The 144,179-nt window shown below is 44.6% G+C and overlaps 1 protein-coding gene across 1 annotated transcript; it reads left to right on the plus strand.

Annotated features, from left to right (window-relative positions):
• Positions 1 to 10,221: 10,221 nt before the first annotated feature.
• On the plus strand, positions 10,222 to 12,951 carry LOC142814375 (uncharacterized). The gene is made up of 5 exons (XM_075893104.1): positions 10,222 to 10,378; positions 10,901 to 11,064; positions 11,394 to 11,567; positions 12,023 to 12,166; positions 12,930 to 12,951. The coding sequence occupies exons 1-5, from the start codon at positions 10,223 to 10,225 to the stop codon at positions 12,949 to 12,951; spliced, it is 660 nt and encodes a 219-aa protein (XP_075749219.1). The 5' UTR covers position 10,222.
• The last annotated feature ends 131,228 nt before the right edge of the window (positions 12,952 to 144,179 follow it).

A 144,179-nucleotide genomic window follows, 5' to 3' on the forward strand; every position in this document is an offset into this window, starting at 1 on the left:
AAGACTGAGTAATGAGTTAGCGCTCTTTCTGTCTCTTCTTTGTTCTTCTCGTTTATGAGCTTGCGTCACGTATTCCAAGCAGCGAACTCGTGTTAACGAAAAGCTAGGGCGACCCTGCACAGGGCTCCAGAGCTGAGCGCGTCTAAATAATAATATTATATTTGTTGGATTGAAACCTCCCAAAACCAGCACATGGTTATGAGAGACACCGTAGTGGGATGCTCCAGAAATTTCGAGCACTTGTTGCTTTTAACTTGCACCTGAATCTTAGCACACGGGCCTCAAGCATTTTCGCCTCCATTAAAAATGCAGCCGTGGTGGCACGACCGGCAGCAGGTCAGCAGCCGAGTGTCTTAGCCACTAGAACGCCGTGGCGGGTCATCAGCCCGTGTTGCTACCAGGAACCGGGTAGAAGTAAAAGACAAAAAACTATAATATGAGAAGAAAACGAGTGCTTCTGGCTCCGCCGACGTCGTATATTTGTTCTGTTTACGATGTTTTGGGTGGTCATTCAGTACCCTAGCCTTGAGAAATTGCATCAGCCCTTTTGTTTTCCCTTCATTTCGTTCAAATCCAAAGTACAGGTAGGAACCGACAGACAGAACGTGACATAAGAGTTTTCTGAAAAGTGATTGGTACCTCAGAAAGGCCGGTCATGACTACTACGAAAATTGCGAAGCAGCTGTGCTACGGGTCATATGCATGGATATTTTTAATGCCTTGGCTGGCAGTCAGAGTTTTTTGTTTTCTACAGTGAACTTAGTGCGCCCATAAACGAGTATGTTTTTACCAGCAGCCATGCGTAAATTGCCATTAACATATAAAAATGAAGCACATCATATCTCACAACACTACAAGCAAGTTGTGATTGCAACGGACATGATTGTGCTTTGCAGACTAGCCCACCCTGTCCCCAATCCTCACTACCTTTGGCGCTGTTACAACGCTTAAGCTAAGTCTCAATGAATGAGCAGCATCACTTAAAAATGGCTGATGCCTGTATTCAACTAAGCACAGCTATAAACTTCTGTCACATCGCGTAATGCCCATTTTGTGAAGAAGCCATGTAGCGGCTGTTCACGGAGATAATAAGACCAGTGGCCAAGCAGCAATGTGGAAAAGTGACACAAAATATCACCTGGTCTTAGGTGCATTTCTCAGGGTTAACCAACCCAAAAAGATATTCGAGCGCTTTGTCCTGTTTTCAATGATGACCGAACTCAAGCAGTCGCCAGACTATAGCTACTCAGCAAGATGCCTTGGAATTATCTAAACTCGTCCTTTTTACTGTTCATATTTCGCTATCTCTAATTAAAAAATCCACCAGAAACAAAGTAGCAAAACTGAAAAGTCTTGTTAGGCTCCCTGCCTTTATTTCATTCATCCTTTCCTCTTTCTCTCTTCCTATCAATCACATATTTGGATCACTTTCCCAGCGAAAAACCAACGCCAGGCCTGCGTGGAAGGCGCAGCACAGTCACTGCGAAAGCTATAACAGCGGCCTTTCAGGGCCTTTTGTAAAAACTCATTGGATAATTGCGGCAAGCACACATGCTTGATACCCATTATGGCATTAATATTAAAAATGTTTGGGTAGTATGCCGGCATTGGCTATGCTATTTTTCGTCATTCTTCTGATAAGCATGGTATCCGCTAAACACTTGCTAGGGATTTTGTGTAATTTTTTCGGCAGTGGCTGACGACGATGAAGAACTATGCCCGCAGTGGGTATGCACCACAGATAATAGCTCATTAAGAACAAGTTTTCGAATGGCTTGGAAAATTAGACCACGCACTCATCACGCAATGCGCATTTTTTGATGCATGGTTGTTCCTTTGATGTTCTAAAACGTTTTATTAGTCATATTAACCTGATCCCTTTCCCGAAATCAAGCCTACCCAGACCAGTTTAAAAATGAGTTCCAAGCACCGGCGTGACATAGGGGTAAAATACTGGGCTGGCAAGCAGTGGACCCCGGCTTAAATCCCGTTGTGTCCTTGGTGTTTTTTATTTGCAGAGTTTTTTCTCTTATTTCTTGTGATACTGGTTCCGGACACCGGTGGCGGCAGACACATAAGGTACCGCACGTGACCCGTGTTCTGATCTCTTAAAATCGTTCGCTGTAAAACGGTTTAACATTATTCTAATGCAGCAAACAGATCCCCACACACACGGACTCACAGAGTTAGTATCATATACCCCAACGCTGCGGCACCTACAGCAACATCTCTCGTCAATGCGCGCAGTGCTGCTCATCAGCCACTCCGTTTCGCAAGATTTTTTTCTTCTGAATTTGGTAGCTCGAGGCAAGAAAAAAAAAGGAAATGAAATTAAGTGGTGGTGGAGCAGCTATACTTTAAACAATGTTCACCGCGACATCACAGAGGCCTTGACACTCACAAAAGGGCGAACATAGCAGGTTAAAAAGGGTGGGTGAGACATCGAGGACACGACAAAAAAAAACAACCCACAATTGACTTTACGCTTGAAGCTTGTTGGAGTTAGTGCAGGGTAGAAGCCCAGGAAGTACATACCGCGAACTGACGACACAGAAGGATAGACTACGGCAGCAAACAGCTATTACGATGAACCATACAAGAAAATAAAGAATATCCCCTAAGGCAACCGTGTCACACCATTAGCGCCCGCCTGCCTGTCTTCAGCTGCCGCTCAATTTACTTCGTAGGCTGGCCCAGATGCGTTGCTTGCTGTGAGCTCTCCTGCGGCTTTGCTTCAGACGGCTCCTCATGAAACAGTGAAGAAAGAAGAAAAACAAACTGTTCACCCGTCTGCCCTAATTCCCTAAATGTGCGTTGCCGGAGCAAAAGAAGAAGCTTAAGGACCATTACGGTGTTGCTGTAGGCTCTGATGCCAGCTATAGTTGTGATACGTAGTTTTTTAGGGTGAAGTTACAGGTTCGTGCTGGAGATGTGATTGCAACTTTCATTAGAATGAATGTAGTGTTTATTCCAAGTCAGTCCTGTGTTCTAATAGAGTAAACAACATAAGCTCATTATTCAGAAACGCAACTATGAGCAGCAAAAACAAAAGGCAGGAGCCCTTGTCTTATCTAGAAAAGGGAAGCAAGCGAGTCTCTACATCTGTGCACCCTAATTACTATTACTCTAAGTCAGTCAATCAATCGGTCGGTCGGTCGGTTAGTTAGTTAGTTAGTTAGAAGTTAGTTAGGTAGTTAGTCAGTCAGTCAGTCAGTCAGTCAGTCAGTTAGTTAGTTAGTTAGCTAGTTAGTTAGTTAGTTAGTTACTTAGTTAGTTACTTAGTTAGTTAGTTATTAGTTAGTTAGTTAGTTAGTTAGTTAGTTAGTTAGTTAGTTAGTTAGTTAGTTAGTTAGTTAGTTAGTTAGTTAGTTAGTTAGTTAGTTAGTTAGTTAGTTAGTTAGTTAGTTAGTTAGTTAGTTAGTTAGTTAGTTAGTTAGTTAGTTAGTTAGTTAGTGTGCATTGCTCTTTCCTGACTTTGTTTTTCCTCCATGCCGGAAACTGGCCCTTCATCCACATGCTCAATGCGCAACCTTCAGTTGTTGAAGGCAACAACGACGTTCGTGCGTGTTCATATGCTGGCAACAATAAAACCAGGCAGAGTAAAATGACAAGTCACATCGATGAAATATCAGGGTGCCTATCGTGAACGGCTGATCACCCACAATCCGACAATACAGAGCGCATCAATTACTCGAAAAATGCACAAGTGTGCGTTAGAGTGGTGCACCATCAAAGACCACATTCATTGGCCCTCGCCGGCGTTGGATTTCTCTAGTCTGTGAACTACACAAAGCTCTCATTTGATAATGGCAAAAGCTTGCACTAAGCCACTCAAAGATTGAAACAATGAAACTGGAAGATCTCGAAAACTAGTCTGGTAGCTTTTAGGTTGTTTCTATAATGCTTAGTCAGGTCATGCAGGCTCCTATAACCTTTAGTTACGCATGATGGTGTTAGCTCCTTTCAACGCAAATTTTCAGTGCAGCGAGATTTGTGTTGAGCCATATACAGTCACGAACACGACACGGGCACGTGGTCTTTGCAGCAAAACAGCAAGTTAGGCCAGTTGGTAGGGATTCATTTTTTTTTCACTCGGTTAGAGTGCAACGCTCACAAGGACAAAAGAAGGAAAGCGTACAACAATCGTCATTGGCGTAGGCCGCCCATCGCGTAGCCACTGCTGCTTGTCCCGTTCCATTATTTTCTCGTTGTACGTACTCGGGATCTCCGGTGCACCATAGTTCCACTGCACTCATTTGTCGGGCTATCTGTTGCCATCTTACTTTTTAGTTGGGTGTCGTGGAACTTACCCAATTTTCTGTGCCACATACACGCTTACAATGATGATAGCTTTTTGCGATTGACTAACACGAAGGAAAAAAATTCGCTAACACGCTTCGCTGTTTCAACAAATGTGGCACCAGGTGCGTGGGCAAGGGCTTTGGTGATGGCCCCAGCGCAAGCTTGGCGCCGGGTTCTGTTGTACTTAGGATGCGTGTGTCTATAGGGATGCAATCCACTAGGATCCAGCTACGGATGTTAAGCGTAATTGACTGTTTGGGGCCCTGTTGCTGATGATACGTCAAGTCAAGCGTGGAGAGAATAGAACGTCCCGTTTCATTGAGTGTGAGCCGTTCAAGCTGACTGCATTGTTGGGCTTTGATGAGTTCTACAAGGGTGTTGTGAACTCCCAGTTGATTTAGAAGTTCAGTGCTGGTGTAGTTCGGGAGGCCAAGTGCTTGCTCTCAGACCCCTTGTATAAGGGTATCGAGTTTGTTTTGTTCTGCACAATACCAGTTCAGATAAGCAGCAACGTAAATGATATGGCAGAGGACAAAAGACTACACGAGGCGGAGAAGGCACACGTTTTGTAGCTGTCACCACGTGCAATGGAATCCTACACCATGCAACGAGCGTCACTACTCCCTCTGCCGTGGCAGCTGAAGAGGTGGCCACCGCCCTGGCCACTGCAGATCCCATCTGTGACAGCATCGAATGCGACTCTCGCTCAGCCGTCAGAAACTACAGCAAAGGCGGCACTTCTCAAGCGCTTCGCATCCTCCGCCAGGCACCACACTCCAAAGACAACATGATCACCCTGACATGGATCCCCGCCCACGCAGGCCCAGTTTACCCAGGCCTCCTTAACCTCAACAATGTCACCCACTCGCTTATGCGAGGCTTTGTCAACTACGCTGGAGCTACTGGAGACGAGATGAACACCAGGGACAACCTGACCACCTACAATGAACTCGTTAGGAACTTTTACCTCAGACGCTGAGCCTTTCCCCCACCTCAACCCAAGCTAAACCGGGCAAAGGGCACCACTTTGCGTCTACTTTAAACAAACACGTATCCTTCGCCTGCTTGCCTTCACCTCATATTACCGGACGTGTACAAAACCTCCCACTGCCAGTGCTACAGCACTCACCGACAACACTTCCGCATATGCTGTTGGAGTACCCGGCACAGTACAGACACACTAATGCCACGACCCTTTCGTCGAAGCTCCATGAGGCTCTGCGGAGCCCCGCTCTTGACGACCGAACATAGGTTACCCAACACGCCCGTGAGGCAGCGTCGAGGTAAACCCTTGACGTCCCTTTATGGGAGGCTTAGGCTCAGCCACCTAATCCTGCTGGTTTCTTAGAATAAGTTTATTCCTCCTCTTCTTCCACCTCACTGTTATAAGCCACAGCCTCAGTGTCGAAAAACAAAAGCACGAGCACATTCACTAACACTTTGGAAAGTAAAAATAACGTATTTCACGAAAAGGCAATAGCTTGCTCAGGACTAACACTGGTTAGGTTGTTATTATATTATGCCTTGCATTTGCATTTTTGTAGAATGCATAGTTGACAACGAGTGACATTCAAATGCGTACTTATTTCAATAAAATGTGATTTTGGTGAAATAGTAGTTGGCCTCGCATGAAGACATCACAAGCGAGAAGACAAAAACCATCGATTTTATGACTTCATACAGCATTTTTATGAGATCAGATATAATAATAAACATACGCGGCCACCACTGTTGATCCGAAGCGTCCTTTAGAGCAGCATTTGTAGTAAAATCAACCATGATTTTTCCTTAATAATGCGGGAGAAAGAACTGGTTTTTAACAAGCTCCATTGTCTACTGCAGTTCCGTCGAACAACAGCAACAATAAACTTTCAAAGTGATAATACTATAATAAAGACCCCGTCCCACTGGAACACAAAAGTATTTTGAGATTATAAAAGTGAAATTAGAACTATGCCGACTTGACACAGTAAACCTCATAGCTACGTGTCTTCATTGAACATTTCGAAATGTTATCAAAGCAGAAAAACTATTCCTTATCTGCATATTTCACTTGGTGCGCGAAAAACGGTATTTTACAATGTCGGTTTACGCTGGAAAATGAATTATAGAGCGTTTTTTGAAAATCGGCTATTATTCTTCAGCTCATTATCTCGCTTGAGTGATAAATAAAGGAAAGTAAGCATAGGTTAAAGTTATCTCAATATGGGAGCCAAGGGCGCCATGCAGGATCACCCGTTCTATGCGAAATTCTGGATCTTTTCGAACTCTGGTGACGCCACCATCTGAATGAGCCAACAGTGCGAAAAAGTCAAATCCATTCCTCAGCGAGATGTGTTGCAAATTGGTTATGGCGTCAACGATGGTTGACAAAGCTGGGCGGTGTTTTGAAACCAGAGGCATCTTCTTTCACTTGTTTGTCGTTTTACTGAGTGCAAAAGTGCACTTGTGCAAGAAAAGTGTCAGGTGTTTTTACTGACGTTATTTAAATGCACGAGCTCTTTACATTAACATTGAATCTCTTAATGCCTGCACTAAGTCTCTTAAAGGATAATCAGCGCAATGGCCTGTGAGATTCGTTCCGGTCGAGCGCCTCGCAACATTGCGACAGCAGCTAAACCCAAGGCCACGTGATAATGATAATGGTCAGCCTGTACTTTCTTGCAAATAGTTTCGTAAATATACACTAGAGGGAACTCTGGCGCTGGTGTCTAAGGGAGCTGCAACTCACGGCGCTGCAGCGAGCATGGCAATCATGAGTAGTACACGGATTTCTCTAATCTTCGTACTTCTGACTCCGTGTGTGCTCGCGTGGGCTGGAACTGTTTTCTCACGAAACAAAAAATCAGCAAATGTTCAGCAGTTGTGCTTCACCACCTCATTCTTTAAGGCTTACCATTTCAAATCGGGTCACGGAATTTCAAATGGTTCGTTCTTTTCTTCAAACCAAAACTGGAAGCATCAATAAACAAAGCCGCAAGTGCTATCCACCGCCCGTAAGTACAAATACTAGGCGAATTCGTGTTCTACACATCATTCCCATGGTCACTGAACGATCGCAGCGCCAGAGTTCCCTCTAGTTAAATTTAGAAAACTTTATGCTTTCTAGCACGTTGCTCGGCTGGTGCGTGTCCTCTTTGTCACCTTAGTTGCATGCTAGCACCCCAGCACGTGCATCCGGCTAATTATCTACTTGACTGGGCGGTATACTTGGCCAGTTAGGCTCGGACTTTCTATGACCAAGGTAATTAGGCCAAGTCGTAGTAAGACCGTGGTACTTACGCCACATCTTAGTGATACCATGGTAATCAAGTCATATAAAACTAGAACCGTGCCAACTAAAGCATGCTAGTTAGCTATACCATGCCAGTTAACACGACGTTATTTATGAGCACGCCAAGCAAAAGCGTTCTCACAAGAAGTTACTAATATTGTTACGGGTAACTTATTTAATAAATTAAATATGAGGCACTGTGCTCGGCGAACAAGATGGCGACAGTTCATAAACAACCAGCCACCAACGTCGTCTTTCTCTTTCTTCCAGACAGGCTGTGCCGGCTGTTGCGTATCATAACCCCCCGGTGGTAGAAGCACCGTCTCGGTGCTTGAGCGACTCGGATGCGGTAGAAGGAGGGTGATAGGGCTTGAGTCGAGCTATGTGCACGATGTCACTCGAAGGTGACGATGATGACGTTGAATCGGCTGGAACGATCTCGTAGGTAACGTCAGTCACCTGGCGAACGACACGGTATGGTCCAGTGTAGCGTGACAGCAGTTTTTCAGAAAGCCCTACACGCCGAGTAGGGGACCAGAGGAGGACAAGGGAACCCGGTGAAAAGTGCACGTTTCGATGATGGGAATCGTAGAGCTGTCTTTGGCGGTCCTGTGAAGCCTGCAGGCGGCTGCTGGCGAGTTGGCGTGCGTGGTCGGCTCGCGCGATGGCTTCGCCGACATACTCAGTGACCGAGGGCAGCAAGGTGTCAAATGGTAGGGCGGGTTCTCGGCCGTATAGAAGATGGAATGGTGAATAGCCGGCAGTGTCGTGACGTGACGAATTATATGCGAACGTCACAAATGGCAAATGAACGTCCCAATCCCGGTGGTCGGCCGCTACGTATTTAGAAAGCATGTCGGTTATGGTGCGGTTGAGGCGCTCCGTAAGACCGTTCGTTTGTGGATGGTACGAAGTGGCAAACTTGTGCTTGGCAGAGCAAGAGCGCAGGATTTCATCAACGACAGCTGATAGGAAGGTGCGGCCCCGGTCAGTAAGAAGTTGGCGTGGAGCTCCGTGTACTAAAATAATATCATATACCAGAAAGTCCGCCACATCGGTTGCGCAACTCGTCGGAAGTGCTCGTGTGATAGCGTACCGTGTCGCATAGTCAGTGGCGACAGCGATCCATTTGTTGCCTGAGCTGGAGATCGGGAATGGGCCAAGCAGGTCGAGGCCAACTCGAAAAAAAGGTTCGATGGGAATGTCGATTGGCTGAAGGAATCCAGCTGGTAGGGAAGATGGCTTTTTGCGGCGCTGGCAGGGTTCACAAGCGGCGACGTAGCGTCGAACAGAGCGGGCAAGACCAGGCCAAAAGAAACGACGACGCACACGGTCGTATGTGCGAGAGACGCCCAAGTGGCCCGCCAAAGGAGCGTCATGAAGTTGGTTGAGAATAGTCGCACGAAGATGTGCTGGTATGACGGGGAGCAAGTCATGGCCATATGGATCGAGGTTACGGCGATACAGGATGCCGTCTTTTAGCAGGAACATTTGTGGAGATGCGTCGCGAGGCCTTGACTCAAGTTTGCCAATGATGGTTCGCAGGGAAGCATCCAGGCGTTGTTCGTGCCCAAGGTTGAGTAGCTGCGTCACAGACAGAAGGTCTGGAAAGGTGTCAGTATGGGCAGCCTCCTCCACGGGGTAGCGTGATAAACAATCAGCATCTTGGTGTGACCGCCCTGTTTTGTACGTTACGGTGAACGTGTATTCTTGTAATCGTAGGGACCAACGAGCGAGGCGTCCTGTGGGATCCTTGAGTGAGGCCAGCCAGCAGAGCGCGTGATGGTCGGTGACTACCCGGAATGGACGCCCGTATAAGTATGGGCGAAACTTGGCGACTGCCCACACGAGAGCGAGACACTCACGTTCCGTGATTGAATAGTTGCGCTCGGCTGTAGATAGTAGGCGGCTTGCATATGCTATAACACGGTCATGTCCGCGTTGATGTTGCATTAGCATTGCCCCGATGCCATGCCCACTAGCGTCAGTGCGAACCTCGGTTGGAGCTGATGGATCAAAATGGGCTAAAATCGGCGGTGTTGTAAGGAGCGTCGTGAGCTGGGAAAAAGATGAGGCTTGATCAGCGCCCCAGAAAAACGGGGTGTCCTTCTTCAGGAGGTTTGTGAGTGGGCGTGCAATGATGGCGAAGTCCTTAACAAACCGTCTAAAGCCCCGACTCCACGCACGCGTTCGCGCGCGAGATTCTACGCGCTGGCGCGCTCATGCGTTTGGGGCGCCTGTGAACGGGGAGGGCGAGCAACCACATGAGAGGCGCGCGAACGCTCACCGCCCCGCGCTCGACTTGCGCAGCCCAATGTCGCTAGACCACACTGGCCAGAACTGCCTGACTACAGACACACATGCGCACTACTAACAGGCCGCAAAATAGCTACTAAAACGCATAAAAGCATTTCTTTTTTGTTTTGAGACGCCGAAAAAACTGTTTCTTGTCAACGCTAACTATCGACACGACTTGACACACACACACACACAGCAGCCGAGCCTAGCCACGAGCCGAGCCGAGCATCCGAGCCAAGTCGGCGGTTTTGTTTACTCGGTAGCGCAGTGTTTCGACATCGCCTCCCCTGGTTTTGCTTACCGCTCTTTTCAAGCCCGCTTCCGTTTATCCTGCTTCATCGAGAGAAAATGGTCGCAACGCTGACTCGCAGCCATCTGCTCCTGCTAGCTACGCGAGTAGCGAAGGCAATCGTCAGAAGGCGGCAGCGAAGGCAACGAGAGCACCGTTGCTGGGTGCGGCCTGTCTTCTTGGCGCGAAGACAGGAAGGCCTGTACCACACAGCCGTGAGTATCGTGTTGCTATTTCGCAGTTATGCTTAGCCCTATTATTGTAGGCATGGTTAGCTGAGTTGGTTAGTCACAACGGGAATTTTTGTTTGTGTTTTCTGAAAGCTGTATAGCGTCATGACCAACAGTGGGGTGCACACGTTGTAAGCGCTCGCTTCTCGTCTGTTGTCGGCGCTTTGTTTGCGCGAGCGAAGCATTCCGCCGCCTTGTAACCCGCAGCTAGCGTGTTCCTTTTTGCGCAAAAGAGGTTAAACAATGTGTGCCGCGCTAAGAAAACGTTTAATGCGCTTGGTATAAATTAAAATAAAATTCCAGAGTGCTCTAGATGCTCCATTTTATTCACCAGATTTTGTAGCTGCGACATGAGCTAGCTCCCTTAAAGATGGTACCTGTGCATCTTATAAATGCATGCTGAATTATCTACCCTTTTCATAGCCCGTTGGAGCTGGCTTACCCGGTGTACAAGTAACTAAAATGGTTGTGTCCATCTTCAACAGTACACTTTATTTCTCCCTACAGATGCGTCGAATGCGGGAAGGCGACCAGCAGTTTTTTTTTAAGTTTTACCGTATGTCACCCGCGCTGTTCGACAAGTTGCTGGGCTTTGTTGCTGCGGACTTGACACGGCAGCACTTCATACGAGAGCCCCTGGAGCCAGGCGAAAGGCTTGCAATAACCTTGAGGTTGGTACAGGTTGCCTTCTGATGCTGATGCAAGAACATAAACATGTCAGTGAACAGATCATAGAAGCATACGTCAGCTTATACAAATGGCTTTTGCATTGTGAAATGGCGAAATGGGCGTTGCAATCATTCATGCTTTCTCACATTGGCCAAGTCTTCAAACTTTTTTAATATAGATGCCCCTTCGTGTCAGAAAGCAATATTGCCATTTGCTTGTTACCTAAAGAGGCAATACTGTTCAGAGTTTGCATGTTATCAAACACTTTTGTTGCAGTTGTGCTGACCATGTATTGTGAATCGGAGGAGAAATTACTTTTTCTGTGTTGCAGCTACCTGGCTTCAGGGCTGGACATCTGCAATGTGGCCCTCGCCTACCGTGTCGGCATTGAAACTGCTCGGAGAAGCATTCACGTGACCTGTAGAGCCATTTGGGCTCGTCTGAAGGACCACTTTATGAAGGTGGGTAACGTCAGAGCCTGTATAAAATTTTCTTTCTGTAAATGGTACACTTCATATCTGCAGTACAAACAATTCCTTCGAAGACTCTGTTTAAATAAAAAAAATTTTATTATTGACAGTGCCTAAGGCAATTGTGATTAGCAAATACAATATATCCCTATGGGCTTTGAAAGCCTGGTGAACTATGTCTATTTGATTACTCTGGTTTTCAAAATGCAGTAATCACACCTTTGTGTTGTCGAAATAAAAAATGGGGTGGTAAAATGCACTGCGTTGACCGTGTACAACTGGGCAACAAAAGTGACACCATGCCTTCAGCATGATTGGAAGCTTACACCTTGTACAAAATTTGGTTCACCATGCCGTGGATCCATGCCCAAAGAGCATGCACAAGAGAAAAGTGAATGTCATTTTTTCACATTCCACCTCACAAAGATATTTAGCTAAAAATAGGTCTGTTCGGCCTACAAGTTTGTTCCTGGTTTCCAATTTATTCCAGGTACCAACCAAGGCTGACTGGGCCGAGATTGCTGGCGACTTCACCCGGCGTTGGCAGTTCCCAAACTGTTTGGGGGCTGTTGACGGGAAGCACGTCGCCATCACCTGCCCGCGGAAATCTGGAAGTGCCTTCTTCAATTACAAGGTAAGTCAGTCTGGCCATTTATGCACGTATACTGAAACGAACAGCATTAATGCGGGAGGGGTAGTGTGCCCTTGTCTGCTGGAGAATGTGCGGTGACAACATAGACAGCGAATGTGCACCACCCATTTGTAGGGGTGCGGTGCCAGTAGCGTAACTGTGACAATTAAAAAAGAAATGTTGCTAAGTGCAGTGGTATAAAAAGCTTCCAAACTCTGTAATGCAGGAAGTTGCCTAAAATTCTTCACCCCTTTCTTAAATTACCTTCTAATTTAAAATGCTTGGACAATGTCCAGAGCCTTGCCCTGCAATGCTATACTTTTTCTTTTCTTATGTACCACTTTTGAATGGTGCACATGGGCTCCAGAAAGCAGGGGAGAGAGGGAGACAGAGAAGGGGACTGAGCTCGCAGTTTGCCAAAACGAAGAAATACAGCCCCGTGGTCTATGTCGTTTTGCCAGAATACTTCATGTATGCAGTATTCTTCCAGTGCTGCGGCAGGTACTTATGACAGCTTGATTTGATGTTTACTTTGAAATTTAATTTCAACAGAGGTGTTTTTCAGAGCCCTTACGGCTAAATTAAATTATCACTGTGCATGCCAGAAATCTTTCACAATGAGCTGGTACAAATAAATGCGTGGCCAGCATAGGTGATTTTGTAAATTTTGTCATACTTTTTCTTTGTAATCGCTTATTATTGTAGGTCCCACCTACACATACAACTTTACATGTGCTAATGTTTGGTCTGACGCCTACTGCTGCAGGGTACTTTCTCCATTGTGCTGATGGCCGTGGTCGACAGCTCTTCGAAGTTCGTGCTGGTCGATATTGGGGCAGAGGGCCGCCAGAGTGACGGCGGAGTGTTCAAGAACACGAAGTTTGGGAAGGCCCTAACCGAAGGGCAGCTTGACATCCCCTCACTGGGGCAGCTCCCAGGCACCACAAAGGTGGCGCCGTACGCTTTCGTCGGGGATGAAGCGTTCCAGCTGCGGCGCGACTTTATGCGCCCTTTCCCTGCTAGACTCCTTGAAGATGAACGAAGAGTGTTCAATTACAGACTAAGCAGAGCACGGTATGATATCAGGTACTTTCTTTGGGTATGCTGAGCCTGCCATAATCAATGTTATACAAACACAGAAAGCACTTGAAATAACGTTTAATGCACACTTCGCAGCAAGACATCGATGAAGAAAAATAAAAACAATGAACACAAAATGCATAGCTTAAAAACAGTGGCTCTAATTTCACAATGTAGTGCATATAGTCAACCCCGTAGCTCAAGAACAGTGGCTCTAACTTGCGGACAAAGCAGCTGAACAAAAACAGTTCAGAGGAAAAACATCTAAAAACAGAAGGGGCACATAAAAAGCTCACCACATTTAGTACAAACCATCATTATGACAAAACGATCTCGCAAGCACAAGTCAAATTGAGGTGTGCACCGTGCACAATGTTTGTCCTTTACCCAGCTCAGAAAAATAGGGCATGCGTAGCAGCTTGTGCGACTTGTGATTAACCTTACATTACAAACATAAATGCTAATTTGAATTAGCGGTTCACGTTGCTTCTCTAGAAGGCCGTACAGAAATAAGCGCAAAGGATTTCTTTATGTACAATTAATGAGCATAGGGCTTTTATTCTAAAATACTTACGGTAACCAACGTCTTGAAACAAAAATTGGCAATGCTTATTTATAAACAGGTACGAACTGATCGCACAGGGTTTTATCAGAGGCATCTCCCGAGAGATCACAGTCACAACCTACGGCACAGGGTGTATACATATGAGAAACCACGTACAAATTACGGCACACAAAAACTATTGTATCAAATTTCGCATTTCTTGAACGAACAACCGATTGTAGCTTCTCTAATTGACAATACAGTCTCATATGGCATTTTTAAAAAGAAGATACAGGAACACTTCCTATTTACACAAACGTAATCACCGTCACCATCTTTGTCTCATATTCCCTGAAGTATTTTCTTGTATATATCACAATAAGGTTTGCTTATGTTATCTAAACTGTGTTTCATTTATCGATCAAACATATTCCTTATTGATGTTGCTGTCTCTTGATTGTTGAAACCTTGTAATCAAGTGTAAAGTTTCTTCAGGTATTTTACATGTCTTACATTAGTGTTTGTTTATGTCCTCTACAGTTTGCTTCATTTGTCGGACACGCATATGCTTTATAGATTTCATCTCCTGCGCAAATTTTCGCTCATTTATGTTTTCCTGTACATGTTTTGCATGTAGAAACATATTTATGCTTAATTTCTTATTGACTCGTTACTTTACACTGAGCACTGTGTTATTTTGGTGGGTTTTGGGTTTACAGGGGGCAGGCGCTTTGTCAGGCTTTTATGCCTTTTCGCCGGTCCCCTAGGCAAATTGTACCTTTCTTTTTTTTTTGCTTTTGCCTGAAATAATCAACTTCAACTTCAAAAAAACGCGAGCTTATGAGCACTGTGCCCATTTTACGTTGCCATTCTTGTAGCTGCAGTTTTAAAGAATAGTCTAATGAATCGGCTTTGAAAGGTGGCTGCTTCTAAAACCTGTTTTGTACTATTATTTCATGTTACCAGGAGGTGTGCTGAAAACGCCTTCGGCATCACATCGGCCAGGTGGCGCATACTGCTCCGCACCATTCAGCTTCTCCCCAAGAATGTGGATTATGTAGTGAAGGCAGCATGTGTACTGCATAATTTCTTAGCGATCCTAAATGAGGAATCGGACCAGATACTCGACCAAGAGGACAGGTTCGGAAATGTGGTTCCAGGACGGTGGAGGCAGGGCATCCAGCAGACGTTGGGGCAGGGGCATGTGGACCCCTGCTATTTCCCGCTTCAGGGATCCCAGTCACGCAACTTCAGTGCAGATGCTGCGGATGCCAGGACGCTTTTCTCGGCCTACTTTTGCAGCAGCGCTGGAGAGGTACCGTGGCAGTGGCACCAGCCCGGAGTCTCCAAACAAGGGGCCCTGAAGCGCTTGGAAGAGCAGGGGCTGCACCCATTTTGCTGAAGGTAAACTTCTCCTTTAATAGCAAAGACACCCTGAATCATGTTTAGCCATCTAATGTTGGCCCACTCATATTGCACCATGCCTCATATTGCAACATGCCTCAATCTCTATGCCCACGCTTTGTCAGCTCTAAGGACAAGAAGCACCACACTTCAGCTACTGTTAAATTGCTGGATCACTTCCAGAATCTTCATGCGCATGCGCAAGTGGTCTTCCTCTTTTACTTTTCTCATTGATTTCACGAGCGACAATACAAAATAATGATGGTCGTCCTGGTCCTCTAGACTGTTTGTAAGTTTTTCAAGGTGCTCTACAAGTAAACTGTCATTGTCGTCTTTCTTTTGTCTTTTTTTGGGTGGCTGCATCACAGACATGCTGGCAAGGCTGGACCCCTGGCTTTCCAGTGACGTTGCCGCCAACCCAAGCGCTGACGCAGTTCCCAGCGGTGATGGTGCCGACTCACTTGACTGCGTCGCTTCAAGGGATGACATTTCTGGTTCCAGTAGCGACGGACTACACTCAACTGACACCGCCGGCGCTGGATAGAGATCGACGGGGTCATCAGTCTGATTTAACTCGATGGTGTCAAACTGGCTCGGACACATATCTCTAAAAAGGGTTTCCGGGGTCTCCTGCCGTGCCACCTGTTGAACATCCTTGCTTTGTTTCCTCTGGGACTCAAAATTTCCAGAAGTCCTGCACAGCAAAAATGAAGGTGTATGTATTAGGGTATAGGTGTGTAAAAAAGTGTCAATGTTTGCCCTGAAAGATGGCAAAATATTCCCACTGTTAATAAAATGTATGCTTCTTGCAACCATAGTTTGTGTACTAGCACACTCATTGCTGCATTGTGTTATACAGAACGCCTCATGGATCTCGCATGCCATTCCGAGTTCCTTTTTTAACTTGCGGCTGCCGGCAGACCCTTTCAGCAAGTTAGTGTGTTTACACAGGCGATCGTTAATGCAACATCAAACATGCCAACATTCCCATTGGTAATAAATGCATGCTTGTTACACTACAGCATAGTGTGTGCGAACACTATAATTGTTTTGTTTTTAATTGTAAGGGGGGGAGAGGGAAAGTAGATTTCTTTGTCCAGTTCAGTAGGGCTAGCCTTCCATCCTAGGCATCAGCCAGGTGCCTTTGGGTCCTAGCAGAGTCTTCGGCTAACTGAATGTCCCAGAGCTGATCTGCCGGATCTGAGCTGAGGAGCAGTCTCCCACTGCTCATCACTAAGAATGATGTGGTTCTAAGAGATAGCTCGAAGCAATTCCCATAATGTATGTGCAAGATCTGCCCCCTGTTTGCATCCTCTACAGCTGTCTGAAAGATGTCCAGCATAATGACTGTATGCAACAGGGTTTGGGCACCTTTGGCACCACTTGTACATCTGAGTAGTGTAGAATTTCTATACGCTTCCAAGAACTGAAAGGGAATCACTTCTGCATCTGGACAAAACTGCTTCTCTAATGTGCGGCCCCACCAATCACTGTGAGCAATAAAATGCTCACTTTTGTTGACTTCAGCGTGACATAATCAAGCAAGTTTTAATTACTGTAGGTTTCCACTTTTAGAGCATCCCTAGTTTAAACCTCGCATTACACCGCACGTTACAGATGCGGTTTTGGTACTGTTGCAAGCAATTTTTAGCTTTCAATAATCAAGACTATTCTGGTGCGGGAACGTGGGGCACGGCGCAAAAGTATGCACATTGGGTGTGTACAGTGTGTACACATACGCAAGAAGCACTCTTTGTGCGTTCTTACCTTTACTCGTCGCGTTTCGTGTAAAATTTTGTGGCGTATTAGCAACTTTCGCCAGCATTCCCGAAAGCGGCAAGGCTCACAATCACAAGCTACTTTATTCAACGCGAAAAATACGCGAGGTTTTCTCTTTCGCTAGTTCGTAATGCCAATAAAAGCGTCAATAAACTTACTCTCGGAAGGTCATGGTGTCGCGCAGGAACAACAGCTGCTCGTAAAAGGGCCACGAAGCCGGCTGCACTGGACTGTCGGCAGGCGGGTTCCCTTCATCGCCCTCATCTTCGGTGTCGGCGTCTTCCGTGCCCATGCCGCTTTTCTTTTTTTTCTGGGCTAGCACGAACAGCCTTCGGAACTTGTCCCGCAAAAACTTCCAGCGCTTTTGCAGCGCAGTGATGCACTCTGCGTAGACGAAATGAAATATCAGCCACTGCTTTCAACACAACCTGTCAAGCCGGCGGAAACGCGCCGTACGTACCTTTGCTGGCCTTCCCCTGATACATTATTTGACCCACTTCTTTCCACAGGGCCTCTTTCACTTGCCGATTCTTGTGGTCCTTGTGCGTGGCCAGCCACAAGGACGTCCGGCTGGCCACACAAGAGATTAGTTTTTCGTTTTGGATCGCCATCGCCGACAACTTGCAGAGGGCGGCCTTTGCGGCTGAGAGACAAGAGGAGCGGAAGCCCGCAGCAGCGGCGTTTGATTGGCTGCTGCCGAGGGAGCAACTTCCGGCGCGTGTAAAAATATCTGGCATAGCCAGATCTTTCCGAACGCGCGCGCTTCGCCTGGCGCGCCGTCTCCGGCCGTCACGAGGTAGCGCATAGGCGCATGAGCGCGTGGAATCTCGCACGCGAACGCGTGCGTGGAGTTGGGGCTTTAAGTAGGAGCACAAGCCCACAAAACTGCGAACGTCCTTTGTTGACTTCGGAACAGGAAAGTCCGTGACGGCGCGAATTTTCTCGGGATCCGGGCGGACTCCTGCGGCATCGACGATGTGGCCAAGTACGGTTATTTGACGACGAGCAAAGTGGCATTTCGACGAGTTCAGTTGAAGTCCGGCTCGACGAAAAACTTCAAGAATCGCCGATAAACGCTTGAGATGGGAGTCGAATGTGGGCGAGAAAACGATAACGTCGTCTAAATAACATAAGCAGGTTGACCATTTAAACCCTTGGAGCAACGAGTCCATCATTCTTTCGAATGTGGCCGGCGCATTACAGAGACCAAAGGGCATAACTTTGAAGTGATAAAGCCCGTCAGGAGTGACGAATGCGGTCTTCTCACGGTCCATCTCATCCACAGCGATCTGCCAATAGCCAGATCGAAGGTCGATAGTGGAAAAATACTTAGCACCGTAAAGGCAGTCTAAGGCATCGTCAATTCTAGGCAACGGATAAACATCTTTCTTCGTAATTTTGTTGAGATGCCTGTAATCTACACAAAAGCGCCATGTTCCATCCTTCTTTCTGATCAGGACGACAGGAGAAGCCCAGGGGCTACAAGAGGGTTCGATTATGTCCTTTGCAAGCATCTTTTCGACTTCCTGTTGTATGACTGTGCGCTCGGACGCGGAAACACGGTATGGACGTCGGTGAATGGGACTCGCGTCACCGGTATTGATGCGATGAGTAACAACACTCGTTCGGCTTAAAGCCGTGCTGGCGAAGTCAAAAATGTCACTATAGGACTCCAGGACGTGACGAAGGGCTTCGGCTTGATCAGGAGCGAGGTCTGATGGTACCATGTGGTCAACGTCGACGCCCGATGAACGTGTTAGAGTTGGTTCATTGTCTGAGGTGCAGCAATCATCCACTCTGAAGGGTTCAACCGTATGGTCTTGTAGAGCAGTAATTTCGGCCAGGGAGATACCTTGTGGAAGAATTTGGGCAAAATTCACAATAGGAAGGCATGTGCGGTTTCCAACGATTGTCAAAATGGTGTGCGGAACAGCGACGCCATGCGTAAGCATCACGGCATGAATTGGTGCCACCATGTAATCGCCGTCAGGTACAGGTGGTGTAGAGAAGAGGTCGATATGTGTGACACAGTTAGGCGGAAGGCGTGCGAAATCAATGCAGCAAAGGCGACTTTGGAGTGGGTTGGTCAGATCAGCAAGTAGAGGCATTTCAAGGTCAAGACAGCCGGCTGAACAATCTATACGGGCCGAGTGAGCGATTAGAAAATCCATGCCTAGAATTACTTCATGAGGGCAATTTTCTATAACAGTGAAAAGAACAGCAGTGTTTCTATCGGCGATAGTCACACGGGCAGAGCACATGCCAATAATCGCGGCAGTTCCCCCGTCGGCGACTCGAACGGCTCGGTTCAAGGCGGGTGTGACAACTTTCTTTAGGCGGCGACGAAGAGCAGCACTCATTATGGACACATGCGCGCCGGTATCGATCAATGCGCGCACAGGTACATTGTCTAATGTAACGTTCAACAGATTCCGGGTCGTCGGTAATAATACACGAGGATTTCTTGCAGAGGTCGTCGTCAATGCAGCTTCACCTCCAGAAGCTGCACTGCCTAGTTTTCCGGTCGGGGGCGCTGCGAATAGGTCGGAGATGCAGGACGGCGTTGTGGGGGTGAACGAGATTGACGGCGAGCAGGGGATGGTGAGCGGGCGTAGCGAGGTCTCGTCAGAGGTGCGGCAGAATCAGAAGATGTGGTCGGCATAGGGGAACCAAAATCAAATGCTGAGGACGACTGGTGGTCAGACGTGGCTTGGGTAGGAGGCCCATAGCGTGCCGGCGGAGCCCAGTGATTGCGGCAGTGGCGAGCAATATGACCGACACGTCGGCAGTTGAAGCAGATGGGCTTGTCGTCCGGTGTACGCCATTCGGACAAATTGCGCTGTCGAGAGTAGTTGGACCCAAATCGAGGAGCGGATGGACGACGATAAAAAGGCTCGGCAGAGTAGACTGGTTGAATGGGGTGTAGGCCGACGTTCGATAATTCTTGACGAACGACGGCTTGTATCAGTGAGATCGTGGTCGGTGAAGGATCAGGCGTTGGAAATGGAGTAGCTACTGGTTGGGCTGCCTCGACCTCACGACGAATGATGCGGGTGAGGTTGTCACATCGGGGAACTGGGCGGACGGAGTCATCACAAGAGGAAGTAGCAGCTGTGTTCGGCAGGCGCGTGATGCCGTGGGTGACGCGGCGGGCTTTAGCCTGTTCTAGACGGCGGCACTCTGTCAGGATCGTGTCGATTCTCGTGACATTATTAAAAACTAGCAGGTTGAAGGCATCGTCAGCAATCCCTTTGAGGACATGGTTAACTTTTTCTTCTTCTGACATGCGCTGGTCGACCTTGCTACAAAGCGCCAAGACGTCAAGAATGTATGAGACGTACGATTCAGTAGACGTCTGGGCGCGAGTGGCGAGAGTCTTCTTGGCAGCGAGCTGACGACCAGATGAATCGCCGAAAAGATCACGGATCTTCGATTTGAAAAGATCCCAGCTTGTGATTTCGGCTTCGTTGGTTTCGAACCATGTCCGCGGCGTGCCGTCGAGGTAGAACACAACATTGGCGAGCATGAGCGTGGGATCCCAGCGGTGGGTAGCACTGACTCGCTCGTACCGGTGCAGCCAGGAGTCAACGTCGATGGTGCCGTCAGCGGAGAAAGTTCCAGGATCCCGCAGGGGTGGCAGGGTGACGTAGGTTGTCGACTCGGATCGAGAGACCGGTGGGGATGGGGCACTGGCAGTTGAAGTAGCCGAAGAGTCCCCGGTGTTGCGACCGCTGCGCGTCTCCATCGAGGTACGGGAATCGTCCACCTCCACCAATAATGTTACGGGTAACTTATTTAATAAATTAAATATGAGGCACTGTGCTCGGCGAACAAGATGGCGACAGTTCATAAACAACCAGCCACCAACGTCGTCTTTCTCTTTCTTCCAGACAGGCTGTGCCGGCTGTTGCGTATCAATATAATGACAATCAGTACCGTGCTAATAACAATCACGCTAAACAGTTATATACTAATGATGGCTTTTCTAACTGCACCCGAGATAACGATTTTCATAATAATTAAAACCTTGATAATTAAGACAAAACTGTCCCGTGTTATGCTCACTAAGCCCTAGTCAGTTATTATCATCCAAATTAAGACAGATCTGATGCGACCTTCGCAGAGAAGCAGACCAAGCAGATGCGCAGACAATCAAATTGAAAAGCAGGACGAAGCTAGGTTATATCAAGCGCCTCTATGACAGTGCAAGATGACTAAATTATTTTACATGCAAAGAAGCACCTGCTTAGCGTCCACCGCATCAAACGCTTGACAGTCATACAGGCGCAGTGACAGCCACGAGTTCAACTGGGGCCTTCTCAGAATCAACGATTATGTATCCGAGTCCACGCGTAAGTCAGTTTCATTGAGAAGACGCCGGCGGTGAATATGGGGTACGCCCACCACTTTTGATCTTGTCGAGGAGCAGTGCTCACGCCGCAATTCCGGCGAGTGGCACGATTCATCTATTCATTCATCGCGCACACTATGCACACACACACACGCAGACGTAAAAGAAGTAACGGTCGTATGGCCACATGGGACACTCTCCCCTACGTCGGTAACGGACCTCAATAAAGTTGATCGCTCTCACTTTCTCTCATCACGTGGCAACTATGTATCGCATTCAATTTCGCTCTCAACGTATCCACTCACAGCCGCATTGCCACCATTGTGCGAGTGCCCCTGGCGAAAGCCTGTCCTTACATTTATCTGCAATTTTTGACAGAAGAAAAATGAGCAGCACGATAGTGCTGCTTGTACACCCTGGCTGCCTTCGGCATGGAAATTCTAATGCTGCAGATTGAACTAAAGGATCTGCCCGAAGTAAAACAAACGGCCGAAAACACGCCTGCGGTAGGCGCATGTTGAGTTGAGAAAAAGCGCGACAAGCAGGATGACGGTCCTGCACTGCTAAAATGTTGACTCAGTGGCAGCTCTGACGTGTACGCACGCACGCGGTGTTTCTTTGATAACCACCGCAAATGCCCAACATGGGTTTCTGCCACCACGAGCGTTGATGTTGCCACTTTTTTTATCAGCGCTGCTATCACGTGCTCTACAGCTGTCTTCATGTCATGGACGCCGCAGAGCAAGCTCGGAGCAAACTCGTCTGCCCGAGAAGCTCGGGCAAACCTGCATAGCACCCCAAGTTTAGCGATCACCACAGTCCTTGCGTAACATAAAACAGTGCTTCGTTTGGTGGCCGGGTTGGAAAATAGGAAAGTGGGTGGATGGAGGACTCCGGAAACGTGAAAGGATGAAAAATTAATTCGCGCGTATGATAGACTTGCTCTAAATGAACACTTCACAGGATACTTCACGAAGTAAGCTGTATACGCTGGCGCGAAAAACTCACTATACAAACTTAGCTTCCTTCGTTGATTGCGTTTCAAAGGGGTTGTGTGAACACAATCGAATTCAGGCGAACCAGGCGGAAATGGAAGTTGTGTTGACTAACAAGACAGAAATATTCGCAAAGGCGGCGTATGGAACAATAGACTGCCTTGTATTCGGGAAGCACGCGGAATCCCTCTGAATGTGATTCTCACAAGTGGGACGAAATCCTTAATTTATATATGACTATTCAGCATGCCTTTGCGAAATTTGGATTCTGAAGGCGGAAAAAAAAGGCAACGCGCAACAAATGATGGCGTTGAACATAATGCCAAGAGAAATAAGCCATTATCGCTTTGCAGCTTTCTCAAGCTTTCTGGCGGTGGATATAGCCTACGTACCGATGGTTAGTTTCATTCCCGACTTCATGCCGTCATTGTTCCCAGGAAGACCATTAGATGTGAGACAAGAGAATCAACCGAGTAATCAAAGTGAAGGACCAAGATCAACGAGTAATGACGGTGTTTTGGTAGTGGCGGATGACATTTGCGAAAGGGAAAGCTAGGTGCATACGCGCCCCCGCAGCATGTTCATTCAAGCTTTTCAGGCACTCATGGTCTCGACCGAACAAGTCTTGCAGGCCTTCCGAAACGCTTGAGTTCCGCCTTTAAGAATAGAACGTGATTGCGTAGTCGGCCCCTGCCCGAATCGCGTTCTCAATCACTATCCTGGCTTAGGTTTGATCGTTATCGTGGCTCCATCACTATTCTGTCTTAGGGCACTCAAACGATGCCGCAAGGAAAAAAACGTGCAAGCACCCATAAACTGGCCTTTTCAACGTTTCGTACAATGCCTACTGCAAATACAGTCACGAATTGGCCATTGTATACGACCTAATTTTTCATTTTGGGAGTTTGAGAGGAGACAACAACGTTTCCGTAATGCAACGCACGCACTGGCCCAGCTGCACGTGCTGTTAGTGCGCTTGTTTGGTTGGTTAGAAAGACCTTTATTACTAACTGTCAGTTGATACTTAAACTTGGCTGCTCGTCGGCTTCTAAACCAAACATTTTTACGAAGTTCACACAGTTTGCCGCCTGGCATGATTCTATGTTTATATATGTGTGTGTGTATTGTGCTCTGTATATTGAATCAATATACTTTCACCTTTAAACTTTGAACTACCCCAAAATATGACATGTGTTCATGGCACTGTTTGTGGTACCTAACAGTCATATAGTGTGTTTGCCCCTAAGCGATTCCGAGCACGTGGGTGAAATTGTGGTGAAGCACCTGTTCAATTTCTGCTTGAACCAAACGATTTTTTAATTTTTTTTCAATTGCAACATATTTCGAAATTTCACTGACGGACGTTCATTTTTCGCACACAACAGAGACCGACAGCAGAATTTTCCAGAAACAATTTATCTAACGTTATCATGTCGATAAATCTTTCTTGGCTTTAGAAACCGTAATCTGGAACTTAGGTAACCACGCTTAGTAGATAACAGCGGGTGACCTATATTGATGGATCACTGCCTCATGCACTTGACATCGTCTACAAATGTCGAGTGCCGAGAAAAATTTTTCGTGCACTCAGAATAAAGTTTTCCACCCATTCATCCACCCTTGCGTTCAGATGAAGAATGTTGCGGTCATTTCCTATTTTTTCAGAACAAAGGTCTAAGCAAGGCCAATGCTATCGTCATTACTCAAGCCGTCACTTATCTATTCACGGAATCAGTATACTCAAAGCAAAAAAAAATAAAGTACCGAAACTGCACGAAAATAAATGAAGCAATCGCACAGGATAATCAAAAGAGTGTGCCCACTGAATCGGCCGTTGGTTCGGGGTACATTTATTACGCGACCTTAAGACTTGCTTGCACATGGCCAGGGTAACTACGTATTTGACAAATAACCGTGCCCAGCGCGACGTCCCTGCCAGGTTCTTTTCCCGTCAGCGTACTGCAATCGCTCATGCGAGATCAGGCAACCTGCCCCGACCTGCGGCTGGCGACGTTCCGTTCCTTTTGTTTCTGTTTTTTTTTTCTCCTACGAACCAGGACAAAAGGCAACACCTGACCAAACATACAAGAATTTCCACAAACTTCAACGACAGCCGAATTTGTGACGAAGCTAAAGTGCTTGCGTTTAATCTAACACCGAAAGCAGTATATTTGATTAACGACAATGTGCTGGAAAATTTATTGTGGTTTGAAAAGAAATCAGCACACGAAGTAGGTTGGTGCCACAAGACGCTAAACATTAATTCCATCCGACGTGTGAATTCACGCGCTAGCATCAATTTACCTGCTGGACAGCCAAAGAATACACATAGCTTCGTCTGTCGAAGACTACCGTACTTGTAGGATACATTTTGCTTTATTGCCTCTGCTGCTGCTGCTGCACGAAAAGAAAATCAATAAACTTAGAAAAAGAACGGAGGGGAGGATTTCGGTTCGCATCACAGCGTGACGCTGTATTCAGGAATAAACATTGTCACTGAGGTGTATTCTATGCTTCCGCCCTAGTTGTGGCTTGCTACTAGGAATTATGCACGCGCACACACATTTCCAGCCACTACTGTGTGATTGTTGTCATCAACTTTCGTGCTTAGTTGGTCAAACAATATTAACTCTCTGAGAGATGCAACTAACTTGCAGTGGGGTTCTCTCACGTTGGGACGGGCAACCTAAGTCTGATCACCCGCTGTGGACTTTCTGAACGACCCAAAGCTGAACCCTGTTGTTGGGGCTTCAGATGGCGGAGAACCACATGGCTTGGTTGACGGGATCACAGCCCAGTAACGAAGGACGTCTGCTCTAAATCAGCTAGCTTCTCGTAAGGGGGCACAGTCACGTGTGAGAGTCCAGATAAAGTTATCGGAATCATGCCAAATTTTTTCATTACCCGTAAGTCATCGTCTGTGCTCTGGGCAATTTTTTGTAAAAAGGACGGTTGATCCTCCCGCCAAGGTAGAAACGCTGTTAAATCTTTCTGTATATGGTGAAATGATGTCTAGTCGCCACCTTGGTGAGCTAGAGATAACCATTCAGAGCGCGGAACGTCACACCACGTGAGGTAATGTGATCTTCAAAGATCTCACTGTAGTAGACACGTGGTTCTTCGTGCGTCATCTACGGGTGGCAGCACTCTTGGAATTTCATTAAATTTGCAGAAAAAATTAAGAAAAGTAAAAAAGCAAGTGAAAAATATAAAGAAAAAGAAAGAGAAAGCGAGATATAGGAATGAAGATAGGTGAATAAAAGAGTGAGAAAAAAAAGGTAGTTACAAAAAAGGAGAAACGAAGATAAAAATCAAGAATTAGAAATGAAGAAATAAAAATAAACAGAAAATGACAAAAGAGAGAAATATAAAAAAATGAGGTGGCTTATCTTTCTTTTTAGGAATCGGTATAACATGCACGTGAAATGTGTCTTCGCAGAGGTATCCATTGGGTGTTTTTCGTCCATTGTATCGCTACAAAGGTGCAAAGGTGAAGGATGGAATGCTATAGCAACGTACATCAAATCGCGCAAAGAACAACAGGCAGTTTGCAACACGCACAAAGTTAGCATACAGAAGACATGCGCGGTCTAATAACTGTTACAGCTCGACATCTAAAGCGCGCTGTTCAAAAAGAAATATAGGCTCTCAAAACGAACGCACAAGTATACCTAGAACAAGCGTGGACAACTGTCACAATTCCTTCTCGTTCATGAGAGCGCCATTTTTTCGTACAAGCGATCACGGCAGCGAGCGAAGTGACCTTCGTGCTCTTCTGAATCATGAGTCTGATCACGGCGCTCGCAGGAGAGACCACGCTCCGTCTAGGTGGCGCTATCGAAATGCTATAGGCGACGGCGACCTTGACAGCGCGCTCAGCGCGAGACCATTGCGCCATCTCGCTGGTGATGACGAAAATGCGCTGAAGGTACGAAGCTCTGAGGACCGCCGAACGGTATAGGGTGTATATAAATGGCTTGCCGTTAGCACTTTTGACAACGTGCGTCCCATGGCGTAGCTGGCGGTTAGTACCACGCACTGCGGATTGAGAGGTCACTTGTTCGACGGCCCGCGACAGAGCCTTTCCTTCTCGTTTTTTTTTTCTTCGAAGTATGTCTCTATAAATTTTACAACGTCCTATCTGTGACGGAAAAACGTCAGCAGAGCTGCGGTGGATCCCGGCATAAAACACTTTCTTGTTAAAAATAGAGGACAGAAAGAAAAAAAAAAGAAAAAAGGCAGTCATCGAAGCTCCGCACTTTCTTCAGGCTTGGTACCACTAGTCCTGCCTTATTTTTTGTCCAAAGCTTCAAATAAGAACAAAAAACTTCCGTGATTTACACAAGCATAATACTGCACTTCAAGACATGCATGTGATATTGTGCTGCCTTTTTTATTTGCTCTTGTCGTGTACGCTAAAGCGCAGTACTGCTCTCATCAAACCGAAAGGATATCAAAGGATGTCGACAATGTACGCGCTCTGTGGGCTCAACAATGAAGTGGCAATATTCTGAGTACTATAACGTTCAGCTCCTTCTGCACTTTGCAACCACCTTTTTGAACGTGACTACACGATCACTAATGTATTGCCTAACCACTCGTCCGAATAGACCAAACAACTAATAGAAGTGACAGACAGATCAAAAAAATATGTCACGTACTGAATCGTGTGGCAGTGGAACTTGATGGAGTTCCGTTTGGGCGGGGAAAAAACGAACGAAAGCACCACCAAAAGATTCAGTAATCGTCTTCCGTGTCTCATTAGCCGCTGAGCTAAGCGACAAGGAGTGCTGATGAAGCAACGAGTAGGTAGATCAACACATTAGCACCGCACTTAAGCCGAATGCGGGGATTACGGCGCAAAAGGATGTGGCAATTGTATATTGCACAAGTGCTTGCAATTTTGCGGCTATATATGTTTCATTGCATTAGCTTCTCCGAGGACATTGGCCCATCTTAGATGTCCCAGCATCCAAGGACTTATATATTATGCGTTTGGTATTGTTGAAGCAAAGAGAAGTCACCATCGTTGGTTCGCCAGAGTGCAGGTTTCTTTGAGTGCCGTATTGGCGTGGTCAACTTCTTAACGCAATTGTCCCGCCAATAGCAACGTAAATATGGTTTAGTATATAAACAACATGAACAAATGAAGCAACGAAACGAACTGAATTAGTTTCAAGCAGCAACTTAATGTACACTGTGAAAAGCGCGCGAAGCCATGGGGGCTGGGAGGTGGGAGGAGCCCAAGCATCGTTTATGTTTGTTCGGGAGACTGAACACAAAAGTTCCCCGATTCAATCGCCTAACATTGCACGAAAGCAAAAACCATCCGCGGCGGTCATTATCGTCATCGCGGCAGGCCATCGATAATGATTATGATCTTGATTACGATGGAGATCATGAATTATGCACTTTTTCGACAATGACGAATAATTTACCTTTGGTATTATTCATGTTGACAAAGATGACACTGATGCATATTTTATCCACTTGAAAGGGTATATAAAGTTTGCTTTAACAAATAAGGATATTTTGAGGGTGAAAAATTTGTAGTTACTTGCGCGTCCTCTGTATTACTGACTGAAAGACGATTGGCCCAATCTAGCCCATGTCTGCGGGGTGAGTGCGGTAGAGCTATGGTTGACAAAACACGAGAGCCTATACTTGCATTCAAAGGTACGTTTCGCTCGAAAATATTTCATGATTCTCAAAGTAATTACGACAAACGTACCTACGTAATACAAGCTAGCTAGCGGATAGCGTTGAAGTCTTGGTAGGCCAGGCCTGTAGCATTTTGGTTTTTCTTTTTTTTGTGTGTGGATGGTTAACATATTTGCCCAGTGAAAGCCAACTCCGCGAGCAACAAATATGGTACATGGGCTGGAATGCGGAGTCGTTATTATCATGAAACTCGATGCAGTGTCATTATCCGTAGCCCTTAACAGAGTGTGGTTCCGCGTTACTGAGCAGGAAGTAACAGAACGAAATATTGTAAGAAAAAATTGGGGGACCCTTAAGGTTCACCAGTAAGAGTTGAATGCGATAGCAATATCCGGCCCCAAGCGCGCCCTTCAACCACTAAGTGCATACTTATACATATGCTTTGTTACATAGACACGCACGCACACAAACACGCACACAGTAGATTGGACCAGCGCGCGCTATTATTGCCGAATGGGCTTGTTTTCGTCGTGACACCTGTCAAACAAAATGCGTTAAAGAGGCCCTGAAACCCTTTTTCAGGTAACCATGGAAACAATTCACTAGAAGAGCTTATTTCCTCAAGAATTCAACGCCACAAAAGTTTTAAATATCCGTCCAGTGCGAGGGGAGTTTCAAAGGCTTTTCGCATGTTGAAATTACATTATCTCTTCTCTCGTCCCGACAAAAGCGCTGGAAGCTAAGCAGGAAAGGATGGCAGGGCAAAGAAACTACCGTGCCTCGTCACCTTGAGCACTTTTTTTTCTTAGAATGCGCGGCTTTTCAGTATGATTGGGCGCGCACGCGTGGACAAGTAGCGGCCTTCCGCGGCTATCTTGGTAACTTCGTTTTTTGGTCACAGATGCACAAACAATTTTTCTCTGACAACCAACATGGCCGACGCCGGCGGTGGGTTTCATGCGACACGTGGTATTTAACGCTATCGCGTTAAAACGAGGTAGTAACCTTTTAGTAAGTTACGAAAACACGGTACGCAAGTACGGTACGGAATTACGGTACTACCCCATCTTTTTTGCTCATTGTGCTTAAGCCGGTCCCAGTTCCAGGGACAGTGTGGCTCCCGAACGACAGGTTCCTCGTTACAGTACTGACAAATGAGCAAATTGTCACTGAATCTTGACTTTTACTCTTTTTTTTTGTGTTACACTCACACAGACTGGAAAGAAGTTTTCAAATAGCCCACCAAGTGTATCTCTTTCTGGTTCATGTGCGTTGCGCCAAAAACAGCCTTGACTCCTCGTTAAATGCATTTCGTAGGCCGACAGGCAATATTGAGACACGACATCAACACAGTAAGTTTTCTTCTTTTTTTTCTAACAGCATTTGTGGGGTTGGAGTGCCTTCACTAGAGCTAAGAGCGCCAAACCACAGCGAGCAAGAAGGGAGGAGTGGTATTGCAACATCGTATACCTCATTTGCGTACCGCATTACCGTAACATTCTAAATGTCCGCATTTTGTTTGAACCAGTTATACGCCCCGGTGTTCACGATCTCTGTGGAACAATTGATGCCTTCCACGCCAATCAAGACACGCAACCAAACAACAAAGTGAGCAAACAAGCAAGACAATGCGCCGCGTTGCATTTGATTATCTCTTCATCTGTCCGATCACTATCTCCGATGTCCGGTGATTTCTAACGGTCATTGAGTATGAAAACCCTGCGTTTTACGTCTGCCCACTTCTTCCACAAGACTACTATTAATCAAAGCATTCAGGTATACACACCCCTATCTCGTTCGGGCTGAGGCAGTGCATTCACGGTACCTCGCATCTCCATAAACACTACGCTATTAGTGCATTGTTCGCGCGTTTTGTATACGTTTCAGAAAGTACAAGCGTAAATGAAGACTAACTTTTTTTACGTTTCTAAATATGCGCGTAATTCCTGAGAACGGTGACTCATTTTTTCATGCCCTTCGAGTCTGGCTTCGTAAAATTATGTCAGAGGTCATCGCAGAAACAACAGACGTTTTTTGAAGGTGTTTCTTAAATATACAAACAATAGAAGTTATTTCCATTGAGACGGTAAGGACGGGAATATTTCCACTGTATTAAATTTAGAAATACAATCTGTTTTTGAACAAAACCGCTAAGTGTGATTACATTGGAACTTCTTAAAACTAGTTTGCTTTTTATTATCTAGAATGTCACCTTACATTCACTTATTTATTATCAGCGGCGTTTTAGTTCTGTTCTAAACGCATGCCGGTTCTGAGCTTGCACGTTATGAGCTTGCAATTATTTTCTATAGAAGGGCAATCACATTTCACTTAAGCATCATCAAGATGCTCTGAGGTCAGTCCGCAAATCTTAGGTCAGTCAATATGTTAATATTCGTGATGCCACACGTTAAAATACATATTAAAACTATGGGCGGGGATACAAAAAATCCGCTCACTGCACTTTAAAGTAAAAATCGTAGCGCCCCAATTAAGTTGATTAACAATCAATACATTTCGACAAAAAATTAGGATTGTGCAAATGAGAACATATATAGCTTCACTGCAATATGGACTTACATTCAGGTTTTTTCCTTGCCTAAAAAAATTAAAACTGTAAAGTGGAAAAAGACGCAGCGCAAACATATAGCGAAATAATATTATTATAGGCACAGTTGATCAAATTCAATATGAGGATTTCGTTGAGTGTTATGAAAAACTGCAGGCACAATATTGACATTCATTGATAGAATAAAGATTGCTACATGACACGAAGCTTATAGAAGAGGCTCAAGTAATCAGGCAGATATTGTCTTGAGTTCTTTGTAACCTGTTACCTCAATGCTATGATTTATTTATCTATTCTTTTCAGCAAGGTAGCAAGCTTCCAGGAGAGAGAAATACATGTATACAAGCGCGCCGTTAAGATGTTTAATGCAGCAAATACGCGCTCACTCTCGTAAACACTGGTAGGCTTTTGATTCAATTTAATATCTTCCTTTTCTACTGGTTCTTAGATAAACTTTAAATATGCGGAGATTAAACGCGTCGAAACCGTGATATCTTAATGACTCACGTAGTAGTGGAGCGTTCCGTGAATTGCCGCCATATATATATATATATATATATATATATATATATATATATATATATATATATATATATATATATATATATATATATATATATATATATATATATATATGAGATTTAACAGACAGTAATGCCAAAGAATGTACAGGGGACGTTATTAGAACCAATAGAATGTAAATAAGAAGAAAGAAAAGTGGAAGAAAAAGTAACCAGCCGCTCACGGCTGGTTATTTTTTCATCCACTTTTCTTTCTTCTTATTTACATTCCATTGGTTCTAATAACTTCCCCTGTACATTCCTTGCCATTACTGTCTGTTAGATCTCATTAATATTGTGTTAAAACACAGAAAAACGAGCCCTTAGGTATGCACTTCTTTCCCTTATATATATTCTATTTTCCTTTCTCCTCACACAAAGTAACAAGTCAGTGGCCGTTTGCACGGGGGCGAAATTCTCTTCATTAGAGTATTCCACCTATATATATTGTTGCGAAAAGAAACCAGACTCACAATTGCAGAGTTGGTATATTGTCTATAATCGCAGAGGTTGCTTCACCTTTGAGGCGAAACTGTGACATCTTTAGGATGTCATGCAAAGGGTGCAAAAAGCCTTCTTGTGCCCAGGGAAGGTTGAGTACTGAGTACCAGTAACCAGAGATGAAGCACTTTTTTATAGCACAGTGTTTGTTTTCTACTTTGCAAGGACAACCATTGTGCTTGAAAACAAGAACAGCTGAAGTCACGCATAGGTAGCAACCTATCATTACATGCAATATCAACAATAAGAAAGCCTATAGTTTGGTTGGTGACCTACAAAAGCCTCTTTTTCCTCCTCATCCGACTACTCACCTGGCTTACTCGCGCATTTTTTTTCTTTTGTTTCAAAGTTGCTTTTTATCACTTGGCTCTGGTGTAATTTTAAAATTCTCTTTTCCTTTCTCCTTACACAAAGTAACAAGTCAGTGGCCGTAGGCACACCGGCAAAATTCTGCGCGTTGGAGTATTCCACCTGTGTTTCATTTTCTTTCCCTTCACGCCATGCTCTTTCTTTCTCCTTTTTTTTTCTTCGCATCTTTCGCATTCTTCAGTTGCCTGGGCTTAGTTTAAACAGTCATCATTAGGGACAAAGTTTCTGCTCAGTAAACAGCGGTCGTGCTGTCCTTTTCCTCTCAGCACTCTTAACTGCTCCCGCACATCGGAGAAGTCGCTCATACTCCTAGTTGCGCATTCAATATTTAGAATGAGTATTCATCTTTGTAACGACGCCAGTCTTTATAGCCCCCGTGCTCTCTCAGGGTAGTCAACGTGAGCATGCAGCGCTAATTGCCAGCCCAAAGCAACGCCTTTAGAGACCTCGCAACTCAGAGACCCTTGTGATTTCCAATAAGTCATGCCTTCGTCCCCACGGGAAGTTTGTGGAGTAACTAAGAAGCATTGTCACGAGTGAAAGTAGCATCTCACTTCCTTCATTCTTCAAACGCAGACACTATGAGAGAAGGGAGAACGACCTAGCACAAACCGTGTTAAGAACACTTAGGTTAACTCACAATGATACACGGCGTCTCTCGAGAGCTCCTCTATAATACAGCCGTGGCTGTGAAACTAGAGGTAGAGTGCACATTCTTCAACTTACAGCTGCTACATCGGCAAGGCATCAGCCTTTAAGACGAAAACGGCACGTGACTTCAGCGCCTGCCCTTGTTTACTCTACCCGTGTGTCGCCCCACTCCTCTCGCGTACATAGTATCCTTATTGCAGATTTTCTTAATTTATGTTTTCTTGTTTTCCCAATGACTTTTCTTGTTTCCCCAATGAAACCTCCCCCAATGACTTCCTTTAGCATTTCAACCTAATCCATCGAAGCTCACTTAACCTACCACTTCTCTCCCAAAGACCATGCTATGAAGATGTGCAAATAAATAAATCAACTAATAAAAAGTTGGACAAATAGGTAAACAAACCAAGAAGAAAAGGTCCTATGGTGGCTCCTATAAGTTAGTGCTCTTGTTGCCAAACTACAAAGGTGGTGAACCGGCCTAAAGAAAAGACTACCTCGATGAACTGCAAGAACCACAGGGCATTCTGAACTACCGGAAACAGCTCACTTAGGAACCGAATTTTGATTCGTATTTGTTATCCGACCTTTGTAATCAGTTTGAACCTTTGGCCGTCAAGTAATCATTCAGATACTGGCGCAATGATCTCTCTGTTTCTTAATAATAATTGCTACTGTATTAACCGTTTATTTCATGCATTGAGGCCTCGTTCTCTAAGCTACCCATCTTTAACAGTCACGCGAGCTTTGTCGATAGTTCTTCTATGTATAAGCGTTTCTGGCAGAATGACCCCGGTAATTCCGCAGTTTGAATGTATAAAATAATCCACTTGTATCGTTTATGCGGCATCAAATGGATTGATTGATTGATTGATTGATTGATTGGTTGGTTGGTTGATTGATTGAATCAAGCAATCTTGCGATTGATTAAGTGCAGTGTTCTATATCGGCAGTTAAGCGCACTCAAACTACAGTATTCTAGCACCTGGGACCACTTTTAACCTACTCCGGTGCAAGCACGCTTGAAAATGCCTATTTTACTGTCTCCTTGTGCTGCCTGTCTTCCCTTTAACCCCTTTACCATGCACAGGGTGGTTTGCGGATTTACCTGCCTTTTAACCTTTTCCTTCCTTCCTTCTGCCCCTCCGTCTTCTCGTGCGATATGATTCGACCAGCAAAAGTACACACAAGGTTACTTCACTTATCTCTCCCTATGATATTGATGCTCCACCTAGAGTCATCCGCTCCGGGAAATCGACCAGTATTTCAACCCTAAATAAACTGTTTAACTGATTAATACGTTACCAACCTCTAGGTTTGTGCACAGCATACACACCCGAGATTTCTGAACAAAAACCATCTTTCAAGCCATCCTGCAAGAGATCTACTGGAAAACAATTCGCAGTTTTACGTACATTGGGAAATTATGATATGCGAAGCATGAGTGAGGAAGGTTTGTATGTCACAATGAAATCGGCACAACGTCACGAGATGAAGCTAAATTATGCCGTACATGACTTCTATGTCATGATTATCATGTTTGGACGTGTCATTTACCTTCTTCATCTATTCACGTTACCTAATACCGAATTCGGTATATGTGAAGCCAGCCTAACGGCCGCGTGCGTGTTATGAGCGTACCACGTAGTCAAGTTATACATGACACGCCTGCCGTGATTCTCATGTTTGCACGTTTCATTTACCTCCGTCGTCTGTTCACGTTATTCAATACCAAATTTGCTATATGTGGATCGAGCAAAACGGCCGCGAGCGCATCATGAACGTGGCATGTAATCATGTTGTTACAAGAAACGCAAGTTATGATTATCATGTTTGCGCAAATCACGTACCTTCGTTGGTCATTGACGTCCCGTAATACCAAATTTGGTATATGTGAAGCTAAAGGAACAGCAGAGAACGCATCATTAGGGCCCAATGCACTACTACGTAACGTTGACGCACGCGCACGCTGGGCGCAGCAACGCTACGCTAACAAAACGCGAGCAGTCGAGGCCCGGTGGCAACCGGCGAGGCACTGCGCCGTGCTCCCGACCGGGTTGCAGAAATTAGGTGCCTTTTTCTCATCTTCTAACCCCTACCACCACCACCAACCGGCGCGAAATGCAACGTGCTGCATTTTGCGCTGATAATGTTACCCGGACATACAGTCAGCAGCACCGTGTCTGCCTCTCTTCGTGACGGAGGGACGCCGGGCGCGCTCAAACGCGCATGCGTCAAAGCAGATCTGCGCCTGCCGTGGCATCGCCGACGTAACGCGACGAAACAAACGCCGGCGCACACGCGTGCTGGGTCACGTCGAAATGTATTGGCGCCTTGAGCATAATACACTACTTATGATTATCATGTTCGAACCAGTCACATACTTTCGTCATCCATTCACGTGACGTAACACCAAATTTGGCATATGTGAAGCTAGCGAAACAGCCACGAGTGCATCATGAGCGTAGCATATAGTCACGTTGTTACATGAGACGCATCTCAGCCATGATTATCATGTTTGCACCAGTCGCATACCTTCGTCATACACTCACGTCCCTTAATACCAAACTTGGTGTATCTGAAGCTTGCGAAACGGCCGCGAGCGCATCATGATTGTGGTATGTAGTCATTTTGTTACGTGGCCCCCATGTGAAGAATTTCATGTTAGGGTCTGTAGATTGTGTTCGCCATGCAATCATTTCATACCATGCCAGTTTCGCAACATGTCATGTGAACGAAACCACCGCAAGAGCAGCAAGACCATGAAATGTTAATGACGACATCTATGACATACGTGTCATGAATGTCACTCTGTTGCTCTGTTTTCTTCTGTCTATATTCGCCCCAATATTCCTCTCTACCAGTGGATGGTAGCAAAGTGAACGCGTGTTTGGTTAATCTCCCTGCCCTTTCTTGCTTCTCTCTCTCTCTCTCTCTCTCTGTTGTGAAGTAAAGACGATAAACGCTGTTGGAAGTGGCCTTCAGTGCTAATTTCGATGAATGCGTCTGCGGATGTGCTCCTATTTAACCAGACCATGATCATTTGGCTATTGGCCCATTCAGTCCCAGCCACTCTGTGATCTAATTTAGGAATAGAGTTTTCAACTGCAGTCGACGGAACTACAAGGTCGTGTTGTAAGACCACTAGACCACAAACCACTGATATTCATATTCGTTAATTACAATATCGTGTTTCCATAGCGCAGCTCAGTTTGACCATGACGCAAATAAACGCCAGCAAGGAAGGAAATGTTCGGCTACAACATGAGTGCTGATTTCCTTCTTTACTATCGTTTCTTGTCACTATGTTCACACTAAGGTGCGCAACAGCCATAGGACAGATTGCAAACTACACAGGTTCTGATAATATGGATCAAATGCACGGCCCGGGCCGTAATAAAAGTAGCTAAATAGCAATAAATACAGGACAGCTTTACTTTTCTAGACTACCAGTCATGACAAAGATGCCAGTCGGCCGCGCTTTGTTGCTGTCAGTGCTTGTGGACACAAATTCTGTATTAGCATGTGGGAAACAAGACCCCAATAAAACGAAAAATGCTGCGTGAATTCGACTGAGGGGATCGTTGGTGCGAAAGGGCCGAAAACGTGAATCCGGGACTCGCAAGAAGTGCTTCAGTTGAGCGGAACGTGTTAACAACATTACGTTTTATTGGCGCACATGGGCGCACTCCTCGATGAAAAGACGACCGGCGCGCGAATTGAATCAATGACGGCCTTCAACCTGTTGACTCTGGGAGAGCGCCTTAAGTGTCTTTGGTTGCCTACAATGCTCACTTTTGCAATTCCATTCCTCTTTACATTTCACCACGCAAAACCTGCTTATAGTTGCCGAAATTCATTCATCCTAAACTCCGAAAACGGCGCTGAACATGCATGAATGGGCTTATTGAAGTAGACCAGAAATAACGCTTCTAAAGAGGCAGTTTTGGGTCATATTTAAAGAAACATCTTCACTTCTGAGGGTAAGGGCTGTAAACGAGAAATAAGCACTAAGGAGAAGCACAATGGGAAACATAATTGACATATTAACCAATATTTTTTGGTCGACTACATTAGGTTACAATAATATTTGCAAGCTACTGCCTGAGGTTTCACGCCTGCCATTAAGAAGACCACGAGCACGAAAAGAACGAAGCGAAGGACTTTAGAGGGTCCCTATAAATCCCGTGTTCGTACACGTCACGCATTTTAATTTACTCAAAGCGCTACTCTCACGCTCGGAGAATGGGTCAACTTTATGATAGAGTGGACGTTGAGGTATATGAAATATAAAAATTGTGACAACGTCCAGCGCAGTGGATCATTTGTGATGATCAACTGATGAGTCGATGTTCGTGAGTTCAATTATGGCCGCAACGCTCACACTTCGATGAAGGCGAAGCGGTGGAGACCTGTATATTGTGTGACGTCAGCTCGCGTTAAAAAACACCGGGTGGACGAAAGTTACGGAGCTCCTTCTTACGGTGCCCCTTAGAATCATCGTATAAGTTTCGTGTTTTTTCGGACGTAAAACCCCTGAAAATGTTAAAATTGGAATCTCATAATGACTGAAATTTAGTGAAAACTGCAATTACACCTCAGAAATCCATCTGATTGGCCTTGTTGCTATACCTGACGGATGACTAAATTACGTTAGTTGTACTAAAGTAGAAAACCTTTCATCTGCATCTATGAACTAGTCCTATTTTAATTTAGGCCCCAGGCTTTCTCGATTCAGTACAAACAGGAAGTAAAGAACGGAATTTATTTATCACTAGTAAACATGAAGCGACATTATGTCCGCATAATTCTCGCGTTAAGTAGTAAAGGGAGGTCCAACACGGATACGTGACAATTTGGCGTCAATCTACGCCCGGAAAAAAATCGTAAAACGTATTCATGCAGATACTTTTTTATATATTCTACACTATTGCAGTTTCTATATTCTACACTATTGCGGTTCTATATTCTACACTATTGCGGTTTATATTTTACACTATTGTGGTTACATCGATGTAAGCGATTTTCACATTTACATGTCTCGCATAGCAAATCTGATACTTCGTGCCGCAGTGACAAATGATGAAAGTCTATCATCAAGAGTACGTTGTTTATGTTTTTCATCCATGTTTCAAGTTTTTGCGGCACAACAGTGCAAGTTGTACCGCATAATCTGGGTGTAGAACACGAAGATACATTTCCTGAATTGAGGTCTTACACAGTAATGTACCCGGCAGTTGACGAACTCCTTGATACTGAAAAGTAAATATTTCTGTATTTTAAAAACCAACGAGAAAATAAGCCTGCGTATACTGTAGCATACAGCAACGTAATGCATCTCTTTAGCACACGCAACTGATCCTAATGCAGTATAATTCACTCGGCAGTTCGAATATTTCAGCACTTGAGGTACTTACTAAGTTCGGCGAAGCTGTTGATACGGGGTACAAAAGAGCATGCGCTTTGAATGAAAGACTAAACGCCAATGCCACTCTGCTTCCTTGCATTTCGGCCTATATAGTAAGCTAGTCAAGCGGGAAATCATTCAAGCACGCTTTCACACCACCCTTAAGTCCTGTCATAACTCTATTCACGGTAGCATCTTCTCGCAGACAGGTAGATTGAAGGAAGCCGGTTATCCCAGTCTCCTTTTCATCTCTGTTACTACCAAGCTGCGCAAAAAGCTGAAGCAATCGAGTAGTTCTCCTGATCTGTAGTTCTCCTGAGTAGTTCTCCTGATGATGAAAAAAATAGAGAAATTAAAGCAAAGCAAAGGCACGGAGGTTAAACAGGTTGCCCCCGATATGCTACCACACAAGGGGGAAGGAAGTAACAGCGAGAAATGGGGTTGCTATTATCCCTCGTAAACAGGCCATTTCTCACAAGATTAAAAATATTGCTGATAAGACGGGTATCTAGGTTCTGCTTTCGGCACCGCACAAGCTGTCTCAGCTGAGCGCCGGGACAAACTTTGACAAACAGAATCGCAGCTCCTGCAAAATTAACCACAACAATATACTTCTTGACTGCTCCAGTAATGTTGTGTATAGCATACCCCTCTCATGCGGACAGACGTACACCTGTTAGGTGGGCTGGTGTCTTAATGTACGTTAGCAAGTGCATGACCAAAAGGTACAATACGGAACCTGCGGTTTTCTTGCAATTCACTTTTCCCAATGTGGGTGTGCTCCAGCAATCGAAAACACACAGCTTTTAGATGCATCGTCAGAATAACATGGGTATCGTCACTGGTGCTTTAGCTATCACTAAAGGAAATCGCATCAGCAATCCTCCATTTTATCTTACAAAAATTACCTCATTTCTTCCGGTAAAATAACCTAGATATACTTCGGTGGGTTTTTTTATGTCTTTTTGCGTTTTCTTGTGCTTTATTGCTTTCTTTGGTATCTCTCATCTCTTCTACGTCTGCCATCATGCGTATTTGAATGAGTGGCGATCACAGTTGCTATCTTTTTGTCATTTTTTTATTTTCGTGTTCATAAATTTAAGTTCTAAGTAAGCGCTGGCCGGCGTCGGTCCCTTGTTATTCTCTGTATCATGCACTGTTCAAGTTGTCAGTGGAATTGTAAGGGGCAGCGTTAGGACAAATACACTAACGATAAAAGACACGGCAAGTGCTGTCTTTTCTCGTTCGGTCATTCGTTTTAACGCTGCCCCATATAATTCATTGTGAACTCTAACCAAGTAGCCCACCTTTCCGTTAATCTGTAATGCGTCACTGGAAGGTTTCATTCACCACCCGCTACGCTAGTGTAGTGGTTATAATGCTCGACTGCTGAACCGAAGTTCCCGAGATCAAATCGTGGTGATGGCGTTAGAATTTCGATGGACGCGAAAATGCTTGAGGCTCGTGTGCCCGGACATAGGGCCCGTATAAGAGTCCCAGGTGGCCTAAGCTTTCGGAGCCCTCATTTGCAACGTCCCTCATAATATTTTCGTGAATCTCGGGCGTTAAGACCATTCAGTTATTAAGGTTCCAGTGATATTCTAAAGTAACGTGTTTATTAACGTAATACATCCCAACCACGGGTTCAAATAGCATCTAGTTGGCCCCTCGTGATTCGTGGCAATTGTTGAGCCCAACGCAAGCTCTTTTTTTTCTAAGCAACAAAAAGCAAGGCGAAAGTTTAGAAGAAGACGGCAGCTTGAAGAGAGTAATACTCTCGAACACAAGGTGTCCGCGTATCCCACATTTCCACAATTATTCCTGCCACCTTAAAAGCAAAACGACTTTTTGATACCTGTTTTAACATCTATGCTTGCCTTGTGGAACCCCATACTACTCGCCAGAACTAGCACCCAAGCGATACTCCGTTTTCAAGAGCATTCATCTCACAAAGCCATAACTTACACCTCAGCCGCAAATAATGACCACCTCGGTTTCACGACAAACATTTCATTAGCAGAACGTCGTGAAAGCTGAACGCCACCACTGACGCAATACAAGCTTAGCGTAAGAGGTATCGCTGAAATGCGCCGATCACCTTACGAAACCAGTCCCGCTTCAGGGAACGAGAAGGAATGTATATCCAAGCAAGAAGAACGAAAACCTAAAATTATATTACGATATTAAATATCAGGTGTGGGCGTACTTAAAACAATATTCATTTACAAGTCTGAAATTTTCTGTTCAATTGTGCTGAAGCGACACGCACCCCTCCGGCGCCCTTCCCTGATGATCTTTGTCTGACAGACAGACAAATCTCTGTCTGCTAGACAGACAGACATACAGACAGACAGACAGACAGATCTCTGTCTGACAGACAGACAGACAGACAGACAGACAGACAGACAGACAGACAGACAGACAGACAGACAGACAGACAGACAGACAGACAGACAGACAGACAGATAGACAGACAGACAGACAGATAGATAGATAGATAGATAGATAGATAGATAGATAGATAGATAGATAGATAGATAGATAGATAGATAGATAGATAGATAGATAGATAGATAGATAGATAGATAGATAGATAGATAGATAGATAGATAGATAGATAGATAGATAGATAGATAGATAGATAGATAGATAGACAGACAGACAGACAGACAGACAGACAGACAGACAGACAGACAGACAGACAGACAGACAGACAGACAGACAGACAGACAGATAGACAGACAGACAGACAGACAGACAGACAGACAGACAGATAGATAGATAGATAGATAGATAGATAGATAGATAGATAGATAGATAGATAGATAGATAGATAGATAGATAGATAGATAGATAGATAGATAGATAGATAGATAGATAGATAGATAGATAGATAGATAGATAGATAGATAGATAGATAGATAGATAGATAGATAGATAGATAGATAGATAGATAGATAGATAGATAGATAGATAGATAGATAGATAGATAGATAGATAGATAGATGTCAACGGTATTCACATATAAAAGGCTGATGCATGCAAGGCCTCGCCAATGGGGCGCACCAATGGGCGCGCACTTTATACCAACGTCATAAGCCGGGCTGCCCGCCAACACGCCTTTAGAGAACATTGTCGAGAGCATAAGCGGGACTACTTCTTCGGGCGTGAAAGCGATCGGTTGTCGCGCTTCGGTCGTTCTGGCGGCGCCCATCCAGATTTCTGAAGTTGCAGGCGGCCATAGACAAAAATATATGAATCAAACTACCCATGAATGACATCTTTTCAAATGTGGTGCCAAATAAGAGCCCTCATGCGACCATAGTATTATAGTCTCTTCGTCACCCACGGCCGTTGCGTAGCAGGGTCTTTCGTGCAAGAAATCAATACGCTCACTCTCATTGTTACTTCTTCGTACTGATGAAGCTTCCAGCGAAATAAAGCGTGCATGAACGAGCGAAAAACAGGACTTTGAGCAAAAGAATGAAAAGCGGAAGACTCGACAGGGATTTTTGTATTGCCTGCATTTATTTCAGGTTAACCTTTTCTACACGTGCTAGTGACAGCGAAGTCGTTGTCAGGATGAATGTAGCAACACTTCGCGGAACAGACAAAAAACTTACGGTGCCTCGAGTATGCAGTTAGAGGTGGATTATTAGCTAACTTTGCGTATAGCGCATTTTAATCAAAGTGGTCGCAACGCTGACAGCTGAGATGTTCACACGTTATTCACGCGGATCAAATCATTCTGGATGATTGCAAATGTTTACAGTTCAGGGTTGCACATAAATACCACACCGCCCTTTTGCACTACCTTTAACATCGCAGTTATTTAAACAAAGGCACTGCTATGGGGCTACGAATACGTTTTCACGATCCTTCCAACGAAGAATCATTAGAAAGATAAACTTATTTCGGAGCAGCCAAGACGTCAGTTAAATGTGCGCGCGATATGAAAACACGAAATGACGGGACTAATCTGCTCGTACGAGTGATTGAAGTCACCTTTGGAAGAGACTGCATGTGATGAAACTAATTACAGATTTAGCTTTCTTTTCTTTTTCCTGCAGATATAGTACAATTACATCGCTTTTTACTAAACGTTACACTTACCTTAAAAGAATGGCGCACAGTATTATGATTTTGTGACGCCGAGAATGTGTGTATACCTTAACAACAGTTTAATGACGAAAACGTGGTTATTAGCAGAAATGCGAAACAAAAATAATGGAGAATAACGTCTTATCCGAACAAACATAAGGACACAGAAGTGAGAATGACCTCTGTATAAAGTTTCTTTAAGTGCCTGGGGAGCTGCCTGTGTTGGCGCCAAGGGTCTCCTATATATGACCATTGGTTAAAAGAAACAGTAGCCTAAAGGCGGGATAGCTCGAAGCACGCGTTCCGCGCAACTCGGCTGTGAAGTGATTTGCAACGTTCCTGTAGACACAAATAAAGAGCAAGAACTACCTAAACACTATAAGTCTAAAAGCTGAAATATAGAAAACAAGCAAATCTTTCGTCTAGGTGCAAAGTGCAACAAAAACAAGTGAAGAAAAATAGCTGTGTTGTTAGTGCCCGCTTCTCTTTATGTCGGTTGAGTTCTTATGTTCGCTGTTTCTGTTCCTATAATAAAAAGGTACAATACATGATAGCGCTCACATACCGAATAAAAAAGTCACGTCTGTAATGACCTTGGTGCATGCTGAATGGCGGAGTCGGTAAGGTAACCATACAGAGGCAGCATATCGACACAAAACGGCTGTAAAAAAGGCAGCAGGTCGAAGCAGCTCAGCTGTATCGGACATTGTCATGTCACCATCTGAACTTCTGTTGCTTCAGACTTGTAGCACATTTCTTTCCTGCCTTAGATTCGTAGAGCCTGAAGGCCATTACTGGATTTTCGTTTTGCACCTGCATGAGTAGCTTCTGAAATCAGTAGCTTCTGAAAATCAGTAGCTTCTGAAAGACGCTAAAAAGCGCTTAGCATTGGCAAGGATCCTTCCTATGGGTTACACAATCGTTGACTTTGGACAGCCAGCTTCGTCATTGAACTTCCCGAGCTCTGTTACAATAACGAGTTCGGGGAGTTCTATTGAAGCTTTGTAACAGAGGCATGCGTTTGCACAGGCTAAGCAGACACCAGGGCATTTAGGACTCAAGCGGTCCGGTCTCGATTTAGATTTACTTCAGTTCACCATGTGTTTAGGAGGTTCCCAGCCATAAAATGATGTCACGCTAGTGTATGCGGGACAGATATATTCTTTGAATGGCCCTCGCTGCAACTAGATCGTTATGTCACTCAGTCTTGCAAGAACTAAAGCGTCTGTGATTGAATTCGGCAGTATTTAGTCATTCATCCGAGTTGCCACATCAGTCTGCAATGTGTTTTCAACGTATCTACAAAAGAATTAATTTCGTTGAACTATCATCAAATTGTTGCTACCAAGTAGGTGCACAAGGACGCCTGCATTACTTATTATTGACTTCTCTGTCACGCACATGTCAATTTACGTGATTGCAGTACATACTTCTTGGTAGACCTTAACTTTGGTGACCCTCTCCGCATAATAATGCATCTTTGCCCCTTTGGACTTTTTCAGTTAATTGATAGATTTCCATATTATTGTCTCTATGTGACCTCTGCGCGCAACCATCTTCTTGTGACACCAGTGGCGTATAATGTAGTATCGTTGTTGCGAAACTGTAGCCCATTAGCAGGGTGGTCGACACTAGCGCGCATGGTTCGCCGGCCTCCGACTCAGTGAAGCTGAGGGGTCCAGAATTCATCAAAGCTTCCGTTTCCATCATCACCGCCATGATTTCAAAAGCGAAGCAGACTCTAACATCTTTAGTTCGTTCATACGTTCCTCATTTCATTGTCAGCTGCGTTCATACATGGCGTCCAACAAAGGCTGGACCATCTACCGAATCTCCCATTGTTAACTTATAGCAACGGGACACGCCTTAGAGGTACGGCTCCCTACAGTAATGGACAATGTTTGGAACCAAAGTTTCGATTATTTTAGTCGAGAGACACGCGCAATACTGTAGACGCACTATTAACTAGCCCGCTTGCGTTACTGTTTCGCGAACTCCAGTCTCCTCATATGCTATGTCCCGCTACGGAAGTCCCAGTTGCGCGTTTCATGTAGCTTGGCACAATATGCATCCCTGTTCGCATAAGCCTCATATTCTATGTCGAAACTTTCCACATGACATACTACTTCACCACGGCAACAATGCCATAATGGCAGCCAGCGCGGCATCCTTTCTCTACTTAAGGCAATTCACTGTGTGTCGTGCATTACGGCACCTGCTATAAGACGACTAAAGATCATAATATATATATATATATATATATATATATATATATATATATATATATATATATATATATATATATATATATATATATATATATATATATATATATATATATATATATATATATACGCACGCGCGCATGTGTGTGTGTGTGTGAGTGTGTGTGCGTGTGTGTGTGTGTGTGTGTGTGTGTGTGTGTGTGTGTGTGTGTGTGTGTGTGTGTGTGTGTGTGTGTGTGCGTGTGTGTGTGTGTGATGGCTAATAGGAGACGCATCGGGGCTCTAGCACGCGAGGAGCTAGCTGGGGGAAGCACAGAGAAAGATGAGGTTCAGAATAAAAACTATTGAGCATTATTTTGGCTTATGTCATAACTATGCTATAATTAGGAAACGACTTTTAGATATTCCATTTGCGAAGCTAGGTTTAAACTTAACCACAGAAAATGTTCGAAGTTTTGGTGCCTCTGCTTTGGGAAACTGCCACAGAGATGCATTCGATGCGGTGTGTAATTTTATTCAAGACTCTAAACGTTCTTCGACATAAAGCCCACGTTAACAGATACTCAAAAAAAACGGGTCGAAAAGTAATTTTCAATTCTGGATAAATCCGGGACATACCAAATTAATCGGGTTTGGCAAAACCAGCTGTCTGGTCGGCTCCCAAAATCAAGTTGTAGCTATTAGTGTCTACTTTGTTGTTGATATTTTTTCTCACTATCTACATCTTTGGTTTCTTTCTTTTTTTAACATACTGTCTTCACTATACAACTCCCCCCCCCCCCCCTTTTTTTTCCGTTGTAAGTAATAATGCAGTTATCGTCCATATGAGACAATATGTTCTCTTGGCCAATCCCCCAGAGTGGGTACGAGCCAAGGATTAGAGGATACAAACAAACAAACAAACAAACGAACGAACAGCTGGCCCAGTAAAGTGGTGTTGTCTTTTACAGCATAAGCTGTTATCAGATCACTTTTCGGGTCATGCGAAGTTGCATTTTGTCCGCCGCCACCACCGCTGGTGTCCGTAACCACATCACGCAAAATTAGAATGAAACCTAGCGTCAATGGCACAATGGGGCATGAACCAGGGTCCACTGGGTGCCAGCGCAGTATTATACCACTGAGCTACACCGGTGCTTGTCACTTGTTGTCAAACTTGCCTTAGGCTGGCTTGACGTCGGGAAAGCAATCGCGTTCATACGACTTATAAAGCGTTTTACAACAGCGAAAGAACAACCAGTCATCGCACAATGCAAAAAGCGTAACGAGTGGGCAATCCAATGCTTCAACCTACTACATAAGTTTGGTCTCCTACCCCATTAACTGTGGCGCATACCCACTTCAGCCATAATTTCTCATCGTCGTCAGCCACTGCATGGGCAATCGGAACAAAATTCCTTGCAAGTGTTCAGCAGACACCACGCATCTCAGAAGAATGACAAACAATAGCATAGCGAATGCCGGCCTACTACCCAAAAGTTTATTATTAGTGCCCTAGTGGGTACCAAGCTATTGTGCTTGCAGTAGTTACCCAATGAGTGTTTTGGAAAGGCTCTGAAAGGCCGCTCTTCTACCTTCCGCTGTGACTGTGCTGCGCCTATCGCACAGGCCTGGCGTTTTTTTTTCGCTCATTACAATGCGGCAGTATGACAAGTTAACCTTATGGCTGAATCCACTAGTACCTGTCCTCGCGGGTCACCAGCAGCGGAGGCTTCTTCATCCAGGAACGCCGTCCACACATGCCCATCAGACCACTAGCGGCCCATCAGACCAACAGTGGACGGCGACGAAGGCTACCCTGCGGTACCAGGCCTCTACCTAACGGACATCATGCTACCACTACACACTAATACGTACAGGCACTTGTCCTCTGGAAATGGCGTCCACGCTTCCCATGGCCTGCGTTTCGTTCCCAGAACTCTTCCCACATACTAGCCACCGAAAAACGCCGTCCCGGTTTTCTCGCTCATAGATCTCAACAGAGTGAACGTGGAAACTACTGCTGACTTCGAAACATTGATCCCTGCCTCTTCAGGCTTCACTCTCGAAAGCACCTTGGACCTGCGGTGCACCATCGTGCGACTCCACGTCACGGTCAACGCCATGACAGCGCCAAGCTCCATGCTGTTTCCTGCAATCCTGCTAGCCCTGAGCGCAAGAATTGGCATGTTCTATGCCATCGCCTCGCAAAACTTTGAGGCCTACTCATGTGAGCAACGCAGAGAGCTGAGAGGCGCCCTCCTGCAACTCTCACACCAGCTCGCCTGCTTTGCCTCAGTGATCTGGGCATTCTCACGTGCGACCACACCATCGCCGTGCATCTGCGAACTTCCGGAATTCAACGCGTTCCGGAACGACGCCGAAAGCTGGGTGGCAACCGTCAACGCGCTGGCTGTGCACGCAGCCTGGACAGAGAATCATAAATGGACCGTGGCCATAGACCATCTTCGGGAAGGTGTAGCAGTATTGCACTGGCATGAAGGCTTGAAGCAGCAGTCATGGGCAGAGGTTGCTTCAAGCTCATAGCTGCTTCCAGTTTGATTCATTGCCCTACCTTCTCGTGTAACTCAATCTACCCTGAGGATGGAGCTCAGGAGAAGCCAGATTTGGGGGATGCAACTGGAGCCTCTACCATCCTGCCACACATCCATGACTAAGGTCAAGGACACCATCATGACTGTGTAACTGTACTTTGCGCAGAGATTTCAACTGTCGTATTTCAAGCTCCTGAGGAGCAGGGGCCTGATGGCACAGCTGTGTCTAGTGGGTCTCTCACGACAATCTTTGCAAGACGCCCTGCGACAGGTCCCGACACAAGCCATCTGGTGGAATTAGAGGCGGTAGGCAATCTTGTGGACGTTGAGGCACCAGCGTCCATCGTACTGGACGTTCTACCACGTCATGAAACGTACCTGTCTGTGGATTCCACCATGCTCATCCGTGACCAGACGGAAGCGAACCGGAACGCTGTGAATTATTCCCTAACTGAACATTAGATCATTTTCACCTTGCGAAAATACGCCTCTCGAAGAGACAACAAGGTCTCCGACACGTCTTCTGTTGTTGTCAGCAAACACATGCCTGCACAGTGCATGTCCCGAACTTTTGCAACGGCTTCCGATGAGGCCATGTGAGCTCCATGAAGCACAGTTTCGCAAAGCGTGGGATTGAGAACATCATTGATCCCCAAAGCAGCAACGCTGCAGAAGCAGAAGCCACGCTGCCGAACAGAGAGGGAACTTGAACCGTTGACGCAGTCACCCACTAAAGAAACCAACGAGCCCATAACGCGCTGCAAGACGCACAGACGACCACGTCTGGTGCAGCAAGTACCGTTGGTGGATATATCACTTCGTGCACTGCTATCGAAAGATTGGTTTAAGGAAGGCCAGCGCTTTGGCAAAAACCGGTGCCGCTGCCAAAACAGTCACAGCCGCCCACCTGAAAAGTCTGCGGAATATTCCTTACCAATCCACAACGCGTCAGAGAACTTCAAACTACTACGAGGAAGCCTGCTCCGTCCACCCGAAGAAAACGGAACTGCTTTCTCTGCAAATTCGCCGCGTGGCCAAGGTCATAAACCACAAGGACGCAGTTAATGTCATCTCCTGGAGTCGGCATGTACCTAGGCCCAGTCTTCACAGCAACATGTGGAACGACCCAGGCAACATAGCCAGTGTCGACCACCGGAACCAACTTAAACAAACTTCCAGACGGATGTTCAGCATGGCCGAGTCCAGCCACTCTGGAGCAGTCAGTGCCACCCACTGAAACGCAGATCTCCCATCTACGTTGATCAGTGGTCGCGGCAGACTACCACGATGCAGCCAACCCCACCCACCTGAAACACTGTCAGCAGCTCCACGCGCTCGCAGTCAATGCCGAGTGTTATGGCTAACAACAGTGGCATCGGGCTCTAGCTCGCGACGCCGCTGCGAAAAGCAGAGGGAGATGAGGTGCAGAATAAGACCAGTCGCCCCAGAAAAAGGGTGTTGCCTTTTTCCTCACTCATCACACACATATATATATATATATATATATATATATATATATATATATATATATATATATATATATATATATATATATATATATTGCTGCGACAGGTTCGCCACATTCAAGATCCTCCTTAGATCTGAAAAGCGGATATTGGCAAATAGAGGTCGACGAGCGGGACCGTGAAAAAACGGCATTCGTAACAACAGATGGCCTCTACGAATTCAAAGCGCTTCCATTCGGCCTCTGTTCCGCACCAGCGACGTTCCAGTGAATGACGGACACTGTCCTCGCCGGATTGAAATGGCAGTCATGCCTAGTGTATTTGGATGACGTGGTGGTATTCTCTGCAACGTTTGACAAACATCTAGAGCGACTACGCACAGTATTGGAAGCCGTCCGGTCAGCGGAATTGACAATCAAACCCGAAAAATGCCACTTCGGCTTCGAAGAGCTGTGATTCCTTGGACATGTCATTAGTTCCGATGGTGTTCGTCCCGATCCCGAAAAGACAGCCGCTGCTCAGAGGTTCCCTACACCCAGATACAAAAAGTCAGTGCGTCAATTTTTGGGTTTATGTGCCTATTATAGACGATTTGTGGAAAACTTCTCAAAAATTGCGGAACCTCTTACAAAACTGACAAAAGACGACGTGCCCTTCACATGGGAAAGCGAACAACAGAAAGCTTTTGACGAATTAAGGAAACGACTACAGGGTTCACCAATACTTGCCCATTTTGATGAGACAGCCGACACTGAAGTCCATACCGATGCCAGCAATGTCGGCCTCGGCGCCATCCTTATCCAGTGGCAAAATGGTCACGAGAAAGTGTTAGCCTATGCCAGCCGCAAACTATCAAAAGCTGAGGCAAACTACTCTGCAACTGAAAAAGAGTGCCTCGCAGTCATCTGGGCCATAAACAAGTTTCGACCCTACCTTTATGGTAGACCGTTCAGAGCTGTCAGTGACCACCATGCTCTATGCTGGCTGGAATCTCAAGGACCCGTCAGGTCGACTAGCAAGATGGAGCCTTAGGCTGCAGGAGTATGATATTACGGTCGTGTACAAATCTGGAAGAAAACACAGCGATGCCGACTGCCTGTCACGCTCTCCCGTCGATCCAAGTGTACCTGAAGAGGAAGACTTCCCGTTTCTAGGCGTTGTCGACACATCCAAAATCGCTCAACTACAACGAGATGACCCGGATTTGCTGGCACTTATACAACACCTGCAGGGTCTCGACGTTCAAGTCCCTCGCATATTCTCCAGAGGGCTCTCCGCATTCTGCCTTCGAGGAAGTGTCCTTTACAGGAGGAACTTCGAACCTAATGGTGAAACGTTTTTACTAGTCGTGCCCACAGCCATGCGAGAGGAAATTCTGCACGCATGCCACGACGAGCCAACATCTGGACACATGGGTGTGAGCCGAACAATTGCCAGGATTCACCTGAAATACTATTGGCCTACGTTGCTCGCATCAGTGCAGCGCTACGTGAAAACTTGTCGTCAATGTCAACGGCGCAAAACTCCACCCGTAAAACCAGCCAGCCTTCTCCAGCCATTAGACCCTCCAGATGCCCCATTCCAACAAGTCGGCATAGACTTCCTAGGACCTTTGCCGACATCGTGTGCAGGCAAGAAATGGATAGTCGTAGCCACAGACTATCTCACCCGTTATGCTGAAACTGACTCTCTATACAGTGCGACAGCTGTCGAAGTCGCCAAGTTCTTGTGAACAACATAGTGCTCAGACATGGTGCGCCCATCGTCGTTATTACGGATTGGGGCACCGCATTTACTGCAGACCTAATGCAATGCCTGATCCGCATGACAAATACCGATCACAGAAGAACAACGGCGTATCACCCTCAGTCAAATGGCTTAAGCGAACGCCTCAACAGAACTCTGACCGACATGCTATCAATGTATGTTGATGTTGAACATAAACAGTGGGATGAAATATTACCCTACGTAACATTCGCATATCATACAGCCGTTCATGAAACAACCCACGTTGCCCCTTTCGAACTAGTATTCGGCCGAAGAGTGACCACCCCGCAGGATGCCATGTTACCACTACAGGACGAAAGCAGCTATCCACCTGACTTAGATGACTTCTTGCAAAGAGCCGAAGAAGCACGGCAAATGGCAAGATACCGAATACGCCACCAACAGCACGTCGATTCTAGTCGCTACCACAAGCGACGCAGTGACGCACTTCATCATCCCGGTGACAAAGTGTGGATATGGATACCAGTGTGCCGCCGCGGACTCTCTGAAAAGCTTCTTTGCCAATACTTCGGCCCTTATGAAGTACTCAACCGTATCAGCAACGTCACTTATGAAGTCAGATCCGCTGGACACGTGAGTTCAAGACGCCGCAATCCCACGGAAGGGGTACACGTAGTCCGCATGAAGCCCTATCATAACAGATCGTCGAAAAACGAGTGAGAGTGCGCGTGTATCTTTTCACTGTCTTAAGCATCGGGACGATGCGTCTGAGGAGGGGGGCAATGCTGCGACAGGTTCGCCACATTCAAGTAGCCCGCCACAATCATCGTGGCACCAGCACCAGCAAGACCCGGCTCGGCTGGCATGCGCCACGCGTTGGTACGCTCCAACAACGAGGAAGAGGAAGATAGTCGGATCTGTGCCACTCGGCTACTCGAACTTGAGGACCATAGTTTATAGAATCGTGGGCACAAGTTCGCCCTAATAAAGACACTTGTTTTTTTAACCTGTCGGCGTCAGCATCGCTACAATATATATATATATATATATATATATATATATATATATATATATATATATAGAGAGAGAGAGAGAGAGAGGAAGGAAGTGTATACCTAAGGGCTCGTTTTTCCGTGTTTTGACACAATAATAATGAGATCTAACAGACAATAATGCCAAGGAATGTATAGGGGAAGTTATTGGAACAAATGGAATGTAAATAGGACGAAAGAAAGGTGGGTGAAAAAATAACCAGCCGTGAGCAGGAATCGATTCTACGAGCTTCGAATAACGCGCTCGATGCTCTAACCCCTGAGCTATCACAGCGGCCTTCGCTCCACCCACTTTTTTGGGTTTATATGTGAATTTAGAAGTGGGAGTGTCAGTCAGCGCCCTCTGTAGCTGAGCGGCGAGTGTGAAACACCCTTTTATGGGCATGTGTGGCGTCACGTAGCACGTGAACTTATTACGAGCGGGCAGCTGACCAATAGTCCCTCGTATACAACCTAATGACACCAAGTCTGCCAGTACGAGACCCTCGTTAATGAATAAGGGAAAGAGGTGTATACCTAGGGGCTCGTTTTTTCGTGTTTTGACACAATATTAATGAGATCTAACAGACAATAATGCCAAGGAATGTATATTGATTGATTTGTAGGGTTTTAACGTCCCAAAACCACCATATGATTATGAGAGACGCCGTAGTGGAGGGCTCCGGAAATTTCGACCACCTGGGGTTCTTTAACGTGCACCCAAATCTGAGCACACGGGCCTACAACATTTCCGGCTCCATCGGAAATGCAGCCGCCGCAGCCGGGATTTGAACCCGCAACCTGCGGGTCAGCAGCCGAGTACCTTAGCCACTAGACCACCGCGGCGGGGCAAGGAATGTATAGGGGAAGTTATTAGAACAAATGGAATGTAAATAAGAAGAAAGAAAAGTGGGTGAAAAAATAACCAGCCGTGAGGAGGAATCGAACCTACGGCATTCAAAAACGCGTTCGGTGTAGGAGGCCGTCATGGATGGCGAAATGGTGAGCTCGAAGACGCAAGGCACGCGTGGATGGTGTTGCAGACGGATCTGAGAGCAAGTCGATCAGCGGGGCGATCCAATTATTCTTTCGCTGCTCGGTAGCTAGGATATAAACATCGATGACAGAAACAGCAATTGAGGTTACTGAGCAGGGCACGTCATCTTCAGGCAGAGGGGAGCGCGAGAGGGCATCGGCGTCAGCATGCTTGCGTCCTTTGCGGTACAGCACGCGGATGTCGTAGTCTTGTAAGCGAAAAGCCCAACGGGAGAGACGGCCTGAGGGATCCTTCAATGATGACAGCCAGCATAGTGCATGATGGTCGGTGACTACGTCGAATGGGTGACCATACAAATAAGGTCGAAACTTTGTAAGAACCCAGACAATCGCCAAGCACTCTTTCTCCGTGACGATGTAGCTTGTCTCGGCTCTCGTGTGCGTATGGCTTGCATATGCTACGACATATTCAGGGAATCCGGGTTCGCGCTGCGCCAGGACAGCGCCGACGCCTGCACCACTGGCGTCTATGTGCCCCTCCTTTGGGGCCGTAGGGTCGTAGTGGCGTAGGATGGGAGGAAACGTCAACAAATGGCGGAGCTTTGCGAATGCGTTGTCGCACTCGGATGACCACGAATTGAGGGGCCCGTTACTTCCAAGGAGCTTCTTCAGTGGTGATATGATCGTGGCGAAGTTTCGTATGAAGCGTCGGAAGTATGAGCACAGGCCCACGAAACTACGCAGTTCTTAGACGGACGCAGGTTTGGGGAATTCGGCCAGGGCTCGAAGCTTGGCCGGATCATAAAGAATACCGTCCTCGGACACGACGTACCCTAGGATGGTGAGTTGCCGTGTTGCAAAACTGCACTTCTTCGGATTTAGTTGCAAGCCGGCATTGCTCACACGTGCTAAAACTTCTTTCAGACGTTGGAGATACGTGGAGGAACCCGGAGCAAAGACAACGACAACGTTGAGGTAAGACAAACACGTGTACCATATCAAGTTGCGCAGAACGATGTTCATAATGCGTTCAAAGGTCGCAGGTGCATTACATAGACCAAACGGCATGACGTTGAACTAGTACAAGCCGTCGCGTGTGACGAAGGCGGTCTTCGGCCGAGCGTCGTCAGCCATGAGTACTTGCCAGTACCTCGAGCGCAGGTCGAGAGAAGAAAAACATTAGGCTCCGTGAAGGCTGTCGATCGCGTCATCGATGCGTGGCAGTGGATAAACATCCTTGCGAGTGATCTTATTGAGCCGTCTGTAGTCCACACAGAACCACACCGAACCGTCTTTCTTCGCAACAAGAACAACAGGAGACGCCCATGGACTGTCCGAGGGCCGAATAACGTCACGTCGGAGCATATCGTCAACCGTCTCGTTAATTAACCGACGTTCAGCAGGCGACACGTGATATGGACGTTCCCTTAAGGGTAGATGGGAACCAGTGTCGATGCAATGCGTAACACCAGACATGTGACCGAGAGAACGTCGCCCGACATCGAAAGAAGAACGATATTCTTGCAACAGGTCCAGAAGCTGGGAAAGCTGTACCGCCGTGAAATTTTCAGCAATGGAGGGACCAAATACATCAGATGACGGATCAGAACTGGAAACAGCATTGATGGTACGCGAACTGGGACAACGCGAGTCATCGAGTACGTCCAGAACTTGCGCGTCGTTGACTGGTTCCATTCTGCCGAGACATTCCCCTCGAACCAAGGTAACAGTGTACGGGGATGGCTTGATTACAAAAATAGCGGCGTTGGCCTAGATGACTTGTACGGTCGCGAAAGGTACTAGCAACCCTTTCCCGCTACAGGCACGGCCGTATGGTGAAACGAGTGCAGTTGTGCCGGGGAGACCGGCGCAGTAGACCGACACATCCGTCGTCGAGTTCGGAGGCACTGTTGTATCGTCTTTCATGAGAATCTTGCTCATTGTCGAGAGACAATGTCGTCAAATGCAAGCAGGGTGCGAGCTAAATTTCGGCGGAGGCACAATGGATGACGACGTCGTGGCTGGAGAGAAAATCCCATCCCAGGATGACGTCATGAGAGCATGCCGGAATGATGATGAACTAGGCGGCATACCAAACGTCCTGAATGACAACGCGAGCTGTGCACCCTACTGCAGGATGAATACGATGCGAACTATCAGTACGGAGGGACAACCCAAAAAGTGGCGTCGTCACTTTTTGAAGTAAGCGGCAAAATTTATCGTCCATAACTGCTACGGCAGCTGCAGTGTCAATAAGAGCCGATGCACGAACACCGTCCACAAACACGTCAGTGACATTCGAGGGGCTGCTCTGAGGGCTTTCACATTGCGATAGCGTCGCAGTCCTTGCCTCGGGGCAGCGACGACTAGTTTTCTCGCTCATAAGCAGCCGAACTTGGCCGCATCGGGGACAAGGAACGACGTCGTGGAGACGGCGACCTTCGAGGAGATGGACCTGGGCGAGACGGCGGTGGCATAGACGGTGGTTCGTCTTGATAGGGTCGGCTGAGCTGGCCAGCAAGAGGCGAAGAAATGGGAGCCGGCTATAAGCGAGAACAATAACGTGCTATGTGACCGGCGTAACCGCAGGCAAAGCATGTGTGCTGGTTGCCGGGTGTGTGCCATCGGTTCGCCGGGGTAGGTCTCACCCGTGTCGCAAGAGCCGATGGACGGAACTGTGGCTTGAAAGGCTGCATGGTGGGCTGAAGCTAAGGCTGATGGGTTGCGTCGACATACGTAGCGGGCATACCCACTGCAAAGGACGGAGGTCCAGCAGCAGCTTCGGCGTAAGCCAGAGGGGCGGGTGCTGGAACGACTTGAGGCGGCCTGGCAACCACTTGGGCCTAACTCAGAGGGACAGGAGCCGGAGGTTGTTTGGGGTGGTACCCAGGTACGACCTGCGCTATTTCCTGCTCAATCGCTCGACGGATGGGAGGGAGAAGGGTAGTGGCTGATTGTTGAACAGCCGGTGGGCAAAGGGCAGGAGAGAGAACTGGCGCGTGATATCCCCACAGATGGAGGACTTGAGATCTGTCATCAACGCCACTTGGTCACAACTGGCCTCCAAGCCAGCAAGCGTTGCAGCTCGTGGTGGGGAGCGACGGGTCATCGAACGCTGCCGGCGGAGTTCTTCGTAGCTCTGGCACTGTGTGATGACCTCAGCCACTGTGCCGGGGTCTCTGGTGAGCAGCATCGTGAAGGCATCATCGTCAATGCCTTTCATAATGTTTCGGATCTTGTCAGACTCGGACATGATGTGATTGGATTTGTTGCATACGTCCAGGACATCTTCAATATAGCTAGTGAATGACTCACCGCCTGCTGAGCGCGTTCACGTAAGCGCTGCTCAGCTTGCAGCTTACGAACGGCAGGGCGGCCGAAAACGTTGATTATAGCGGTCTTAAAATCGGTCTAGGTAGTAAAATCCGACGCGTGGTTGTTTTACCACAAACTGGCTACGCCCGCAACGTAGAACACCAAGTTCGCAAACTTGCCGCCCTCGTCCCATTTGTTGGGGACGCTCACGCGCTCGTAAATGGCGAGCCAGTCCTCCACGTCAGTGCCATCGGCGCCAGTGAAGATGGGTGGATTGCGGATTCTGGGGACACCGGAACAAAGGGGTGGCATGGGAGGAGGCGTTTGCTGAGAGGCGTCGTGGGACATGGTAGATGGCAGGATACGTGATCGTAGCTCTAAGGCCATCGAAGGAGATCACAGCACTCTCCACCAACTTGTTAAGCCATTTATCAGCCGGTAACCAGCGAGCATACACAATGGCGACAGTAGCGGCCAAGCACGGACTCTCAGAGCGGGCGGCGTCCTTGTTGGGTAGCCCCACTAGAAGGTACTCAAGAGTTCGACCCATTTCAGAGTTCGGAGGCTTCGCTACTATATATATATATATATATATATATATATATATATATATATATATATATATATATATATATATATATATATATATATATATATATATATATATATATATATATATATATATATATATATATATATATATATAAGCCCGGTAGGGTCGTCGAGGCTTGTCCGTCCACGTGCACAATCATCACGGGGAGATGCGTGGATACCAGGAACAAAAGCAAGGTAAACAGAGGTCTAACAATAAAGTAATATCGATCATAATTGTGCCGAAAGGATACAAAACACCTACAAGCACAAACTATTTGTACTAGTCGGCGACTTCAACGTAGAGACTATGAGCCTTAAGACCTAGCTTAATTGGCCGCCGATTCTTTGCCAGTCAGTTTACAATTTATGGGGCCACGCTCTGGTAACATATGTCACAAACACAAATAGGTTCTTAAAAACATTAATGTCCATTAAAATTGGGAAATAACAGTATAAAACATCTGCAAGCACGAGTCATTATACTAGTCGGCCACTTCAACATAGACTTTATAAACCATAGGGCCTCTAGCATCACCCACTCGTCATCATTAACTTCGTGGAGATGCGTGGAAGGAAGGAAAACGAAAGAGGGGAAATGCATGGATGTTAACCAGTTTGGCATGACCGGCGTGCTGCCCTGCATGGGGGGTAGAAGGGAAGGAGATTGAAAGGCGAGTAAAAACGACAGTGGAAGCACACACGCACACACAAAACGTCACCACGCAGAACGGCAGGCTTTTCGCGGCACTGATTTTCGCAACATCAATTCATCACAGAGCCCCCCGCAGCACATGCAGCTGTATAGTATTGATACGCGATTTAATAATTGTGACTGAAAAATAAAAACCATTTTTCATTGTGCCCCAACACTCTGGCTATGCCTCTGACGAGTTACACCAAAATTCACTTGCGTGTACGTTGCTCGCCCGCGCAGCGCGTCAATGTCACCTGATCCTTCATGCAAAATGAATTGCTCGACGGAGAAGGCTTAGATGACTATAAGCAAATTCAAGGCAAGCACTGTAGCAGAATCTAAAGCACAGTCAAGTGCCGTTCCTACCACATTATTTCCACTTGGTGTGGAAAAGTTCATAGATACCAGCTCATACTGCTTAATATTGTGAATAAACAAGCCTGACTCTCTCGAAAAGTTCACAGAAGTCTGCAGTGGTACATGAGTTACCTTCCTGATAACGCGGTTAATAAATGCGATTTTTTTTCATTACCAGTCTCAAATTTCTCCGCTCACACTCAACATATTTTGCTGCAGATGAAACACATAGGGTTATATTTTACCTGTAGCTTTTTGAAAGGCCGTAAAAACTAGGTGTTGCCGTAAAAACACAGGTGGGTATGCGCCGCAAGGACTGGGCGAGCCCAGCTACCCCGTAAAGTAGGCGTTAAAAGAAAACTCTGCCTATTCAAATGGAGCACGTTTAGCATGTGAAAAAAGAGAGAAAAAAGAAATGGAAAGAACGAGAAAGACAAAAAAGATAAACAAAGAAAAAGACAAAAACAGCAAGAAAAAAACAGAGAAAAAAAGACAATAATGACGTGAAAAGATACAAAGAGAGAGAAATAAAAATAAAGAAACAGGTACGAAAAGAAGATCAAAAAGAAAATAGAAAGCAAAACAGAAAGAGAAAAAAAGAAACAAAGAAAAACAAACAAGGTAAGGTAAACAAAGAAAATAAAGATAAAAAGAGCGAGAAAAAGAATGAAATAGTGAAATAAAGATCACTAAGCAGAACCGGTAAACGAAACAGATAAAAAGGTAACAGAACTGTTAAACGAAACAGAGAAAAAGAAGCAGAAGTGATCAATATAGAAAATAAAAAGGAACAAGGAATAACGCCCATCTCCGCTCTTTTTCCAGGCTTGGAATCACTAGTGCGAAAATGACATAAAACGTCTCTATCCTTGGAAGTCACTACACCGATATGCTATACCATGGAAAGCCACCTCGATTTGGAACAACGCAATAAATTAAAAAAACATTACATTCGTACCGCTATTACCTTGGAATATACAAAAGAGTAAGAAAAATAAGAATTACGTAACTTATTATTTTTATAGTTTTCTAGAATCCTCTCGAGCCTAATCGGGTTTCGCAGAACAGCTCCGAAAGCTAAGGGTATGAAAATACTTGGAAATCGCTAACGTAATTTGACTTATTCGTTTGTTTGCCGCTTTTTAAAGGCACTTCCCTACGTCATTTTTAGGAACTTATAGGCGCCAGTATAAAATATTTACGCTAGGAAAAAAATACAAAGTTTGCAAGGACTATGTGCTGTGTTTCTCTGCAGCTCCGCTAACTTCAAGAAAGTTGCATTGTTTGGAAATATGGATGAACCAGCGCTCCGTATCGGCGTTTATGACGTTGTGACGCGCCAAAAAACTGCGAGCCTACATTCTGCTTGTTATCAATGGATGTCGACAAAACGAAACAGTCACTAATATGCCAGCGTAGCTTGCATACACCAAACATACTATATGTTATCACTTCTTTACGCTTTGGTGGCCTGTTTTTATTTATTTATTTATTTATTTATTTATTTATTTATTTATTTATTTATTTATTTATTTATTTATTTATTTATTTGAGGTGTGAAAGAGCCGGAAGAAAAAAAATCGGCAGATCTCACGTGACTTGGGAATCAATGTTATGCACAGCATTTGAATGGAAGGTTAGTGTGAAATAATTTTTTTTAGTGAGCGAAGCTTTACGTAGTCCTGCTAAACTTATGTACAAATGCACACATAGACATACGATAAACACCCGCATACGTTTTGTATAACCAGTTGTTTACAGTTGCCTAACGACGCCAACAGCGACAAAAATATTAGCAACATAGATACTAGCAACACCAGAAGCGGTAAGTTGATATGAAGTACAGGTGCTCGCGAGGATGGTAGTTCTGGACACTGCTACATAAATTAACTTCGCACATAACGCGTAACTACAACTGAAATTAACCCGACGTGAGGGGTGTATAACAAGAGTACATATGCAATGTTTATAAAATAGAAGAGTGAGCACTGTCACTACAATACACGGTCGACGAACATTATGGTCTATTCGAAAGTAGTTCTAAAAGCTGGCGTGGCTCTGTTGAAGAGTACTTCATTTCGAAGCAGAATGCTGGGGTTCAATTCCTTCTGGAACCCTGGCATTTATTCTTTGCATTCGTCGAGGCAACGGTGCCGATCTGTGCTTTTTTGTTAACGCTCACGCCTTAAAATTACCACCTCTTTCTTTTTCTGTGTCTCTGTTCTGTATTTCCTGTTTCTATCTTCTTCCCGAATATTTTTTTTATTTGTTGTGTTGTTTTTCTCTGTTTCTTATGTCTCAACCTCTGTTTTTTATCGTTTCGTTTTGTGTCTATTTTTCTCAGTGTCTATTTTTTCTGTTTTCTTTTACTGTTTTCTTTCTTCAACGACATTACACAACATTAGAGACTAAACGGACACAAATACCCACCACCACAAAACAAATTGGACAAAAAACAGGCCGTATCTCTGAGGTTTTTACAGACAAATACGTACCCCAGCCCGGCGATCCTACGCCTGTGTTATTCTCACCTATACCCGACGGACGCGTGTAAAGCGTGCGGGGGAAAATCCACACTGCGGCATATGCTCTGGAAGTGTTCTGGAAAAGTTTACGTCACTGCTGCTGCTCCCTTCGCGACGCATGTTAGGCTGGGATGAACTTCGAGGCCGATTGCTGCTGCTGCTACCACCACGCGAGGGCAGTGGCCAGCCTCCACCTCGGCTGCGGTCACTGTTGCCGATCGGCGGCGTCAGCTGCGCTTCCGCTGAGAGGCGGCACTCACAAGCGACGAGCTGGCTGACCAGCTTTCGGCCGTCCAGCAAGCTGAAAATGCCGCCCGGGTCCTAGGACTTCGAACGGTCCCCTGAGGCACCGCTATCATAATCGACGGAGAGTGGAAAGGGACAGGGGTTAACTCCCTCTTCCCCCGCCTCGCCCGGGGAAAACTGCCGGACTTTAAATAAAGTTTATTCATTCAATCATTCATTCTTCTCTTTTTTATCCTTCAGTATATTTCTTCCTGTATTTTTTATCTCTTTCTCTGCTTCTCTCTCACTCGTCGTGGAACTTCTGGACAGCCGTCAGTAGTTGTAGAAAGTCCGGGCTCTTGAACAATATATTGAAATTATTTGCTGAGAATTTTCGATGTTTTCTTTGTTAAAAGGGGCCCTTTCAGAGCATGAGGCTAAAATCACTGCGACCGTGGAAAAGCGCTGAAATGTTGCGGCAAGGGAAAAAAAATCAAGGAAATGAAGTTGATTGTACATCTGAACAGCCACTTAGAATGAGCTTCATAATGTGATAATAACAATTCATTAACACAAAATTGTAGATATCCAATGCCCTTCAGTATTGAACAAAACGGAATAAAAACATAGAAACTGGAAGCTTCTTCCAGATAACAGAAATTACCTTCTCGAAAATTACTTTGATATTGAAGCTGATGTATGGTACAATAATATGGAAAGAAAGAAAAGAAATCAGTGCTTCAAAAAGATATTGCGTACACGATGGAGAAAAAGTGCCGAGAGCTTCCTTTCAGAAGTACTGTTTGTTTTTGATTAATAGTGGAACTGCTTTTATTTTGATTTTTAATACCTTGCGTATTTTGCAAATAAGTTTCACAGGTGCAAAAGAAGATGGGAAGAAAACATGTTTTGTATTCATCGGGTCCACTTGACAGTTCCCGTAAAAATTTTTTTATTCTGCCATCTTTGCGTCATCCTTCCTTCATTTCTTTAGAATCTCCAAAATTTGCAGCGGTGATATTTTCTCCTTTTTTTTTCTCTTTGTTCGCTTATTCTGACTTTGTCTTCGTATTGGGTATATTTACTATTATTTAGAAAAAAAAAGTGGTAAACCGAGACCTTTCAATCGGGATAAGCTTTCATGTGGAGCCACCAAACTTCACTCGATACTTTTTTTTACTTCTTTCATTAAGTAACTTACGTCCAAGCTTATTTTTACTCATTTGCTTTTACTTTCAAAAAACCTGCTTTATTTTTATATGATATTGTGATGTTTGAATACCACCCAAACCACTCAATCACACATCATTTTGGGTCATCTTTGGGTATCCCAAAGATGACCCGTTCATTGCCAGTTAACGTGCTTATCTTTCTGTGATTTTTATTAGAATCATGGTTGAAGCCATTATTCAGAAAGAGAAAGATATGACAAATTAAAAACAGGTTACCCAGGCTCATGTCCAGTTTGCTACCTAGCACTGAATGAAGAAGATAACGACCCCCTTCTAAGTAGTATAAGTTTTTTCTCTTTATAGTGCGATGGTGAAAAGAGAAAGGAGGCGAATAGCACACGTGCGTGAAGATGCGATGCCAGTCTGCAAATGGTGCTACACTCCTGTAAACTGAAGGTACTGCTGCGGTAGTATGGGCAATTGTAACACAGTTCAGGTGAAGCTCTGTCGATCTGATAAAGCGTGCGGCAGACTCGCAGGCTTCTACTTTACGTTTAGGCTAGCGAGCTCGAAAGGCCTGAAGGTGGTACATTTCCAAATTCTTTTGAGACTGGTCATCCCGCGCGGGCTTGCATGTATAGTGATGTTTGAGTCTGACGGAAAACTCATCCAGGAAACGCAAAAACATCATTAAAACAAACAAGCATTTAACTAAAACTAGGCACTTGCCAGAGCTAACAAAAATTAACTGACGGAAAAAACACGAATACGTGCCTTAACAAGAAAACAACTACAACATTAACTATGTTTTAAAGTAACACTACACCAGAGACAAGTAGACCCAACGCGGAAATTTATTACAATAACTGCACATTATGGAACTATCTTAGGTAGATGCAAAGAAAAATTATGAAAATGATCGTGCTCGCGCTTCTGAGTTTCAACGTGTGACGCAGCGCGTACTAAGACTAGGTTTAAAAGGTGAGTGCAATAAAATAACGGTTGAAAAAAAATCACGGTAAATAAAGTTTTCGTATAGACCAGTCCAGCTCGTGTTTCACGTAAGAGAGCCGACGGGGTGCCGCTGATGGTCTCGCCAGCTTAAGCAGACGACGAGGGTGCCCAGTGTTGCACCCGCGTCAAAACTTTGCGCGAGACACTTAATGCCAGCCGCCTATACGAGACTCTCGACACCGACGACCACACTTCTCGCTGGTTGAACAACAACTGCCGAAGCAGTAAAATTCTTTTCGGGACGTACGCATCTCCCTCGAGGTCATTTTCTCCGAACACATACGTGCCCCCTTCGTTGCAGCTGTACGAAAGACGCGGCGGCGCCATTGCCAAGTCGTTACTCACCGGAAGTCTTCCCAATTCACAGGCGTCCTCCCTTCGGTGAAGGGGCCTGTGGCCGAGAATGCTCGAAGTTTGTGACAGTAGTATTGCAACACTGTCCAGCAGTGCAAAACGGTCATGGGTGCATTGTTTTTTTTAATGCGAAGCATTTCTTAGCGAACTTCGGCGACTTTGAGCATATCTATCTATCTATCTATCTATCTATCTATCTATCTATCTATCTATCTATCTATCTATCTATCTATCTAGCTGCCTACGACTTTTAGCTCTCCTGGCCGTTTCGAAAATGGTATTGATGCCAAACTAGGTATGGCATAACATGACTGTGTGAAGAACATATTTGACTAGTCATAACATGAAAATCATAGTAGGTATGTCAAGAACGTTACGATTTACATTTCATGGTCCTGCAGCTCTTGCGATGATTTCGTTCACAGGGCATGTTGCAAAACTGGCATGGTATGACATGATTGCATGGCGAAGACAGACCCAAACATCATGACATGCATAAATGATCACGCATATTATGTAACAACGTGACTACGTTCTACGCTCATGATGCGCTCGCGGCCGTTTCGCTAGCGTCACATATACCATTTTGGTATTGTGGTATGTGAATGGAGGATGAAAGTATGTGACTGGTGCAAACATGATAGTCATGAGATGTGTGTCATGAAATAACATGACTACATTCCACGCTCATGATGCGCTTGGCGGCTGTTCCGCTAGCTTTACTTGTACGAAATTTAGTATTACGGGACGTGAATGGATGACGTAGGTATAATACTGGTGCAAACATGATGAACACGAGGTGCGTGTTATGTAACAACATGACTACATGGCACCCTTATGATGCACTCGCGGCCGTTTCGCTAGCTTCACATGCACCAAACTCGGTAATATGGGAAGCCAATGGATGACGAAGGTATGTGACTGGTGCAATCATGATAATCTTGAGATGCCTGTCATGTGAGAACATGACTACATGCCACAGTCAAGACACCAATACATTTCAACCTGACGTGGTGTGCGTGCTCGCCGGAGTTCATTTCGTCGCGTCACGCCAGCGTTGCCACGCAAGCGCCAGCCCTGCTTTGACGCATGCGTGTTTCAGCGTGTCCGGCGCCCTTCCGTAACGAAAAGCGGGAGACGCAGTGTTGTCTGGGTAACGCATCAGCGCGAAATGCAGCATGTCGCATTTCACACTGGTTGCCGTCGGGCCGCGCCGACGGACGCTGGTCACGCCGGTCGCGCCTGGCGTCAGGCTATAGAGAGCTCGCGTTTTCCTAACGTAGCGTCGCTGTGCTCAGCGTGCACGCGCACCATCGCTACATTGGAGTATATTGGACCCTTTATGATGCGCTCGCGGCCGTTTTGCTAGCTCCACATATACCGAATTTGGTGTTACGTGACGTCAATGGATGACGAAATATATGACTGGTGCGAACATGATAATCCTGACACGCGTGTCATATGAGAACATGACAACTTACCACACTCAAAGCGTGCTCGCGGCCGTTTTGCTAGCTCCACATATACCAAATTTGGTATAGTGAGCATAAATAGTTACGAAGGTAAACGGGGCATCCAAACATGATAATCGTGACAGGGAAGTCATGTATGGCATTATTTACCTCCACTTCGTAACCTTGTGCTTATTATAAAGTGACATATCAACATTTCTCATTCGTGCTTCGCATATCATCGATTTCCTCTATACGTGGGATCTGCCAATTTTTTCTGCATTAAAGCATCCACCTCAGTAACTACCGCAAAGCGTTTAAAAACAATCTGAACGCGAAAGCTTACCTATGATTAGGATACACCCAAATACGGTACGTTAGCGCCGGCTCAAGACATATATGTGTGACGTACAGTTACACATAACTCTTCATTCTTCCATTTTTTCTTAATGTTTCTATGTACTTTTACTAACTTTTTCATTGAGATTTTTTTTCACTGATAATGGAGGTTACAAAGTAATCGAGCCCGCCTCTGCAAAAGTAGAAGAGCGCGCACGTGGCTTGAGGCATTCTAGAGCGAGAAATAAAGGTTTACTGTCGAAATAGTGTTCCGAGCGAAGCCTGGTATTCCCTTAGTGTGGCAGGGTTTCCTAGTTCTGGAACTCTCTCACATCTACTGTCCTCTTGGGCCTGACGACAAGTTGTCACTGGCCTTCCAGGTCCTCGATGGCGAATTTTACATCTCGCGTTTCAGCAAGGTAGTCGTGGTTTGTCTTTGGTGCTTGGCTCATCTCTGTCTCCGGTTGCAAGTTAACGGTTTGCATGACACTGGCATTCTAGAAGCGAATGTGCTAGGGTGTCGGGCATGGTGCGGATCGGGCACGTGTATCCATATTAGGTTGGGTAGTGGCCGTCCATTTATGTTCCCTGTATGCAATTGTTGCTTTGCAGGCGTCTGATGATCATGCTTTCTTCTCTAGTAAGTTTTAGATATGGTGGAGCGTACGCCCGTCACTCCAGTATGTATAGTTGAAGTAACGACAAAAAGATGTCCTGTACAACCTCTGCACATCACACATACCAACTCGGCCGATTCCCTGAAGAGAGTATGTACCATGACCGGAGGACCAGTTGAAGGAGAGCCTCTGCCTCTTCAGTGCTGACAGCTTCAGAGAACCCTCGAATATTAAGGACATTCCGAACATTAGTACCATTGCTGTTGAGACACCTGAGGTTACTGTGTGTTCCAGGTCGTTGCGGATTAAGAGTGAATGAAATTGCCGATTTTTTAGCACGATCTACGCTTGATTGCCCCATAATATCTGTACTGCTGGAAGTGGAATATACAGTTGTAATAAGATATATAGAAAATCAGCAATCTGTACTGGTATGATCGAAACAAGAACTACATGAACAGAATATAACCACCTTAAGTTTCCATGGCAACCCCAGTGGAGTCAGTGTATAAAGCTGAAAGTTTTGGTTACAAGATTTTGATACCATGTCCCTCCACTAAATATATATTTACACAGAGCTGGTCAGGTGATATCACCTGTCTGTATACATTGTACAGAAAAATACAAACAATTCAACATTATTTTTTTTTATTTTGTCACTCATACTCTATGTTTAGAAAAAGGCTTCTAGTTATTCCCTTTCTGAGGATAAGTGTTAGATTGGCGATGGAAACTCTACTGAACTTTGGTGCTTCAGTTTTGGGACATTGCCACGGAGATGCTTTCGTTGCAGTTTGCGATTTTATTCAGGCATCCAAACATGTGCCACTGTAATCTCCGATCTGATAATTACTACTGTGTATCAACAAGAAGGGTTGTAACATATATTCTGAGTGGTAAGGTGAAATAAACGCGGCTGTGTGGTCATCTCATAATCTGAAATGTCAAAATCTCTCAAAATAAGTTTTCTATTTTCCCCCTTTTTCTCACTTTTTCAGTTATTTTTCTTACAACAGTTATATTTTAATATAAATTCATTCTCAAACATAGTTGAAATGTTCACAGAAAAATTGCGCTTTCTTGATCAAATCTTTTGAGTGGGTATGAGCCATAATTTCAAACAAACAAACAAACAAACAAATCTTCAGCCACAGGTCGGTGGTCCGTTGGGTCAAGGACAGCCTGTATGACGTAGTCGCGGGCTCGAACCAGAACTTTCCCTTTGCTGATGCCCAGGTGCTGTGTTCTAAAGCGGCGGCGATGGTTTTCTGAGCCCGCACCTGATACGCGCCACGTAGAACAGCATTTTCAGGAGTAGCACTCTTATTGATGACGTCATTCATGCCACTTGAAGCGAAATTTGGACGTCGACGGCTTCGTCACGATTTTCTTGGCTATAAAAACCTCAGTCCCAGTGGCATTATGGGACAAAGCAGAATGCACAGGCCTGCTAGGTACGAGATGCAGAATGATGTCCATATCTCTCTCGGTATGCCTGTGCTTTGAAAGCATTGATTTTTTTTTAATGGACACTAACAGAACTTCGCGTTTATTTCACGTTACAGGAGCGTATGCTTCCATTCCACCTGGTAAAACTCATTTTATTTAGAAGAACGAACACTGAAAAGTCCTGTTAATATTATAAGCATTCGAACTGATCATACTTCACCTGGTTGCAGCAAGGTTTTTCGCAGAATTATAGTGCATTCGTTATTTCATTCCTCATATGTATGTTGCATAAGAATATGAAGTGCCGGGGGAGGCGGGGAGGGGAGTTATTGCCAGTCCTACTGTACGATCGCAGACACCACTACCGTTACCACACCAGCACAAGGCCGATAAGATGGGAGTGCCGGAAGGAAAACAAGTGACAATGCAAGGCATGTTTATCATTACCGAAGCAAATTGATGAGCCTTATGCCCATGTTTTCCCGTCGTTTAGGTGTACGCCCGTATCTCCATATTCTTCTATTGGACAACTAATCACGCGGGAGCCATTAATTTACCCGTGTCGCTCGAAGATGCAGCAATTCTCCGGAGAAGCGACTGCTGCACTTCGAGGTCGCCATCTGGACGTGACGCATCGTGGATTAGCACGCAGGCCGGAAGTTCTTAGTTGAGATTAATTGACGACTACGTGTTTCCATCGGAGCTGTATTTCGCAGCTGCCTTGGGCCTTCAAGGCTAGTACATTACTCCCATAGGTACGCTGTTTCTCCTGCATTTGTATCTTTCACACAAAACACGGAACGTTCTGACCTGACCTGATGGCATGCGTTATAATCAAGCTTTTTTTTTTTTGTCACGGCAAAAGCATTAATCGTCTCATGAGTCAGTAAGTTTTCCAGATATTCCGAGACCTTGTTGGCAGCGCAGGTGTCAACACAAAGCATGAAAAACAAAAAAATTAAATTATGTAGCAATAAATATCGGTCAGAGGTCCCGTGATAATCAAGTGTATGCGAGTGTGCAGCAGTAGTTCCGAAAGTCAAGTGACCTCAGTGTTGCATGATGTTACCGTAAAAACGGCAGGAAAGAGAACATAGAGCTGGCGACGAAAAATACGTAAACAGGGCTTGCGTGCTTGAGTCAACGTTTTCACAAGTGGACTTCTTTTCTTCAAGCCTCAAAGAAAACAAGTCCACTCGTTGAAACCTCCGCTCGAACCCACAACCTCTGTTCACGTATTTTTCATCACGTTACCCTGTAATACGTAACATGACGCCACCCTATGACGCCACAATCCCTTCGCAAATCAACAATATTTCATCGCAAAGCCTTTCTAACATCATGAGGGCGTCTCAAGGTGGCGCCACATGACCTCCCCACACATGGTCGCAGCTTGCTCAAACGAGGGCCGGTCACGGACGTTGTGTGCAACCTTGTGAGGTGCAGAGAGCTTACAGTGCCTCGGATCTCGGAGTTGCTTGGAACATTAGAGGGGAGGGGGTGCCACACTCGGGTTGGCAATATAGAAGCACCTTTGGAGTAGAATGACTCGCATCTCGGCATGTCGGGAAGCTTGCACGTTGAGTGGTTGCGCAATCCTAAAGAGACTGTCAACCGCTTAGCAACATTTTTCTGATTGTGGTGCAAATGAGAAGATCGTTCAACACATGGGCGACAAGGAGCATGCTTTTGTCTCATAAAAAAAGAAATTATTATTTTAGTTTACGTTGAAAGTCGACAAAAAATCACCGCTCGCGTCGCCCAATAGCGATGGGGTCAATCTAATGGTAGGACAAGAAATCCTCTCAGGTAGACTCATTTTTTTCTGAAAACAAACAAGTATAACTTGAAAATGAACTTTATGCACTTGAGGCCGCATTAGGCTGCGCCACCGACCGATTTTCGCTTTCTTTAATTCTGGCGCGTTCAAATGGCTGCCCGGTGTCGCTGCCTGCGACGTGGTCACTTGTCTGAAAATGGCGGAGAAACGCGAGCACGGCGTCCACCACCGCTCATAGGGTAACAAGAAGTGTGTGCGTGCCTTAAACGTCCACTGACGTATTCGTTTTATTAATAGACAAGACTTGATGACGCCCGCGAAAACCGCACGCAGTATCAGTTTTCGACTTTCACTGGTAGTACGACTCTCATCGCCTCCACCAACCAGTGTTGTGGGCGTTCATCCCACCAATAGAAGGAGACCAAACGCAGATAAAACAATTTGTTTTAAAATATTTCACACATTTTCCAGAAAAACGACTTCAATGTATACAAGACACTTCAAATTAAAATTATAGTTCACATATCAATTATTAAAATCAATCACTTCCGATCAACGTTACTAGACGTAGCTTCAGATGGTACAATTTTTATTGCGGCCCCAAACAGAAAAGACTCGAAGGACGACAGACAGTCCCTTGAAGACGGACGAACGGAAGAAAGAAACTCAGCGAGACTGCCGACTAACAGCTGACATTTAATGGAGCCCTGAGTAAATCATTTAGTTTTGACGTTCAACACTGAAACGCTATGGTGGTCGAACATGCTAAAAAAATAAAAAGATAGCTTAAAAATGGCTTGGACATTTCTCGTGATGGTACTGCCATTTCTGTCGAGGTGGTAGCATTGAGGGCACGCGGACACAGCCCCGATAAAAACAACGTATGCCTGAAAAATCTCACTTTCTTATTGAATAAACCACTTGAACGTATTTTTAAACATGCTCATCTGATACTCCGTGAAAGAGCTCCCTTGATGAGCGCTACACACATATTTACCGTAGTTAAATATAGCGCCATAGCATTAAAGAGTGCGTTTGGCAGAAACGCGTTGGCGTCATAGCGATAGTTATAGCGCGAGAACAAAACGACTACAAAGAGATAAAAAGGACACGAAGGACACGTCCTTCGTGTCCTTCTTGTCTTTTTGTTGTCGTTCTGTTCTCGCGCTATAACTATCGTCATGTCATACCAACTAGCCCAAGCTGTCTCACTTGTAAGGTGTCGTAGTCTTTGGTTGTGAACGCGTAGGCGGCTTTGACCGTAATAGAAAATTCGAGGTAGGTGCAATTACATGTGACCAGCAGGGCGCCCGCATACTTACTGTTCATGCTTCGCGGTTTAAGACTTCACAGAGAACCGACAGCAGGCAAGTGATCGAAAAGGCGATACGAACGTGCAATGGCCTGATACCGCAATCACGTTCTGCTTCTGTTGGCACCGTCTCCAATTGAGACGGGCTGGTGATGTGGTCAGACCAGCCTTGGTGGCATTGAGATGTTGCGCGAACACGCCGCTTGGTTGTTCCCTTACAAACACGTAGTGGATTTGACGCTAGTTACCTGAACCAAGGAGCACACACTTCTGCGCACGCATTCTCATACACACACGTGTAGGCTTATCGCTAATTCAAAAGAAAACATATCAGGCACGTGGAGATTTCCTCAGGCCACAGGGCTATTAAACGTTTGTGATGAATTCCGCGCATTTTCAATGAATCTAGCTTCTGAAAATGTCGCTAACTCAACCGACACGGACGCAGAGAGAACGTAGGCGCAGGACATTGCGTGTGTGTGTTGTGTGTGTGTGTGTGTGTGTGTGTGTGTGTGTGTGTGTGTGTGTGTGTGTGTGTGTGTGTGTGTGTGTGTGTGTGTGTGTGTGTGTGTGTGTGTGTGTGTGTGTGTGCGTGTGCGTGTGCGTGTGTGTGTGGTGTTGCAATCAAGAGGCCCCGCATGCGTTTTCTTGAGACAGCTGCAAGGCCGAAGCCATGTTCTTTTTATTAGTCTTTTTATTCTACTGCTTTGTTTCACTTATTATTGATTCTGCACAACTCTTGCTCTACTAACACCCTGAATCTATTGCACCAAGTGTGGTGTCACGTTTCTTGAGGTATCAATGGGCCTTTGGCCAAGCGACGATATTATGTGATAACGTCATTACGTGAGGTCACTCCGTAACATTCAGTGGTGCGTGGCTTTCAGACGATACCAAGATTTACGTGATGATGTCGTAATCCGCGATACCGCAAGACTTTTTAGACCACTCTCGTTGACGCTGATGCCATTGGTCACTCTTCGCGTTTCATGGAGCTTCAAAGGCTTTCCCCTTATTAAATGTTCCAATAATGAGCAGCAGCACCACAACCTGACTTTGTTGCTGTGAAGTGACAGAAGCACGGACATTGTACAATGTACTTGAGTTTATTGAGGGAGAGCAATCGCTTTGCAATGTTTGGGCAATACTTAGTACAGTTTACAAGCTTGCGGCAGTACGCTTTGGCTATAACATCGATATCAGTCTAATAAACTAGTAAAGGCATTATAACGGTCGAAAACAGTATCCACCTCTCTTCAGTGCATGAAAACATCGCGTTGCCCACCAATACATTAAACGCCCACGTTGGCTGTATTGTAGGCCTCGTTTTTATTGTGCATTGTTTTCGACCAAGCTATAGCTTTTCTCTTAGTTATTTTCTTCGAGCACTGCTATTGCTCGATTTCTATTGATTCTACCGTATTCAATTTCACCAATATGCTGCTAAATATTGTGACTACTCACTAACTTGCTTATTTGCTTTATAAAGCCTGCGTCTTCTTCAATTTTGCGTTTGCATAGTTTTCTTGCACAAAGCTAGAACAAACGTTCAATAATGTTTAAAAACAGATTATTGTGGATATTTTGATAATGTTTACTCAAAGTTCACTTCAGCTTTCATTGAAGCGTAATTAGCTCAATTCTCTGAATTTTTTCTGTCTGTGTGTTTTTTTTCTTTCGTAGAAGTTTCACAATGTTCTGCTCTGCTATTTTGGAGATTATATGGTAAAGTATAGGAACCAGCTGAATGGAAACTGATCAGGTATGTATAAAAAGGTTGACAGTACGATAGCGTTAAAAATAGTATTCAACGTAGTAGCGAAGCGCAACGTGTGAAACCATGCGGGTCTTTCTTTCAAAAATAAAAAACCAACAAGAAAAAGGAGAACGAAGTTTGATAGATTAAGTCTGCCATCAGAATGAAATCTTTTCGTGCGAGATCAAATTACACGTCCTTGTTTTTAAATATAGCGAGATCCCACTCCCCACTGTGCTGCGAACAGCCCTATATTTATCTTTCGCACGTCATCATTATTTATTCTGCGAATAATTTTGTCGTCACGCCTGTCTCTGCGAGCAGTAGAAGAAAAAGGAAAAAATCTGAAAACGTGTGCGATAGCATCGACTGCTTGGGCCATGCTGAAAATGATTCAGTTTAATTATGGCGTTCTGTACAAATCATAAATATTGCAACTAGCTATGAGCCGATTTCACTGAGTGCATTCCAAAGGAAGGTGTTGCGTATGGTATGGGTCACATTAGGGCGGGAAGTTAGGCTAGAGATAGTACAGTGGTAGCATCCAACTATGATTTTCAAGTTTGTTTTATTAAGATGATCAAATAGGAGAGGTTGGCGGATTTATGTTCGCACCGGCAACTCCTTTTCTTTTAGCTGACAAGATTACTTATTGCATCAGAGCCGGCGAGCTTTACTTTATGCCGCTACGCCTTCACATGAACTATCATCGTCATAAATTGCCGCTACCTTTCTAGTCCAGCATTTACCCGCTTGCTTATACAGGTGCGTTTTTTTTCTTTCTTTTGAGGTGTATATAAAGCAAATAATGCAATGTACAATAAAAGGCACAAATAAAAGTAGACTAAGGTACAATCACTTAGCAACAGTCGAGGTACACTGGCAGTGCAAAACGTACCTATTGTATAGCATAGCAAGGAGATGGGAAAGAATCGAGGTTGAAAAGAGGTTTCAGAATGAGCTGTAGGGGATGAAAGAAGACAGATGTGAATCACAACATGTTACGAAAGGAAAAGCGAAAATTTTCAATAAAAAACAAAGACAGCACTAGACAGAGAATCAAACAAAAGAGAGAGAGAGAAAAACATCAAAAGAAAGAGATAGAAAGATCAAGCGAGCAATAGAAAGAGAGAGAACGAAATAGATATACAGGAAGAAGGGAAGGCAAAAGAAATAGATAGAAGAGAGATAAAAAAATTGGCAGAACCCACGTACAGTGGGAATCGATTATACGCGAAGCACGAATGAGAAATGTTGATATGTCACTTTAAAACCAGCACAACGTTACGAAGTGAAGGTAATGATGCCGTACACGACTTCCGTGTAATTATTATCATGTTCAAATGTGTCGCTTACTTTCGTCATCAATTCACGTCACGTGAAACCAAATTTAGTATATGTGGAACTAGCGAAACGGCCGTGAGCACGCTATGAGCGTGGTATGTTGTCATGTTCTTACATGACACGCGTGTCAGGATTATTTTGTTTGCACCAGTCATATAATTCGACATTCATTGTCGTCACGTAACACCAAGTTTGCTATATGCGGAGCTGGCAAAACGGCCGCGAGCGCATCATGAAGAGCCCAATATACCCCAATGTAGCGTTGACGCGTGCGCACGCTGGGAAAAGTGCCGGTATGTATACGTTAGACAAACGTGAGATCTATATAGTCGGACGCCAGGAATGACCAGCGTCCGTCGGCGCGGCCCGACGGCAACCGGCACAAAATGCGACAGGCTGCACTTCCCGCTGATGCGTTACCCAGGCAACACTGCGTCTCCCTCTTTTTGTGACGGAGGGACACTGGACGCAGTGAAACGCGCATGCGTCAAAGCGACGCAGCGTGGCACGCGCTTGCGAGTATATGGCAGGACCGGCATAGAGAAATAAAATAGGTGGGACTGGTGCCTGGCGTGGCAACGCCAGCATGACGCGACGAAATGAACGCTAGCGAGCACGCACACCGTGTCATGTCGAAATGTATTGGCACCTTGACTGTGGCATGTAGTAATGTTTTCAAATGACACGCATCTCGTGATTATCTCGTTTGCACTAGTCACATACCTTCGTCATCCATTGGCGTCACGTAATATCAAATTCGGCATATGTGAAGCTAGCGAAACGGCCGCGAGTGCATCATCAGTGTGGCATGTAGTCATGTTGTTACATGAAACGCATGTCGTGATTATCATGTTTGGATGTGTCATTTACCTACGTCGTCCATTCACGTCGCTTGATACAAAGTTTGGTACATGTGAAGCTAACGAAACGGCTGCGAGTGCACCATGAGCGTAGCATGCAGTCATGTTGCTACACGGCACGCATCTCATGTTTATCATGTTTGCACCAGTGTATGCCTTCGTCATCCATTCACGTCCCGTAATTCCAAATTTAGTATAGGTGAAGCTAGCGAAACGGCCGCCAGCGCATCATGAGCATGGCATGTAGACATGTTACATGACACGTATTTCACGAATATCATGTTTTCACCAGTAACATACCTTTGTCATCCATTAAACTACTGTAATGCCAAATTTGGTATATGTGACGCTAGCAATACAGCCGTGAGCGTATTATGAGCGTGGCATGTAGTCATGTTGTTACATGACACGCATTTTATGATTTTCATGTTAGGGTCTGTCGCTTGTGTTCACATTGCAATCATGCCATACCATACGAGTTTTGCAACATGCCACGTGAACGAAACAACCGCAAGAGCTGCAGGACCATTAGATGTAAATCATGACATACGTGTCATGATTTTCATGTCATGACTAGTCAAATATGTTTTTCATACAGTCATGTTATGCCATACCAACTTTGGTATCGATACCATTACGGAAACGGCCAGGAAAGCCAAAAGTCGTAGGCTGACAGACAGACAGACAGACAGACAGACAGACAGACAGACAGACAGACAGACAGACAGACAGACAGACAGACAGACAGACAGACAGACAGACAGACAGACAGACAGACAGACAGACAGACAGATAGATAGATAGATAGATAGATAGATAGATAGATAGATAGATAGATAGATAGATAGATAGATAGATAGATAGATAGATAGATAGATAGATAGATAGATAGATAGATAGATAGATAGATAGATAGATAGATAGATAGATAGATAGATAGATAGATAGATAGATAGATAGATAGATAGATAGATAGATAGATAGATAGATAGATAGATAGATAGATAGATAGATAGATAGATAGATAGATAGATAGATAGATAGATAGATAGATAGATAGATAGATAGATGAATGTATACCTACCGACGCCCTTTATTCCTTCACCCAGCAAAAGACGGGTTTAACTTCTTTGTGCATGATGAGCCATGGCATGCCAGGCACGCAGGGCATCGTTAGCGCACGTGCTGGCCGGATTGTTTCATCTTGGTTCAGCCTCATTTGTCCCCGACCCTCGCGCACTCTTATTAGTACAACATCATGAAGCGCAGGGCGAGGTTGGTGATTTGGCCTTCATATATTATTTATTTTTTTACATGTCGACGATGGCGACCATGAAAATGGACGAAAGTAATGTCGATCCAGTTTCTATAGCCACAAACGTCAAATAACGTCATACAATACGCCACTAAAGCACTACATAAGAAAGCAGTAATAAATGTAATCAAGCAGTAATTAACATAAGTCACGAAACAGAAGGGATCCTTGGCGTCAACGCGGTCGACGACAGCGCGAAAGGTAAGAAAATTTGCATTACGATATGCAAGCTTCGGAAATGAGTGATCGCGAGATGTGACGATATGACTTTGCCTCAACGTCACAGAGAGCCGAGATTTAAGTGATCACGCTGGCTTTTACGCTGACGTGCGTAATAGCAACTTGTCGCTTGGTTGTTGTTCTTTTTTTTTTCGCAATAATGACGAACACCTGTACAGTGTTCCTCTCAGCACCTGGGGGATTGAATATAAGTTAAAAAGAGCTACGTGTTCGAACACTAACACTCCCCCTCCCTGGTGCGGCACACGGGACAAACGAGGATGTAAGCGGGAGCAAGCAGACGACAGCTAGCCGTGTTGAGTATAACGTTACCATACCAGCCTCCCACGACGAGCTGTCATGGTTTCCGCGATATCATTAGGTAGCGATTTATACACGAGCTATTAATTGTCACGTGTCCAGGACGTGCCGCTGTTTTCTGTCGCGGCCGCAACGAGAGTACAGCGCACGTGTTCGCAGAAAGGCCAAGGCTGGCGCTTCGTAGGTGAGATTAATTGAAGTCTCTCGCATCCAGGCCGTGTCTCACGCCGCTCTGACACCGCACCAGCTTCCGTGAAAGGCCGCTGCAATGCAGCGTTCTCGGTGCAGCATCTTGTAGCCTTTTGCCAAGGTCTTACACGTGGTACAGAAAACGTGGTGTCAAAAGTACTTTGCGGCAAACCTTTCGGCGTGCGGGCTTGATGTCCAGCTTAAAGCGCTAATGTTTAGCTTACACCAGCTGTAAACACCAGGTGCCACCTGTGTTCAGAGGAGAATTTAACGAGGTCACGCAGTTTGAAATACATCATACACCCGTGTGTAGACTATTTGTCATCCTTATCACGCAACATTAGAGAGTTTTAGTACTGCGTACGCTGCGTACGTGGCGGCGTTGCGTACGTAAGGACGCCACGTTCTGCGTAGTGCGCATGCGCAGAGCGCAACGCGCACGTATCGCGTTACGTACGCAGCCGCTACGTACGCACGCATGAGATGCGTGCGTGCGTACGTATGAGCTGATCGCGCCGCTCTCGAACAAGTTCGCGACAGCGCGAGACTTCGTTTTGCAAAATGGCGGCATCGAAGGCAAGCACCGACCGGCTCTGTGGCTTAAAATATGGCCATAATCTGGCTATAACACTTGGGTTGGCTCACATTGGCTGTCAACAACACGTGCTTCTATTTTGATCTACCAGATGACGCAACACGCTTCACGCTCGTTACGTACGCGGGTACTACGGCGTACTAAAAGCCGATTAGTGGCAAACGACGCCACGTAACGCAAGGCGCTTGCGTGATGCGTACGTAGCACCATTCCGCAGTACTAAAACTCTCTATTTACGAAGAAACATTGAAACCGACAATATTCAAATGCTGCGAAATTTGATCACATAGACGGAAAGGCAAGCTCTTCGTCCGCCTAATATCGTTTATATTAGCTGAGAATCCTTGAAATACAGTAAATTATTTAAAAATAGCGTTCCCTTTGTTTACCTTGACTTGACTATGGTTTTCATTAGTTGAATACATTACAGACTAATGAGCTCCTTGGACAATTCTACTATGTTGGAACAATATGTGATTCAAAATGAACTTTGGCGGTGAACTTCAAAATGGAGGTGATACGTGCGGTAGACGTTGCAAACAAGATACACGCTTCTCAATGTAAGAGTGAATAGTGTGAGAATAAACTTACTACTGAGGCCGTTTCTTCCAACAGCAAAATAACTTTGAAACGTTTCGAGTATTTTCTCCTAAGCGCATAGAAAGAACTTCATATGGAGTATGCTTGAATGTGAGACGCGTTTCAGGTTAAGAATTGCAAGTGTCTAATGTTTTGTTTGTTTAGCTCCAATGTATTCCAATATACGAGAAAAAGTTTCCGTGCAAAAAAAAAAAGAACGAAGGTACCGAGGAATAAGACAGAAGCCAGGGAGTAGAAAACAAAAAAGTCATCTGTACACTTGGCACTCATCTGGTGAAAAGTTAACGCTTGCTGCAAGACAAACTTTGCGATACCTTTTTATTTATATTTTATAAGACTTCGTTTGACGTTCCTACTTTCAATTTACTCTAGATTTACTGTCTCTGCATTATTTTTTCTAGTCCGCTAAAATGTCGTTTTGTATAGCTCCATGTATAGTATATCATAAAACATGCCTTCATTCACTCTCGGAGTGAAAACAAAGTCTGGTTCCTTAATATTGCTATCGTCATAAAACTGAATCACGCTGGTGGCGTTGACACGGCACATGTGAGGTTACACAGTCGCTCTACGTATCTGGCCCTTGCCTGAGTGTTTTCCTTCTTTCTAGGCATCGATGATTTGGCCAGCAATGTGTAAGTGTTGATAAATGGATAATCAATTATTGCATATACAATATATGCCCTTCAATGGCGGCAGCAACATTTGTGTACGCTACGTATTTATGCCAGTTGTGTCTACGTGTGGCAAAAAGAGCAAGCTACACGGCTAATTAGATTACCTGAACCTTTTTGCACAGTCAGCCTGTCTTGACTTGACCTCACTGTGCTGCGTATGACCGTAATCGATTACTTTGGTGAAGGCACTGCTATGTTCGACGGTGGTCGTTCAACGGCCCGCCATTCAAGACTGGAGTCAAAAGTACCACTTTCATTTTCCGGAGTGGGTAGAACTTGAAACAACTGCGCACACATTAGGACTATATGACTTGATTATTTTCATATCAAAATAGAACGAGACCGATAGCAGGAAAATTATTTATTTAACTGCTTACTAATTTCTTATAAAAGTTTCAACTTGCACAAATGAAGATATTGTTTCACTTTCATTCTTGAAGTGTAAACTAGAGTATCTTGGAACTTTGCTATGAGAACTTGACATGTTCGTATTGAGTGCATCATAATTCGCACCGAAATGGGAACTAATGTTTACCTTTCCACCGTATTTCGGTAAAGCAAGAACATATTTAAATATTTCGAATTGCAAAAAATGCTTGAAATATTTTAAATAGTAACGTAATGTATCAAATTTAAATGTTCGACAAGTAAATAAAGCAAGAATATAACTAAAATGCTTACTAGACCTATCGGGACAGTTTATTAGCTCGTTTTTTTTTGAACGTAGAGTTCTATATAACTATTTTGTGAGGCGCTGCTCAGAAAATGCGGGCCATGGTTCCAATTGATAGTATTTGCTTGCTTTCGTCCTCATACTAACTCAGCTCTATTCATTGCTTCCGTTCGATACGATGTAGCATTGACATTTTACAATTGTCCCTGCTAACACCATCGTCAGTGGTGATGACGGCGAAAAATTTAATCATGCTAACCTGAATAGTCTAACTATACGAAGTAAAAGAAGAAGAGGGGTATTGATGCTGCTAATTTAGGGGAGTAACCAACCTCCCACAGTCATTCTTCTCTTGTGGGGTAACTATGAAGTTACCCTCCCCCTTTCCTGGGTACCTCTCCAGAGAGCAAATGTTACTTATTACGCAAAGGAAAAATCAGTTCTAGGTTGACTTAACCAGCATAATGAAGATTGGGGAGGCAATATATTAGTGTAAAGCGATATACAGGCAATACATTGAGAAAACAAATTTGCGAAAATTCACAGCAAACACATGGGATTCCAACTCACGACCACTGAGTTAGAATGAACGTACACTAACGACTGCATCATGCCACGCTACAGCCTCGTCTGGAAAGAAACGGGCATATGTAGAGCTAGGATCGGCGCTGGAGCCAAGTAGAAAGGGGTGTTCACGGTTCTTCGAACGATTCGCCGAAACGATGCGGACCTTCTGACAGCCGTTTAAATATAAGCATCGTCCTCCCAACCTGGAGGCGAGGTGCATGCAGTCGCGACGCCGCAAGGTGTACAACGAGTCGATCTAAATGATTTTGGTCACGCCAACCTCCTTGAAGAAATGACGGCGTCAGCAAGGATGACAATCAGCTCCGCAAAATGAGCGTGGCGAGCGGGGGCTTTTTGATGCTCCCGGTAGTGCTGCTGTAGTACGAGCGTAGGACTCCGCACGCAGCGGCATTATCACCCCAAGGAAGAGACAACTTGGCTCTGGAGGAGGAGTGTAGTGGCTACGTCCCGGTCAAAGACGTTGACCAGAGAGGGTGTGGGCGGCACCACCAAAAGTGATGTCACTGATGTGTCACGTGTGTCTGGTGGTCAAACAGAAAATTTTCAAGCCATTTTCTCATCTAAGTATGAGGGGAAAAGTGACTCTTGAAAACCAGCCGTAGTGTGCTTCTGAAAGAGTCTTCGACGAGATCGTCATGATGTAGGACGACGTCTTCGCCAAGATGTTCGTCTTGGGGCGAGAAATGCTCGCTTGTAAATAATGTAAAATAAACCTCTGTACAGTTTTCCCCATCAGTCTCTTCATGCTCGGCGTCTTCCTCCCAATTCCGCGGTGCCGGTAACGACAAAGGCCCAACAACTGAACAATGGATAGCAGCGGTGAGATCCTGGTCAACCCCCCGGTTCCAACAACTAGTGACAGCGGTGGAATCCTGTCAAACCTGAGGTTCCAACAGTAGGCAACAAAGGGTCGTTTGCACACAGCACGAACATTTCTGCAGAGTTGAAAAAGGGCGCTTTCCTCCCTAAGCGAGAAAATCACCCTTCTCGCCATGCAATGTGCCAACCTTTACACGCAGCTTGTCCCTTGAGGGAGCAAAGCGGACTTTTCGAGTTAACAGTGCAGCTATTCCTGAAAGCTTTTTACAGTGGTGCAATGCACTGATTAGGACATTCGTAACCGATCACTTGAAATGGGTTTACTCAAAGTTGCTACTCGTGCTCAACAACCAGCAATTCAGCCTTCGTGGCAAAAAAAGCGGCGTTCAGGCGTTCGACGAGCCGTCATTAAACAACGGCTGAACGTGATCGCCTCTTGTCAACTGCATCGGACACACCATCGAACTACAACGATGAGCGTTTCAGAAGCTATGTTTCTTGCTCTGAATTCATTAAGCAAAATTCATCGAAGTCACACGCCTCTATACTACAGGCGGGTCCACACAGCCAAATATATAGAAACCACACACACGCCCATCCCTATGGAATGCTACTTTTCATACTTTATCTTGGTGTGATGAGTGGGCCTTCCGTAACATTGATGAACTTAGTCTGCAACCATATATTTACGAGTTTTACAATCGACGCAGATTCGTGATGTATTCCTCTGATCTCCCGCACGCAGGGAAAGCCTTTCAGAGCCCAAGTGTCATTTACTCATTACCTGATCGCTTTATACCTTGACAGGTACCAGCCATAATATAATTTCAATGGTAATTTTTCTTTTCTGCTCTACTTTATAACTGGCCCTTGTCGTTACCATGATGGGCATAACATTCTCAAAACAGCACGCTTGCTTTTTAACGTACGCGAAAAATGTTTCCGAGTACTATCCTGGTGTGTACTTACGATTTTATAGTTTCATTGTGGTTTGTACTTATTTTCTCATTATATAGCCTTGCTAATGAAGTCTTCATACACAAATTATAAGCAGACATGGCCTCCAACATTATATGAATGTCGACACATGGCGCTAAATACTTTAAAAATAGTCACTGTTTTGTCAAAAGGGTGAAGCAATGGATGACATAGAAACATATTCGAATGTTTTAAAAAACAAGGCCGGCATTTTCAGGAGCAATAATATTTGTAGTAAACATGCGCTTGCTAAGTAACCACGTTTTTTGCAGTGCGACGACAGTATATCACTAGAGCAAGGCTCGTGCTTAGTGGCAGAATTGATCAGAAGCACCTACCGTGGGCAACGCATGCTAGTGCCAAGGTGGCCAAGGGCTATACGTCGTGTGTCACCGCTGGTGGCAGCTGTTTTATGTGTGGAACACATCTGCATGTAGACGGCCGCTCCAGGTACACCTATCTATCTATCTATCTATCTATCTATCTATCTATCTATCTCTCTATCTATCTATCTATCTATCTATCTATCTATCTATCTTCTATCTATCTATCTATCTATCTATTATCTGTCTATCTATCTATCTATCTCTCTATCTATCTATCTATCTATATATATATCTATCTATCTATCTATCTGGATGTCTCTCTGTTGACAAACACACACAAATGTGCGTGTTTATCATTCAATGCACAGAATCTCTCCAACCTGATTCGTTATTAACGTGCGACCACGAATAAAGTACTTTCTGCCATCAAGAAGCGTATTTCCGCTTGGTAAACACCACTTTGGCCCCATCGCCTTGCCAATGCATACTCGCACAGAGGCCTCCGAAGACCGCACTGCAAGGTGCCAAAATGAAGGCGAAAAACCACGATCTTCCTCTCTAGTCGGAGAGCGATGTTGCAGATTTGCACGGCTAGGAAAATCGATCCACAACTGCTAGACTCAAAGATGTACCCCGCTCACCTCCTCTTTACCTTGTACTTCTCTTTCATATGTCCGTGGGTGCTTGTTTTTGTATGTTTTGCCTCGCTTCGAACTTGATCAAGGCAGGAAATACATAACTCCCACTCGAGAGAGCAGTCGTGCCCGGAAGGAAGTTCCGATGGGATGGCGCTAAGCGTGGCATTTGCAGGCGCTGCCAGGGACGCGAATGCGCATATGCGGCGCGCCGGAACAGGCATGTTTGCTGAGATGGAAGATGGTTCCCTTGGGGGTGCTAGCTGGCTGGACGGAAAGGCCTCAAGGAAGGGGCTGCCCGCAAAAAGAAGAGCGCACAGGCCCGCTATAGCAACTATATGTATTGGCTAAGGAAGAAGTATTCCGTTGTTTCCCCTAAATGAAAAAAAAACTGTTTAGACTTTATTATGTTCACTCATGTTTGTTCAGTCGCGAAGAACGTCACTGGTAGCAGTGAAAAAGCAAAAGGACAACATCTGATCTCCCTGCACAATTGGCCATACAACACGAGCCCGCAAAGCAAACAGTTTTTTGCTGGGATAGAACGCTCTTGTCGTAGCCACCTTCTTTCTGCTCACGTACTTCACGTGAGCTGCGTACTTTACTTGAACTGTGCGTCCGTGGCGGTTATGTGACTTAAAAATATGTGAAATCATAGCTACTTAGCGAAGAAACTTAGTAAGTGGCATGGAGAACTTCCATTTCGCAATTCAGCGTTTGTATTGCTTGGGCTCGTTCCGTCAAACTGTGCTCGGAATTGCAGCCCCGTGAGTCATTTCGACGCCACGTATATCAATCTAGTTTCGGTCTCCACTTGTACACCCTGGCCCCCCAGCTCCGCTGACTCTACGCGTGGTCGATCACACATTCGAATTCTTCTATTTTGACTCGGAAACAACAAGCAAGATTGGCAAAAAATTAGAGCCCTTGGATCTTCCGGTGGGCTCTGCTCTACCGTACCGGAAGCAAAATTTTTATAAATAGTTCATTTGTTTTTTTCTCACAGATGTAGTTTTTTGCCGATTTTATATTTACTTACGGCAGGACGCCGCCTGCGTCAACGAGTGATGGCACCGCATGCAGACACCCCCGAATATACGACCACCCACTGTATCCCTCCGTTCATCCTCTCCTACACCACAAGGACTGAAAGACGTCACTGGGTTTCGATTGGTATGAAAGTTGGTGTCTGCACGCTAAAACTGTACCATTCTTTCCGTGCATTGGTCGACAATGCGATCACTACTCTACAATGTATTGACAATTTTCTTCAACTTTCGCTTGACCAACTTGCTACCTGCGTCCACGTTAGTAGTCAGGAATTCTTTAGGAAATTACGCAACGGCAAGAAGCTTAGTTCAGTGCCAATGAAAACTCGCATCTTCGTCGACCGCTGTGTATCCATGCATACTCCTAAAGTGAGCAGCAGATGTCAACATTGGCTGCTTGCGCAAACAAAACAAAACAACTGGAGGCAGAGCACGCAGCGTGTGGCTGGTTCAGCCCATAATGAAAGTTCCGCTATTGATATCTTTTGGTGTACGAAGTAGTATGAACGAGAGTGTGCTGCTACTCTTAGATAATCATTGAAAAAATTTTCGAAGCACTGAAGGACGAAATTCGCATTTATCGGTGGTACTGCTGCTATATTTGCAACTACACTCCCCGTTCAACAAGCAATTCTTACTCTTTGAAGAAACATTATGCCACAATGTTTTTTCTTTAATGCGAAGTAGTTCTTAGCGAACTTCGGCGACTTTGAGCGTATCTGTCTATCTACCTAGCCGCTTACGTTTGGGTACTCTCGTGGTCACCCCCTTAATTCGGCGTGAACCAAAATTAGCACGGAAGGGTAAGATGGTTTGACAAATATTACGCAATGGTCAAGACAAGAATAATGTAACAATCACGTCACGTACGTCCTCAAACACTTTCCGCCAAACAGCGGCACATACCCACGGGTGGGTATGTGCCACTGGTATGCGGGTATGTGCCACAGGTGATTGACACTTGGTATCTACCCAAGAACGACGAGAACGCACATGGGCTATTCTAACGCACGAGCGCGAAGAAATACATGGCAAAAAATACATAACAAATATTGATGAATTTTGTTCTTTTGTGGAGCAGTTAACTGAGCCAGTATAGTTACATTCTGCAGTTCTTTTTGTTGCGATAACAAAAAACGTGTTTTGCAGTAGTGCATTGTAATCTTTGTACATATATATTGTTTTTCGTGCGTAGTACGTAGTTTTTATTATTTTTTCTTTTTTTCTCGTCTTCTCGTGCATGGGAAGAGCACCAATGTAGTATTGTTGTACCCGATATTGTAAGTGTTTTGCTGTTGTGCGTATCGTCCCTCAAAATATTGTATTTCCTGAACTTTGTATCTACTTGGTTACCTGTGATGATGTATGCCCGCTTCCTGTATGGGTCTGAAGAAGGCCTTAAGTATTGTTAAATAAATGAACAAATAAATAAATAAATGAATACCCGATTTCGGTAGCGTCAACCTGACAAATGCAAAGAATAAATGCCAGGGTCCTAGCTGGAATCGAACCGAATCGTTCAGCGTGTCAATGAAGCATTTTACCTCAGAGCTGGGCCAGGTAACGGAACTGGTTTTCAAATATACGCTAATCCTCATCAAACATCAATAGTGGTTCAAGTGCTGCTCACACAATTTTGTAAACATTGCAAATGTACTCTTTTGATACAGCTGTCACCTCGGGTTAACGTCAATTGTGGTTAGTTGCCATGTGATGAAGCTCATTTATGCAGCAGTGTCCAGGGCCAGCATCCTCGCGAGCATCAGCGCTTCGTATCAGCTTCTGGTGTTGCTAATACGCATGTTCCAGTCGGAATCGTTGCACAAGTGCAAACAACTAGTTATATAAACTCTGCAAATCTTTAACACATGTCCGTGCGTTCAAAATTTGTACATATATTTAGCAAAATTTCATGACGAGTCGCTCAATAAAAAATAATCGCAACATGGTCACCTTCCCTCCGCATGCTTCACATGACGTTGACTCCCGGGTACGTGGGATCTGCCGAATTTTTCTTTTACTTTTAATATCTCCTAAATAGGTTTTTGCCTTGAATCTCATTTTCTGCCAAAATCTTTATTACGTAGTGGAGAAGTAAACTTATCTGTGGTATTCTGTGAAAATAAACTTATTCCTATATTTCTTCTCATTTTCGTGTCTTCGTGCTGTGAAACAATCCAACGTTTCCCAGTCATCGACAGCGTGAACAATTGTGGCTACTCTCATTACATCTCTCTTCTGTAATAAATAACTCTCTCAGGTTACCGCTGATCCGGACAAGTTCCTTAGCACCTAGTCCTCTTGTCGATACTGTGAGCTCACCAATTTGTCATCGAAAGTAAGTTCGCCTGAATCCGACGACGACATAAATTTCGCAACAGAGCCACAAAATCATTTTGTCGCCGTTGTAGTGACCGAGTCGCGCGCTTGAGTGCGGGGCTTGTACACAGCGCGAATGCCCCAGCTTAGAGGGATTTGCTCTGCTGGACCCGTGGAGATTTTTACGACTTCCGGGATACCATATTAGTGCGAACCTGCACACTTCTTCCTACATTTCTTTTTTTTCGTGCTATTGATTGGTCGCCAGTGATAAAAGAAAGCTGATGCGCATTCTGTACAATGACACGTCTCATTCTTTTCTATGGTCACTTCAGTTTTCACTATTCCACACGAAAAAAATGTTTTTTGTAGTTGCGGCAAAGCCTAACTGTATTACTAGTTGCTTCTTTAGGTTGAAAATTTATCTACTGATACACGCCTTACAAAAGCTCGTAAATCAAAACGTATTTTCTCCTAAATGTTTTACATATTTGAAACCTTGCTTTTTTTACATCCCTAATATCTGCTTCCTTTTCCGTGTGCAGAACTCTTAAACAAATACACAAATTCATTTCCTTGAAACACACTTGTTAAAACTCTATGTTTATAACAATCCTCGCAATAAAACTAACAAACATACACACTCGCTTTGGGAGCTAGGATATTTCTACGCAAACCATAGTAATATACGCATCATTCCGCAAGGTCGTATTTTTTTCCAAGCAACAGCGCATTGTCGTAATTATGTGGCGCAACATTTTCTGCAGTAAATGCTTATTTTGCAACCAGCTATATCAACTTTATAGTCTCGCATGAATAAATATAGGCTGGCTGCAGGGGGTCACTGATGTGCGCATCAACGACCCCCTGCAGGCAGCCTATTAGGAAAACAGACCATTGTAAATAACAACAGGACTGCGCTTAGTGACAAAAAACTTTCGTGTTTCTCTAAAGCAAGAAAAGCTGCTGAAACGTTGATTTGAAGGCACGGAAATGCCGAACCAAACTTGCAAGCGAATCTTCTTGAGCCTCGTCCCGCTTTGCTTCGGCTGGCTGCCATTTTGAGGGGCGAAGCTCCTCTTAGTCTAATGCTCCACGTCAGGCATAACCGACAGTATCTCCCAAACACTATATTAGATGGCGTTGTCTTCTAGAAGCAAGTAAATTAGCTGTATATGCCCTCTATACTTAACCAGAGTAGCGCATAGGTTCACTATGTTGCAACCATAGTTAGCAACCATAGTTACGTGGCGAAGCCGCGTTTTGTTTTCGCATGCGACTTCCTTAACGATCGACGAAGTGTGTCGACGATCGCCTATCGACGTGCCTGGCGTGTCAACGACTGGCGAAGAAGAAACACTTGCTTTCGGGACTGTGACTCGGAAATTCAGTATCATTTTTTAGCCTGTCCGGTAACGAAAAGCGCAAAGGCGTAGCGATGATTATTTGATATGTTGGGTTTAACATCCCAAAACCACCACATGATTATGAGAGACGCCGTAGTGGGAGGGTATCGGAAATTTCGACCATCGGGGGTTGTTTAACGTGCACCCAAATCTGAGCACACGAGCCAATAGCATTTTCGCCTCCATCAAAAATGACACCTCCACAGCCGAGATTCCATCCAGCGCCCTGCGGGTAAGCTGTCAAGTAGCTTAACCACTAGGCCACCGCGGAGGTGCGCAAAGGCGTAGCGTAATGTCGAATAATGTGCAACGCCGCTGCCGCATGGTCTGGTGGCGCGACCTATAGAAGATAAGCAACAACTCACAAACGCTAAGTATAGGTCCTCCAAGATTCTAAAAGCCCCCACTAAGCCTACAGCATTGGTTATTTCAGCATGTTTTTTTATAACTGCCAAAAGCACGTGAATACTTCACTGTCGAAGTTTAAGGACATGAATCTGAAGCGAAGCACTGGTTCGTAGCTTACGAGCTACACAGTGCACGACAGAAGCTTGATGAATTCCAGGTTTACGGCGACCGCTTTCGGTGGTGATGCTTGAGCTCCAGTTTCTCCGCAGTGCATGGTTGCTCCGCGGTGCGATGGAAAACAAATGTACTACTCTGCTAACTGAAGGTGGCACATACTGTGACTCTAGAAGTACATACCAGCTGCAGTTGAGTGAGGATATTTTAGATAGCACTGTACCGCTACTCTTCGATTGGCTGCTGCGTGGGCTGTGCCTTCGTGCACGGGGAACGAGTGCCTCTCTCAGTCTCCTAAATTGTCGCCGTACGTGTCTGATCGTTGGTGGGGCATGGACGAAGCGGAGGGGCACGGCGGCTCGTGCTCGTCTCCAGACAAATACACAAACAAACAGACAGGCAGACAATGGATGTAGCAGAGCGGAGGGCGAAAAGGGTGTTTAGGGTCATTGGTACGTGCTTGTCGCCGACTGGATTGGCGGGAAACGAGTGCCTCTCTTAGTCTCCTGGATCGATGTCGTACTTCCATACTGTTGGTTGGGCCTGGACGAAGCGGAGCGGCGGCTGCGGAGAGCCGTTGCGGCTCGTGCTCATCGCCAGATATACAGACAAACAGACAAACTGACAGGCAGGCATACTCACAGGCACACAGGCAGGTGGACGGAAAGATGGATGCACGCACGCACGGATGAAAGCATGAACGAAAGCTAGGACGGACGCACGGACGGACAGACGGATGGACGCACGCACAGACGAACGGACGAACGCACAGATGGGTGGATTGACGGATGAACAGACGAACGCACCGACAGACGCTTCACTCTACTCAGCATCATTCCCTCTGTGGATATGCTGTGAATTTTTCTTTTTTTTATTCTTTTCATTTATTCACTCAGAATTCTTATGTATCCTACACTAATCTTAACGTTATTTGATTTTTCCAACTTAATGTGGGATGGATCATTCAAAAACGACCGTCGACGCTAGGTGTACAAAACATGCACAAAGAACATTAGGACATTTTCAAATGTAGAGCATTGCCATTCTTGACATTCAGGGGAGCAAGAAGCTCTAAGAAAGCTTTTAAAGGAGACCGTTTTAACCATACGTGGCAAATAAGTTTCACAAACGTGTAACGGGCCGCATAAATCAGAGTATTGCATGCCAGGAGGGGTACAAATCACCCAACTAGCATTCAGAATTATAACACCACTTTAAGAATATTATCGTGAAGTAGGCGTTTATTCTTAAATTTTCGTACACAGTGCTTTGGCCCAGGTCATTCTGAAACGTACAACACACTTTTAAAAGACTGTGCGTGGTGGCACCAAGACTTACACATGTTGCTGTTTTAAAAACACACCTGATACAGTCAATCAATTCGCGAGCACATACGTCGTCCACGTCGTCCAATTAAATGCATACGTCGTCCACGTACCTTGAAACTCGCATAGACGAAAGACGCCTCAAGCATCTCTGTGCTGACTACCTCGCTGGATATCACAGCTACTCTCGTCCCTGTCGGTGAGCCAGTTGAAATTTATTCTCATCATCAGTCAAAAATGTCGACGCCGCCACACCATTGCAGACACCCATACAGCCAAGCATGTTTTGTCAAAAGCTAGGTTGCTACTAATTGGTCGTGGAGCTAAGCCCGACCACTCACATCTCTAGTGTCATTTACAGTTGCACACACATTAGCCGTGCTGCTTAAACGTCAAATTGTTCTGTTTTGTTCTGTTCCATCTGTTTTGCTGTGGAGAGGGTGAGGTCCTTATTACCTCGGCTACATCATATCATTAGGTTCTGCAACAAAAAAATAATAATGAATGGTACCCAAAATGAACAACCGTAATAACACACTGACACCAGTTCAAAATAACATGCAACATGTGTACAGTTTTCTTGCAGCGATTCGCACTGCCATAAAACGTTCACACACATACCTTTGTATTTATACTCACGGTATATGTACTAACACATCATTCCATATATCTCTACCCCTAGCTGTATATTACAAGCTCTTATGCAGTCCAGTCTCCACTAATAAACATACAGGGAAGGTATTCGCCTTTTTCTACGGATGCATCTCAAGCCATGGTGCAAGTTATTTCCTTAATGTAAGGGGCCGTCTGTCTGAACTTGCTAGTTTCTTGTTTGATTTTTCACTTCATTTGTGCACTGTACGCACTCCCCAAGAATATGGCAAACATTTTTATCCGCGTGACCACAGTGGTATTCCGGTCAGTTGAATTGTACATGCTCAACTGCAGTCTACAACCATTACATGTTCTGATGATCGTTGCGAACGACCTCTATATGCAAGAATAGCAATAGAGTGAAACTAGATTTCTAAAAAAAATATGGCACATTTACTATATAAGGATGAAGGCGAAGAAAGAAAACTGAATAACACGGCTACTTGTTTTTCTGGTCTGTGCAACAGTGTTCCCTGGCGCGTTGCGCAATCAGAATATGTGCGAAAAAACACCATTTACTCTCTTCGAGGCAGGTATTCATTCTTGGGCTATATGCGTATTTTTGATAGTATTGATTCGTTGTTGTATGTTGCGTACTGAGCGTGGGACGTCTATTATATGAATAATGTTCTCTGTGTTGAAATAAGGAAACAGTCCACCTTTGTGAGACGGTTCTGAAATATGTTCGAAATGTGGCACCAAGAGGAACCCTGTTGACCCCTTTTCATTAAATTCTCAATTGACAAAATTAGAGCAATATTTATTTATGCACGCCATGTAATCAGCATAACGAAATTTCTTAACTTTGACCGTATCATTTTTGTTCTTTTAAACCCCAACTTTTTGCCACTGACGAGGAGCGACCACCGTCTATTTGTAAGATGCCTCAACATCCTAAACACTCTCCTTAAAATAAAACAGCAACATACATCATCATGGCAATATCATTTTGGAAACACTGTACTCGGCTCACCGCTTCAATCACTGTCTCCAAAATTTTGTTTATCCCCGCAATTTTAAGGGAATCCGCGACAACCACTTGTAATGTAAGAAATATTCTAGACCCTCCAAGATCAGCTTTAAATCGGGACTAGTATAGAGAGTTGAACAATACCATGGAAAGGAACCGAGGGTACAAAAATGCGTTAGATATTCATCTGCATACAAGTTGGCTTTCGAAGACCAAAAATAAACACGAATACCTTTCGACTTCGTAACTAGCGCACAAGTGCTTCCAGACTCGACAGGTTCTGGTATGTTTGAATATGCGGTTCTCCAGACAAACATTTTTTCCTGTGTTTTCATTAAGCGTTCTTAATGGTTCAGGCTCCCGCTTCAGCCTAAACGTGGTTCAGTTAGAGTACAATAACCAGAAAGTGTTGCATTGCAGAGATGAGCAAGCGTGAGCGATGAAAGTGATTTGCGGTGCTTTCAGTTCAAGCTTTTACAACGAAGACAAAAAACAATCAATGCAGTATCAGTAAAATATAGTGCAACGTTGACAGTTTAAACGTGTTAAGCTCTTAAAAAACCCGTGGAAATATTTTCCGCTATAAGACAAACATTCAAATATGGACGTTCACACACTAGTTTCTAAAGTGTTTACACTGAAGGGAACAGACCAAACTAGTCAGCGTAAAAACAAGAAAAAAAACTACACTCTGTAGCTATTCTCTAAAGAGTGCGTTTTTTTACGCGGCGAGCGTTCGAAGGGCGCACTTCTCATCACATCAATGCATTTTCGGAAAAGCTTTATTAGAGAGCGCCTGAAATAAGGGCTCATTTTTTTCTATCGAGGAAGGGGGGGGGGAATTCAACCATCTTTTAAGCATGTTCATGCGAGTATACATGTAAAAATGCAAAACTGGTGCCGTATTCAAAAAACTCACGAACAAATTTCTGCACAGTAGAAATTTTGTTGCGTAAGTCGATTCGCGAAACGAAAAAAAAACGTCGTAAGAGGTCATAGTTGTCACATCGGCCGCTTCAGTAAAGCACGCTGTGACTGCCCGAAAACGTGTTAGCGATGGTGATGTAGTTGCTATATTTGCTTACGTCAAATAAAAATGCTCGTAAGTGGATTCACGAAGCAAAATTTTGCGCAAAAACAGCGTGGCTAGGAGAAAATTCAAGAGTGCTCCAGATTACTCCTTGGAACAATGTGGCCACTTAAAACCTCCGCCACGGCGGTATACTTTGGTGCCCTGGCTGGTTCTGAGTTGATTCACGCCCATGTAGGGCTGCCTGAAGACTGCTGGTGCGTTTTTATTTATTTCGGCGTTTTGACTTTCGTGAGTTGCTTTACTTGTACGCAGTGGATGGTATTGACAACCACCGTCGTCCATAAAGTTTGAATTCACAGTAATTGAAGAATATTATTGGGTGTTAATAGCGCATATTTATGCATGTGAAGATTTGTGGTTTCGTGAAAACCAATGGGCCACGTGACTGGTCACATTCGAACGCAGCACGGCATATGATCAACCCTATTTGTTATGTTGTTGTGTAGCACCCCACCTCATCCAATTAAAAGTACAACTCGAGATCTTAGCCTCATTCGTGGAAATCTCCACCAAAGAGGTTGATAAGAGCACATTCCTTGCACGCTATTACAAATAAAAATGAGCGGTACTTTTCTGTTAGCGGTTCATAAAGCTTTTGCTCTAGTGTACTTCGATTGGTTCCAACTGTCCAATGGGCACGATCTCCGAAATACAACTGTCGATACACTTTGGAACGATCTCGAACGGGTGTGTATTTCGTAAACCAAAGCGTATTAGGAGTGTGCATGATTACGCATGTAACTATAAACAAATCAACCGTTTCTGCCTTCTCTGTTGAAAAACCGATATAGGCCATGATAATATGACAAGCAGTGAGCATAAAATGACCCTAGTAATCTTGAATGACACAAGAAATATGCAAACTCTGATGATTATGGAGCAAACATTGGTTGAGTTTGTCTTTGAGACAATTACCAGCTGTTTAACTTGGCGCACGAATATCACTCAAAGGTAGAGCGAGCCACTCACATGTATTTAGTGCGATGCAGCGACCACTTGACATGGGAATAATTGCGTTGCGAAGGCGAAACCTCCGTCGCATGTTCTGATCGAGGTACACTACAAACGCGAGCAGACGACGCATAGGCCGACAGGCGCAGCTTGAGATTGGTTGTGGAGCAATACTCTCAACATCAGCTCACTCCCTGACGTTGCCAAAACACTTTTTTCATCTGGCACATTGAGAAATATACTATATAAAGAGTGGCCGCTAGGGCCTTATCGCGGCCCAGCAAGAAAGGGTCTGACGAACCGCCGGATGGTGTACCCATGCTCACTTTTACTCTCTTGTTAAGATATGTAATAGCCTCCTCAGGAGGACAATGCATACCAAAGATTGACATCAATGCTTCGCAAAGAAGAAATTTTATTAACTTGTGGAATTTTATTGCATCCACTCTACATCATGTTCCGCTTAGAATATTTAATGCCTTACAACAGAAGACAGTGAAGTATGACCACAAAGTGTTGACTTTCTGCATTTGTTTTGCACAAAAAAAATTTCCCGCAGCTTCCCTCGGGGGAACACTGAGGAGGATGCGGAGCATATAATTGGTTAACGGGGTATTAAAGTGCGACTTACTTGGGTCGATGGCTAAATTGGTTAACGTGGTTGTGAAATGGGGTGTTAAATTGCGACTTACTTGGGTCGATGGCTAAATTGGTTAACGTGGTTCTGGGAGGGGATGTTAAATGAGTGAACACGTACACACGTATGCGAAAGGGCGGCGCTGGTCGATGGGACGTCGATCATTGTGTTTGTGGATTCGTTGGAATTCATTTCACCGCGACCTTGGACGTCGACGCGCCGTTCAAACCAACCGACGAGCGGCAACTGAGCGAGCTAGCGCCGACCTTGAGTATATATACAGCGCGACGGCGCATGCACTGTCAGCTGTCGAATGTTCGAGAAGGGGGAGAAGCGCAACGGCGCATGCGCGCGCGTCAGCTGCCGATGTTCTCGAAGCGCGACGGCGCATGCGCGCGCGTCAGCTGCCGATGTTCTCGAAGCGTGACGGCGCATGCGCGCTACATTATACAGCTAGCGAATGTTCGTGAAGAGGAGAAGCGCATGCGGTGTGTAGAGGAGGAAGGGTGCACAGATGGTGGAGGAGTGAAGCGCGCGCGGTGTGTAGAGGAGGAAGGGATGCACAGATGGTGGAAGAAGGAGGAGGAAGCTTGCGGACGGCGCCGCACTACAAGCCTCGAGTATTAGATGCTCCGCATCTAAAAGGCACATTCATGTGGTTTAGATGTACTGTACATGTATTCTCTTTGGGAACGCATGGGTGTGTAGCCTAGTGGTGAATACACTCGCTTTCGGAGCATGAGGGTATGGTTTAAAATCCCGGCGTCTGGACGAAAAAAAAATCTGATTTTATTTAAGCCGAGGAAAATACCGGATCTGACCAACCACTCGTGGCGCTGAAAGCAGTGCAGTAGCTGGGCCGCAGGGCCCTACGGGAGTGCCCGCTCTTTATGTAAGTATGTTTACGGCATGCTGAAACACTTACACGAAGAAACGCTTGATGTCATCCTCATTATTTTCAGCAATGTATGGTCCTCTGGGCGTCTGCCCATGACCTGGAAAAAGGCAGTTATCATACCCATCCTTAAACGAGGAAAAGAAGCCACACTTGCTGCTAGTTACAGGCCAATAGCGCTGACCAGTTCTTTGGACAAGGTGTTCGAAAAAATGGTGAATCGCCGCCTTATGTATTACCTTGAATACAATGGCCTCCTTGATCGTCATCAAGCTGGATTCAGGTCTGGCTGGTCGACAACTGACCAACTGGTAGCATTTGAATCATATGTCAGAGATGCCTTCATTCATAAACAACACTGCCTATCTGTGTTTTTTGACTTGGAAAAGGCTTACGACACGACATGGCGTTATGGCATTCTCCGTGACCTGCGATCTTTTGGAGTGTCAGGAAATATGCTGAATACTATTGAAAGCTACCTTTCTGACCGTACATTTGTGGTTCGTGTTGGTAATGCCTTATCGAAGTGGTTTACGCAAGAAAATGGCGTCCCTTAGGGCGGTGTTCTTAGCTGCACACTATTCATCGTAAAAATGAACTCCATAAACACCATACTGCCTAAAACAATCTCCTACTCTGTATATGTGGATGACATTCAGATCAGCTTCAAATCATGCAACATAGCCACGTGTGAACGTCAGCAGTAAACAAGCTGTCAAGCTGGGCAGACAAAAATGGGTTTAGGTTAACTGTGACAAGACTGTTTGCGTACTCTTCTCAAAACTACGTGGCATAAGGCCACCCCCCAACATTTCAATCAATGGACAGACCTTAACTACCAAAAAAGATCACAAATTTTTAGGTGTTGTGGTTATGAAAAGCTCAGCTTTGTTACACATATCAAACAGCTACGACTTAAGTGCTTGAAAGCCTTAAACCTGCTCAAGATTCTCTCGCATCAGTCATGGGGCACAGACCGTGGCTGTCTACTCAACCTTCTCAACAGTGTAGTGCTATCACGTATCGATTACGGCTCGGTAGTTTACGAGTCAGCTTCAAGATCTGCATTGAAGATGCTTGACCCAGTGCACCACCTTGGGCTTCGGCTGGCCAGCGGTGCTTTCCGAACCAGCCCGACAGCCAGCCTGTATGTTGAGACAGACCGGTGGTTACTAGAACGGCGACGTCAGTTTACAAGTGTCACGTATGCGACCAAGGTGCTTTCCCATGTCGACCACCCAGCTCGCGCGCTATTGCAGGATACATCGAACGCCCTCCTGTTTTTGAGGCGACGATCAGCTACGCCACCGTATTCCCTCAGAGTGGCCTCACACCTTGGAAATATGCACATACCAGTCTCCAATCTTCAACTAACCTCTCACAAGGACACTGTTGTGCCATGGGAAATGCACGCTATCGATTGTGATTTGTCATTCCTAGAGGTAGGAAAAAATTGCCACCCAGTCGCAATCTATCAACATTTCAAGTACCTGCAGGCCAAATACAGGTGTGCTGAATATTATACTGATGCCTCCAAGTCCTCCGCAGTCGCCTGTGCGGCACACGGTCCCGCTTTCTCTGAATCTAGAACAATGAACGAACATACCAGTATATTTACTGCAGAATGCTATGGCATACTTCTAGCTGTAACGCACATTTTAAAGGAGAAAGAATCAGCCTCAATCATATACACAGATTCTCTCAGTGCTGTGACTGCGCTGTCCTCCACTAAGATACTCAAAAACCCAGTTACTAATACACTTCGAAAATGCATCATGTCAGCCCGCAAATCTAAGCTCAAAATCACGCTATGCTGAATTCCGGGACACTGCAACATTGCTGGCAATGAGATAGCGGACAAACTTGCGAAGTCAGCAGCACTCCGCCCATCAGTTGACGTAGACACAATCCCGTATGAGGACCTGAGGCCAGTCATGGCATCCCGAATGCGTAGACAATGGCAAGAAGAATGGAACGCAGCAAATGCAAACAAACTGCACTTAGTAAAGCCAAGAATAGGAAGATATGTGACTGAAAAACGTAACAGGCACCAAGAGGTTGCACTGTGCAGACTCAGGATCGGTCATACACATGCAACACACTCACACCTTTTAAACAACTCTCCAGCACCACATTGTGCAAAATGTGGTGATGAGCTGTCTGTCGTTCACGTTCTAATTACCTGTCCGTACCTCGAACCAGAAAGACTGTGTCACTTTCCAAAGCTGTACAAATGTCACATTCCACCTCATCCACAATTTTTTCTTGGAGACGATCCCTTGTTTCCCACAAAAGTAGTGTTAAAGTTTTTAGCTAGTGTAGGCTTCCTACATTCCATAACATATTCTCACTAATCTCAGCCTCCTCTCAATCCTGAGGGAATCGCTGAGATTTTTTTTATCATATGTCATGCAGCACGCACTCCTTGTCTTGACAAGGGCTGTTGACGACACGGCATGACTTTGTAAAACTCATGAGCATAGCCCGTTTTAAATCCATCATACATAGTCACTACACCTAAGTTTAAGTCCTATACATTACTCTTTTATTCTTGCCACCCTGAGTAGACTTTTTATAATCAAATCGACCAAAAACCGTGTGTTTGGCGCTCTTTGGCCTGAGTTGCCCTTGCGCGACTAAAATCTACCATCATCATCATCAAGTATGTTTCTATATGTCTGGCATGCCTGTCGTGTTCGTCATATTATCCCCCTCGCACATAAGAGCAAATTTTGTCACGCCATGAAAAATGCGCAAGCACTTTCTAAGAGCTCTCTTACGTGCTGCGCAGTTGTCGAAAACAATGTGGCGTTGTAAAAAGCGTATTGGTCGGTGCGAATTTTAACGAACGCCTCTCGCTTGTGTTCCTTCAGCGTTCGGCTGGATGTGTTGTGACTACCGCTGCTTTTTCGGTGCTCTTAAGTGGTGTGAAAACCAGCGGCAGTGTATCGGTGTACGGTGATGCGTAGCGAAGCCTGTGCCTCGGTGTGTTTATCAAGCGAGATCGACACATGTGCATCAACGACAACTAGCACTCGAGAAGGCTGCAATATGTGTTTGTGTGCTGCTAACAGTTCGTTCGCTTTACTTTCTCGTCTCTCAGTTGGGTGCTGTGCGACATTTCGGATTGACAGAGTTTTGGCACTTTACTTGAGTGACCCCAAGTACGTACGAAAACGTACGAACTACGCGCTGTGTTCAGGTCTTGCTTTGCCACTGGTTAGCCCGTACGCTTTTATTTTCTTCTGAGCTGTCTAGTTTTCAGGAGTGGAACGATGCTCGTTGTGAACAGTAGTGCTGTGTTGACGTTTTCAAAACTTTTGAAAAAGTTGTGCTCGTGTAACCGAAAATTGAAAGACAGCGTTGACAAGTGTTTCGCCTTGCGAAGTTGCGGCGGTTGAGCTTGGCGTTTTCGTTTGTTAACTCGTCACTTCTCCTTTTTGTGATAACCATAGTTCGAGCGCCGTGATGTGGCCGAACCGAAGCTGCGAGATGCTACATTCTGTTGTGGATCAAATTACTTTGGCAGCACGCCTAGACAGTTCTTCAGTAAGAACTGACGAGTTCTATGTGCCAGCGAGAGCCCGTGAACGTCAAGCTTCCTTCCGGCCCTCAGAAAGAGCAAATATTTCACCGGTGCCTTGCTTTGGATGAAGTTGTTGGCCAGTACCGGCTAACTACAGGATTTCGAGTTCGTCTGGCCATCATTTCGCACGGCACTAGAGCCTTAACAACAGTGGGTCATGGCCAATTCATACACTATATCACACGACGCGCACGCCTGGCCAACCTTTCATTGCTATGTCATCGGCAGCTTCCAGTCTGCAGATGTTATTTGCCTGTTGGCCCTAGAGGACACTTGATCTCTGATGATACTGACGGCTACTAAATGCGGTCATCAGTCAGTTGACCTTGCGGAACTAAATTTATTGCTATTCACGTAGTACTAGTTAAATACTGTTAAATATGTGCTACTAGCTACTACTGTTAAATATGTGCTCATAGTAAATATGAGCACATATTTAACAACTGTACACTTTTGCATGTAGCATGGTTGCAACAATGATCTGTATTGTTCTAAGTTCCAGCAGTAACAAGAAATTAGGTGCTCCACGGTCATGCACAGTGTATCAAGAACAAAGCACAGAAGACCAACAAGTAGAAAGGAACGGCCAGTGACTATGTTCTCCTGCACAAAGTTCATGACCACAGAAAGAGCACATTGTGATGTCCGGAGCAGTTTGACTTGTATACGTGGTACCAATCTGTGCAGCTGCAGTTTAACTTCTTAGCAGCGCATTATCAAGCAGTTCCTTTGTGCTTGAGCATTCCGAATTAATTGAAGTTTGCATGGAATATGCGAAACTATGACACTAATTTAAAGGCTGCTGTAGTGCTAGTGGGCAAATAAATTTGAGCTAAGATTTTAACATGCACGTTAACAAAGTACCTGCGTGTCTCTGCATTTCACTGCCATAAATCACAGCATCCATGGTCGGCAATCGTAACTGTGCTTGCAATCTTTGTAGTACCAGAAGTAAAGCCTTGGATGCGGTAATCTTGTACTTAGTCAATATAATCTTTCAGTGTACACTCATTTGTATAGCACCAATGATTTCATGTGTCTATAAGCTCTGGGAAGTGCTTTTATGTGGAATATTTTATTTAAAGGAAGAAGATCATCACTACTCCTAGTATATCTAACACTAGATTTTACTACTTGTGTATTGTTATCCCACGGCCTGTCCATCATTAAACAGTCTTTTTCTCTGTTTCTACTGTATAAATGTAACTTTTTTAATGTAGTTTTTGCTCGGTAAGGTTTGTTCATAATGCAATTGTGGACTATGCAAATGACTTATCATCTATGCAGCTTTCCTCATATTAGAAATAAAAGTATTTATTTCAATTTATATGTAGCTATATCATGTATTTAATTTTATTTTTTTAGGTGCTTGTACAATTCTTTAGCCCTACAAGGGTACCGATATACTATATTATTGAAGCTGGCATCTTAAAATATTATGTTAGTGGAAGTAGCAATGCGTTTAAAAATATTTTTAGATGAGCTGTAAAAACTCTACGGAAATGTATTTACATTTTTTGGACTGTGTGAAGGTAACTGTTCTTAGGTCTTTATTGTGGTTCCTGTTTCATACAAATGACAAATAATTACATTGTAGTAGCATAGTATTAGCTGTTATTTTACACATATATGCGGAGCAACATTGCAGTTAAGGCCAGCAGCAAGACATACATGCAGTGCGATTGGGCATCGCCTCACATACTTAGTGTATACTTTTTGCCCACCAGTCATTTTTTTTTTCACGCAGACTAACTGACAGCTGTGTGGGGACTGTACTCATTTGAAAACTTTGAAGCCTTTTTGAGGAGTGTTTTCGGGAAACGAAATAGAGTGTATGGATGTCAATATAAACACTGTTTGCACCGAGAGGCTTAGTAGCTTAGAATTGTACTGTGCATGTATTGCCTAAAGTTTCTTTGCGCTGTGCCGACTTTTTAGCCCAAGTGTTCTAACATGCCTTGTTACTGTTTTGTTAATGAGCTGAACTTTGTAAATAAACAGAGTGATATTGCAGACATGTACCATATTGTAATGCAAAGCCCCTTTCTTTAGCATGACATTTTGAAGGGCTTCTTGTGTTTCTTATAAAAAGTGCTTGTCACTTGGCAGCAACAGAAACTACGCATGAAGCTTTTTCAAGATGGTTCGAGAAATACTGAGCTCAGACGTAACAGTGCTGGGGGATTTCTCTCGTAAGTTACTTTCTGTATAATCAGAATGAGTGTATTAGAATTGTTTTAGAGCCATTCATCTTAATATTTACAGCTGAGTGTATGTATGTATGTATGTATGTATGTATGTATGTATGTATGTATGTATGTATGTATGTATGTATGTATGTATGTATGTATGTATGTATGTATGTGTGTGTGTATGTATGTATGTATGTATGTATGTACCATTTAAATGACAATCCGTTTATCATTGATGAGTATGTTGGTAATGATTTTGTTCAAATTTCTTTCTAGTTCTTTTTCTTCTGAGCAATTATACTTTTGAGTTTGTCGTTTACTGCGTAAAAATATATCTAACCCTACACAAAATATGTGCATTCAAAGAAGTTGTTTCATTTGCCAACGTACAATCATGAGCAAGAAATTGGGTGAAATGAAACCAACCAGAAAAGATTAGTTTAGAGCATAGCTCCTCTACATGGCATATCTTGTACACATTGCATTGATCGAATAAGTCGATTTGAACATATAAATTTCAATCAGAATAAACATGCTATCACCCGTGGTTGTATGTGTGTGTGCTATTTATGCATATTGTAACACCTGTTGGCAATCACTATTAAGGGCACAAACCTAGTCAAGCTGAATAAACGGATTTTGTCTATGCACCTTTCGTCTATGCTGGAACTGTTGTTAATAAAAAATAAACTTCAGTTCAAAAATTATTTGTAGTAACCAAAAGCAGAGTATCTTTCTATGACGCAAATCAATTTCTCATTGTTCTGTTCCGCTCTGGACAATCGAGGATCCTCTCAGCAGACCTCGATTAGCTGCTATAGTTCATTTTAACCATTGACAGTAACATTACACTGAAACGCGCAACATGACCGGTAGCGAGAGAGAAGACCTAAACTAATCACTTTGTGTCTTCTCTATCTATCCGTGCTCTGTTGCCTTGCTGCACGTAATGATTCCCACAAAATTAGCATGAAAATGTGTCCCGATAAAGGCAGTAAACTTGGCCGCAACTAATTAGCTCGCTGCATGTCTAAATTTTCTTTTAAACATCGTGATGACTGATGGCTGGTCGAATATCCAAACACGTCTAAAGTAATATACCAAGTACGATTTCGTATTTAGGCACTGAGCACTCTTGCAATAACACAGGATGGAGGGGGAAAATATGAACCCTGAATGATGTAATTTATTAAAAAGCACGGCACAGCGCTTTTGGGTCCAAACGGTAGTGAAGGAAGACAGTGCGAAAGCCACCTTCTCAAGAAATGAGTACCCGCCGCCACGCATAATTTCATGTCGGGCAACCTCTTAAACAAAAGTGTTCTGTGGCACTGCGAATCGAACCCGGTACCTCCTATATTGTAGCTGAACGCTGTAACCACTCGCTTACTGCTGCTGTGCGCTAGATTAGAACTTCCCACTGCAGCATTCACGGTATTGCTAATATATCGTCAATGCTTCGAATGACGCCAAATGCAAAACGTCCAGTGAAACTTGGTCGAAAATAGTAAAAATGGTTAGCATGCGTTCGCCCAAGGTTACTAAAAGATAGAAACCACCAAGGGCGGCTGTGTCACCATCCACTATTTATCCTCTACATTAGTGTTTGGATAGGGGGATCTAACGTAGGCTAGCTACCTTCCCATATTTTGCCAAATATAAATAAAAAATAAAATATACCGGCGTATGACAACGCTAATGAACTATTCTGAGTTCACTGTCACTAGTGTCCCTTTCACTAAATGAATACTCAGTTTGTTTTCATTGTTGTTATTTAACGAAGATTTGGCTCATTACCTCACAACTCTCCTAATTAGCATTGATTCTCACGTCTAAAAACAGGCACGATTCATCTCGCTTTCTGCGTGGCTGTCGCTCCAATAAAACGCGTACTCCGCGTTTTTATGCTCTCCAAGCATCCGACGCTGCTTTGCCGAAACTTTCCCTGACGTCTGTTGGGCCAGAAAATTGTCTGTAATATCTATCACTTCGATTTCAGGCCTTCGCGGAGACGAAACGAGAGTCTCTCTTTCTCTTTTTCATCCTTCTCTCGCGTGTTGTGACGTCTCTTCACTTCAAGACTCGTATACACGTCCCTTGGTTTGTTTGCTCACTCAAGCACCACAGGACGAATTAAGTGCACCGTGTTTTGTGAAAAGCATTAGCACTGAAACACCTCCCGACGAGTCTCCCTCGTTTTACATAGACACAAATCTAAGCGTAAGCGTATGCACGTTCTCGCATTCTGGCTTTATCAAAATGCCGCGGTGCGTGCAACTTGCGAAATTGCGCTCGCAATTTCATTTGATTACTGCTGTTCTGTATTTCTGAAGAATTCGTCCGCAGCCACAAAAGCCGCTCTTGTGTATTGTAATAATAAAGTATTGTAAGAACGGCAACCTTTTACGTGTAGCTATAAAGCACCCTTACGTTCACCACTATACCGTGCTCGATTACACGGGATGAGTTGCGTATATAGCAGCGCAGATTCATTGAAATGTAAGGTAACTGGTCGCGTTCAAATGAAAAAGACATTTGGGGCACATTTTCAAACATTGCTGCATCAATTTTTACGTGGTTTCATTGATGTGGTGCAGCTGGAAAGTTGTTCACTTTTACTTGGCGAAATAGTGCATGGATTATTGCTTAAGGCTATCGAGCAATTACTTCTTTAGCTACAGTCATTCATCAAACGCGAGTGCTTGACGTCGCACAGCTCACCAAGACGTCTATTACAACGCGGCATCCTGTAAGCGCTGTAGCAGACGCCCGCGGAACTGAAACTGAGATACAGCAAATCATTGGCTATCATCGTATACGCTCAATGCTGGAAGCTTTGCGTGCTACCTTGACATTATCGGCACACATTTCTTTCTTTCCTTCTCGTTTCATCAGCTATCGCGTGTCCTTCTCACCCTCTTAAGTACCGAATAAGTTAAATTCATACCCGCACTATCGTAATACCTGGAGATAAGAAAATTTTTGGCAAAAAAAATGCGTAGCCAAGAGACAGCTTTGTGAATACAGCCCCTGAAAATTATCAAGAAACCCCGCTTCACCCATGTTTATTTTATTGTTGACGAATTGCTGAAACAAAATTGACCCCGTATCTGCATGTTTAGCTGAAAATGTCGTCGAAACAAGATAGTCTCGCGTCTAGAGAGAGTGAACAAAACGTTCATTTGTTGTTCTGCGCGAGAAAATCGGTTCTGGAAACAGTGCCCTGATGCGTGCAGCGGACGTGAACGAGCGCAACGAGGCATTCTACGGTGTTATACGGTGTTAGGAAGCCTTTATGTGCGCGCGTCTTCATGTGTTAAGGTGGTGCCAATCTTTGACCCACAACTTGCCATCACCCGCTAAAACACAATATTGCCGGTTCCAGTTTCTATGGCAACAAGCGCCATGTTGGTTCTCGCATCCGGGCGATCCTGCTCCGCCGCACTGCACCATGCAGCTGCATGTTGGCGTGGGTGTGCAAGCTGCATTATCTGAGCTGCGTTTGACTACACCACAGACCTAGCTTCCGCTACGACACCATCTTCGCGCTAAGCGCACCTACAAGAGCTTTGGAGTGTAAATGCCAGGGTGCTGGGTGTCAGAATGCAAAACCATTTTGAGACTGTCCCGCTTCCCGACTTGCTCTAGACAACGGAAACACTGGATTCCACAAGTGAAGCGAGATGGCTTGGAGCCGACTACTTCTCTTCGTGTTTGTGAGGTGAATACCCGTTGTGTTGCGAGTGAATTGAGTATGTCGCCGCATAATTTGTAAAATTATTCACTTATTCCTGTGACGAAAAGCAGTTTGGACAAAGTAATTGCGGCAACTTGCCCAGTAAAAAATGGATCAGGCTTCGTTTGGCTATACGCCTGGTTACTCGAGCGAAATCTGGTTAACTTGAGTATGCTTCTCTATTCTCGTAGTCAAAGCGCAGTTCACCAATTGAATGATATGACTAGTCAAGCGTGTGGTCTTGCATGCATTCACTATCTGCGTTTCATCGGTTTCCGAAGCCGTCGCCGCATTCGTCGCGGGAAATGCCAGGTCCGCAAACCACACTTGGTCAAATAAAGTTTTTACCACCACCACCAACAGACGCTCGCGTTCGCGTATTTCTTTGCTGGCGCGTTCCTACACTTTCACCTCAGTCGCTGAGGAAGGGCATTTGGAAAGGTAGACAAACGAGTAGACGAACACGTTCCCTGTAGACTCTTGTAGTCTTGCACAGTTGCAACACAACAAAATTTTGCGCCGCTTGCCATGGGGTATTCGTCCTTCCCTCCAATGACACGTGTAACCACATCAAAACTCGCACAACAATGACAAAGATGATTTTGCTTTATTAATATAGAATGCACCAGATTAACTGTTCGTGTCCATTCATCCGTCCGTCCGTCTGTGTGTCTGTCGGTCCTGAACAGTGCAGTATATGTGCACTAAGCAAGTCGGTTGTTGGCCCATAACTCGTATATGCCCTATAGGAGATTGGTGCTGCGTCGTTATTTTTGTCCTCCTGTTGTTTCATAACCGACAAAGATGATTTGATATCCAGAACTCCTTTTTTATTTAGTGATTGTAGAGAAAATGAGCATTGGACTCCGTACTTGACTTTTCGCCTGATTGCTTTATTGTAGGCCCACTGTGAGGACACAAGCTTCCAGCAAAGGAGGCAGGATCGTTTGAAAAAATTAAGGTCAGATGCTGTTTGGATGCTGTTTGCAATAAAAGCTGACCTGGAAAAACTTGGTTTGTCCCTTATTTCTCCCCTTAGCTTTTCTTCTAGCCTAATACAAGGGCTTGTGGGGGGGGCAGGGAGAGGGTTGGTGTAATATGATTGAGTGCCCTACTATTTTCTGGCAATGCTTACACGTAATCAGTGTCTGCTGGAATGGAACGCCCTGACCATAAGACATACGGGACTATACCAAATAAACTCTCGACTGGAGCTTTGACCTCCATCCGGACTTCGTCAACGCAAAGCTTTGCTTCTTTGTCGCCTTTGGTTGGGGGTTGCCTTCACAAAAACATATACAACCCTCATCGGAATGACCGACAATGCGGAATGCGACGTCTGCTGCACCGAAGAAGACATCGGCCATCTTATATGCTATTGCCCTCGATTTGGCTCTGAAATACAGAAGCTTTCGAACGCATTGCGACGATTGGACAATCGGCCACACTCTATGCAGATGCTATTGGAACACCGTCCTCGCCTTTCGTTGGCTCGAAAAGCAGTCAAATTCGTCTTTCGCTTTTTGAAGACTACACATCTATGTGAACACCCTTAAATTTGTGTAGTGCCACCACTGCTTACGCGTCAGCCCATTGACTGAAAATCCTTTTTTTTTTCTTCTCTTTTCTCTCTCTATCTCATATTTATGTCCCCTTCCCATCCCCCCTGCGTAGGGTAACAAACCGGGCTTGTGCCTGGTCAACCTCCCTGCCTTCTCTCTTGTTATTCTTGTTCTCCCGCCCCTTTTACAGTTTGTAGTGTTTTTAAGTAGTTCATTGTACAGATTCGTTCGCAGGAGCTAAACTTGGTGCAGGATATTATATTACGGACAAAATGAATATTCAGGGTATGAGAAACAGGCTAGCGAAGTTATGCCGTTTACGGAGAACATCACGAGCTACCCGTTGGTTTGATCTGCCTTCCCTGTCGTTATGGGTACCTCCTGGCGCCTTGCACTAGAAGGCTTTTGAGGTGTCTGCAGTGATAAGGTCAATTTGCTTCAGGAATGCCGCTCAGACATTGAAGTTCGTTCACAGTGACATCGAAGTTCACTCCATCGGTGGGTCTACCGATGGAGTGAAAGATCTTCACTCCGCCAATGCGGTGGGTATACCAGGTAGGATAAAGAAACTGTTTTAACGATATTTTATACAAACTAAAGACACAGAACACTTCATTCCTGTTTTTCTACAAAACGGCGGCTAACTTCAGAAAACAACCTTTCAGCATTCAGAACTTATATATATATATATATATATATATATATATATATATATATATATATATATATATATATACCCCCATCTCGTTAAATGTAAATCAGCGACCGCTCAGAACCAACATGGCGGCCCGTCAAGTATAGCGCCCGTTTTAGACACGTTGTAAGCAATCATAATCAAAGTTGTCACCACCGTAGAACACCTATTTGCGTGCGCATCAAGGCTGCCTAATATGGTGTGATACCTGAGCACATTCTGACCTTGGAAAACGAAAAGATGTCCTCTAGTATGGCAAGCGTGCGTGCCCGTTTCAGAGGCCATAATTTGTGAAATGCAAGGCGACGGATAGGTGCCGCCACCATGTCGTCCTAGAAAAGCGTACCAAACACTTGCCTTTTCGCGCACAGCGTTGCATTATCAGCTCAGCGTGATAAACGCTACGGTCCTTAGACCTACCTATGCACCTTCTCTAGTATGAAGAGGCACAACACCTAGTATTGGCGTGTTGATATTGTGCCTCAGATATGCGCAACATTTTTCTTTTGGCACAACACATAGTATTGGCGTGTTGATATTGTGCCTCAGATACGCACAATATTTCTCTTTTATTTGACAATTGTACAAGTGTGAACGCAGAAAACAGAGCAATATCGGCGGGTGCTGTGTATGTGGTCGGATCATAGTCGGTTCAGGTATCGTTTAAGCGGAGAAGCAAGCAGACAGACTAGAACTTTTGCGTTGAAGTACCCCAAGAAAGACTATCATCTTTAAAGAAATCGAACAAAACCGAAGGAGGTTACGATGTGGTATTGATCAAATGGACTTGAAATTCCTCAGTAGCACCCGTTTGCCGCACACCACCCCTCCCCACCAGTGCCTTCAAAAATAGACTCTGGCACAGTTACTCCATAAACAACTTTTGTGGTAAAATAATATTAAAAGCCATAGTTCAGGTTCCTTAAGCGTACACTCGCATGCAGCATGTCACGGTGGTTCCTTACGATCTACCTCGCAAACTCAATTCCAGTAAGTTTACCATGCGCATCGGCAAGATTACCCACTAAACCATAGGAAAGAATGACTGTGGTAACTGCTTCTACGAGCTACTGAACCACACTATTTTCCATTAAAGGGACATGGGCGTGGCGAGTCTCACAAATTCATTAAAAAAATTCATTCGTCTACTTGAGTGGAAAAAAATTAACCAAGACAGGAAAGTAAAAATGAAAATAATTTTAAACCTACGTTCGATAGAGACGCCTTCCTTCCGTAATTAAATTTATCATTTTTTTTCAGCAAAATATTCTCATTTTTCGCATGGAATAGTTCGAAAAGGCACGTTAGCTCGTGCGGCTCGATAACTATACATGCCATCGGAAAGAAGGGCACGTTGCCTAATTCTTCGACCAACACAAAAGTAAAACGTCGAAATTCTTGAGCGCCTATGCCACGCAGATTTATTATCGCGGTACGTTAGGATGAACCTAGTAAGGTTTGCGGAAAGCAGCGAAAAGCCTAAGATTATGACGAACATTGGTAGGTTTACACATCGGTGACTCTCTATAGGTGGACCGATAAATTTGGGTAGATGCGGGTTGGGTAGGTCAGTATCGGTATATAGTATTTCTTTTAAGGAATCCTATACCTGTGTACTGACACTCAACCACGAAAGATTGTGGTTCCCGCAAACACGTGCCGAATTGCGGTGCGTTATCCATCAACAGAAGTGCTAGTTCGGAAACTGCTGTTCTTATTAGTGACTGGCCTTTCAACTTTTTAATGCCACACCATGCATTGTTTGTCCGGTATTTCCACGCTGACCACTTATTTGCAGCATGAACATCACATTTCTGTATTGATATCAGGATCAAAGCTATCACGGCGTGCCTTTAAGGGCATTCCGTTGGCTAGTTTCTGACAAATATTGCGACTGATAACATTTACGCTGATGGACGGCTCTGGAGGCAAGCGCACGTAGACGCAGATAGCGCGTCGCTGTTAAAAAGTTAAGGATGAAATTTATTTCGGCACATTCACAAAACAGACAGGCCGTAATTTAAAACAGCGATGCCTCTCGAGCCCTGCCGTGCTGGAAATCACCGCTCACGTATACCGGAAATGTCGCGAAGAGGCGTTTGCTCACGAGCTCGCGTGGTCCTGAAGCTTCTGTGGTTGACTGCACTATATACGAGTATACTAATGAACTATATACGTATAGATGGAATCAAACGTGTCTAAAGAGGGGAAATACGTTTCTTTGAACACTGTTGTAGTCTACAGCTGATACCTCAGGTTAGCTACAACGTCATACTTGAATACCTAAAATATTGAATGACTATGCTAGGTACCATTACGACGTTGGTCAGCGCATATTTCTTCACAAAACGACAGCTGAAGCAGCTGCCTGGGTGCTCTGGATACGCAAGGTAATATTGCTCATAGATTCAAACACGACGTGAAACCATTAAGCATACAGACTGGTATGAGAAATTGTCAGAAACAGCCGTGTCATGGAGCTGTAGATCTGGCCACTAAATGTATAATGTTGGTTCAGACGTAAGAATTCGAGTGAAAGTTACTATACGGCATAACAAGAACAGGAAACAGCGCAAACAAAATTACGTCCATTTAGAAGTTTCAATCGGTGAGCACTGCGCTTTAATTCTCGCGATTCAAATCATTATGAAGTATAAAGAACACTGCCTACGAAAAAAAAAAGAAAGCACGAGAACAAAAAAGTTATGGCATTAAATCTGACAAGTGACGTTGTCACCTTGGTCAGTTGTTAAGTAGCCATGATACAGAAACAGCTAACCGAGGAAGATACTAAGCACCCACTCACCCACCCACAATCCGTGCCTGTTGTCCGCTCACAGCACATCGCTTGGGAGGATCCTGAAGCAACAAAGGTGCATGAACAAAAGAGCTGAATTTAGCGTGACGTAATTGCGTCAGTAATGACTTCTGTTAGACAAACACAACTCACCACGTCGACTCCAACGCATCGACACATCGGTATGTACTAGCACGTTTAGTACGAGTTGCAACGTCCTGGCCACCGCGTAAGATACGCTCTGTAAGGACAAAGTAGCACTGTCGGTGCTTGCGAGGTGCCAACGTCGAGACAGAGCCGCCGTGGCACGCTTCCATCGTTACGGTGACGACGGCCCCTATGCATTGAAGACGGGATGCAACTTCACGACCAAAAGGATTTTATCTCGCGTTGTTATGGCAACAGGCTCATCATGGGTCCCCCCGAATTCTATGGCCAACGTTCGCGCATCGCAATTTGCCACGCCTGACCCGCTGTTGAACACGCCTCATACATGCGCTGCCGATCTCCGACGTTGACCTATTTTCGCTGCCTCGCCTAATCATTCCGCATTTACCACGAAGCGCCTGTTTCCATAGCAAAGCGAGATAAAACGTTTGAACTGGCACACCTAGCAGCTATCGTTATATCCCGAGGAAACAACGTAAAAAAAAAGAAAGTTTGAGCGTGAAGCTTGCTCCCATGGAAGCGGTATGAACGTCCACGGAACGAAACCAAGAAACTCCGAGCGACCAAACGTGATGCATAAGATTTGATTGCTTGTCGAGGATTGTAATTTTAAATGCGAAGCAATTCTTAGCGAACTTCGGCGACTTCGAGCGTATCTATCTATCTATCTATCTATCTATCTATCTATCTATCTATCTATCTATCTATCTATCTATCTATCTATCTATCTATCTATCTATCTAGCCACCTACTACTTTTAGCTCTCCTGGCCATTTCCTTCATAACATCGATAGCAAACTTGCTATGGCATAACATGACTGTATGACGAGCATATTAGACTGGTCATAACATGAAAATCATGGCATGTATGTCATGAATGTCATAATTTACATTTCATAGACTTGCTGCTCTTGCAGTGGTTTTGTTCACATAACATGTTGCAAAACTGGTATAGTATGACATAATTTCATGGCGAACACAAGCGACAGACCATAACATGAAAATCATGTCATGCGTGTCATGTAACAACAAGACTACATGCCACGCTCATGATGTGCTCTCGGCCATTTCGCTAGCGTCACATATACCAATTATTATATTACGATACGTGAATGAATGATGAAGGCATCTGACTGGTACAAACATGATAATCACGACATGCGTGTGATGTAACAACGTGACTACATGCCACGCTCATGATGCGCTGGCGGCCGTTTCGCTAGCTTCACCTATACCAGGTTTGGTATTATGGGCCGTGAGTAGAGGATGAAGGTATGAGACTGGTGCAGGCATGATAAACATGAGATGCGTGTCATGTAACTACATGACTACATGCTACGCTCATGATGCACTCGCGGCTGTTTCGCTCGCTTCACATATACAAAATTCGGTATTACGTGACGCGAACAGACGAGATAGGTAAATTACACATCAAAACATGATAATCACGACATACGTGCGCCCCGCCGCGGTGGTCTAGTGGCTAAGGTACTCGGCTGCTGACCTGCAGGTCGCGGGTTCAAATACCGGCTGTGGCGGCTGCATTTCCGATGGAGGTGGAAATGTTGTAGGCACGAGTGCTCAGATTTGGGTGCACGTTAAAGAACCCCAGGTAGTCGAAATTTCCGGAGCCCTCTACTACGGCGTCTCTCATAAGCACGTGGTGGTTTTGGGACGTTAAACCCGATATATCAAATCTATCAACGACATGCGTGTCATGTAACAACATGACCACATGCCACACTCATGATGCGCTCGTGGCCGTTTCGCTAGCTTCACATATGCCAAACTTGGTGTTACGAGAAGTCAATGAATGACGAAGGTATGTGACTGATGCAAACATGGTAATCATGAGATGCGTGTTATGTGAGAACGTGACTACATGCTGCAATCAAGAAGGGGCCCAATACACTTCGACGTGACCCGGCGCGCGTGCGCGCCGGCGTTCGTTTCGTCCCGTCAAACCGACGTTGCCACGCCACGCGCTGGTAGGCTCGCTGCGTTGCTTTGACGCATGCGCGGTTCAGCGCGTCCGGCGTCTCTCCATCTCGAAAAGAGGCAGATGCAGTGGAGTCGGGGTAATATCGGCGCCAAATGCAGCATGTCGCATTTCGCACTGGTTGCCATAGGGCCGCGCCTATGGTCACTTGTCGCACTGGCCGCGCTTGATTGATTGATATGTTGGGTTTAACGTCCCGAAACCACCATACGATTATGAAAGACGCCGTAGTGGAGGGCTCCGGAAATTTCGACCACCTGGGGTTCTTTAAAGCGCTTGGCGTCAGACTATAAAGTGCTCGCGCTTTGCTAACGTAGCATCACTGTGCCCAGCGTGTGCTCGCGTCAACATTACGTTGGAGTATATCGTGCCCTTCATGATGCACTCGAGGCCATTTCGCTAGCTCAACACATAATAAATTTGGTGTTATGTGAGGTGAATGGATGACAAAAGTATTTGACTAGTGCAAACATGATAATCATGAGACGCGTGTCATGTAAGAACATGACAACACACCACGCTCATAGCGCGCTCGTGGCCGTTTCACGTGTACTAAATTTGGCATTGCGTGACGTGAATAGATGACAAAGGTAAACGACACATCCACACAACATAATCATGACACGGAACTCGTATACGGCATAACTTATCTCCACCTCGTAACGTTGTGCTGATTTGAAAGTGACACATCAACTTTCCTCATTCGTGCTTCTCATATCATGGATTCCAACTGTACGTGGGATCTGCCAACTTTTTTTTAGCGCTGAAGTTGAATTTAGGCACGTTTAGTCAAGTTACATAGTCTTGTGGCCATTGATTACAAGCACACACTCAAATTTTCACGGACGACTCCACATTTGCGTTTTATTGTCCTGTGGACCCTGTGGTAGACAGTCTCAAGTTATGTCACCATAACGCGGCACAGCGTGTTTGTAAACGCAATATAAATTGAGGAAACCTGTTTTGGCGTAGGTATCATGTGCCGTCGTTAGTGTTGATTGATTGATAGGTGGGGTTTAACGTCCCAAAACCACAATATGATTATGAGAGACGCCGTAGTGGAGGGCTCCGGAAATTTAGACCACCTGGGGTTCTTTAACGTGCACCCAAATCTGAGCACACGGGCCTACAACACGTCGTTAGTGTTAACGAGTAACAATCTACCATGACCTACCATGAACAAGCTAAGGGCGTGATCACGTTCGAGATCGTGTAGAGCAGAATCTACTGAAGCACCACGGTGGAAGGCGTACGACTGCTGGCTGACCCACTGGTCGCGAAGTTGAATCCCGGTCGTCTCACCAACCCCAAGGCACGCTGCAAGAATACTTTAGGTGAGCGAACTCTGGGACTATCCACTGCCCGATAATGTTCTGCTTCTCAAAAATCCCGAGAGATGGTGCTACAAATTTTGCCCCGGCATTCCCCCCCCCCCCTTCTCGATGTACGAAAGCGTCGAGACATCAGAAAGTAGCGGCGCTCATTCATAGGCACCAGAACGTCCTCGCCGCACCGTCAGCCTCTTTCCTTATCAACCCCTCGTTCGCTTTGCCGCTCTATGCATGTCGCGATTGATATCGAGTGATAACACGGTTTTCTCAGATTTGGAAACCGTCGCCCATGCGCCGGGTGTGCTTTGCGGAATTTGCCAGCAGCCAGTCATGATCCTTAAAGCCCCTTAACATAGAGCAAGTAGCGACACTCTCCTCCATTTCCTCTCTAACCCCCCTCACCCATCTATATTCTCTCCCGAACAGCCACCGTGCGGGCGCCGGCCATATAAACCGGCCCGTGCCACTTTCCTATCCAAAATGCTTTGTCACGCTGATAACACGCGCGATGCTCGTCGCGGCCCTAGAGGTGAGAGGAGTATGCGTGGTGCGGCGGCTCGGTTAAAAGAATGGCGCTATTTTCCTAAAAATATCCAGGCACTTTAATGGTCCTCAGTCCGGCGAGCCATCTATCGGCATGCCGCAGACGTGAACATAATCGGTCCCTCCCCGCCAAGCGCTCGCTTCACGCCGTTCGCTCACCTTAAGTATTTTTGCACCATGCCCCGAAATAGCACTACAGATATTGTTCAACAAAAAACATGGTTGATTTCTCTTTTTAAGAATCGGCATAACACGATTCAACGTAATCAATGACCTCTATGGCAAACCCATGCCTGTCGTAGCAGAAGGCGGCATCTACGAATGATGCGTGCGTGTTGCCATTTTTTTACTTGTTTATAAGTGCCCTCATTCTGTCATTTTTTCAGCCTTCATTGAGCGATGGGGGAATGTTGCGGGGGAATCGTTCCACCCTATTGTGTTTCCTCACGTCATTGAAAAGTTTTTTTTTTCTCTGGTTAGAAAATTTGACAAATGCCCGCGTCTCGTAGGATGAGATGACCTGCTTGCGTCAATGATAGACGTGTGATCTGTGCCGCTCTCTGAGCTTCGAAAATTTCTTAGGTTGTGTTGTGCCGATCGAGTTGCTCGTGCTATCGGGCAAGCCGAGTTCCATATTCAGTCCCGTGCAGAGCATGGTGTCGAACTTTTTTTATTTCAACCTTCGTAAGTTTCCAAAACGAGAAGCCGTATGCTATGTGACTTACGAGAGAGGCGTGATACGTCTTCATGATGTTGTTTTGGAGGATACCTGCTCTCTTGTTGGCGATTCTAGCATTGCCTCTTGCAAAATTGTTCGTGCTTCTTTCAAGGCGCACGAGTGCCTCCGTGTTATGGCCCTCCTTCGCACTTAATATTAGCCCCAGTAACTTGACCGTATAATCTTGCGGTATTGTTTTGTTGTGTTCTCAGCTCTGAGCAATACTTGCTGCTTCTCTTTGTCCGAATTTGGTCGATTGTCGAAAAGCGTTTGTGTAGATTTGGTGGGGGAGAGTGCGAATCCAGTTGGCTTAAGAAATTCTTCTGTTGTAGTCGGAGCTTATTTAAGTATTCCTTCCAATTTTCCGTATGAGTGGTCACCTGTGACCCGTATGGCAATATCATCCGGGTATATGGCATGGTGCACGGAGGAGACTTGATCGAGCTTCTCGAACAACCTGTGCGTCATGACATTGAAGATCAGTGGCGACAGCACTTACCCTTGTGGGTTGCCGATATTACCGAGTCGTTCGGGTTCGCCGCATGATTCTCCTGTGCGTATGGTGGCGGTTCTGTTCGTAAGAAAAGCTTTATTGCAGTTGTAGAATTTTTCACACAAGTTCCCGTCCGATATTTCTCCCAGTATGTGTTTATGTTTCACCATGTCAAGGGCTTTGGCCAGGCTTAGGGCTAATATGGCTTTGGGCATGTGCAAGAGTCCCTAACTTATGTGCTCTCTCAACATCAACATAGCGTCCTGTGTGGAGAGTGCCCTGCGGAAGCCAATAATGTTGCGTCGAAAGGGCTCATTGCTTTCAATGTGGTCCGAGATGCGGTTGAATATCGCATGTCCAGCTACTTTTCCTACGCATGAAGTGAGTGATATGGGCCTTAAGTTGGCCATGCTCAGCGGCTTTCAAGTTTCGGAATGAGCGAAACCTTAGCCCTTGGCCAGTCGTGTGGCACGGTACCCGTTTCGCATGCCTCGTTTATCTTCTTAGTAATCATTACGATTGTTTGATCGTCTAGATTTCGCAGCAGTTTATTGCTACGGAAGTTCACCATTTGACCATCTCTCGGGTCCTTTAGCCTGCCTCACGCAAGAGAGGCGTGCAACGAAACTGATATTTACAGATTTAGATAGGACCGGTCAACTCGACAATCTTTAGCAGCAGCTTGAATGAACAAAACGAGACACTCCTACAGCGCACGCGTGCGCACAAGAGCCAGAACACTCAGTCTGTTATTTATTTACTTAAATTTCATTTTAAACTTTTTATATATCTCTTTCTTTAATCTTTCAGTTCCCAATTTTCCGACACAGAGTAACAGGACAGCTATTTGTATACACCTGCTAAACTTTCTTTTCAATAAAGAGTTTTTTTTCTTTCTCACAAAAAGATATGAAAGGTTCCCGAGTCTGTAGTGGAGTTCAATTCGTAGTACAAGGGCGGCAACACTAGATCCTTAAAAACACACCTGAATTTTCACTCGTTCATGAAACCTTTTTTTTAATTTTTTAATATTTGTGTGTGAAAGCACACCATTCAGTGCACTACATAAAAGTGCTTTTCGAAAGAGGGTGGAAAGCGTGCGAAAGAGTACTTACACTTCGCTTCAGCGGCATCCTAAAACTTCATGATGCCATAGACATCAATGGTCTTCTGATGTATTTGCTGAGAAAACTTTAAAAAAGCAAGTTCAGTCTGCGTTTTATGTCTGTTGCAAACTCGCTCAAGCTTCTTCGGCTTATTTTTGCCAAAGAACTTGGGTCTGCTTTTGAGCAATGAAACGCGAATGTTCGAAGCTTTACTAACCTTTCTAAGTATACTATAATTTATACCGTTGCCTACCGCAACTACTAGAGATAAGTACCCGTTCCAGGAAGCCTTCCGTGTGCTCCTATATATATTACACAAAACTAGTCAACAGGGAATAGTCAACAGGGGATATTGTGTTTTTAATATTACAGTAAAATTGTCAGCTCAGAATTCTGAATTTCATTTTAAAAACATATTTGGAAGACCACCTGGGTCAGATCATTTCCAAACTTAAGATTTAGCATTAGTTTATGCACACCAGGGGAGCCTAATTCAAGCCTAATTCAAGATTAAAAGGAGCAGGTAGTTTGATGCTAGGGGAAAATCAAGGAGAGAGGCCGTTATTGGTAGAAAAAAAACAGACTTGATGAAAAAGTTTAGGCATTTGCTACGACATCAGAATTTCAGAAGGAATGGTCATCAAGAACAACTGATGAAGGTACAGATGGTGCAGGACTAATCAACCTCTAGAATCTAGATGGATTTTTTTTTCGTAAATGTAGCGAAGGCATTGCTCAGGTACTAGTTCCTAGCCTCTTCTATTTTAGCTTCTAATTCACACTTCACTGCATTAAATGAAGAAGCATAACCATTACACATGGGAGAAAGATTCTTACGTATTTATACGACAAGTGAAAAAAATTATATCTTTATGGTTTACCACGGGTGTGTTGGGCTTCATTTAAAAAATTAGGGGAGCCTAAAGCTTCACCTTTCGAAGTTGAAAGCGTCAGCAATAGCCTGTTCCTAGTTAGTTATTCAAACACCTAGTACATGAAACCTTTTCTCATTTGCTCTGCACTCACTACGTGGCCGCAAAGGAATGGGCGCAGTAGCGTGTGTGCCTTTTGCAGTGGGTGACCTGCTTTGAACCATGACACCATATTGATAATCACAGTTGTGACGCCCGGTGGCAATGGGCGCTTGTACCACGCAATATTACTGCAATACCTCATATTGCATTGTGTAGCATGTACATAAGACACGTGCGCTTGTAAAGAACGAAAGCTATCACTGCGTTTTCAAGCAGAAGTTCTTTTCACTGTATTCACAAACAGACACGCGCCCGTGTGGTATAACTCCGCTTGTCAGGCAAACGACCCGGGTTCGACGCCCACTCAGACCCAAACTACTCTGGTTTGGGCCCCCCTCTGACCCAGGTTTTTTTATCATTTATTTTGTTTGCATCGTTGTCGATTTTTCGATCGCGCATAAGATGACAATTTTTCTCTCACAACCAACGAAGCCGAAGCCAACACCAACGCCGGAGTTTCTGCGAAACAAGCTTTCAACGCAATAACACGTGAATATATTCCAGAAACACAAACTTTCATGGGCATTCACGTACAATGACACAAAACTTTAGAAGGAGTATAACTTATGCGTTATTTATATAACTTATAAATATGGTTGATTGGGTGAGTTAGTGATTGTTTGAAATAGGGGCAGGGACCCCTGACCTCCTAACCACCGTCGCCTCCTGCAATTGAAATAATTTTCCTTGGTTTTAGGAGCTTTATTGTCGAGGCTTGCCCGTTTGCGCTGTTGGCGTTCACAGTAGCCAAGCACATGCAAGGTGCCCACTATACGCCATGACGATGATGCAAATAACATACATACATACATACATACATACATACATACATACATACATACATACATACATACATACATACATACATACATACATACATACATACATACATACATACATACATACATACATACATACATACATACATACATACATACATACATACATACATACATACATACATACATACATACATACATACATACATACATACATACATACATACATACATACATACATACATACATACATACATACATACATACATACATACATACATACATACATACATACATACATACTGAAAATGACGGCGAGGACACTGGCCAAAGCCTAGCACGAATTTCCATATAATTGCTCTCGCAATATAAACCCATATAGAAACGCTACTGACAAGCCGAACGTGGAGACAAGGGCATGGAAAGTTGAACTCAAAGTGACTGCGCTCGGCTGCATTTGTGCCCATTAACATCACCTCCCTTGCGAACAGGTCCAAATAAAATATCATTTCCATATAAAAACAGAAATATAATTATCAATCCGTACACGTGGTCCTACAATACAGTCATACTAATATTTTCAATGTATATTTGTAGTTCAGACAAGTTAATCTCTGCTGCCGAAATGAAATTGATTTTAAAAAAGTGTTCCTAATTACGCCATCGATTCCATATGCAAATTACTACAAGTGGACTTTTCCTATTTGCAAGTTCGCTCCAGTGGTGGCAAACGACAGAAGCGTAAAACGCGAGATCGTTCAAGTGCCTTAAGTATCGCTAAGCAATATGCGTTCCAAAAGGCACAAGGAACAACTTCGTCCCTTATGAACGAGACGAGTTGCCGTCCTTCCTCGCCTAATTTCCATGTCATTTAAAAGCGAGAACTGATGCTAAATGGCCAGAGAATACAGAAAGCGGCATCGGTACTCTTCAACTACCACATGTACAGCTAACACGAACGGTAACACATAAAATAAATGCTGCATTTGAGTACAGCCAACTACTGTATGGCTCAAATTTAAATTAGTTGTAATTATGTGGAGCACGTACACACACACACACGTGTGTGTGTGTGTGTGTGTGTGTGTGTGTGTGTGTGTGTGTGTGTGTGTGTGTGTGTGTGTGTGTGTGTGTGTGTGTGTGTGTGTGTGTGTGTGTGTGTGTGTGCGTGTGTGTGTGTGTGCGTGTGTGTGTGTGTGTGTGTGTGTGTGGTAAAAGTTCAAAAATACTTTTCTTCCTTGAAAAAAATAATAACAATAAAATTTGCCACATGATAAGATCTGTTTATTTTCTTTTGATTTAAATACAACAGTTATTTTCAATTGGACCATTACAGGGTGCAAATTGGGTCCCATTATCAACAAAAAGGACAAATTTGTGAACTTTATGCATTTTTTGTAAAGTTTAGCAGCTTGAGAAGTCTAAAAATGTTTTTTCTTCACAATAGACCTTCTGTGGAGAAGGTATTCCCTCCTCAGATATTTATTCAAAGTGCAGTATTGCAATAAAAATACAAACATGGCGCGTTTTGGTCATATTTCTGCAGGCGTATATGTCAGAAAATTGTCCTAATGTTACTTAAGCTTCAGGCATCTTACACAAACACCTTTACTTGGCATGTAGACCTACCTTGGTATAGAAACAAGGAGTGGTATCTTTAAAATGAAAATTTCCACAAATAGCATCTTAACAACAATCCGGGAAGTTCAGAAGGCAGCCACGTGACCGAAAATTTCTTTCTCGGAAATATCCCGCAGTTGCACTGCTTTCAATGCAGTAAATAACCACAATTGTTTATTCTATTATATTTGAGAAGGTCGCCGAAATGACTGGAACGTTTAGCGTAGAATTATCCAACAGTGACCTTACAGTTTCAGCAGTTCCTTGTGCAGTAGATGCAGTCATTATATCTGCATCTACCAACTTAGAGTGTGAATTTACTGCAACCAGAAAATCTTGTTTTCTTTTTCTTCAAAGCAAAGGTGCGCTCATTTCCCACTGTTAGTAAACCATTTCCATGGGGTCACTGGTGCTGGCTTGTTTACTGGTCGTACACTCTGACAGATATGACATTGTTTTACGATTGTTCGAGGCAGCTATGGATTCCAGGCTACCATGCCACTGATCTTGCCAAGACCTTCATTTTACTTATCCCAATGTGTTTTAGAGGCGAAGCTCCTTAAAGCGGCACCCGTTCGTCCCTCGTTGTAGTACGTAACATGTCTCATGCTATGGCGTGCAAGGTGGTGCTGGTGGGAGATTTCTTTTGTGCGTTGTTGGTTGGTCGGTTGGTTGGTTGCGAAACTTTATTGAGGTGCGTTGTTGAGCAATAAAAAATTCGCAGCCTGCACGTTAACTCAAAGCCGAATTCTCGTCTCTCATTCCCCATTAGCAGCCATTGTCATGTACATTGAGCACTATCTGACAAGAAATGGTTGCTACGTTATACTCACTGGGCGTAAATTCCTTGGTTTTAGAAAGGTTTAGGAATCGTTGGGCCGCAGTGGCATGAATACAGTGAACTAGTATATAGCATGAACTCGAGGTGGTTAAAGTTGGGAAGTAGACCCAAAGCGCAAGCCGTAAGAAAGTATGCCTGTGCCAAAGCCGAATTCTCCTGTCTCTCATTCCCCATTAACAGCCATTGGCATCTACATTGAGCATAATTTGACAAGAAAGTGTTGCTACGTTATACTCGCTGGGCGTAACCTCCTTGGTTTTAGAAAGCTTTAGCGAGCGTTGGGCTGCTGTGGCATGAATACAGTGAACTAGTATATACCATGAAGTCGAGGTGGTTAAAGGTGGGATGTAGTCCAGAAGCGCAAGCCGTAAGAAAGTGTGTGTGTGCCACCTCTCGTTTAGTCCTTGGAATGTTTGCCGGATGGCGGTGCTTGTATAGGCGGAATATAAGATGAAAAGATGTACTTGGAGTGTTGACTAGATGGACGAACGGACACACAGACAGATGCATGGACAGATGCACAGATGGCTGCATGGATGGATGGACGCATGGACGGACGCATAGACAGACGCATGGACGGCGCAGGTATGGACACACGGATGAACGCGTGGACGCAAAAACAGATGCACTCACACCCGGGCGGATGAACGCATGGGTGGTCACACAGACGGACGCATGGACCGACGGAAGCAAGAACGAATGGACGGCCGTATGCTTCGCCCCACACTCCATCATTCACCCCGTGGATACGCTGCCATTTTTGGGAGGCAATCACAGTCATCTGTCTCTATAATAGCACAAATACCACCGGCGCAGCCGCTTCCTACGCGTGATCGATCTGTTTTCTTGGCGCACTTTGAAGCAATGTCATGTTTGGCCATGTGGACTAACTATGATGCGAGATGGTGAGATATGCGGAATATAGGATGAAAAGATGCGAGATGGTGGAACTTGGACTGTTGACTAGTTGGACGAACGTACACACAGACAGATGCATGGACGGACGCACAGATGGCTGCACGGACGGATGGACGCATGGACGGGCGCAGGGGTGGATGCATGGACGAACACAGGGATGGACGCACGAACAGACGCACGTACGGACGGGCGGATGGACGCATGGACGGACGGAAGCAAGAACGAATGGACGGACGGATGCTTCGCCCCACTCTCCATCATTCATCCCGTGGATATGCTGCCATTTTTTTTTGTACAAGAATCAGAAAAAAATGTAAGAACACTTCAGCCGCCGCTTCAGTGCGCTTTTTTTTAGCCTTTCTTATAGTAAATCAATAAAATATGCATATCCGCTTCTCTTTTTTTTTTATGGGAAGACATCATAAACTACAGAAAAGCAATAGGTTCAGTATTGATTTGTTTTTATGCTACGTGACCAAATTGAATGCAATCTTCGATCATCGTTCTTTTAAATGTCATCTGCCAGACTCAAGACTCAGATTCAGCCTTCGCTAACTGATCCGTTTTGCCACCAGCCGTGGCCCATTGTGTCGAGACCACACTGAATTGGAGCAGCAATCATAAATCTTGTTAGTATACACCCCGGTTTCCGTATTCCCTACGACGCTTTGCTCAAGCAGTCACTCACTCGATCAGGGGACCTGTATATCATTTTGTGGTCAGTAGAAAGATTTATTATTGCTACCAAGTGTTTACCTGGGCTAACGAAATTCTGTCAAGTCCTAAACCTCTCACGCCTCCGACAAGATTTATGGTCCTGCAAAATAGCTTTCCGCAATTTTATTACAATAAAGGCTTGCGCTTGGTACAGATGGTTCAACGAAGGGCCAAAGCAATTGTATTGCAGGGAAGCCAGAATTTGTTTCCGTCTTCCTCTTCTTTCTTCTTTCTTTCACACACACACACACACGCAAAAAACACACACACACACACACACACACACATATCTACATGTATATATATATATATATATATATATATATATATATATATATATATATATATATATATATATATATATATATATATATATATATATATATATATAATTCTAGTTCACACTTCACTGCATTCAATGAAGAAGCATAACCATTAAGCATGGGATGACGATTCTTACGTATTTATGTGACAAGTGAGATTATTGTCTGTTAGATCTCATTAATATTGTGTAAAAACACGGAAACCGAGCCCTTAAGTATACACTTGCTTCCCCTATATATATATATATTTATGTTGCTACCTCGTTCGCCCGTTTGTCTCTTTTTTTTTTGGAGGGTCTTTAAACTGTGAGGGTGACCTGCTACGGGAACTTGTATCATTTCACTTACATCCTCCGAAGAAGGCTGGTCCACCAGCCGAAACTGTTAGGATTAAATAAATATTTTATTGTTTTGTTTCCTATACTGCACTATTCTCGAAGTTTTTAACTATATATATATATATATATATATATATATATATATATATAAGGGAAAGAAGTGTATACCTAAGGGCTCGTTTTTCCGTGTTTTAACACAATATTAATGAGCTCTAACAGACAGTAATGCCAAGGAATGTACAGGAAAAGTTATTAGAACCAATGGAATGTAAATAAGAAGAAAGAAAAGTGGATTAAAAAATATCCAGCCGTGGGCAGGAATCGAACCTACAACCTTCGAATAACGCGTTCGATGCTCTAACCACTGAGCTACCACAGCGGCCTTCCCTCCATCCACTTTTTTGGGTTTTATGTGAATTTAGAAGTAGGAGTGACAGTCAGCGCCATCTATAAGCCAAACGGCGAGGGTGAAAACACTCTTATGCACATGTTTGGCGTCACGTAGCACGTGAACTTATTATGAGCGGGCAGCTGATTAATTGTCCCTTTCATACAACCTAAACACACTAAGTCTGCCAGTACGAGACCCTCGTTCAATGAAATAAGGGAAAGAAGTGTATACTTAACAGCTCGTTTTTCCGTGTTTTACCACAATATTAATGAGATCTAACAGACAGTAATGCCAAGGAATGTACAGGGGAAGTAATTGCGCATAAGAGTGTTTTCACACTCGCCGTTTGGCTTATAGTTGGCGCTGACTGTCACTCCTACTTCTATATTCACATATAAACCCAAAAAAGTGGATGGAGGGAAGGCCGCTGTGGTAGCTCAGTGGTTAGAGCATCGAACGCGTTATTCGAAGGTCGTAGGTTCGATTCCTGCCCACGGCTGGTTATTTTTTCAACCACTTTTCTTTCTTCTTATTTACATTCCACTGGTTCTAATAACTTCCCCTGTACATTCCTTGGCATTACTGTCTGTTAGATCTCATATATATATATATATATATATATATATATATATATATATATATATATATATATATATATATATGTGTGTGTGTGTGTGTCCTGAACCTCTGACCTTCGAATAAGGCATCCGATTCTCTACAAACTGAGCTACCACAACGACAATCCCTTCCTCACGTCAATTGTTATAGCGCAAGCTGAGAACGACGACAAAGGGATAAGAAGGCAAACGGACGATGAGATCTAACAGACGATGACGCCAAAGAAAACATAGGAAATTTTATTAGAGATAAGTGTAATATGAATGTGAAGAAAGAAAAATGAATTAAAAGATAACTCAGCCATGGGAAATTCGTCCAATATATTGGACATTGTAACACAGTGCACCATGGCTTTCAAAGTGCTTGCCTCCTCCCGGAAAGCATTTTCTAGGCTGTTGTGGGACTCCTTGTTGCCGTCTAGTGATAAATGTCAAAGTCTCTTGCTTTTCCGCCTGTCTCAGGAGCACCCAAAGTGTTGGTATTGAGCACAAGCAATTTTATGGTTACTCCGTAAGACATAAGTGAATATATATTCATTCTAGAATGTAATAAAGCAATTTTAAGCAATGATTTGTGTTGCTAATATGGTGAAGTACAAAAATAAATTCATATTTGGGCAAACAATAGAGTAGCTTTTGCAAGCGTTGTGTACTTGATAATGTCCAGTATAATTAACATTGGGTCTTCACGACAACAAAAACAGGTCGGAACACTCAAGTGCTCTTAGCGCGCTTTACTGAGAGTAATACATTTTCAGCGGGAGTTATAAGTGTTGCATTTAAACTTTTCATGTTTTTCTTTGTAGAAAATAGCTGCCGTGTGAGTGGTGCCGTGACTGTGAAAAAAATTACTATTAATATTTGTATTCTCAGTTCGGAAGCAGCAAATAAAAGTATACTTGCGTTGCCAGATGCCTTTTTTGGGCCATTGGCCTAAACAACGGGCTACTTTCAGTTCTCCAAAAACGTCAGTATTAACCCTCTAGCTAGTGTCCCGGTGTTTCTTCGCACTACTCCACAATGCTGTGGAATAGAGCGAAAGGCGTTTATAATTCATTTTAAACACGCAATGTGTGACAAAGTTTATTACAAGGGTGTATATTTAAGTTGCCCCTTGAAGCAACTGTTTGGCGCATGAGGGTAACCGTGGACGGGGACACTTCTGCTAGAAAGTTTTGTGAATATATTGCTCAGCCATTCCAATAAGTTACCGTTCTTGTTGTATCGACACCATGCACCTGTCATTATTTAGTTAGCATGGCACCATGTAATACAATAAACATTTCTTAAGCACGTACAACGCATCATTTATACTGACCGTAGATATGAACGCTATACCTGCACTGTGTCGAGAAATCGTATGATCATGTGAACTTCGCCGACGATCGGGATCCCTTGCTGGAGTCCCATGGTATATTGCTCTAGCAGACAATACTCCTACGCATCTAACACTGTTCTGAGCTGACAGATGGTGATTATTTAACTTCATTATGCTGCGTATTGCTGCAGTAGTCACTTTGCTGAATGCACTACCATGTCCGACGATTGTTCGACGTGACGCATTCCTACACCAACCTAAAAAGAATTTTTTTCTTCGCACGAAACAAATACAGCAAAAAAACTAACTGTGCATGCATTTCGGGCCTGAAAACGGATTATTTTATGCAAGTATGGAAGCTGAATGGTGGCAGAATAATTAGAAAATTACTCACACACTCATTAACTCTAATCACCAAAACTTGCATGGAACAAGGCTTTTCTTCATTTTCTTGCTTGGAATATAACACCGAGTGTCTTTGAACTATGACACGCGAATTTGACGCCTTTCTGACAGTGCATATTAATTTGTGACTGAAGGGGATATACTATAGCAAAGTGTAATGCATCATGACAGTGAAATCCATCATTAGCTCCTTCAACGCGTCGCTTACACGCGTTCGCCCTGTTGGGTGGGTTTGCAATAAAAGAAGTGCAATTTTGTGAACGCCTTCACACACTGCCAGGTGGCGACATTACTTGAAGCATCGGCGGGGCTCATAGCATATACCCATACATAGCATATACCCATACCAAAGTAGTTCTGCATTGGCAGCCTTCATGTGCGCGTCGCCTCAGGCGGCGCGCACATGAAGGCACGTGTAGGCGATGCGCACATGTAGTTCTGCAACGCCACGGCCACTGGCAACGCATAGAGCGACATGTGGGCTTCGCCTTCATGCCACTACGCGTTGCCCGATTGCGCTGGCCACGTGAAATGTCATGGATGAGCAACAGAGAACACACCGTGCACGTTGCGTTTCGTTCTAATCAGACAAGGGCGTTAGATAATTCAAACATGTTCAATTATTCAAAAAAATTTGGTGAATGTTCAGTCATGTTCTTCTGGCTATCATAACGATTTCATAGGTACCACGCTCACCGTCAACTACTACAGCTACCACAGGCATCCGTGACCACGGGGGCACGCTACATTATTATTCCATCAATACTTATGTACGTAAGTTTTAGGGATGGAGATCTGTCACTAAGCGTCAACGTGGATGCACTTAAGTTAAACGGTGCTTTATCTGTTGAACGCCAGTAGGCATTGTATAACCTCTCTTGTATCAATTTACTGTAAGCACTGAAATGCTTCTGTAAGGACACGTTTTACTTTCGCGTTATACCGGTTCCCATGGCAAAGAGATCAACCATGTTTTTTTTTATTTCGTTTTCACTCGAGAACAGCGTTAACATGACTTGCTCTATACCCGTTGTATCTCTATATTTGTCCAATAGGTATTTTCCCTCATGTTCCCGCAGCCACAACGAGAACCGTATGCGTGAACAGTATTGCTGCTCTTACGAAGACGCAAGCCGAAAAAGAAGAATTCGGAGATTTATGAATTGCAATTCTTGTAGAGCGTTTCCGATTCCTCAGCAGCCTTCATTAAGGCAAAGGCTTTAGATGCCTCACCAAACTGAAAAAAAATCGACCGCTAGTGGCAGTGACAGGGGACCGTAACAGGTTGCCAACATTTGCGACATTACGCCAAGACGTCATCACACTTCGTAGTCGCTTCTTGAAACGTGGTCATATATCAGAGGCAGTTAGAAACCATGCTGCGTTCAGAAGGCTTTCGGGGAGAAATGGGGGAGGAGAGCGACGAATCAGTACCTTCGACTAAAGAAAAACTGGATGAACAGGAAAAAGAACAAGACGACGACTTGGACCTTCAAGTCATCAGCAGCAGCAGCCTGACTGCTGCTCAAACCAGGGCTAAGGCCTCTACTATGTTCCGCCAATCAACTCAGTCCTGTGCTTTCTATTGCCACGCTCTACCTTCGAACTTCTTAATTTCATCTTCCCACCTAATTTCCCGTCTCGCCCTCGAGCGTTTGCTTTCCCTTATAATTCAGTGAGTTACCCTGAATGACGAGTGGTTACCCTGCCTACACGCTACGTGCCCAGACCTTCGAATATCTTAGAGAAATGAAGGCCATGCGACTTTTTCCTTCAGCTCGATGGACGGCCAACAATAGGAACTGCGAGTCTTCCGAAGTTCCAAAGAGCTCCGGTTGCAACAGGAGAAGCGATAAGTTGGGCTCCCATTCAACTCCCGGTCATTTACACACACCAGCATGACCTCATCCAAGCTACCCTTGGCCTTTGGAAACAGCGAATCAACTCAACGAAGTGAACTACGATATCGCCCCACTGTTCACCGCTATATCCTCTGCATTCCTGGGAGCTTACTTCTGTCCCGATCGGGCATTCTCACTGTAATACTTCTTCACCAGCACCCTGTCATTTGAGCTATCACCGAAACCACGTTGAGGGAGTCAAACGCTATCAACTGTGCTGTTCAATCAAAAGGAAACTCAAGGTTTGCACGGCCGCCTGTAGACTTCTTACGATGGAATTTTTTATATGAAATGGTGACGCTTACACGAACTCCTAAGTTCAAATTTTACTATCTGAGCTAGCATGAGGATATCAATTTCCTTTTATTACCTAGAATATAGACTTCACACATAGATAGCAGCCATGCACCGATACCTCTCCGTTGCAAGTGTGTGCCCACGGGGCAAGTCTTTCATATAGGAGAGACTTCGCGCGCTCTCTTACGATGTGCACCTTGGCTTTGAAGTCATACTTTGGTTTCCGCATGGAGCGAGAGTTGTCCGAAACAAATAGTAAAATTATGAAAAAGTTGTAGAAAGCTTGAGCTTCTCCTTCAAGAGTATATAACACGATAGCATAATCTCTAGCCTAGCTTCGCTTTTCCGGGCACAGCTCAAACAGGCTGGAAGTAAAAAGAATGCCTGTGCGCGCGAAATTGGCCAAAACTGAAGCTATCCTAGAAAACCCACTGCTAACACAGTAGAGAACTGCTCTAAGGCTATAATGCTTCCTTTTGCGAATTGGCGAAGTACACATTACGCTTCCACAAGACGAAACTTTCGAAGCGGCGAATTGCGTTCATGCTGCTGCTCATGATGATGTTTACATATTGCCAGTGTGCTTAGTGATAGGTAGGCCGTTAAATCATGCCGTTGTTGAGCAATCACATGTTTTGGCAGCTTGTGCTATTCCACTTCTACGCTTTTGCCTTGCAATATAACATGCGTTAACGACAGCCCTCACACTGTATCCCATTCATGGTGGTAGTAGTGAACAACTTCGTTTAGACGAGTGGATTGAGGCGTGGGTCTAAGCTGTGCCAGGGGTGGTGGAGAGACCCTGTATCTCAGCCGCATCTTGTGCTCGCTGGATGGTCCACATTTGATCTTCCCTATCTAAGCTGGTAATTGCAGCCTATTACCACGCCGCAAGCTGTTGTGAGAAGATTGCATTTGCGACTGGTGTTTGTGCACTTTCCTATAAAATATGCTCTGAGGGTGTGTATCTCATGCTACATAGCTTGATTTGTATTGATATGTAGGGTTTAACGCCCCAAAATTACTATATGATTATGAGAGACGCCATAGTGGAGAGCACCAGAAATTTCAACCATCTGGGGTTACTTAAAGTGCACCCAAATCTGAGCACACGGGCCTCAGCATTTTCGCCTCCGTCAAAAATAATGCTACATAGCTTACACGAGGCGTCAGGGTATAGGTCGGGGTACACGCGATTTATGTGCACTGGGTTTGGAAATGTTCTGGTTTGAAGTCACCTCCAGTCAACTTTCTGAGATTGGTCTAAATTAGACCTAAGTGTTGGGATTCTGCGCCTCGACTTCTGGTATAATTATATATCATCGTAGAACCTAAATATTCTGTCCCTTTCCCACCACTCCTCTTCTCTCGGTGCCTCTTAGGAAGCTCCGTCGCGCGACGCGGTTAGCTGCCTCGTTGAGGTTGAGAACTAGAGACTCACATGGGGTGCGGGCTGGGAACCATATATATTATACATTTCTTCAAATTCCTCGAATAATATAAGCTTACCCTTCCGGAGGACTCTGTTAGTTGCCTAGGGAAATATTCTTCCTTACGCGTAGTTGTAGATGGCTGACTGCGAGTGACATATCTCCATTTCGGGAAAATTATGGCATGTGCTATAGGCAACTCTTCTGCGATTTTGGAGTTATTAGAGCGTGTTCAGCACGCGCTTCGCCCTTCTGATAGGTGTTTATTGTTTCCGCAGCGCATAATTTGTGTCTCGGGTACTCCGCTGTGTCTACGAACAATGCCTCATTGTCTCTATGATAGGCCTTGAGTAGAGTTCTTGCTCTGCTTTCTCTTCTGCCTTGATTAAGTTTGGGGTGCACGTTTAGGGGCAGATAAGGGACCTGGAGCTTTTCCCTAATCACTTTTGGTACCTACACTTTAAATTCTTGTTGCCTATTACAAGTTATCTCTAACTTGTCGAGGACACACCGTCATGTGCTCGTGCTGGCTAGACTCTCCAACTGGGCAATCTGTTGAGCTTCTATCAGCTCCTCTAAAGTCTCTGTAAACCAAGTTGAATTAGTTTCTCGGAGCTGGGACTATCTGGACGGCCTAAATCTTGCTTGTACATCTTTCCTATGAGTGCGTTTATCTTGACTTTTTCGGCTGCATACCAATTAAGATATGCCGCTACATGTATGATATGACTTATGACGAATGAACAAATAAGCCTGATGACGTTAGCATCTTTCATGCCCTGGTGTTTGTGACTCACTTGACTAGCTGTATTGCGTTGGTGACTTTGGTGACTAGCCTCTTGACATTTTCGCAGTTCGTACCCTTAGATTGTATGAAGAGTCCAATAAGTCTGACTTTTGACACTACAGCAATAGTCCTGCTATTTTGTTGTGAATTGGAATCTCTTCGTAAGCACGGTCCCGGCTGTATCCCTTGGATGCCCTGCCTTTGAGCGTGGGTCGATTTATTCGTTCGAATTTATCTGGCGAACACTCAAGGCGAGTACCTTCAAGATACTCTGCAATAGCAGTGACAGCTCTTGGTGCCTCTGCTCTATCTCTGCGTCACTACCTTCACAGGTCCAGACGGTGACGTCACCTGCATAAATGGAATGATGTATTCCGTATATCAAGATAAGCGGTGCCGGGAGTCTTATCCTTATGAGATTAAACAACATTGGCAATATGACTGTACCCTGCTGAGTACCAGCACTGCCCATGTGCCTTTCCTCAGATCTCAGTTCTCCCATTACCAGGGATGCCGTTCGGTCAGTTAGAAAGTCCTTGAAATTATTATACGCCTTCTATTCTAAACTTTGTTGGCTGATCTGATGTAATATAGCCGTATGCAATGTTTTGTCAAAGGTTTTTGTAAGGTCTAATACTAAGATCGCTCAGGTGACTTTCGTTTTATTGTGTAGGATCTGCTGCCTGATTTTCAGCATCGTGTCTTGCGTGAAGAGCCGTGTGCGGGACGTGAGGTCTGGGTAGAGTTTGTTCTCTTCAATATCACTGTTGTTTCTGTCTAGAGCACTACAGACGCTAAGCACCAAATCTGCACCGGGACCAGACGAGATAACCAACAGAACATGATGGAACCTTGGTGACCAAGAAATAGCGAACATCACGCAGTATGTTAACTAGCGCTGAAATGAGGGCACAATTCCGCAATAAGGAACAAAAGCTAAAGTGATTCTCATCCCCAAGCCCGCGAAACCTCCCGTTCAATCAAGCTTACGCCCCTATCGCTCACGCCCGAAAAGCTGACCACATTTGTGCAGGATGTTTTTCATTGCTTTTCGAAACAGTTTCAATCACGGGCATTAACGGCTCTGTTTTAGAGCTCCAGCTCTCCAATGAGCTGGATTGTCATTCGTGCCAAATATTCTTGTTATTTATTTACACCTATTTCATATTTACACTCGGTGACAACGCCCATTGCTTGCTCATAACTAATGACACTGATGGTGACACCGACATTTCCATGAAGCATGCTCTTCGACGCTGTTACGCTAACACGTAAGCAAGTAAGCGAGATTGCTCCAATAATGCAAAACAAACAAGTTGTCTTAGCCCAGGGGTCCAAAACAATCTGCCTGAAACCGACATGACTGCCTTCGGCCCATATTTCTCAATTTTGTTAGTGCATGTTCATGAGTTACACAGGCATGGTCAATCTAAACCCTCTTATTTTCCTAGGGTCCCCGTGCGGTGACCAAGTAGTAATAGAAAACCATGAAACGATAACATACTTCAGAATAAGCATTCATTGAGTCATTTAAAAGATTGGCATCGACCATTTGGGGGACTTCCGGTACGAAATCACTTCAAAAATGACCCATAGGTGAGTTATGAACCAAGCGTTCCTTCCAATGGCAACGTTAACTCACAGTGTAGACACTGCCTCTGTCACGGATATTACGTGTTGATGACACTACTTGCACTAAATGAGATTTGTATAGTGTTTTGAAGAAGTTTCGAGCATGAGTGTGGCTCTATGGCACAAATTTTTTTTCTTTGCTATTTGTTCATTTGCAGCTACGTCGAATTACCCTACGCGAACAGTGCTTATTTGTCACTAACAACAAATGACGCTGACAACGACCCTAGAGTTTCCTCGAAACAAGCTCTTTAACCATAATGTGTTATTAACGATTTCAAACTGCACTCCAAAGCAAAGTTTCAGGTTATATTGCGTTTATACAGCCGCCTATCTTGAAATCGGGCGTTTCTAAACACTTAAAGTCCTTTATGAAGAACGCCAAAAATAGACATTTCTAGGCCATAAAAAGACATCATACAAGCCCTTCTTAACCTCTAATTCATGTTCACATATCGAAGTGGAGTGATAGGAACCCAAAGAACAAAACAAAATAGACATTAACCTTAAATCTGGTCTCCGCTAATAACATTCTTTATACATTCCTAGGCATCAATGTCTGTTAGTTTTGATTATTACAAATATTTCAAGAACGGTTAGCGTTGAAACCGCATTCGTCAAGTATATGTGGTAGTAATTATACAAACAAGAAATCACAATGTTAAAATATTGAGATACTTTCCTTCCTCCTAACCCCAATTTCATGTGCCATTCTGTATTTCCAAACTCAATTTATCCCAGACGTCACAAAAATGGTTAATTTTACGACAACGACATGTTTTAAATAACGCAGAATGAATCTTTCCATAATATTTCGAAAATAACTGAGATTGCTAAAAATATGCTATGACACTGCAGTTGTGCAAGACATATATGTGCTTCAAAACTGAATGGTGCCCTCTATATGTCTTTTTCAAAACTTAATGACGATATTTAGTGAATATTAACATTGTTTACACTTTTCATTCACATTGTTAATTATTGTGTCCTGTTTTATTATTGCGTCACTGTAAGTTTTGTTGTTGTTGTTGTTGTTGTTGTTGTTGTTGTTGTTGTTGTTGTTGTTGTTGTTGTTGTTGTTGTTGTTGTTGTTGTTGTTGTTGTTGTTGTTGTTGTTGTTGTTGTTGTTGTTGTTGTTGTTGTTGTTGTTGTTGTTTGATGTATGCAGCACAGTTTGCTGCAAACGCTCCAAACTGTAAAGTCCAGGGGCCAGAGCTAGTCAAGCTGATTGTCAGTTTTTTCTCCCATCCTCCCTCATCATCTTGGAGAAAAAATAAAGGATCTCTCTATCTATCTGATCCGTACGCAAATATTGAACACAAACTATCCTTTCGTTAAAAGAGATTGGTTTACGTTATGAGTGCGGTGCCGTTTTTTCTTTTTCTTATATATTTACAGCGCTTAACCTTTAAAGACCCGACCGATTGCGAAAATTCCGGGAGCAGGCTGGCGCACGCACAAAGGGAAGCAAGGGCGAACGCAAACAACCACGGAATTGGGCTCATCAGTTACAACTCATCTATAGTGGAAGCTTTCGCTTGGAATTTCGCAATCAAATGCAGCTTTCTTTTTCCGCTTCAAAGATTTTGATTAGAAGACACCCCGAGCATTCAAAGGTCAAGCTTGCTTACTGAACTTCTTTGTCCAAGCACTCCATTTCTCGCTTCCCCAGTTCGTCTGCGCCGATTCGACGATTCCATTCTGCGTAACCGCAGCGCCCACAGAAAAAATAACCAAGGGCCATTCGGCAGTGAGGGTAGAGAGAGGAAGGGAGGGAGAGGGGAGGTGGCCATTGACCTGAACCATGCCGCCTCCACCAGCTGCTGCATTCCTAACACACAGCCCGGCACCGCGATAAGAAACAGCCGCCATCTTTCTGTTCTGCGAGCCTCACTGCTTCCTAACTATACAGAAGAGTGGCTCTTTAAACAACCTGCGGGTTATGACGTACCGATGAGTGTGTACTTCGTGGCATTCGGAAAAATATTAAAGTAGTGCACGTCTCTTCAGAAAACGTGGTTTCTTCTAATCTTGGCTTAACTGCTGTTTTCTGCTATTGACGTGAATTTCTCGCCCGTGGGCGTGTTGCTGCAGCCTTTATAAATGTGAGTCAGTGTTTCTGCTTCCTACTCCCACTCACAAATCTTTGTCACATTCAGTAAGAAGGTAAGTATAGAAAAAATATTTAAAGGAAGATTTTGACATCTTGATCATATCATGCGAGCTACCAGTTCAATGAAGCAATGTTGGGGCCCGCCAAGCCAAAATACAATAAAAAGTAAGGCCTTCGGTGTAAATTGTTGCTAAACACAGTATTCTTACGGTGACAAAAGAACAACCTGGTCCTCTGCGAACTTGTACCGAGTAGATCTTACTAACGGTCACATACTCGTGGCGCCACCTGGACTCATCAGCGAGTACAAATTGTCTGACAGTGAAAACCTTATCTAAGTACGTTAATTCCGTTCGGGACAAAAATGATTATTTAAAACATAATATTTCCTGCCTTAAAAATAGTGCACATAAGTTAAAAATCATTGTCCAAGAACTCCATTCAGCTACTAAACCAGCGAAGCTGAAATATGTGGCCTGAGTGTTCGTTATTGGGTTTACCCCGGTGGTTAACTAGTCTTTCTCGCTTAATGGTTACCTCTGACCAGAAAGCATAATTGGTGTTTATGGCCTCTGTGTTCCCTTCTTAATTTTTAATGAACAAATGGCGAATAGTGGGGTTTACACCAAGTTGCTGCGCCACGTGCGATCTGGGAACGTTAGCGCATATAATACAAGTAAATTTTGGTTTTGTCTGGCCATGTATGGCTTCTCCGCCATACATGTACCAATGCAGCTGCAACGTGCACGTTACAGTCTGAGAGAAGTGAGAAATAATAATATGAGCGGTTTTATGTGCCAGATTGATGGTAAGACTGTGAGGCGGACCGTAATAGCGGGTTCCGGAAACTCCGACCATCTGGTGTTAACACGCAATGACATCTCACAATACACGGGCCTGTAGCATTTTGCCTCTATTTAAATGTAATGACCGTGGTTGGGATCGAACCCACGACCTTCGAATCAGCAGCCGAGCACCGTGACAACCGTTCCACTACGACGGTATCTGCGTTCAAAGTTCACTCAATGTCTGTGTATGAGTTAGCAATGGCTCGCGCTCACGTTGGCGCACGTCCTGCTGAATATAATGTGCGAAATTCCAAAGTATCATTTCATTGTTACCTCTTCAAAAGGATATCGGACAACCTACTACACGCCGCTTATCGCACGTATTGCAAAAAACGTCCCAAAAACGTCCCACGAAAAAATGTTTTTCTATAAGTCAGTGGTGCCCAGCCATGGATGTTTGTGAACTTCTTCCGGACCAGTTAGAGATGAGACACCTCTTGTAGTGAGGAAACAGGAGAGGTGGCGAAGAGATAAATTAGTAGAAATTCCAACGTGAAGTAGGTGCTTATCACTTCTTTCCGTCAAATAATTGTCAGAACAAAGTGCCACGCAAATTTTATCTGAACACACTGTCAAAGTTGCGTGGTTCGCAGCCACGTTCAAATCGTTTCGAACTATGTTTCAGTTTGAAATATCCAAGACTAAAAAACATTATTCTCGCATGCATATATGTCATGGAAATTCACAACAAAAGCCTTACGAACATCTCATGGAGAAGGAGAAAGGTAAGTCGACTATGCTGCAATGTAAAAAATTACACCGAAAAGCATACTAAAAATTGATAAAAGGCGCTTTTGTGGACATATACAACTTCTAAGAAAATTAGCGTATGTCCTATAGTGTGCCTGCAAAAGAGATATTTCTCTCTTTTTTTGGTTTTTTAAATGCGAAGCATTTCTTAGCGAACTTCGGTGACTTTGAGCATATCTATCTATCTATCTATCTATCTATCTATCTATCTATCTATCTATCTATCTATCTATCTATCTATCTATCTATCTATCTAGCCGCCTACGACTTTAACCTCTCCTGGTCATTTCGATAATCGTATCGGTACCAAACTTGGCATGGCATAACATGACTGTATGAAGAACATATTTCATTAGTCATAACAAGAAAGTTATGGCATGTATATCATCAATGTCATGATTTACATTTCATGGTCCTGCAGCTCTTGCGGTGGTTCCGTTCACATGACATGTTGCAAAACCGGTATGATATGACATGATTGCATAGCGAACACAAGCGACAGATCCTAACATGAAAATCATGGCATGCGTGTTTTGCAACAACATGACTACATGCCACGCTCATGATACGCTCGCGCCCATTTCGCTAGCGTCCCATACACCAAATTTTGTAATACGGTACGTGAATGGATGACGAAGATATGTGGCTGGTGCAAACATGATAATGATGAGCTGCGTGTGATGTAACAACATGACTACATGCAACGCTCATCATGCATTGCCGCCCATTTTGCTAGCTTCATTTCTACCAAATTTTGTATTACGGGACGTGAATGGAAGATGAAAGTATGGTACTGGCGCAAACATGATAACCATGAGATGCGTGTCACGTAAGAACATAACTTCATGCTACGCTAATGACGCGCTCGCGGCAATATCGCTAGCTTCACATGTACCAAACTCGGTTTTACCCCTTATGTCTTCTCAATCTGCGGGCGACCGATTTCTTACGCCAAAACCCACCGGTTTTTGGGCATCATTATTGATAGGGACCTCTGTTGGAGTCCGCATGTGACCTATATGAAGAAGCGCCTGACCGCTATTGCCCAACTGTTCAAGTTCCTGGCAGGAAAGACGTGGGGGATGTCAGTAGACGCAATCATGGAGCTCTTTAGAGCCCTCTTTCTCGGTTTTCTCAGATATAGCTTGCCCAAGCTTAGCAATACCTGCAAGACTAATGTTCGTGTTCTACAGGCAGTACGAGCCCAAGTGCTGAGAGTGTGCCTCGGTCTGCCCAGATGTACGTCAACGGAAGCAACAATTGCAATTGCTGGTGACTATCCGATACAAACTCACATTGTTGTAGAAGCCCTGAGAACGCACATCAGACACTTCGCACGTGCTCCCTGTCATCACCTTGCACTGTTGCCTTCAGAGAGGCGCCAAGCATCGTTCGCCAAAATGATTGTGAAATACAACGATAAACTTCTCTCGGGCTTCACTCCTGCGTCTAAACCATCCATACCGCCTTGGTGTCTTATTCGACCCACAGTGCATCTTAGTGTACCAGGGATCCGGAGGAAAACTGAGCTATCGTCGCCTGTGCTGAAACAACTGTCTCTTCTTCTTTTGCACGAGAAATAGTCAGACAGCATACATGTATACACCGATGGTTTCACGAACCGCCAGTCTTCGTCAGGGGCAGTAGTTGTCCCAGCAAGAGGTGTTACCATCAGCTTTAGGACTTACCACTCCACGGCATCTACAGCAGCGGAACTAGCTGCTTTGCGCGTTGCACTTAGTGTGGTCAATCGGGAACCACCGCAACAATGGTCGATTTTCAGCGACTCAAGGGTGGCCCTACAATCTGTGCTCTCAGCACTGCGTCGCGGGCCATACGAACAGCTTGTTTTCGAAATTCGATGCCTTCTCCACACTTCACACGAGAAAGGGCATCATGTGACGCTTCAATGGCTGCCAAGTCACTGTGGCATCATAGGGAACGAACATTACGATACTGCAGCACGGGCAGCCCTTGAAGGAACACGAGAAGAAGCCATACCACTTTCGCGGACCGATGCTGCCAGTAATCTTGGGCGAATTGCGCGTGAAATTACTTTTTCACTATGGTGCTCACCAAGCATCGATACGAATCGTCAACACCACCTGTCCTCTTTGATGACTCTCCGCATGCCCACTGGACTCGACTGAAGAGAAGCCACCCTTTTTCATCGCTTATGGCTAGGAGTGTCATTTAAAAAATCTTATTCCTTTGTCATAGGAATGGCCGACAACGCTCTCTGCGATGCCTGTCATTGCGAAGAGACGCTACACCACATCCTGTGTGACTGTCCATTGTATGAAATCCAGAGACAGTCACTGGCGTCCGCTTTTGCGCGCATCGACAACAGCCAAATGTCTGTGGACACTATTCTGTCCTGTTCCCGAGAGAAGACATTGCAACAGAAGGCGACGAAAGTTCTGTTGAAATTCCTACGCGACACAGACTTGAACAAGCGACTGTAACAGCAACGTCACACACTGCGAAAGACAAGACTGGACTATGACTGAGTGTGCGAGCATGTGCTGCCGAATGTGCTGTGTTTCTCTCTTCCCTCTCTGCTCTCTATATTTTATCTCCCCCATCCCTCTCCCATGCGAAGGGTAGCAAACCGGCTGCCTATAGGCTGGTTAACCTCTCTGCCGTTCTTTTCCCCCTGTTTTCCTTCCTTCCTTCCGGTATTACGCAACGCGAATCGACGACATAGGTGAATGACACATTCAAACCTGATAATCACGATATGCGTGTCATGTAACAACATGACTGCATGCCACACTCATGATACGCTCGTGGCCATTTCGCTAGCTTCACATAAGCCAAATTTTATATTACGTGACGTAAATAAATGGTGAAGGTATGTGACTGGTGCAAACATGATAATAATAAGATGCGTGTCATTTGAGAACATGACATGCCACAGTCAAGGCGGCAATACATTTCGACGTGACGCGGTGCGCTCACTCACCGGCGTTCATTTCATCGCGTTACGCCGGCGTTCCCACGCCAGGCGCCGGTCCCGCCATATATTCGCAGCTGCGCGCCGCGCTGCGTTGCTTTGACGCATGCGCGTTTCAGCGCGTCCGGCGTCCCTCCGTCACGAAAAGATGGAGATGCAGTATTGTCTGGATGACGCATCGGCTCGAAGTGCAGCATGTCGCATTTCGCGCCGGTTGCCGTCGGGCCGCGCCGACGCGACGAACGCTAGTCGCTCCGGTCGCGCCTGGCGTCAGACTAGCTCCACATATACCAAATTTGGTGTTACGTGACATCAATGGCCGACGAAATATATGACGGATTCCAACATGATACTCCTGACACGCGTTTTATGTCAGAACATGAACCAATACCACGCTCATAGCGTGCTCGCGCTGTTTCTTTAGCTCCACATATATAGTTTGATATCACGTGACGTGAATAGATGACGAAGATAAAGGACACATCCAAACATGTTAATCATGACAGGGAAGTTATGTACGGCCTCCTTTACCTCCACCTCGTAACGTTGTGCTGATTCTAAAGGGATGTATCAACCTTTCTCATTCGTGCCTCGCATACCATTGATTCCCACTGTACGTGGGATCTGCCAATTTTTTTGTGTGTGTGTTTTTATGCGGAGGGGTTTCGCGAACCACCAAAACTGGTTCGCAGACCCCCCCCCAGGGTCCACGGACTCTCGTTTGAGAACCACTCAATCTAAGTAAACGAAACGGTTGTCGTCCGACGTGAAGTGTTGAAGCCCTCCTTACCACTCTCATTTCGCGTCAGCCGGATCCTGCCCACGGCAAGTTATTTTTTCACCCACTTTTCTTTCTTAACATTACAATTGACCTAATATCTTCCCCTATACTTTCCTTGGCATTGTTATTTGTTAGTTTTCATTATTATTATTGTATCTAAAGACAAAAAACGAGCACTTAATAATACACTTGTTTCTTTTTTCATTAATGAGGGTCTCGTAATGGCAGACTCACTGACTTTAGGTTGTATACGAGAAACTAGTGTCAGCTGCCAGCTCGTAATAACTTCACGTGCTATGCGACGGCGCACTGGCTCATAAAGAGTGTGCCACACTCGCCGCCATGGCTACAGATGGCGGTGACTGACACTCCCACGTTTACATTCACATAGATACCCAATAAAAATGCTGGGGGGATAGCTGTCGGGGTAGCTCAGTGGTAAAGTATGGAACGCGTTATTCGAAGTTTGCAGGTTTGGTTCCTGCTCACAGCAAGTTATCTTTTCACCCAATTTTCTTTCTTCACATTCACATAACAATTGGGTCTAATAACTTCACCTATAAATTCCTTGGCATTATTGTCTGTTAGATATCATTATTATTGTGTCGAAACACGAAAAAAACAAGCCCTCTAGTGTACACTTATTTCCCTCATTCATTAACAAGGGTCTCATACTGGCAGACTTGGTGCCGTTAGGTTGTATACGAGGGACTACTGGTCGGCTGCGAGCTCGTAATAAGTTCACGTGCTACGTGACGCCAAAACAGGCTCATAAAGAGTGTGCCACGCTTGCCGCCATAGCTACAGGTGACGCTGACTGACACTCCAACGTAGAGTTACTGTATATGCTACCTTTAAAAGTAGCATATGCCGTATGCAGTAACTCTACTCCCACGTTTAAAAAATTCACATATATACCCAATGAAGTCGCTGCGTGATAGCCGCCGTGGTAGCTCAGTGGTAGAGCATCGAACGCGTTATTCAAAGATCGCAGGTTCGCTTCCTGCTCACGGCAAGTTATCTTTTCACCCACTTTTCTTTCTTCACATTCACATTACAATTGCGTCAATTGCGTCTAATAACTTCCCCTATACATCCTTTGGCATTAATGTCGAGTATATCTCATATATAAATATTATATATATATATATATATATATATATATATATATATATATATATATATATATATATATATATATATATATATAGGCGTGTGTGTGTGTGTTGCGTACGGCATGGTAAGAATCAATAATAACAATCACCACGAAGCCGAAGCAGTTCCCAGCTATCGTACGTATTCTACGGGCAGTGCTCAAAAATTGAGGAATCGTGTTTACCCTAGAATTGTTCCCGCAAAAACCAAATTTAAAAAATTGTGCCCGATGGTGAACAAAAAGCATGATAAAAAGAGATCTAGCCAAAATAAATGCGGTGTAAAACACAGGGACGCCTCACTACTCTGTGTACTAGGGGTAGTGAACAGAATTCCCTTAACATGCGGAAGGGTTTATATTGGGCAAACATGGCGTTGTTTCTATGTACGAATAAAAGAACACTCCGGAACCTTCAAGACCAGCACGTACGCGTATTTGCCTTCGCACTGCCACACGTGTGGATGCAGGCCCTTGTTCAACGAAACGACAGTGCTCTTCAAACATAGCGATCAGATCACAAAAGAACTAGTGGAAGCATTCTATATCAAAAAAAGGAGGGTCTGTGTGTTTAGAAAAAGTTGTTAACGATTTAGAGTACTTGGTACTCAACTATGTCTTGCGTCAGTCTGACATCAATATCTTTACATCAAAAAGAAGAAATTCTAATCAGTAGCATGTTTGTTTGAATGGAATATTCCGCGCCTGCGCAGTTGCCCGTAGCGCAAAATTGTTAATAATATCGACACGATCCTTCAATGGCCCTCTACGCATGTTCTGAGCATTTTTGTATTGTGTGTTCAGATAACTTGTATATTTCAATAAATTCTTCAGTTGAGAGCAGTGCTTGTTTGTGTTCTCTTCGTCCCGTGAGTTTGTGCGCTGGTACTGCCCATAGCGAGAAAACATGCAGGGAGCTCAATAAAACATGGCGCTGGATACTAACTAGAAGTGGGTAACTCGATACATCAAAGAGGCTTCGATAGCAGCTTCGCATATTCGGGCGTGACGAGAAAATCGTAAAAAATTCAACGTGGTCGGCCGATAATGTATAAAGGTATTGCACCTTCATCAATATGAATTACCCGACAATAAAAGCCCGCTTTCTAACCTATAATGCCACCAACACAACGTTATAACCATTGCACGGCGCCTCTTCTTTTTATCCCGTTTGATCAAAAAAATTCACCGAGCATGGCCCCGAGAATGACGTTCGTTTTGAAGAGAGTCGGAATGTTTGCGATGGGATTGCGCGGAAGCTATGTCATTAAGCACTGAAGCACACGAAAGACCTTTTATGAAGGGGCAGTAAACAGAATTCTCAAGGTAAGATTTCGACATGTCCCGCACTCTTTGGCCTGAACGTTATCGAAAACGGAGAGCTTGTTTTGCCACATCTTTCTGGAGAAGTACACTCCTCTCTTTCAAGAGCAGTTGTTTGAGCCGACGCTTTATTACCTCCCAAAATGGAAAGAACACAGGTATTTGTATTGACCAAGTAAACAGACATCATGTGTAATCTCAGTGAGCAGTCTTAATGTAAGAAAACCAAGTTATGGTTCACTTGAAGATATAATTACCCCATATTGCACTCACATTAGTTCTTTTTTTTTTCAAGAAACACTCTTTGATATCTGTATTTGCTGAAATCTCTGTCTTCAATCGCATGCTACGCCATGTGTTCAAACAAGTCTCCTTCGGCACTAAAGATAAAGAAGACGTAAAACCACCTCTTTGCCATAGACAAGGACTGCACGAAGAAGTCGTAAAACAATTCACTTTGACAAATATGACTTTTGATTTGCGCCCTTTGGCATCATTCAGCTAAAGAAATTTAATGCGGCGGAACGTGAATCCACCACCACTACACGAATCTACGAAAGCTAAGGTTAAGAAAAAAAAAATGGGCAGATTCCACGAACAGCGGGAATCGATGACATGCGAAGCACAAATAATAAAGGTTGATATGACAACTTTAAAATCAGCACAACGTTACGAGGCGGAGGTAAATGAGGCCGTACACGAATTCCGTGTCAATATTATCATGTTTGGATGTGTCGTTTACCTTCGTTATCTATTCACGTCACGTGATACCAAATTTAGTATATGTGGAGCTAACGAAACGCATGTGAGCACGCGATGAGCGTGGTATGTTGTCATGTTATTACATGACAAGCGTGTCAGGATTACCATGTTTGCACCAGTCATATATCTTGTCATCCATTGGCGTCATGAAACACCAGGTTTGGTACATGTGATGCTACAAAAACGGCCGCGAGCGCATCAAGAAGGGACCAATATATTCCAATGTAGCGTTGACGCGTGGGCACGCTGGGCACAGTGACGCTACGTTAGCAAAACGCGAGCACTCTTTTCTCTGACGCCAGGCGCGACCGGCGCGACCAGCGTCCGTCGGCGCGGCCTGGCGACAACCGGCGCGAAATGCGACACGCTGCATTTCGTACCGATGCGTTACCCACACACCACTGCGTCTCCCTCTTTTTGTGACGGAGGGGTGCCGGACACGCTGAAGCGCGCATGCGTCAAAGCAACGCAGTGCGGCGCGCGCCTGCGAGTGTATATCAGGGCCGGCGCCTGGCGTGGCAACGAAATGAACGCCGGCGAGCACGCGCACCGCGTCACGTCGAAATGTCTTGGCGCCTTGACATTGCAAGTAGTCATATTCTCACATGACACGCATCTCATGATTATCATGTTTGCACCAGTCACATACCTTTGTCATCATTTGACAACACATAATATCAAATTTGGCATATGTGAAGCTAGCGAAACTACCGCGAGTGCATCATGAGTGTGGCATGTATTCATGTTGTTACATGACACGCATGTCGTGATTATCATGTTTGGATATATCATTTTCCTATTTCGTCCGTTCGCGTCGCGTAATGCCGAGCTTGGTACATGTGAAGCTATCGAAACGGCCGCGAGCGCATCATGAGCGTAGAATGTAGTCATGCTGTTAATGACACGCATCTTATGTTTATCATGTTTGCACCCGTATCATACCTTCGTCATCCATACACGTCCAGTAATACCCAATTTGGTATATGCGACGCTAGCGAAACGGCCGGTACCGCATCATGAGCATGGCATGTAGTCATGTTGTTACATGACACACATGTCATGAGTTCCATGTTATGGTCTGTCGCTTGTGTTCGCCATGCAATCATGTCATACCACACCAATTTTACAACATGCCATGCGATCTAAACCCCTGCAAGAACTGCAGGACCATGAAATAGTAATTATGACATTTATGACATACATGTCATAATTTTCATGTTACAACTATTGAAATACGTTTTTCATACAGTCATGTTACGCCTTACCAAGTTTGGTATCGATGCCATTATTGAAACGGCCAGGCGAGCTAAAAGTTGTGTGCGGCTAGACAGACAGACAGACAGACAGACAGACAGACAGACAGACAGACAGACAGACAGACAGACAGACAGACAGACAGACAGACAGGAGTGTCCATGTAAAAATATTTTACATAGACACTCCTGCACTCAACTGTAAAAGTGTAATACGGTGACTTCCCCAACCCTCCCAGAAAACTGGCTTTCTATACTTTTTTTTAATCAACACCTTTCGCCTTATAATACAAATCTTTCTCTACGCAAAACCATACATCTAGGCACAGTATTTACTTTTCCGGTGGTGTTTTGTTTGTTGATGTCTTTTTTGGTGGGGGGGGGGGAGGTCGGAGGAGGTTGCGCGGAACCTTGTTTGCCATAGCCAGCATCACTTTTCATTTTATATTTATTAAACGCCACCATAAAATACATTATTCGTAGAATCACGCAGCTGAGTTAATGAACAGTCCGGTCAGGTCACAGAGACATCGTGTTCGTGTTTCAACCATTATTAATTTCTCCTTTGTATCATTACAGCAGGTATCCTCACTTGCAGCATGCTCTCAAAATGAGTTAGCTGGGTGAGCCAATAGCGAGAGAGAGAGAGAGAGAGCATTATTAGTCGAAGGCAATGCCACCGGTTGCTACACAACGTCGTCAAATGAATTTCCACATGCTCAGTGTGCTTCATTGTTGGTGTTTGCTTCGTGTTCAATTTCGAGGATTTTCTGAACTGTCAAGATAATGCCTTCAACATTGTTTTCGAAAACTTTCCGCAGTCTATGGCAAACAAATGGTCTCCAAGGCAGCGAAAATTTGGTATCGCTTAAGTTCTTTTTTGCAATGACGTGCCCCGCTTTCCTACTTTTTTCGTTGTCGGGAACTTAATGACGATATTGAGTAGCAGTCGTAGCACCAACGATCTCGTGAAATGTCCACTGAACGGCATCAATACCTTTTTGTAGTTTGCAATATAAGCTAACGTACGAGCGTATGCTATCTGAGGTTGTGTTAACAGATGTCATTTGCGCGCACACTTCAAAGATACTTGAGCTTTGCCGTTTCTATGGCGAAATAGAACATTGACTCAAAGAGAGCCTAATGCAACGGTATTGCTCAACGCTTCATGTCTAAAAAATCAGCGCTAGTGAATTGAAACAAGCTTGCGGCGCACACAAGGAACATACCCTGTTTTGTCCACGGTTTTGCTCATTAAGGAAAGAGAGTCAAGAGAAAAAGTATTTATCGTGTGGCATCGGTTGACAGATATTTATTCTCTTGCTCGCCATCAAATAAAGTCATGACAGATTGAGAACCACTGCAGGGCTTCGCCATTATTAATCACGACCATTTCGCTTCCAATAACATCACTGGCTCTGGCGACGTTGTTTAACCGCAAGTATGTGTGACTCATTTTACTTTCGCTTCGTCCTTGTTTTTCGTTTTCGCAAGCTAAGTGATGCACGGCCGAAATATTTAAGAGTTAATTAGTTTATGTCCTCTCGCTTTAGAGCTCCTTCCATTCTAAAGTTCTTGTCCTTTCATTCTAAGCAATAACCGCCTTTTTGTGTTTGTAGAAACAGCCACTAGTTACGACACACGTCCGTATACCTGCTTTACGACGCAACTCCGCCACGTATAACTGCACACATAGACAGAACAAACGAGGTTCGATACACTTGTGAGCTGTTTAAACAAGCAGACGGGAGAGTGACTGCCAGAATTCACCTGTAGCTGAACAGCCACTGCCGCTCGCGGAACCCCTTCGATTAGTGTTGTTGCGCTGACAGTTCTTCCCAGCTGTTGGATGGCGCGTGAAACCGCCGCGGCCGTAATTCCCCGAAGATGACCGCGGAAAGCTGTTGCACTGAAAGCATTGTCTCCAACGCAACACACTAGCACTCATGCCACCATGTCTTTCGACCTCTCATGTGGGCTTACTCGCTTGGAGGAGGTGGAGCTTCGGAGACTTCGCGTTGACGTTTCGCTTACACCAGCAGTGGCCAGCCAGCCACAGGTAGCAAAGCTGCCAGGCAGCGTAAGGAACCACATGCCCCCTTTGTGACACTTCTATAACTGAAAGGGACGTGACACGTTTGCTGCAATCGTGGCCAGGCCTAGAGCAAACCCACTTTCGTCATCTCAAAGCAGGCAGTCACTGACCCGATGACCCTGTGGTCTTAGAAGAGCGGATGCAAGGACCGATACTACTTGGATTTAATTCATGAATTCTACTCATTTGATTACGTGTAAAGCGTTTCTCGTGATAATATGGAAATATGTTATGCTGAAGGGCAGTCCTTGGATTTCAAAATTTATTTTTTTTTGAAAAAACTCTGAAGCTTGCACCGAGCCGCTCAAGGCTCTAAACAGCAAAACTGGACGACTCTTAAGACTAATCTGGTTGCTTCTAGGTTTTATTTTTTTAGGCCACAGCTAGGTGATGCAGGTTGTTGATAGGTTGATTCTAGATTGTTGCTAAGCTTTAGCTACGTGATGCTAAGTGATGGTGATCTAATGAGGCACATGTTTCTTCTTCACATAACATCGATTCTGAAAGTACGTAGGATCTGCCGGGTTTTTTTTCTTATCTATTTGGAGTGCCTGTCTACCTAATTTTTCTGTTCAATATTATTTGCTCAAACTGACACTTATGCTTTACTTATGAAGCACGTGCTGTTATTTCTTCACTCTTCGTTGAGCAATTGTGCAATAGGGACGCTGCAAACGAGAGCAAAAGTTGGGCGACCTGATTTGTTCTATTCTTCTCGTACATTGAGTAAGGGATTGATTGATTGATATGTGGGGTTTGACGTCCCAAAACCACCACATGATTAGGAGAGACGCCGTAGTGGAGGGCTGCGGAAATTTCGAGCACCTGGGGTTCTTTAACGTGCAT

Source organism: Rhipicephalus microplus, chromosome 4, assembly GCF_043290135.1.
Source record: "Rhipicephalus microplus isolate Deutch F79 chromosome 4, USDA_Rmic, whole genome shotgun sequence".
NCBI lineage: Eukaryota > Metazoa > Arthropoda > Arachnida > Ixodida > Ixodidae > Rhipicephalus > Rhipicephalus microplus.

Excerpts from the sequence above, each read along its gene's own strand:
- LOC142814375 (XM_075893104.1), top strand. The coding sequence starts at position 10,223 with ATGGTCGCAACGCTGACTCGCAGCCATCTGCTCCTGCTAGCTACGCGA. Across the intron at positions 11,568-12,022 it reads AAATTTTCTTTCTGTAAATG|GTACCAACCAAGGCTGACTG; the intron begins GTACACTTCATA and ends AATTTATTCCAG. Across the intron at positions 12,167-12,929 it reads GTGCCTTCTTCAATTACAAG|GGTACTTTCTCCATTGTGCT; the intron begins GTAAGTCAGTCT and ends CTACTGCTGCAG.